We start from the raw sequence: 116,904 nt of genomic DNA on the forward strand, positions 1-116,904 counted from the left end.
TAGTAACTCAGAAACTAACGTATTGGCAAATCACTCGTATCTTAATCTACAGCAATTTAATTTAACTAAAAACCGTAAAAATTCTATACTTGAATTAATTTTATCAAATTCAACAAATATTGTTGCTTCGTGTGAGACTGGCACTTTATTACCGATTGATTATTTTTATCATCCAGCTTTAATTGTTACGTTTCCTATTATTGTAAATTGTCAGCCACTATATTATTATTATGATGAATTTGTATATGATTTTTCATGTTGTAAATTTAATAATATTAAGTCTCAAATAGCAAGCATATATTGGCCTGTCGTATTCAATACCGATTACTGAATGTATGTAAGTAGTACTTTTAACATTTTTCACGATCTCATATTTAAAATTTTTAATACTAACTGTAAAAAAAGTGTATACTACTATGGTTTAGTTCTACATTGAGGGATTTAGTTTTTGAAAAGAAAATAGTTCATATACTACAAAAATCATCTCCTACACAGGCTAACTATAACATTCTCCGAGCAAAGTGTAAGTTTTGTTCCAAGTTAAATTATAATAAATACATTACAAACTCACAAAATTCATTAAAACCAAATGCTAAGAAATGTTGGAAATGTATAAAATCTAAACGTTCACACAACTCTATTCCAACTTTGATGAAAATCAATGTATTAAGTGATAGTATTTAGCAGTAAGGATATAGTTCATAGTTTTTCAAAATATTTTTCTAGTGTTTATGAAGAGCCAGGAACGGCCTCAGCCTCCCTTGACCCTACTACAATTTCCCCAGTTTTAAATTTATCTCAATTAAATTTATCTTCTTTGGTCTTGAATGCTATTGACGTTAGAAGTTAATTCGATATGATTACTCATAAATCTAGCACAGGCCCAGACATGATTCCTAGTATTTTCTTTATAAACTGTAAATTTGTTTTAACTGTTCCGTTGTTATATTTATTTAATCTATCTCTATCTATGGATGTGTTCTCAACTCTCAACACCTATCTCAAAGGTTTGTGATGTAAATAGTATACCAAATTATCGCCCCATATGTCTGCTTTCTATTATACCAAAAATGTTCGAATCAATTATATAAAAAAAAAAATAACTCCGTTGCTTTCTCCGTCAGTATCAATTGACCTGCAGCATGGTTTTAAAAGTGGTAAGACAACGGATACAAATCAATTTTTGTTTGAAAAATTCAAATTAGATAGGTATGCCTTTGCATCATCTGTCTCTCAAATCGATGCTATTTACACAGACTTTTCAAAAGCTTTTGATAAGGTATAAATCATACATTACTTATATCTAAACTACATAAAATTGGTATTCGTGGCCCTTTACTTTCTTGGGTTTTGTATCAAACAGAACACAAATAGTAAAATATAAAAATTTTAATTCTGATCCATTTAATGTTCCGTCTAGTGTGCCCCAATAAGGCTCACATTGGGCTCCTTTACTATTTTTATTATTTATTAATAATATGAACTTTTTGCATTCAAGGAAACTTCGACGGATGTTCAATTGCATTGTACACGTCGTATTTATGTATATATAATATAGGTTCGAAGTTATAACTTATATTATACATTAATGTGTTTGTTAACACTGCTCCGGGCTTCGGCGCGAAACGTTGACCTATATCGGTTGACGTTCAGTCGGTCGTTAAAAACAAAATACATACGACTACACGAGTTCGTCACACCGAAAAGAAACCCCGTACATACTACATAGTAGACCAATATTATGTTATATAATACTTTTATCCGTATATAGGCTCGTGTACACTGTACACTATACCTAGGGTGACTATGATATAATATATTTATTATATATATTTATACTGCTCCAGTGTTGAATTCGGGGCCTATTTTTTTGTCGTTTTTTGAATTACACACTAACCCACATTTATAGTACAGCAGGCGTTGGCCTTTTAATTTAAACAAAATGTCTGTGTGAGCCACCCTATAGCAACATATGGGAGTTGAAAAATGGAGCTAAATATCCGCACTGAGTCACAAGGAATTTATATTGATATAAATTTTATTGAAAATGATCCAGTAGTTTTGAGTCTATAAATAAGGACCAAATGAACAAACATTAATATATAATCGAACGTGTCCTGACTGGCTGATCAGTGCGATCAACGCAGAGGCTCTAAGGTAGACCAAGAACTATAATGATAGCTATAGAGACTTGAAATTTTAACAGTACCTGCTTCGAACTACTATGTTGTCGTGTATCTACTAAAAAAGGATTTTACACAATTTGCATTTTATGAAAGTGCTTGGGCCCATCAAATTTTTTTTTTTTAAATGATTGCTATTGGTTACAGATTATAATAGTATTTATAATAGTATCTATAATAGTAGAAATTAGTATTTTTTTAAATGGATGTCATTATAGTTACTGAAGTATATAAGGTAAAAGCACGCTAAAAATCGTCACATTTATGGCATCGAACAACGAAATTATATCTTATAAGATGTAACCAAGTCTATGTTTGTAGCTTATACAGTATACTGAGGTAGGTGCCTATTGAAAAACTACTCGACTGATTTTGACGAAAAACTTAGAGATTGTTTTTAAAGGAACAGAAAAGTTTAGAAAGTAGTTTGAACCACGTTAAAAAATAAACCAACTAGTAAATCTAATTCGCGACCGGTAAGTGCCCATTCAGGTCGTATTATTAGGAATAGGTGCACACATTTTGGTTAGGTATACTTACGCCTATATATAATCGATTATAATGTAACATGGCGTATATGAAATATATACAAATGTACAGTGATCGTCACGATGACTCGCGTAACATATATAGGTAGGTAAATCATATAATATAATACTATAATATCAATACAAATTAGTGGCTATCCAAGATCATTGGCGAAAATAGAGAAAAGGAAGTTTACAAAAGTTAGTACTTATACCTAGTACATACCTAATCATAATTTTTAAAAAATATTATAGTTGTGAGGGGTTATATTGCCCCCCCTCCCTCCATCAAAATCGTTTGGATATTTGCGCATTGCGCTTATGTCCGAGTCCGATTTGAATGACAATAGATTAAAACAAAATATATAGCTAGTACATATATATAATAGTATAATGGCGATCTTTTGTAATCTCCGTCGGGCCGACGTCTATATTATAGAGTGTCTAGACGCTATACCAACAATACGCCGGTTTATACATACAATAAGGCCATATATATGTATATTATTAACGGTTTAATCAGCGAATATGTATAATATATATCATTAGTATGAACTATAAAATAAAATCGTATAAGATTCGTATGTCGCCCACGCAATTAGTCGACTATACGCTACACAAAAATGGTATACCTACCAAACAATACAGAATACTTTTAAAACCACATAAATATAATATATATATTATACTGAAGTAATAATTATTATACAGTTATTGCAGTTGATGATGAATATTTTATTTTCATTTTTTCACTAAAGACAAGATTACATTTTCCTTTCGTAACATGTCGCGGCCGCGGCGTGAGCACGTCATTAAAATTTTACACGACCGGGTCACTTGGTATACGTTTGTAATATAATTCTTACTCACGTTTTACTTTTTTACCACTGACTTCGCACAAAATGTTAACAGTATTATAACGTAAAAAAAAATAAAAAAATAAAGTTGATTAGTGTGGAAAAAATATGAAATTTACATGTGAGTATAGTAACTAGTAGGTACCTATACCTACCGGTGAATGGTGATACATACATTATATAGGTAATAACATAATATAATTAAATTATACTCGTTTCGGTATCACTGTATTTTATCGAAAATTCAAGTATAAATTTAAAAATCTAATCATTTGGAAGGTATAAAATAGTCAACTGTCTCTTTAAAAAGTGATTTTATTTAAATAGTAGTCTGCATTTTTGCGACATATACACGTGACCAAGTACCAACTTTGTAGTTTTTACTTGCTTGCTTACTTAACACCCAAGCGATAGGTACATAATTATCTACGATGGAAAAGGATATTGCTTTAATGGCCATTACACATGAGCCATAACTCATTATAGAATCCATTTTATACAGTTTCAGATAGAACCCAATACGATGTTAGTTATGACCAACCAAACCATTATTAATAACGTCGACAATATGACGTTATCACGACGAACGTGTATTTATTACTATTTGACAGATTTATTGGCCGTTATTGTTATTTGTTTTGAATTATTTCCATTTTGAACTTGAATTCATTCAATTTTTTATTTGCAGTTTAAATGTTAACAAAAAAAGCAAATTAATAATTTATGCTTATTTTAATTGTATAAATAAATCACAAAAATTAAATAATATGGTTGTACTGATCAAATGTTAATCACTATGTGATACTAGTATAAACCAATAGGTATATATTTATTAGTAAAAATTGATGGATGTCTTATACTGCACAGTGCTGCACAGTGTCGAGTTACATTATTTTTAAGTTACAATAATAAGACCAGGTGCGTGCTCATGGGGGGGGGGGGGGGGGGGGTGGGGAGAGGGTGTAATTTCCCCATACAGCTTATTTTTGTCGTATAAAATATAATATGATAAAGCAATGAAAGTATATTCAGCACTGTATAAACAATAAACGTGGTCTGAGAACAGTAATATAATTCATTAAAAAAAGCCGAACACTCCACTGAATTAAGTGTTATTTTTTTGTAAGACTATTAAGTCTTATTTAAGTTTAAGATTTTACTAATAAAGCTTGTGTACAGTTTAGAATAGTCATTATACTGATTTGGCAAGAAAATATGATTAAAATTGGCTAATTACCAGGATAAAAAAACAAAAGTAAAAATTGTGTACCTAATTACTATCGTAAACAGTTGAGACATATTTAACTATTTATATAATAATTAACTATGTAGCTATATTTTTTTCTCTTTCTATGACTCCAAAGTCAGATTTTCTATGTTACCTATGTCAAAATTGTAAGACATAATGTTTTTCAATCGACTCACAAATAAGTCTTATTGAACAATAATAAGTACAATAGGAAGTACAGGTTAAATGATTAAAATGATTTAAATATTATTATTATTATTATTATCATATTAAAATAACTATATTATATTAATATATTATGTTTGTATTGATGTTGTATGATTAGAAAAGTTTTTAATGTCATATTATATCATATGGAATTAACAATACATGTGAACATTGGCGGATATCCCATTATCCCCCCCCCCCCCCCCCCAACAGATATATTTTTAATTGTATATAGAATCGAAGCTCGCCAACTCACATTTTTGTTAGTCACCCTTAAATTTTAATGGATTTCCGCTTATGCATGTAGACACATCACTCGTATATTTAATATTCTGCAGAGCGGAGCGATGAATGTATTGAATTTACAATGATGTGTGATCACACTTTTTTTTTATTTTTCGGCTAGAGACACTTTTCTTACTAAAAATAAATCACCGATAATCAACTTTGATAAAGGTTTCTAGTAAAAAATTTGCATCTAGTTGGTACTTTTATAGGGAGTCAAGATAATTTTCAGTGCTTTTAAAAATAATTGGAAAAACAAAAAAAAACTCGAACATTTGTAAACATTTTTATATTATTATTAAAATAATTATTTGGCAACCAGCTTGGTAGTGTTTAATGCAACTTTCCTTATAAGTTGTTAATACGATAGAATAAAAAAAAATGTCACTAATTTTTTTTCTGTTTTTCCCAATTATTAAGAAATGGAATGAAAAAAAAACGTAGCATATATTATAATACATTTATAATATACCTATGTCATTATAATAATTGAATACCTGTTACTATTACAATAAATGCAATGTATTTGGTAAAAAATTGAATCAACCTACCATAATACTAATAGTAAAATAAATTACTAGCAATATAAAATCAAATCATGAATATATACTTAGTTATGTAGGCTTACAGATCGTCTTCACTCAGAATAGTTTTTCTTTTATTATATAACTATTCTTATCACTGAATTCAAATTACACAGATGCATATACATTATAGTGTCGGAAATGTAATGCGTTGTTGCACAAAATTTTAAAAATAAAAATAAATTTCGATTTAACGTCTTGGCCAATTATGAAAACAAACTGCCCCCCTCCCCCAAAATGGTGCTCTCTAATATTTATAATTTTGTATTATAGCCATATAAGTAGGTATGTTATGCATTACAAATTATAGTATACTAGCTGATCCCGCTGGCACTTCGTTGCCCGTTAAATGTACCAATTCTATATGACTCAAACTTTGTTCAATTCGTTATTTTATATTCGGTGTATGGTGTGTGGTGTTCAAAATTTATCTTAACTTTTATGTTGCCCGGAATAAAAATTCTGATTCGCAGCAGTATATTATCAGGTAGGCAATCTTATATCGCGGACCCCGTGCTGTTTGTACGTAAGTGTATGATTTAACTCTAAAGTATCAAAATTGTACCAAGTTTGTCATTTTTACTTAATTCCGCCTACGGAGGATTAATTTAATCAATTAATACAAAAGCCTAACGCAACCGTACTAAAATCCGATGAATAAAAAAAAAAACAAATTTAACACTTTTTAAATTAGCCTATCTTTTTCCCAGAGGTCTAATCTACACACAAACATTCATTTTTATCTATACTAATATATAAAATGATAGCGTTTGTTTGTATGTTCGGGATGAACTCCGAAACTACTGGACCGATTTCGAAAATTCTTTCACCAATACAAAGCTACATTCTTTGTGAGTGTCGTAGGCTAATTTAAAAAGGGAAGTCATCACCCCCGGTAGGTGCTCAAACAGGAATTTTGAGATTTACGATAGAAATTTTTGTTTTTTAATGTTTGCTATGGGGTTATATAATATATAGATACAAATAGTTGTATAGACGTTGTTGTTTTTTTTGGCCATGTCGCCAGGTGTGCACCTTAGAGGCCATAACTCCGGAACCACTTATCGAAATCGGTTTGGTAGATCTTGAGTTATAAAATGTATTCAAAATGTACACTTATTTTATATATATATAGATATTCAATATAGGTATATCAATGTACCTACTCGACACCAACGTCCTGTACAAGTACAGCATTTACATACTCTACTACTTTCATAATAAAAAAATCTACGATGTTAGAATCTTATTCTAAGATATTTTATTCTAATACAATATAATATATACAAGTTTGTCGTTGTTTAAAATTGTAAGCAAATAATTACGCAATAAAATTATGTTATTAAAAAATAGTTATCATAAAATATATGTTAGGAAATTATAAGATCCCATTTTTAGCGGTATTTTGTAATTTGTCGGTGGTTTTGCCCGTCGCCTTAAATAATTATTGATAAAATCGAAAATTACCTTTCTAAAGTACCATCTCGATACAATTTTCTAAAAGATAAGATACTATATTATGTTGAAGTCGAACCACTCCTTCTGGTAGAAATTTTTGTATACAGGATAAAAAAAAATAATAAAATAAAATAAACACCATTGTAAAACCACTAGCTTTCCTTGCTCCACTCAGAATCTAAAATTAATTTCAATAATTTACTCAGGTAAAACCTTAACCGAACTAAAACCTTGCGTACGCTACTGACAAAACCTTAACTCTTTAAGGGGGCCACATGAAGTCCAAAAAGTAAAACATCATCCATATTTTATAGCTCCTTTCATCAACTTGTCTTACGTGTATACTGCTTTTATGAATTTCTGCCTTTGAACGTCACCGTTGATTTGTCTATGGCCACTTGCGTATGGTACTTGTATAACTTGCTAACGTTATCTCCGATACTATTTAGAATTATATGCCAAATACTGTAAAGTTTATCAAATTTAGATTGCTCTTTTGTGGCTGCACATGATTGTCATTAAAATCAATGGAATGAGTAACCATCCGCATCTAAAGCACTTCACAGACAATATAACATTAGAAATATAATTACCATGTAAATCAGCGTATAACACTTGACCAAAAGTTTCAGTTACTGGGAGATGTCCACTCAAAACACAACTAATCTACATAGTTATAATAAACCAGTTATAATTTATTTTAGACAGATATTAATTATAAAAATAATGCTATCAATCGTATTTAGTAAACATTATATAAATGTTTTTTTTTTTAATAAATAATTTTGATTACTATAAATTAATGGGTTAATGTAAAAAATATAGTCAAACTAACTTCAGTAAATAGCCAAGTATATCATAATACACGAGTACCTAATGCATAATACGACATCAATAGATTTTTATGAAATTATAATGTCCCGTAATTATATATGTTACATCTTATAATAAATTAACTCCGTATATGATGTGGCATATTTATGTATATATTAAATTCTGACCATAGCAATGAATGTATATAGTATTTACAATTATGTTTTTTTTCTGTTTGTCTGTCATCAACATTTGGGGTGATTAAAATGCTCTGATTTTCGACATCAGCATCTTCCCTGATAGAAAAATGAATCTAATTAATGCATTCTGGAGGTCAACATTTAAAATCCTTAGTTATTTATATATATATACAATTTACCTAGATATATAGTTATCATATGGACATATATGGTGGTTAACCAAATAGTTATATTTTATTAGATACCTATATGTTATTATCATAAACATTAATAAAATAACTGATGCAAATACAATCATTAACCTGCTAATATTTTAAAACATTTGTAATTGGTTTAAAAATTAATGATTAACAGTACACTCCAGTTTTATAATTAATCTATGTTTATTGTAGTTAATTCAATTCGAGTATTATAATTATTCGTTACAATGCCATTCAAACGTACCCACCTATATCAATGGAGTTCAATATATTATTAAGTGCTTTCATACAGATTAATGTATTTTATCAAATGTGTTAAGTACGTGTGGTTATCATATCAATTCAACAGCCAACACTATTATAATTATAAATACCTACCTTACTATATTATATATTTATACTGTGAGATATTTCACACACTAATTCAAATAACGATACGTATTATTTAAATGTAAACCTGTTAAGTCATTAATATTGTGTATTTTATTGTACCTATTGCTATTTAGTTTTTATTGTGTGTTGCAGCTGTTTCGTTAAATGGTCGTTAACTCGTAGCAACTGGTCATAATTTTATTTTACACAATTTTTTAACTAACAGATGACATGAAACATATGGTTTTGTAAGCATGCACGTATAAAACAATTAACCTCTAAGTATCATAATTTATTAATGAACAATGGTACATAATATATTATATTATGACATTATGTGCATTGGGTACTAATATAGTAATAAATGCATTATTGTAAAATGCTGATTGTATAATGTATACTAACCGGCTTGTATTACATCTCATTTAGTATTGATTAGTAAATTGTAATAAGAAGAACAATACGACCAAAATAAAAACAGATAATTCTGTTAAAAGAGGACAACTGCTGGCTGCAGCTAAAATTATATTTTAAAATGGGGCGCTATATTGTGTTGACTTGGAAGATCACAGAAATACTGCGGAATCGGCAAGTTTATTGTTAATTTATGTCCGAATCATGATGACACTCAGTTTGTACAAAACTAGCTGGTCAAAAGTTCGTTAAAAACAACCGCAGTTATTTTGCTTACAATTTTAATAGCTTTTTTTGGATTTCCGCGAATTTTTCAAAAATGTTATAAACGATTTTAAATTGCAATAAAATCTATACTTTCATATTTATTTTATCGTTAACTGTTATTGGAAGCCAACGTTTTCAACAAGTGGTAGGTATAACGATAAGTTTCCAATTATTAACGACATTTAAAATATCCGAAATTCAAAACATTGAGTACCTATTGACTTCAATAAAAGTTTTAATAAGAATGCGAAAATATACTACGAGTGTATTTATTACTGTCCCATTAAACAGCAAACAAGTTAACAATAATCGGGAATTGCGATAACTATACTGGTTATCAAATACATTATACGTACACCAACGGCCTTAACGTTAACTGTTAAGAGTATAATATATTATGTATAATACTTCAACATAAGTCTGAGATTACTTTTAAAGTTAGTATATGACATATACATTGTATGTAAATGTTAAATAGGCACCTTCGCATATATTGTGTTTAGCCATATAACAGTTGATCTATAGTGTACACTGTATTGTATACACTCGTATTTTAACTTTTTCCTCGTAAAAATATTAATTAATATTTTCATGTAGGTATATGATCATTTATTGTTCATCGTTGATTAATAAATATCTCACGAATTGTCTGTTGTATTGTGTTAACTGCTAACTAAATCATTTGAAACTTGTTATATGAATAAATATCACGTAATTTCCATCCAAACTTCCTTTGGTGTGTCCGATGCTCTTTTCAATTTGGATAGGTACTTCAATTTTTTCTTAAAGTGCAAGTTAAACCAGTCACCAATTCAAAGTTCAAGACTTCAAGTTATTAAACGATAAAATAAAAACTATTTTTTTTACTATATAAGTACATACTTATACTACCTACATTCTATAATGATACCTATTATCGTATAGTTGTATGGATGATATTTCTTTTAAATTAATGTATAATAAAATCATATTAGGTACCCATATGATTCATGATGACATTAACAAAAAATAGTAATTACACAACTAAATAAAAATTATAATTGAAAATTACTAAGGAGAAATACAAATACAATGAATTTAATGAACGTTCACTTGATCAGGATACATTATATTTATTAAATATTATAATAGGTATAAACAATTGCGTTGTCTTTAATTATTAATTACCTATAACAATAGTTTACTAGTATGATATAAATGGTCCAAGCGGTTGAAAACCTATTAACGTATAAAGTATTATTATAATACTTCAACTACGTTATCTCAAATTCAGAAATGTTTTTAATGATCAATAGCATTGAATACTCGAAAATTATCATTTAATAAAATGCATAAGTCCATACTACATAATTATCTTAATTTGTAAAACCAAAAGAATACAATGTTAACTCATGTGTTTTTTTTATGAGTATTATGACATAATACGATCAATCCCCGAGTGTCTAATCGTAAGTGACCAAGTATCTCTCCATCTATATATACAGGACTTCAAGTTGTATAGCATTATAATGATTAATGACTATAGTTTACTAATCAATATATTATAATGTACGAAACGATAGTAGAAACATAATCAAAATCCAAACTGAATTAAATGCGATTGTCTTAAATTTGTAATCGGATATGTGCCGATGTTATAGGTATGGGTACACAAAATAAGGGAGACATTTATAGTTTTCAATCGATTCCAACCAAAGCATCAAATATTACGAGGTCTTAAACGTATGGACATTAGACATAATATCGAAGTTTTTATAATGAAATTATTAATTGTAGTATATGTATTAGGTATACTTGTATAATGCTAATATGATGTGATTTTTATTATATAGCACTAGAGTCCGGTGGTGATATACAGTGTACTATTTTCGGTATTTTCAGCGTACTGAATAAGGATTGTAATATTCGCTTTCTTAATAAAAAAAACATTTGTACAAATATTTTTTTTTGTATATCCAATTTAGTTGAACAAAAAAAAAAGTATATTATAATATATTATACTACGGATATTGTGGTAATTGTTGCTCACTTCAATAGTCTAATAAATGTATTACAGTAATACTCGTATACCTATGTATAGTTTCCATTAAATCGGTAAATACGCTCGATATTCGATATTATATGGTTGTATGTACTATTGTGTTATTTGGTATTATGTAACAAACTTATACATTCGGACGTGCATATTCGGATCCTAATGGAGACCACTAAATATAATAATTGGCTGGCGTATACAGTACAGCTGGTGGTCAAATACGCTGCAGGGGTTCGAAACATGGACGCACACGCACACCCCTCGCGTAGATATCGTGTTGTACGTGCACGTGGATGCACACTGTCTTGTATCGACACTATAACTATAACTATACTCGGATGTCGTGAACAATATCATATTATTATGCTCAACAGTCAACAGCGTATTGTTACTATAATACAGCCTACCTATACCTACAGAATATGCTAAAATAATGTACACCTATATATATATATAATATATGCGTGTAACGGGCCGTATAACCAAGGGGTGATTTTGGGGTTTTAAAACCCTGACAACCCGTTTTAAAAAAAAGATTAAATATCACTACCAAAGAAATAATTTATATATTGGATTTACAACATATAACATAATAACGAAAAAAAAACATGATTTTTGAATAGCTCTCTGAATATGAACGGTCGTTGTACTTACGTAACTCTCATAACTACATAATAAATTTGACTCTCGACTCCTGTATAATACTATACTCTCGTCGTCTACATGTTATGTGCGCATTGATGACCACGCGTGATATTAAAAAATAGGATTAATTCTCCGAAACCTCGTCTGTAGCATTCTATAATATGATATACGTATATCAAATTGTATATAAGTGTTCGCGTGCCTTTAAATCTTCATAGACTCGACGATAACGATACGGTAGAAAAAAATTGGTTTTACACGTGCTTGCTGCACCTATATTTGTTTTTATGGGCGGTATATGATGTACACGCACATGTTCTAGCATGACAAAACTATTGTATACGTAGGTGCCTATAGTATAATATAATGTACATGTATAATAGTTCAATAGGCGATCACGAACGCACATGGAACCAGCCGATTGATTGACCTAGAGAGGAGTGTTTGTGTGTGTGTTGTACTATCCATATCGCAAACACACACACACACACACACACACACACACACACACACACACACACGGAGATTCGATACTCTCCTAGCCACGTGAATGGAAACGTCTTATAATATACGATATACCATATTTATAGACGTATGCGCGATATACAAAACGCGCTTGCGCGAGATACGAGTTCACAGGGGTTCATCCCGGTAGGTCGTTCAACCCGACACACCATCACGAACGCTTCCGCAGCAAGAAAACGCTATAAGACAGTTCGGTCGTCGTTGTCGCCCCCTCACGAGAGTATAGTGATCGTCGGGGCTGTGTGGATCCGATGACGGCGGCGGAGACAATACTGTCGCAGCGCCTAAACCTAAACTACCGATGGTATTGAGGATGCCAACTGCCAAGTATGTTTAATGCTTGGCCTCAAATCTCCCAGTATAAGCTTAACTGACCGGTTGTTTTTAAACGAAATACATTATTAATTACGATCAAATAAACTGTCATACTTCATGGTCCAACCATGTTTTTAATACCTACCGAACTGATTATTTAAAAATCTTATTTTGACTGGAACGCATAAAATATTCTTGCACCCCGCCCGTGAATACCTATATAGTTGCGGAACCGATATGCTGCGGCTACATACTTACAACGATACTCGTCACGTGACGGTGGTGGCGTATGCCCCGAAAAGCGTAGGGCGTCGAGAAGTAGTACAATTATGTGTTACCTATATACCGTGGTGCTGTAGTGGCTGCTACCACTGCGGTCCGCGATCGACTCGAAACGTTACTAGAATATAAGGATAAAGCCGCGCGAAGGATAGAAAAATACAAAAACATGACGACTGACGAAGATAATAAAAAATAATATAATTAATCGCGTGATCGCCATTTTGGTCACCATTGACTGTGCGCACGTAACCCTATATAGAGGGGTCCCGTCTGCCGCGGTCCAGACACAGTCGGCGATGGCGGCGGTGGCGACGACGGCGCGGCGGCTTGCGAGCGCACGGCCAGGCCTCTCTCTCCTCAGTCGTCCGAACAACAGCTCAGCAGCACCGACTCCTTCGACCGGCTGCCCACCCGGTTGCCCGCGTACGGACTTCACGCACACGCCCGCTGTGCCGCGCGTCGTCGTCGTCTTCCGTCCGCATATTCTTCGTATATCTATTTTTATGTTTCCATTGCTCTCTTCCCCGGCTTCGATTTACAACACAACACATAATATATTATAGTTTGTAATTGGCTATGCTTATATTCAATATATAATTTCCGTTACTATCTTATATCTATAGCAGGTGCCACCATACACACATATGTAATACAACCCCTTCAAATAGGTATTTTCTTATTCGTTTCTTACTTCCTTTATTTTCTCTCGTCACCCGAATACGTTTTGAATGAAGAACGCACGTCAAGATAGTGTATCTCATTACCAGAGATTGCTCGAAGTCACAGGTAAATGTCACAAATACAAATACCTATACGGCTATGCAATTATGCAAATATACAATTATATAATACATATTAATCGTCACAAATACAAATATGTAAATACACAATTTTATAATAAGTTCTCGTGCCGGGTTGCGTAAAAAATGTATTCATTTAATGGTTCACTAAAATTTAATGAACCAATCATGCATGGGCCTTTAACCAATGTTTAACGGACAATTAGGCATTAGCTCTCTATTAACTCATTAAATTGTTCATGCAACTCGGCAATAATGTATTAATTATACTTATAGTGCAATAATCTACCGGTACACTTATATTATGTAGGTATACATGCAGTGTATGCTGTCATATTTCAGTTGTAACTTGTAGTACCTATCTCTATGCATCGCTGTATAGATCTTTTGACGATTTGAAACGGTGAAGAGCTGAGACCCGGGTTCTAAAATCTCGCACGTGTATCGTATAGCATACAATGTCTTAATATTATAATAAGTGTATAGGTAATGTGTACCGTGTACGCGATAACAGCTGGTCGAGAAATTAGGTTTTTAGAGCGCGCGCGCACACACAAACACACACACATAAACACACACACACACACATATTATGATACGCGCATATTTGCACTCGAATAGTCGAATCTCCGCTGTCCTCGGTGCGTCCAGTGTTAAAAAAAAATGTTTTGCCAAAACATATCACACGTGGCCGTCGTGGTCGGACGGACGTGGATGGTCGACCGATTTTGGGCTGCACAAAGTTTCATTATTATTCCTGCACAAGGTTCGCTCAGTGGGTATCGGACGTCTATTATACATTTCCATGTCATTATTTCAATACCTATATATAATACATTATATATATATATATATATATATATAACCATATAGGAACCTTAAATTGCATTGTGCTGGACGCTGGTAATGTAATTTATATTATAATGTATACTATGAACGCCGCCGCCGACGTCCTGCAGGTAGACGATGTGAAATTCAACCTCAGAAATATGATTTGCGATTCGTTCTACAATTGTATTTGTATATAATAAATTCATGTATTTGATTTAACTTAGACCTGACGATGGGTGTTTTAATTTCTATACCATAAGAAAAATGTTCATCGCGATTGATTGCGATTGAATGAAGGTCCACGTATGTATACGAGGTTTTAAATACCTAACATCTAACTCGAAATCTATAGAAAATATTTTCTTACAAATATTTATGTATATTAAATGTAGGTGCGCAGAAAAAAAGATTGCGAAATTGTTTTCTATTTACCAATAATAACTATATACCTATAATAGCTACTATTAAGGAATCGACCATAACGCATCATCGTATAGATATAGAAATTCTAATTCGATTATAAGGTATCTACACATAAATAAATAATAATATAGATGGCAAATTATAATAATAACCAATAATAAACAACATATATACGGCTTACACACATATAATAATAATGTTTATACGAGTTATTTCTTTCTCGTTAGTTTGACATTATTATCATATAATTTATAATGAAAATGACAAATTTAGGTACTTATATCAGAAAAAGATATAATATGTACATAATTTTACATAAATACTATTACGTCAAATATAGTTTGTTAATTTAATACAGTTTATCTTTCCTACATGTTTTGCAGAACTTTTATCAATATCGTTTAATCCGTTTGGAAAAATATGATTGGATAATATTGTACTTTGCTTTAACTTAAAATTAAATTGGAATATTGTTGTTCATTGTTATGTTAACTAGGTAATTAATACAAAATTATAGCAGTTACAATATAACACATATATTATATACACACCTATAACTTTAAAAAAGCAATTATAATCTAAAATGTTTTTTTTAAAGATTTTACACATTATATATAAAAAAACATCTTAAGCTTATTTGAAATAACTAGATCAGTGCCATCGACAGGAATTCAAAATGGTGGGGAGGGGGTTATTATAATAATTACATATTATATAATAAATACATTTATACACTTTCCATGTTTTAAGGAGGTTTGAATCCTCTACCTCCTCCCCGCGTGTGAACAGCTATAAACTATATTATTATCTATAAAAAACTAGTCACTATGTACTTACTACTAATACTACTTATGAATTAAATGTAACTTATTGATTAGGAATGAAAATAACTATTTTTCAATCCCAACGACAAAGAATATTATTAAAAAACTAACGGACATCCGCAATGTATATCCGCAATAGTCGTGTTGTCATCAGTGCCGAAACAAAGATAAATGCCTTATGTTGTTCAAATGAAAGTATTGTATTGCCGAAAATATTGCTGCACTTGTGTTATTTAAATTTTTTTTTTATGAATACGATTTATTAATACGTATATTTTTTTTATTGTTCGTGAACAACTAATTTTCAATTGTGTTCAAACTAAATCTATTTTTTGTAATAATAAAAAAAATATAGTCTATCATTTTATTATATTTAATGAATTGTATGATGCCAATCAAATTAGCTACATAATGATAAATGTCGATCCACTATAAGATAACTTTATCATGCGAGAACTTTGGTATCAATAAATTTTAACTTTAATTAGTATAAATCATGTGAACTCATTCAATAATAGATAATTAAAATTATACAGGCATTATTCAATTATTCGTTGAGAGCTTTATTTTATAAACATCACAATAGTTACTAAGACTTTTAAGTGAAACGTACAATAATTTAAGTATTATATTGTATGTCTTGATACAAGAAATGTATTATATTTTTCTAATAACCAAGTAGATTTCAATATTTTCTAATCCTTTCTCTCGATTCGTTCTGCAAAAAATCTATGTTCAGCTTCTATCATTGTATAATATTTTTACTTTCAAACCTCATTAAAATTATTGTAGTATAACATTATAGGTATCGTGTGTCAACTATATACTTACATTTTTATACTATTATGTATTTGATCTATAATTAATATAAAGTTGACTTTTGAGTGATAAAATACATTGTAGTACCTATTTAATATCTAACTGATTAAAATTTTAAACATACCTAATTGTAAAATAATTGTCGTAGGAATAATGCATTTTTTATTGTTTTTACCAAAAGAGTTGAAGTGTCAAGTGGTCAATTCGATAATTTTTTTTCTTGATTGTAAATAATATTGTGTAATTTGTTAATCTATATTTTATAAGAGTATGTAGGTAATAATAATGTTTACAATGAAGTAAAACAATAAGTAAACCGATAAAATTACCGGAATTAATTTTGGCACGCATGATAAACCACATTTGACAAAAATATTTCTTCTACTTTTGAACTGATGTGATTATTATATACTATTTTAATGTAATTTAGAGGCGAGTTCGTAGATAGGTATTGGTGTGACAACAACTAACAAGTAAACAAAAAGTGGAAAAGTGGCCGACCAGTGACCCAAATTAAGTCAATATTGTTTTATATAATAACTTCATTTAGTTTGAAATAAATTATGCAAATATTCCTTAACAATAATTACCTGTTATAACAGTCAAACAATCACACGCGTGTTAATAAAATGTATTGTAATTTGTAATCAGTCTCTATTTAGACTTTATTTCGTATGTCATAGGTACGTGTCGTTAAACAAACTTAAATAATAATTTTACCTAGCATGAAATGTTCATAACAAATAAATGAACTATTTCAATATAATATAAATTATGATACATTGTGGGTGTATGCATATTAAAGCAATATTGTCAATGAAATACAAACAAAACGTCAAAGTCGTTGTAAATAAATTACGAACTACATTTTCATACATTATTCTTACATGCAACTGCACTAACCATACGCTTAAAAGCATGTACCTACACTACGTAAAAATGTGTACCTGTGCATACAGATATGTGTTAGTTATAGGTTGAGGTAAAACAACGATAATTTACATCATTTTAAGTTTTAACTATCTATTAAGAAATTATTTTTTCCTCTAGAAGCAATTAGAAGTGCATATTATTATGGAAAGAATTCATAGTGTTTTATAATAATATTTTTATGTTTAGCACAGTTGAAATCAATATAGGCATGACCTAATAAATTCGCACGCGAGTACACACAATTACACTCATATAACAAATTCAGCATTTTTCGAATAAGGCGGTCTCGTTGTCAGCCGTGGCCCCGAGGAGTAGCAAGATCGAGCAAAAACTGAGTGCGACCACCCACTTTCAAGATTTAATCAAAATAACCCAATAGGCGATAAGTGAAATATCTTCAGCATAATTGTCCTATTATAGTTAAATTATTTATTTTTAATTTAATGTTCGAACAGAAAAAACAGAAAACAATGTATTTATGCATTAATCGTATATGGTTTGTCTCAATACTTACCTATTATACATTTAAGGAAACGTTCAATATACTATATAGTACTATGAAAAATCCAACTTTTCTTATACGATTGTAAAACACGCATATTTGTTATTCTTGTTCTTTATACTAAATATAGTGCGATATCATACTATATTTTAGACTTAAGAGTTTATATTGTGATTGTTATATCAAAAGTCTGAACTGTACCTATATGATTAATTTTTATATTATTAATACTTGCATATTAGTTATACATAAACGATAATTTACTGTACATACTCATACCTGGGTATATATAATGTTTCATGCTACATATGTCATATATGTTATACATTCATTATTCATATATAATTACACTTGAAATATTTGGCTGATAAACTAATATTATATTGGATTGTATAAAATAATATCACATAATGAACTGTGTTGAAAAAAAATTTGAAAAATAATATTTAATAATATTCAAAATGTAATACCAATATTAAATTTACCATACGTTTTTCTATATAATTTGATTTACCTACTAAATTGTTTTTTCATATTAATGAGTATTTATTTAAAATGTTTACAAGCAGAGTAATATGACATACAAGTACATAATTTTTCGTGGAGTACCCCTTACCATTTTCACTAATCTTCTCTATTGAGCCTATATGCTCATAAATGAAAATAATAATTATTTATTGCCAATTTTTTATTAGATTATTAATTTAGATTATGAAATTAAATAAAAAATATTAGTCATTCTTTATTACAAAAAGTAATAAAAACATTTTTTTATATAGAACACCTGGACACGATAATTAACCGAGATAATGGGCGGGTGTTCTATGATAAAAAATAATCGTGAATACAGAATATAATTTATAAACAATATTTTATAATAATAAATACTTATGACTCGAGCACATTCTTTAGAGATAATAGATATATTTGTGTTAAGCTTAAGAGGACACCAAACCTGCATTTCTTGTCTTCGCATTAGCAACATAGCAAATTTTCATTCAGCAGGACCAATTTTATGTTGTTAGTTTTAGTATTATAGTGAATTGGTATATTATCAAACTTAAAAGTGAGAATATTTTTTAGAGTGTATTATAAACTTTTATAAATATTTTCAATTTAAAGTGAGTTTTAACTGTGTAAAATATTATAGTTTTAAAATGTTCAAAACTCACTTTGAAATTAAAATATCTACAATACTTTCCTAGATAAAATATTTTTACCTTTAAGTTTTATAAGAAGTAAATTCACTCTAATTTTAGAAATTACAAAGTAAAATGTATTATTGTGAACGTAAAATTTGCAATGTTGTAAGTTTGTAAGATGAAGACAACAAATACCCGTGTGGTGTCCTCCCTCTTAAGGCTAATTTTGATAGGTCAATTCACTTAAAAATTAAAGCTAACAACACAAAATTGGTTCTTCTGAACATAGATTTGGTGTGTAGTGTGTTTATAAGACAGAGATAATATGATGATTCGGCGTCCTTTTTATACGTTATAATATATACCTACTCATATGTAAACCAAGATGTAGGTACCTACGGCTATATATGCAAAGTTATGAAGTTTAAACAAAATATTAAATAACGACGACAAACATATTATTATAAATTAAAAGTATAGCTGTAATATTATATGTATATTAAAATATAACGGAACACACAATTTTTAGCACAAGGATAATATACAAATATAATTTGCCAGGTATTTGTACCGGTATCCATATCTTTTTTCTAAATCCGAATATTGAATATTAATTATTGTTATTTAATATATACATTTCTATGTAGGTATATATCCTTTTATGATGAGTCTATTCTACCCACGCACCTATAATCATATCCAATTCCCATATAGGTACCTAATACCTATACCTATATCATTGAAATATCTGGGTATATCAGCCATCTGGAGGAAATCTATTAAAACGAAAAAAAACGTCACAGCGCCAACGTGCGTCAAAAATAATGTTGTTTTATTATTTCACGAACGTAGTATGACATTTTATGGACAATTAAACTACAAAAAACAATAGTTAAAACACAAAAAAACCAAATATAATATAATGTCTGTGTTCTGCAGTATAGGTACCTATAATCATATTAATGTGACATTATAAACGTTATCCGTTGAATGGGTGCTAGATATACATACGCGACAATATACAATATATTATACACAATTATATAATAATATATACATTATACATTACACATTATACAAATAAACACCATTACACCCATTGCACACACATAATATTATATTGTATGCGTGATACGATAGAAGTTTACTGCGCGTCGACCTTCAAATACTAATTTTATGTTATAGCCTATAGACACCTATATTATAGTCCCATATATTCTATATATATACAGTGGCCATATAGTAGGTAGGTATCTAAGTATCTTATATATATATAATATATGTGTACCTACACAATAGCTCTACGCGTTTTTCGATCAAAATGTGGGTATATCTATTATAGCCTCGCATCACTCGAAAACAGTACCTAGGTATATGCAAACAAAATAACACCACGTCTAAAATGAGATTAATCGACTCATCACGCGTGTATTTATCTGAGACTCTATAAGAGAGATGGTTCTGCGTTGAATATGATGTATTATTACATAGTGTTTCTTGGTAGGATATTTTGTTTTGCTTTTATCATGAGATAAAATAAATATAATATATTACATGCTGCCGAGTGCCCGTACACAATTTTTGAATGTTTGGGTGTTCAACTGTCGATGACTCGGAAAATTCGTGAAAATACGTTCGACCTTGATGTAAATAATTGATTTTTTGCGATCATTTCATAATTGTGTAAAGTGTATTATAATGCGATGAGTAATCGATCAAAATGTTAATAAATAATAGGTACCTACCGATATAAGATTGTTTTTAGATACCTAATTTATAATCGTGAGTTATTTGTTTTCTTTCTCAAAAAACAAAAATAATTTAAAGTTTTAACTGTATTGTGAATAGTATAATACATTACATACATAATGCTGTAAATATTGATCATACAAATATATCATGGTATTTTGTTATTTGATGTTTCTTTTCGTTTCGTAAAAAACCTGACCTATTACCTGTATTAATTCACTTTATAAAATATGAACACACCTCACGGTTAATCGTTCGTGTATTTGAACTTCAAAAATTCTCATTTTTGCCTACACTGCCGCCGATTATAGAAATATGGTGTACAAAATAATATAGACATCTGTCCTGTGTACATTAACTTTCGCATACAATGGTATAGCGACATTAAAATAGATATATAATATAATATAATCATTCAAATATTCAATGTATCATTATGTCTACACTCTACAATACCTTAAAAACTATCGATAAATTAGTGTTCGACTTCACACGCTTAGTCTATTTTTGTAAACGATTTATCATATTTAATGTGCAATATAATATTATAATATACACTATATAATATTCATAAGCATATTATAATACATATGATATAGGCACTCATAACTATAATAATTATAATAGTTTTGTGTATAAATCATAAAATAACTATTAAGTATATATAAACTGAAATAGTATTTTTTATTTAAATGTGTACAGTCAATACCTTATATCAATTATCAATTGTCCGTCATTTCATTTTTTGAAAAATACTTCCTATAAGACGCGTTTTTTACTTATATCTGCAGACGTATATCAGAAAATTAAATATACAAACGATTAAGTGCACTATTGATTTTATATCGTCCCATAAAATAATAACTACATACTATGTATTATGGTGTATACTGTATACAATACAGGACACAAAGTAAAAAAAAAAGTTAAATAAGTTTATTTTTTTAGGAAATTTACATTATTAGTCTTCAGACTGTACGCACTGTGCAGTGTCCACCCCTGTCAATAATTCACGCGGTCCGTTCATTACAAACAAATAACACCAATTGTATCCATTATTATTTTATGTTGAATTCTACGGTACTCGTATAATGTAGCACGATATAAATAACATACGGTTTACAAATTTACGGTGGCTTAAAGCCTCGGAAAAAAAGAGTTTCGTGTCTCTGATCTACAACCCCAAGAAACCTTGCAGTTATAATGTTTGCTGTGTTTGGCATGGATGGGTACTGGGTTTTTGAAATAGTAAAAAATACAAATGCGCATACAAGAGCATAATTGAGAGATTTGGAAGAAAAAATCAAGCACAATGTGCAGTTTCTATACCTAATTTACTTATGATACAGAGTAATTGTTTATGATCTTAAAGGTTTCAAACACATACACATAATATATTATATGACATCACATATATGTACAATTTATTAAACGAATACGGTGTATGTGTTATGTATCTGCGATGTCGGTTAAAACTCGGCACAATTTCAAACGTACGATGCATACGATGCATCACAATAGTTAATTAAATATTTAAGTCGTTTATAATTTATACTTATTTTAGTATTATTTAGGTATATTATATTAGGTTCATAGATAATGTTTTTTAATTGATAAGTATACTAATAATTACTATCAGTCACATTGTATTATTACAATATATGATATTATCATTAATGTCATAAAGAACATCTTTTTTTCTTTTTTTTTATAAAAATAGAAAATTAACAATCTGTAGCAAAATATATAAGTGAATAGGATTATTTGATGGAAAATATTTACATGATAATTATAGTTTATGAGAATGGAGGCTGTCCCTCACATAAAGAACATCTAACATAAAATTCATATTATTTTTATAATTTTACATTTTCACATTTGTTTATCTAATGTCATCCCGAAAAAAAAAATACGAAACAAATAATATTATGCATTTGTATTTTATATGTATACGTGCAAGTGGACAATAAACATAATATTATATTTAGTATTAAAATTCCAAACATTTTCAATAATATTGCATTTAAAAATGTACGCCTGTTAAAATGAACACGTTGCTAAAGATGCTTGACTTAAATACTTAATTTAATTTCAAGTTTCGACATAAACTTATTAACCTCAACTGGCTCAACATCAAACAATTCTTAAGTCCATATTATTTTTAAACAAAATATGCTAAATAATGTTTTGACCTTAAACTTAAACTTATACAAACGACTAAAATAAATATATTTAAACTTGATGACCTATATATATGGTTATATGTTATGTTTTATACAATCTTTTTTTTATGTAATCTAACCATGATGTAGAATCACGTAAGCTAAATGGACAAATGTAATTTTATCTCTTAAAATATTTAAATATAAAGATATCTTTTTACACTTAAACTCTGTAGAAAATACGATATCATTATTCAATTATAATCAGGTAGAAAGTACACGAGAAACTCGGTTAACTTATTTACTCATCGTATACCGGATATATATTATGTACTTAGTTACTATATAGCAGTATAACGCCGCATAACTATCGATAATTATTAGTATTTAGTAGTTATTATTATTATAATCAAAAACAATTTTTTTTAAATATACTAAGCATTTTGTTATCGATGCTGTTTTTCAATAATAAATTAATAGGTTTTCCAATAAACGTAATATTACCCATTCCGAAATAGTGTCATACGCGTGTTCTCGGGTGCACTGCACTGCACATTTAACATCGATTCCAACTATAGATTTTATTGTACTCGCTGTATGTATAGTGTATACACGATAATGACTTTGTCGTAAACGGGATATACAGACAATGTAGTTGGATTAATTGAAATCAATTACCAATCTTTATGTCGCGTTTACGACTCTCCGCATAAGTATATAGACTTGAATTGCACATATCCAATTCTTGCGAATAAATAAAATTGGTCGCGCAAAAAAAAAGCTTTATATAGTCGGTAAAGGTAAGGCGCCACACGATATAAACCAAATTCGGTTATACGAGTTATACGTATTATACCCATACGAACTTATTACGAATCAGTGTCGTACGTATATAATAGGTATATACACTTAGCACATCCACCACACCGTATGGCGTATAATACTCAAGTGTTTCGTATAATACACCTACATCATAATATATAAAACAGATACCTATACAAATAGATAACGGGCATCGCCTTATACGTATACGATATCTTAATACCTACGTGCATACACAATATATATATTATCCATATAATATACTAACACTGTACCCATCGCACGCGAATGTTAAATCTGCAGTTCAAATAATGAAAATAATAATACAAATTAAATAACGCATCATACACGCACATCATGCACACAATATACGTGCACAATCGTCGTATTACTATCAGCGTCGAAGTTTATTCATCGCGGTCGACCAATATATAAAAGTCCAATGCCGAACCAATTCTCAGTCAGTACTGCGCCGGTTAGCGCGAAACACGACGACCGCACGACCGCACAGTCCGTCCGCCCACCGCACACGTGCTAAATATTTTATTATTTTGGTGTTTTTAATTTTTTTTTTTTTTTTTATAATTTTCGGTTATAATTCTCACGTCCTAGTCGCGGACCACCGGTCGCGATTTTACGAAATCTCAGAAAACGTACATGCATGGTTTACTTCAAACCGAATTCGCACAAAAAATCATCCTATAGAGTTATGTACAGAGCCCTCTACTTTTTATTCTGTCGAGACTCCGGTAAGCTATTTATAATTAACAACGATAACAATAGCTGTGCTTATAATACACAAACGAGTACATAGTAGGTAATAGGTGTAGGTATGCATATAACCAACCTACATATTTTATAATTGTATTCTCCTCTATATACTTGCCTTCAGTCTAAACTTTAAAACATGCCAAACTTATCATTAAAATAACCAACGGAAACAATAAAGTAAGTAAACTTTTAAATAGTTAGACAAATCAAACCTATAAACTGGCTGTCTTTTTAAAAAATGTCAAAATAAATACCTTTTAGTATTATGAGTAAGTAGGTATAGGTAAACCAAAAATTATTACTATAATAGTAATTGTGGTTTTCTAGTAGGTACAGTAATAATTTTACAAAATCGTATCTTGAAATAATTATAAGTTAAAAGTTATTGACAAGACCACACTCCGAAAATGTCTCGAATTTCCTACTGCACTTAAATAATATAAAAATATGTGTAATTTATGTGGTTGCAGAAATCCGTTAAGACCATACTTACTTATATAGATTAAAATAGTTGACTATATACTATACACCCATACTGCAGTACACCAAATTTAAAAACATTCACTGCTTTTTGTTAATTTGATTTATTTTCGACATTGGTAGCAATAAAATATTAAGTTTATTTGGTATGCTGTACTACAGGGTTGTTGAAAATACTCAATAAAATATCCTATCAAACAAATTTAAAGTAGTTATTTTATTTCAGTTGAACTACATAAATGAGTAAAGTTTGGTACAACGCATAACATTTTTTTTATATAGGCAATTAGTAATTATATACCTTTACATACAACATACAACATCAATAGTGTTACGTAAAACTGTGAAATGGATTCAAAAGGAATATACAAATACAAATTTGAACTCGTAAACTAATAAATGTATGTAGAAAAATGTCCCTAATACGTTTGCCTCAAACACTTAAAATTTAAAATGTTCTAAACATATATAGATATTAAATCAATGTATGCATAATGTGTCCTGTTGAACCACGAATACACATATGTAGGTTCACCTATATAGGTATAATTATAAATATGTATCCTGTCTACGCGTGCATCTGCAGAAATAGAAAAAAATCGATCAAATAAATAAAAATCTAAACTATTTTATTTACTGTATCGTTTGTATACATTATAGATAGGTGTATGGTTATGTCTGGTTATGACAAAATATAATATTATTACTTTATTCTATTGTGCATGGGTGTAACCTATATATACCTCGGTGGTATACAGAATTATAGGTACGGCCGTTGTGCCCTTGTCATGTAGGTACCTGGTACCTACCTATAAGCGTATATAATTTATAATATCATTATAAATACCATGAGATGTGTCGTGTTAATGCCTCAGAACAGTATTAAAAAACCACAACACAATAACATCGCCATTTTCAATCTTTATGAGCGATTTGAAACCATAATGCATACTATTATTGTTGTAGTTCTTATTGACACGAACTTTCTTGTTTCCAGCTTGGTGTAATATCCATAGGAACCTACTTCTTTCAAATGTTTATGTATAGATAAATAAATACAGTTTTTTAATGGTGTATAACATTTTACTAACATGACGCTATAATATTGTATTTCTGGTAAACATCTTATTTATAATGTATAGGGATGTCTCAAAATATCTAATATCACGTACTACCTATATAGTAGTGTTATCATAACAATGAAGAGTAGGTATAGTGTTTTCCGACGATAAATGGGTTGCAATTTGACTATATCTATTTAATAAAGTATATTATACTCATTTTGTGACGATTTCAAGCATTTAAAAAAAGTTCAAACGTAGTTACTTACAACCTAAGATCTCATTTTTCTTGAAGGAAGAAAGTATAGCCTTATCTTGAAAAAATTAAAGCACATACAAAAATGTTCCTATTTCTTATATTATAGATAGGTACGACCATTTGTATATTATTAAAAATTCCGATAAAAGTCAAATTAATGAAAAAAAAAAAAAATAGAAACTTTTCTTTTTCGATTCATAAAATCATAATAAATAGTTTGATAAGCAGGTATTAAAATATGGACTTTTGATTTTTTTCTTTCTCTTATATAGTCTATTTTACTTTAGTACTATTACTCATCAAATAATATAGAATGCGTGATACAATTTATTGAGTATAGGTTATGACTTATGAGTTATGACTAATGATATTATGGGTAATAATCGTTAGCCTATACGGATATGCATATAAATACGTAATATAATCGCAGTAAACGCTCTCATCTCTAAGAAAAAAATAATAATAATAAACCAGAACATTCTTTGAAGTGTAACAATCTCTATGAGAATAATTCAAATAATGTGCATGTGGAAGGGAACGGTATATTAATTATAATTATTCCGTTTAATTTTCGGGTCATTTGAATTTAAAATCGGTATCTCTTTTAAATGAAACAATTAATTTTACTGAGACAAAATATAATGTATAAAATACTTTTGGAACGTTGTTACCAAATTAGTGATATTACATAAAAATTTTATAACAAAAAATATACGCAATGATTAATAAACGAGACATAATACTATATATTTTATTTAAAATTTAACACTGTTAAAAAAAAAAATTATAACAATAAATAACAAAAGATTCGTGTTAATAGTTACAGTTTAACAGTTATACGTATAACACAATTTTGACAGTTATAGACGCATGATATAATTATGATATTATGATATAATTTAATATCTCAAAATATTTTGTGATGTAATATGAGTGTTTTAATATCTTACCGTCATGCCTGCAGTAAACGTTTAATACAAGCAGTGAAATACTGAGATGACCAATAATATAGATAGGTACAGGGTGATTATTTTAGTTGTTTCAACAAGTGTAGACTTTTGGAGTTTAGATATGAATATTGAAGAGTAAAGTGGCAAGTAGTAAAGTACACCTCAAGTTCATACATATATTATTAAATATAATTCTGTGATATAACAAATAATATACTATGTAATATGACGTGTATTGTATGGTCACCATTACTAAACAACACGGTTATAGACAGTATGGTTGCCCATCGGACCCATGATTCCCATACTTGAAAAGTGTCTACCTACCGAAATGAATCTCTATAATCAGTATTAAAGTCAAATTAAACAGCTGGAGATTTAAGAGCTAGCGCTTATATGTCATAGTGACAATCACGCAACTACAATTTATACATTTGAAAGGTAACTGCATTTATAGGCATTACACAAATAAGCGACAGTGCAGAAATCTACAACTGTTTAATACTGATTATGGATATTCATTTCGGTAGACACTTTTCAAGATTCGTCGGGCAACCATACTATCTTTAATCGTGTTAAACAATAAAATCTAAATAGGGCCTCGTGGGATTTTTTACAGCTACAGCAACAGCAATGCTTACAACTGATGAATTTCTTAATGTGCTATAATACGTGGGTATAACATACTATATACATTATACATAACGTGTATTATATAATTTTGGAAGTATACCTATGTTTAAATTTGTATATACATTATCAACTAATAGGCAATAAACACGATGTCTGTATTTTCGTGACAAGTGTAAAAAACTAATCACTATATAGTACCTAAAAATAATTATATTATTGATAATAAATAATAAGTAGGTAATAATATAATTGTGTGTTATATATAATTATATTAAGCAAATAAAATTTTTCGCTTTTTATGTTTGTTTATTTTTTCATATAAAGTTAATCTTTTTTTTTTTAATCATTTACTATTTTGGGTTACGTGATGTTATAGTTCTCTTCCTATTACAATAATACCACAGAGACATATTATTGTATACGTATGGTATCAGTGTATCACAGGAACTATAATTTACCGTAATTATTTACGTTTATAGTATTCAAAAAGTGTGGCAACAGGAACTAAAAAAAAAAAAAAAAATTAAAATGCATCGTACTTAACAAAAACCCGGAAAGACCTATAATGAGTGAATGCAAATGCATTCGTTGATAATAATTAGGGAAAAAAGACCATCGAATTATGTATACAGGGTAATTCTTTTATTAGTAATTACTTTAAACGTTAAGATTAATAGGTTATATTACATATATAACTACATAATCAACTATTTATTAGAAATTCAATATTTATCTATACAAATTCCCGGAAACATATATTACTTGGAAATATGAAATTTTTTAATATATAATATTATTCAAAAAAGTTAATACTAAAAAATAATAGAAATATAAGTTTTCCAAAATATTTTCTAACGAGTTTAAATTATGTAAAAAAATATTTGTATAACATTAATATTTTTCGAGATAAAAATTGTTAACTGTTAAAAGAATCACCCAGTATAGTACATTACTGTATTTTTGGCATAATATATGTACCGTTCCTCAAGTCATTATATCTGTGCGGTTATAATAATAGATACATAGGTAGGTAGGTGAATACTATATTATAATTTATAGTCATCATTATAATTCATTTCATTTTATAATTTCTAGATTATAATGAATTCTATTGTTTAGACATTTGAAGTTTCATTATATTATGTATTACTGCTGCAGTCCGATCATCATTATGACTAAGGAGATACTGCGTAAGAGTTTTCTAAGTACGCGTTGGCTAAAAATATTTTGAATTATAAGCTGCTATATTTAAGATTTATACGACAAAAAATTTAAAATAAAAGTAATGATAAACAGTGCGGCTATATTGCGTGTAACATATAATCAATTTAAAACACGCTATCCGCTTTCCAAGAAAAATCTACTGTTGAGAAAAGTTTAAAACCAATAACTAGTTTCACAAGTTAGTATAAGTATATTAGACATTAGTCAGTTGCATACCGCGTCATAAATATCTTGAAAATGATTGATTTGACGATGACTATATTTTTATTAATACATAATATGTATTTAATATTTATTATGAGTGTTATTTGTATAGGTAATTAGTTAAAACGTAAAAAAAATGTTAATTAAACAAATTGAAATGTTTTTATATTTATGAAGTAATCACCTATATTCGCCAACGTTAACGCAGGCTCGTGCGTCATCATACAATTTAAAATCTAACAAACTATTGTTACTATTCCAATAACAACAAAAGTTATGTACAATGTACATGTATATATATTGTATCTATATGACTGTATATTATATACAAGGTGATATTTTTAATACAAGAAACTCAGTTTCTGTTAATTTTAAGTTCTGAGCCGAGCGATGAATTTATTAATTTTATAATGATGTGTGTGTTTTTCTTTTTTTTTTTGTATATCTGGCACTGTTTAAAGTGGCTTCGATTTTCTTCGACAGTATCTTGTTCGGTGGGAAAGTGAATCTAGTTAATGCAGGTCAACATTTCAAATTTCAAATATTTTCAAAAGCGTCGGGAAAAACAAAATAAAAATTAAGGAAAAACAGGAATTTGTACTCAAAATTATATTTTTTGAATCGATTTTGGTTTATGGTGTAACTCTAAAACAAATGACTGTATATACATAATTTTCAAAATATTTTGTTTTGTTTTAAACTGTTTACGGACATTTTAAATTTTTTTAGCTTTTTTTTTTATAAATGTCAATAAAACTTATTTGTTAGGTCAAAAAGCGTGAAAAATTAATATAAGGTTCCCGATATGTTTTTACAATAGTAAAAAAAATTAAAAATTCATAGGCACAATTTTTTTTTGTAAGCATTTAAAGTTCGATTTTTGACAACATTTATAAAATTTAAAACAAGGTTCTACGTAAGTAGGTTATTCTGTAACCAAAAAATCTCAAAAATATGAAAACACAGTCATTTTATGTTCAAATTTGGACGAATTTATACATATTACATAACCAAGAATAACGATTTTAGTTATTTTATTGTAATTGTATAATATTGTTTCACTTACCGGCTACCGCATTATTAATAAGTAATAACAATATATAAAATATATAATATAAAATATCCACACCGACAAAACGTTTCCGCTTAGAATCGTTTTTTATATACAATGATATTATATTAAATTACAACTTTTTTAGTATATTCTACACGCCTCGACCCAAAGTAATCAGGTAAGTAAAATTTTTATTCTGAAGCAGAATATTTCCTCTAAACATTGATGTTTGATTTTCAAATTGGTAGATCAAGAATTACAAAGATTATAAGGATCTAAATAATTATCAGACTGAATTTTCTTATCTAGTTGGTACCTGATATGAAAGTAAATCGATGAGGTTTCAAAAATAAAACTATTTCAAATTCAATTTATATAATTCAATATTATATAATATGTGTCTGTAAATATGTATAGATCGTATATATAAAAAAAACTTAAATGTCACGATAATATAATAAATACGAAATTTAGATTGACTGAGAAGTTACAAACAAGTTACTTAACAAAAATATAAACACCCTATATAATTCTTACAATGATTAATGATTAATGACCAATTTATTATAAATGAACACAAACCACATACATCTGGCATATCATGTGTGTATTCATCCTGCAGGATGAATTAGATAATTAACAGCGAGTATGACGATTATGTGTTCTTCAGAGATATTTTTTTTTGATATGACAAGGCTGAATATTATTATACATAATATTTTATTATTACTATCATAATATTATGTATATGCAAAACAACATTTTGAAAGTAAAAAAAAATGTTTACAATTATTTTTATTATTATATTTTTTCAAGTTTTTTACATTTTGAATGATAACATGCATTATTATTTTATTAACATAAATATATGATATAAATTTCAAGTGTCTATGGTTAGTCGTATTTGAATTACAACAAAATTAGAAAATCGCTAGATTACATTTTCATGCTTTTTGGTCCAACAAATAACATTTTTTTGATATTTATAGAAAAAAAATTGAAATTTGAAATTGTCTGTACACATTTCAAAATAACTCAAAATGTTTTCAAAATTTGATGGTATATAGAAAATGGCAATATAAACATTCAGTGGAATTTTCATGTATCTATAGTTATTCGTTTTTAAATTACAACAAAATAAGAAAATCGATACATGAGAAATCGAGTGAATATCAAATGTTGTAAAAATATGAACTTCAAGCGTTCATAAAAATTTAATTTGACTTTCTTGTAGAAATTTTTTTTTTGATAAAGGTAGACAAACTTATGGATAATCTTGTATTACACTTTCAAATCTTAGATTTAAAAAGAAAAATTTTTATGAATTCTCAACTCAAAATAATTTGCTAATTTTCGTGATTTTTCCGTATTTAGTCAAGATTTGAATTTTAAATGCTTATAAATAAAAACTGTGACTAAGGATTTTTAATTTTTTTTACATGTCGTAGTAACAATATATTAAGAGCCTTGTATCAAATTGTCAAGCTTTTTTACTAAACAAATAAAATTTTATTGATATTCAAAGAAAAAAAACTAAAAAGATTGGAAACTAAAAATTTCCGTAATAAAGAGTTCAAAACAAATCAAAATATTTTGAAAATGTTATCTTGTATAGAAAATTCTAATATAAACCAGTGAAATTGACATGTAAACCAAAATCAATTTTGTCAAAACCCGATTTAGCGTAAGAATTCCCGGTTTTCCTTAATTTTTTTTCCCCTTGCACCAACTTTAGATTCACTTTCTCATCGAACAAGATAATGAAGTTGAAAATCAAAGCATTATTTCGGCTACTAATCGTGTACATAGAAACCAAAAAAAATTTTAAAAATACACATTATTATAAAATCAATACATTCATCGCTCCGCTCAAAATCTAAAATCGAATTTTGAACGAGTACTTAATCTTAATTAGTAAAATAGTTAGGTAATTATTTGAAGTTATAATACTAATTAATAACTCGTTAAAAATTCAATTTTTTTCTTTACTAAAATAATACTCCAAAATATAATATTTTGATTTGGAATATGAAATTAAAAATTTTATCATATATTATTATAGTACATCATTAAAAATTAGAAAGTGATAACGCTAGCAAATTTACAAAATATATTTTCAAAAAAGTTTAAAATTGTCGAAATAATAGTTGTGTAAGTAGGGCTCGGATTACAATGCATTTGCATCTTTTTATTTGAATGTCTGCATATTTATTTCTCGTAATATGACTAAAAAAATTGACTTCATTGAATATAAACACAGTTATTCGTGTTCGTAATATAAATCATTTTCATTCTGAATTATATCACATCAGATGATCTGGTTTTAAATTAGACAAGGCGTAAATTTACCTTAATGTCACACCAACCAATAGCCGATTTAATTGCATACAACGTTTATCGGAGTATTACAGTACAGTAGTGTAGTGTAATACAAATTTAACTTTTTACTAATTTTTTTATTTTTATAAACGTACATACCTACACAATTTTACATGTTAAATGCCTTTTTTGATATTTTTAGTGAATTTTTTAGTGTTTTAGGTCATGAATGCATATTTTAAAAGGGCATTTTTTTGATATTTTTAGGAGATTTAAATCTGAGCTCTAGACTTAATATAATTATAATATTTAGACCACGCGATATCAATGATCATAATTACACCTACATATTCCAATCAACAAAATCCAATTAAGATAATTTCTTAATAATTAAAGCAAATATAGTAACTTCACACCCACTTCAACAGAAACGCTTATACAGAAAACGCTTTATGTATACAGTAAGTTTCGTTTTTCTGCGTATAATGTGATGATGTACCGAATACCGATACACGTATGATGACGATGATAATAATTAATAACCCAAAGTAACAGCTATATAAAATTACTTTTTTTAAAACACTGATGTTGTAGGATCAGAATAAGACGAAGAAGGGGAAACCACTTCTCGAGTCTCGACTACCTCCAAGACAATAATTGTCTAATTATTAGACACGTGCTGCTGGTAGTGAAAGAAATGTTTACCACACGGACAATATACATACCGCCTAGCTATACTTTGTGAATGACACAATATATTCTATATTTAGTGAAAATCGCATGCAAAAATGTTGTAATCATTGCCGTTAATTTAGAGAGAGCAGCGTGTGTTTATACGTTTACACGTAAGTGCGTAATGTCTATAGGTACGTATATATTATAATATAAGGTTAGGTATTAAGGCGTATGCTGTCATGCAGAAATACATAAACAGCTCTGCCATCGGAACTTTCAAATAACTATTTACAGTAATTTATGAAAAAAGGAAACGACGAAACGATTTTAACGTCTCGCTAATATAATATAATATTTTAATTTTTAAGTTATTTGGGTTACCGTGGCAGAAATATCGAGATGCGCAAATATATTCATAAACTTCACGCTGTCATCGACTGTCATACTGATATATCCCATCATAAAATATAACCCTATAAGCCCTATACATAGAGTCCTTAACTTGGAGTACAATAATTACAAATAATAGCGAAAAAATAAATTCAATGTTAGGAACGCTATAAAAAAAACAATCGGTTGTCCTTGGAGCTCTCGGGTTGAACTTGCAATATAATTACATGCGTGTCTCCCTGGTGTGGGCTACAATAATAATCTTAACTAGCTCAGTTACAGCAATTTTTTTTACGCATAAACACCTCATTGCAAAACTATTAATGACATATTTTAATATTTGACATTGAGTATTAATCGACGGAGCAGTCTTCCATTCGTATTTTTGTATCAGTTAGGTAGGTATAGGTAGATAAAACATTTATTATCATTCATCATTCATTCATATTATACTATATGTTTTGGTTCGAGTATTTTCTAAATATTTTATAATATACTTTGATGTAAGCATTTAACCTTACACAATAATAATGTCACCTATACCTATAAAAATTGAATTTTCTAGCCTTATCTCTCACTCTCTCTCTCTCCCTCTCTCAAGTCTCTAAAAGAAAAAAAATTTATTTACCTGGATAGTTTATCGAGGATTAATGAAAGAAAGAAAGATTGTATCCTCGTGTTCGGTACTCAATATTCATTGCTGGTCCCGGTTGGCCATTGAATTGAGGATTAATAAAATGAATAATTAACTAATCGTAACTATAAAATGTAAGCTATACTTTATACTGTATAAAATCAAACCGTATTATGATAGCATTATAGCCTATAGGTAATCATTATATTATTTTCTTCTTTTGTTGGACAAGAACACGGAAATGGAAAAGAAGTAGATACCTATGGAAGTATATTTAAACATATTATATTCTATACATAAAGAATAACGTAACCTTGTATATTTTTATACTGATCATCTATATTTTATTATAATCTATATTATAATACATAATATTTATGTTAGAAAACTAATGAATCAAAATCACATATTTTAGTTAAGTCAATTTCAGTCGATATAAATTGCATCATACTGTTTTAGTGCTTTATAATATAGAATAAAAAATGTATTCACTAATTTATATAGTATCTACTTCAAACATTTAATGATTATGAAATATGAATTATGATATATTTGTATAAATGTAATAGGTAGTACTGCAGTAGGTTTATGTAAAGTTACAAATAACGTAGCGATAATTGTTGAATATTCTATGTGGACGCAACACAATGAATGATTATCATATGTAATCATTACCTATAAGTATATGATAATGAACATTATTATAAGTCAATTTTTAAATTTTAAAAGTGTATATGTATACAAAGCGTGTTACAAACGTAAGCAGCTATAGCAGACATGCGCGTATAATAATGAAATAATAAATTTACACAATGAAATATTTCCAAACACGAAATATTTATAAAAATAAATATTAATTTATAAATATTTATGATAGTTAAATCCCGGTCGAAGTTCATGTTGCAAAATTAATCACAGCTATTTTAACGATTATTCGATCCATAATAGGTACTTGTATAAATACGCTACAGGTATCGTTCGCGGGTACTTTGTGCATGTAATCTACCTACAGGTACCTACATCGTATCCATTATACGAACATACGCGAAACAATTTTTTGAGAGGCATAGCTGAATAGCTGATGTTATATCCGTTCAAACAATCGAATAATAGATACATTTTTTTAAAACGAAAATGTTAACGGTTTTTCACGGTCTGTGCAACATAATATAAACACATATAATTATTATACGATTCTATAAAACAGCACGTTTGCATTGGCATTCGACTTATACAAACAAAAAGGATTAAAACATATTTTTGTACCTATACATAATATTATCGTTTTCCGTTGTTTTTTTTTACGAAATTTCGTACAACTTAAATGAACTATCACTGCCTACTAAATGTGTCTATATTATACACACTATGCATTATTGAAACAGTTATTCAACATTATGGTATAGTATATAATTATATTATATAGAGGTAATTTTTTTTCCTTCGTTTAACCACAAACTTCTTAGTAATAAAGTATTAAGAATGAAGATAATATTATGGTGGCACACGCAGGACTATTCAATACATAAATAATATAATATAACTACGAATGTGCTAATAATGTATCGCATATTATTATATCTATATAGATAGATTATAGATGGGTTTTTAGGTTTGTTATATCACCAAATGACCAAACGGCAAACAATATCAGGTTAATAAGTAATTATTTAATACTTATATTTTTTAATAATTTTACACTTTTATAGTTAACGTGCATCTGGATTAGAAAATAATATACGTAGGTAGTTACCAATGTACCTATACCATTTCTTACATTTCGAAGTCTCTTATGACTATATGGTTTAGTTATTTGGAGTTTTGGACACTAAATAATAATCATTTGGGGGGACGGAGTGGCCGAGCGGACTAAGGCGTCGGCTGCTGACCGAGTTCGATTCCTCGGCCATGGGCGGCATTTTTCTTCAGACAAGTCACGGTGTTCGGAGAACAAGTGCCGTCATCCCCCACCCGGGCATGGCGGATACCTACGGGTGCCCACTTTAAAATCTGCCAAAAACTACACACACGTGTTTACCAACCAACAGTATCCTCCCCTACAAATAAACAAACAAACAGCTAATGGCCATAGTTGCCGGGCTTAAATGATCAATTAAAAAAAAAAAAAAAATATTATTATGTACTAGATAATTAAAATATATTTAAAAAGCATCTGCAAAAGTGACATTTGTTTCAAAATTGAGTTTTTCCAAGTATAACAATAACATTATCAAAAATATTATCTTTAAAACAAAACAGTTTCTTTCATTTTTCATTATTAAAAAAAAATGTTTACCTACTCAGAACATCAAAATACATGTGACTATTTAAGCACGCGTACAATTAAATTAAATTTTTCTCTCCTGCGGGTCAGTTTATAAAAAAAAACCTTGGCGCCTTATATTACAAAACGCTCGTGATATATACATATGATATAAATTTGGATTTCATAAATTATTAAATTGATATAATAACCTACAATCCACTTTATTTTAACAGAATTCTCAATGTACATTATATGAATGACGAACGAATGGTCCATTATTGATTGTAATAATCAAATGATTGAAATTAAAATGTACAAAATATGAATTCTTATCTTATTTTACGTTATAGCTCACCCTGATAAATCATCTAAATTATAATTTAATGTTACCGATACTGTTAAATAGGCACTAAGCAGTAAGCACACTTAGTTTTTTAACCTTCAGGTGCTTTGTTTATACATTATAAATGTGTAAATCGTAATAAGAAAGAACCTAATCTAACCAGAAAGGTTCATATCAGCTAATTGTCGTTAGATTATTTTATGCACGTGACTAGTATTTATTTTTTTTAGGATTATCGCTTGAAGTCGTAACATTTCTAATGAAAAATGTATCTGTAAGAATACTTATTGTAATAACTAATAATGATTAGTGGTACATAAATGAGTAGTAACTATATATAATGAATAAAAATAACTAACGATATTTTGAGGTCATTTATTAAAAATAAAATATGAGTAGTATCACATCTATATTGTTATTCTACTTCAAAAAATGAGTGGTTAATTTGTTTTATCAATTTACATTTACTTGTAAATTTTAATTTTTCTCTTCCACAGTTCAATTTATAAAAATAGACTAGGTACCTTTTAATTTTTATTTTTTACTATAAAACGCCAGATATAAGTATCTACTACCAATATTTGTATCCAATAAAATGGATATTATTTTAATTTAAGAGGACGCCACACCCGCATGTATTATTGTCTACGTCTTACAAACGTATAGGTAACATTTCAATTTTTACGTTCACAATATTCCATTTTACTCTGTTATTCTTTTAAATTAGAGTGAATTGGCCTATAATAAGATTTAAAAGTAAGATTATTACCAAGGTGCAGTGGCGGCGAACCCGGGTATCAACTGAGGAAAATTCCCCAGACTATTTATGGGTGGGCCAGGTGGATAGGGGGGGGGGGGAATAATAAGTGATCAGTCATTAGTGATAGGTATTTAATATTTAAAGGCAGTGACTATAATGCACTCTTCGAGAGTAGATAACCTTTTTTTTAAGTAGGTGGGTCTAAGACCATCATTTTTTCCCCATAACATGAAATATAGATCGGCGCCACTGCCAAGATTGATATTTTAATTATGAAGCAAGTTATGAGCATTTTAAAATGCTACATTGCCCTAGCTAATAATCTTACTTTTAAATCTTATTATAGGTCAATTAACTCTAATTTTAAAAATAACTGAGTAAAATGGAGTATTGTTAACGTATAATTTGCTATTTTGTACGTTTGTAAGATAATGGATGAGACAACACATGTGGGTAGGTGTGGCGTTATCTTTAATAACTAAACACTATAAATGTATTAAATATAAAATATAACATAGGTACCTATATCTTATTATTCTACTTCAAAAAGTGAATAGATGATTTTTTCCGCCTATAATATATATTAAGTATTATAAATGCAGAGTTCGGACCATATTATAAATTATAATATTTCACATTGTGTTGTAATGATTATGATTATAAACATCAGAGAAGAGAGACTTCACCTTAAAGTGTTGAAATATATTTACTCTGATATGTTTTTAAATCTATCAATTCTATTTACTGCAGACGAGTTGGCATTTTATGGCAATGCAGCGCTCAGTTATAAGACGAAGAAATTATATTTTCGAAAATACAAAAATAAGTAATAATAATAATATACAAAACTAAAACATATCGACCTCGTTAAGGTCATAGACTCCACTTGGAACATGAAACTCATCAAGGTCCTCTAGTTTGTTACCCGTGTATTCCATTTTAATGTATGTGAACAATCTCCTGTTGTTATACATATAATATATATATATATATAGCCATATAGGTGACTTATATATCTTAAATACACACAAAACCTTAATAATTTACATTGTCATATCATTGAAGATGAATAGGTATAGATATAAGATGCGTTATATGGGTGTATATATAAATATTATAATATTAATATATTTTAAAATATTATGATAGGCAGCCTTTGGTCGTGGTGTATATAAATACCTATATAATATATATTATTCAATGTTCAAAACTCAGTAATTCAACGTTGTATATATAGAGTTGAGGAATTGTGGTTAAATAATCGAATCCGAAGCATACAAAAATCTCAATATTTATAAGTTCTTTTTAATTTATATTTAGTGAAACCATAAGCATCAGTGATCATTGAGTAAGCTTACAAATTGACAGCTTACTAATATTTTTATCAGTCTTGCAATATATTACTATATTAGAATGTAATATTCAAAATTTGAATTGAGAAAATATTAGTGGAGGATGACAGAAACTCAATGCACCCGGTAGAATAAACGCTGGTTCAATCTCCCAGTTACGCACTAAATACTTAAATACCCAACCAGGCCATCTATATTGACAGTTCTTATAATGTTAAAATATAATAGGTACTTGGAAACGTACTATGTAATATGTTCTGATATTACAAATATGTATAGTTAAACAATTGTAAGACTATTAATATTATAATTTATAACAGTTAAAAATAAATAAAAATTATTCATTTCTTAAAATGACTACTAATTAAAACTATATATCTGATACTGAAAAATGTAAATTTGTATTTTCTGAACTATAAACAATCATTTTTCGTCTAAATTTATTTTTAGTTTAAATTAAAATGTACGAAATCGCTTTTACAATTGATTTGTATGTAATACATACCTAAATATCTATAACTAATAGAACAAACAGTAAAGGTCTGAGCCCGTATATTCTCTAATACTTAAATATAACGATTTTTTTTTGATTTTTTTAGGAGTCATCCAAATATCTTACCAAAGGCGGCTGATTCTAGTGATCTAAGCTCACAACAATTGCCGGTCCCGATCGTCGTTTCCTATTTCGATGGGTTGAGACGAACAGTAACGAGTTTCCAGAGCCTGAAAACCTAGCTATAATAGGTGGTTCAAAGGCCGAAGGAGACAGAATACATTGGAGATTTTTTGAGGAAGGAAAATTAACTTATTCTAGTCAAATCGCAAGGTTTGAACTTAAGCCAAATTTTGAAAAATAAAATTTGGCAACCGAATTAATTTGATTACCCAAAGAAATAGACTTTTCTTTGTACCATAGATACAGACATGTTGAAAGTAGTAGGAGCGTCGTGGGCTCAGACGCAACTGTCGTGGTGTTTGATTATTGCAATCACTTTGTTGGGTTTGCTAGCATTTTATTTTGGAGGAACAATCAGGTAAAAATTTGATGTTTAACAACTGTTTCATAACTATCTGACTATTATTGCGTGTTTGTTCAGAAATGAGTATGATGGTAAATATGCCGCAACAGCCTTTTGGAGCAAAGAATTTGGAATGAGAATTGATTTCTGTGGCCAAAATAACGACCCGCTTAAAGTTAGAAAAGGAGTGGCAAGAGCTTATTATAGACCAGATTTATCTGAAAACGGGTAACAAAAAATTGCATATTTATAATTACAAATAACTCGGTGATATTATATATATATATTTTATATATAATTAAATTTAGATGGGCAGTTTTAGAAGTGGAGACTCAGGCGGAATACCCGGACTACGTACAAGCTAAGGCTGCTGGATATTTGGAAGGAAGTTTGACATGGAGAATGATTTATTGGCACTGGAAGAACACGGTGGAAAACACATGTATCGGGAGAAGGAACTTCTGTGAACGAATAAGAAAGTATTTAGAAGAAAATGCTGAAGAAATCAAACGAACGGCGAAACGACGAGGCGAATCAGACCCGTTTTGGCACCAAGTAATTTGAAAATATTTTCAAAACTGTTTCGAAAAAAATATTTTAAAACTGTATTATTGCCTAGGTTAATATGTTTTACACGCAATTGAAAGCATTGGAGGATGGTTGGCGATTTGGTGTAAAAAGAAGCAGACAAGACATTGACATACCATCTGTGGACTTCTTGTAAGTCTATTGTTTTATTTTCATCGTTTGAAACTGAGAGCTTTTCGCCAATAATATCATTACTAAATTTATATTTATAATGTGTATACAAGTACGACTTGACATGCGCATTATTAAATACTCCATATACATGTTAGTAGTGTTCATATAATATTATTTTAATGAGTTTCATATTACTGTATATCAATTCAGCTATAATGCAATTTTAAATTCTGAGCGAAGCGATGAATTTATTGACTTTACAATGATGTGTGTTATTTTTTTATTTTTTTTTTGTGTCTGTCATCACCTTTTAGTACAGTAAAAGTGCTTGGATTTTCTTCAACAGTAACTTTTCTGATAGGAAAGTGAATCTAGTTGGTACTTTGGGGGGGTCAAAAGTAAAAATTTCATAGTAGTTTTCAAAAGCGACGTGAAAAAAAAAAGAAAAATTAAGGAAAAACAGGAATTTTTACGCAAAATCTGTTTTCGAGAAAATCGATTTTGGTTTTTGGTGCAACTCTAAAACAAATGACTGAAGGTACATGAAATTTTGACTGAATGTTTATATTAGCATTTTCTATACACCATAACATTTTCCAAATATTTTGACTTATTTTGAGCTGCTTACGGACATTTTCATTTTCCATTTTTTTTAAGTTTTTTTCTATAAATATCAATAAAATTGTATTTGTTTGTTAAAAAAGCTTGAAAATTTAATAGAAGGATCTTAGGTTATTGTTTCAAAAGCAGATGAAAAAAATTAAAAATCCTTAGTCACAGTTTTTATTTACAAGCATTTAAAGTTCAAATCTTGACAAAATACGGAAAAATCACGAAAATTAGCAAATTATTTTGAGTTGACAATTCATAAAAATTTTCTTTTTAAATCTAAGATTTGAAAATGTAATACAAGATTATCCATAAGTTTGTCTATCTTTATCTAAAAAAAAATGTCTACAAGACAATCAAATTAAATTTTTATGAGCGTTTGAAATTCATATTTTTACAACATTTGATATTCACTCGATTTCTCATGTAACGATTTTGCTATTTTTTTGTTATTCAAAAACGAATAACTGTAGATACATGAAAATTTTACTGAATGTTTATATTTTCATTTTCTATACATGATACAATTTTGAAAATAATTTGACTCTTTTTGAGCTGTTTACGGAAATTGTCAGTTTTCAATTTTTTTAGTTTTTTTTTTATAAATATCAATAACATTTTAATTGTTGGGTAAAAAATCGTGAAAATTTAATATAAGGCTTTTAATATATCGTTCTAATAGTAGTTGAAAAATATTAAACATACATAGGCACAACTTTTTTTATAAACATTTAAAGTTCAAATTTTGACAAAATTTATCAAATTTATAATTTAGGTAATAATTATTTTGTAGTTAAAAATTTATAAAATGTTCAACTTTTATATCTAAGGATTGAAAATTGAAAACAAGGCTCCACGTAAATAGGTTATATATAAATTACTTTATTCACAATAATATCATCAAATATACTTGGTATTAACATAGGCTGACTGACCGATTTCGCTCAGAATCGTTTTTCTTATACGATGATATAATATCATTGAATTCAAATTTAACACCATCCATTACAGTGACCCACTTATAACCTAGTGTACAGCAGAGCGACATCCACTTACCCGCCTTTTTTTTAACTTTACTTTTCGAAATAATTCAACGTAGCATACCGTTTTATTAAATCACAATGAATTACAGTTTGACATATTAATCCCATTAATACCAAATTCAATATTGTATTAGCAAGACATTGATAGATAGTGTAATTACACGTGAAAAATACAATTGATTGTTCTCAGGTGGATGAACATAATGCCGGATTTAAAAAACTTCGAACAAAAATGGAACGCATCAAAAGATTTTAATCCAGATAAGCCACCATTATCTGCTACATTGGTAAAAATTATCAGCACTAATCCAATTGACTTTGTATTAGCTCAATCTGCATCTGGATAGTAAGTTTACGTTAATACCAGTCTATGCATTTCAATAATTTGATAGTCGGTCGTTAAAACAAAAATAATAATAATATTCATGTTTCCAGCTATGGGTCAATGTTGCGCATACAGAAACGCTACAATTTTGGTTTCCATGAAACTGAAAGCGACGATAGTGCGCTTGTTAATGGAAAGATAGTCGAGTTTACGTCATATCCCGGATCAGTTTATTCTCAAGATGACTTTTATAAGGTCATCAAGAAAGGTTCTAAGACGGAGACTACTGTTGTAGGTACAGAATTACAAAATAACAACAGACAACTCTGGGAAAAGATTATGAAGACCGATCAAGTATTTAAACGTTCACAGTGCTTAAGAATACAAATATACAATGTGGAGTTTCTTAAAGGAAAATTGTGTTTTAAACAGGTCCTGCTGGGTGCAAGAATCATGGCGGCCAATCGTTTAGCGGGTAACAGTAAGAAATGGTACGAGGTGTTTTCGAGAAACAATAGCGGCACCGGAAACAAACAGTGGCTGGTCATCAGCACAAATAGCACATCAATTGCATTTGGAGTCATCGAACAAATGCCCGGCATTGTTAGCTACGAAGAACTTTCCAAAACGCTTTTGTCCACCGGTTATTGGGTCAGCAATAGTAATCCGTGTCTCAAGGTCAGTTGTTCAAATATCGCGCAATTAGTTCGTACACTATGGACTATTGTGAATGTATTTTCTAGGTTCCACGCTAGCGCGATCGGTCTAAAATGTACGCTATCCCCTCGACATACACTTCAAAAAGAAGATTCAGCATGAGTAAGCGCACATTTAGACATCGAGACGAATGTCGACTACCCACAGCCGTAAAAAAAAAAAATACCCAAATATCTGCGGGTTAAATATTTCGCCATATTCACTTTAAGTATATGAGACGCCGCATATGTAAATAATAAATACAGCCATAATATAGGCCTAGGTGTAGTTTATACGATTAGGCTGACGTGACGGACTGATTTTCGCTTTCTAAAGATCATTTTATACACAACAGTCGACAAATCTCACTCAACAATTGATTTAAAAATATTCGGTTTTCTTTACAAAAACATAATAATATACTGATAAACGATAAACAGTACTACAGTATAGGTAAATGCAAATATATATTTTTAGAATAGTATGTAATGACTTGAACAATTTAGCCGATTGTCACATTTCTCGTTGTCAACATTTCACTGTTTGTACGTTTTTGATCGAAATAACGGTTAAAAAGTTTCGAGACGTCAAACGTCTACTTATATGACCGACTTCTATGATGTATACCACACACGTTTTCAGTGTTGTTATATACTCCTGAGACCCGCTGAAAAACATAAATATGAGGCCTCGCGCTTAGTACAACATGGGTACTTGATGTATTTTATAAACGCTTTGCGCGAGAAATGATTTTTTTTTTTTCTAAAACCGTCCATTGTGCGGTTCGCAGGAAACTGTTTACATGTCGGGCGCTGACGGGCGGGACGCTGCTGATCACCCGGTGGCGAACGTACTGCGCAACGGACAGCGGAACGTCACCGACATTGGAACGCTCGTGGACCTGATGCGGGGCACCGAAATGTCGCTGATCGGCCGAACAGACCTGCTGGGCGTCAAGACCAACGCCATGTTCCGCCGGTTCGCCAACCAGTCGTTTGTGGAACAGCTGACCGCGGCCAACCGGCTCCAGTCGGCCGACGCCACGGCGCCGCTGAAAGACGACCGGACGACGATCGTCACGAACCGGCTACCGTCGTCCGCGGCGTCCGACGACAAGTTGGACGTGGACAAGTGCTTCACGGGAACGGTGGACCTAAAGGTCACGTCGGCGAACATGAACGGTTACTACGCGGCCTCCGGGCCCCCGTTCACCATAGACCGCTCCGAGGTCGAACCGTTCCGGTGGTCCGAGAGCCCGATCAGGCACTTGCCGCATTACGGGCACCCGGATGTCTGGGACTACGAAGTGGAGGGCGTCGTTTGGGTTTGGAAATGATGACCGGAGATCTTGCATGCGCGTATCGCAATACCATAATATAATATTATACTACCCGTGTGTGCACTTTACAGTACCTATAACGTATGGACGACTATATAATATTATACGCAGACGACTTACAATTAGAAATGTATGTCTCACCTAAAAGAATATATATTACGCAAACTCGCGTTTTTGTTTTGTCCGGAAAGTCCTAAACTCCTACCTAACATAATTAGTAATTACTATATAATATATGTGATACCTACTACCTACACGCTATAGACGATATTAATAATATTGAATTAAAAATTAATTATTGTGATTGCGAGTGAAATCAAATGATCACACTCGTACCCCCCATCATAATATAATAGTGTTGCAGTAAAACGAATAACAACTTATTGGCTGTCGCTATTGTAGTATTTTATCTCATCGCACGATATTTTATTCGATACTACCTAAATATTAGAAACTCGTCTTTCCAAATCACTACAATATTATTACCAATTTTTTTTTTTTTTTTAGTACCTTTATAGACTATTTTCTTTATTTCCTATTTCTCAATAAATTTATATTATGTATTTTAATTTTAAATATAAGATGCAAATGTTCTTGTTTTGTAACATGCAATGTGATATTGTGATGTAACTTTTAATTAAAGATTATTTTAAATCAAATCTAACAGTGTTTAGTTTATTATTTTTAACCATCTAAATAGTCTGAGAAACATAAATAATCTCATCAATATGTATATTACATTAAGTCGAAAACCGTTAATGACTGTTGTAAAGATCAATATGAGTTGTAAACGATAATGATAATATACTCCTTTTCAAAAGAGAATATACCGGTCGGCGACCAATTTCAATTTTTCTAATAAATGGGAAAAACAAAAAAAACTTACGTAGAACGGGAATTTTCTCAAAAAATCAGTATTTGAAAATTCTATTTCCTTAATTTGTTGGAATTCAAAAGCGAATAATCTGTTATACAGTATAAGTGTATAACTTATATTTAAAAGGATGTCAGCGCGCTATTAGTTTTTTTCTCTCTGTCCCAATAGTGCCATATAGATAAACGTATTCAAAGAATCATATTTTTTTTGTTTTTCATTCTATTTCTTTCAAGAACGGTTATTGCTTTAACTAATTTATGTAATTTATGTTTAAAACTTAAAATAATTAAATTAAATTAGATCAACCATTACAAAATTGTAGAGAATAACAATTTCGAGGGTCTAAATATTGTCTCAAAACAATTTAAAATTTATTTAAATTTACAAAAAATTATTTATTTTTAAAGTCAAATAATAATAAAATATAAAGCCGATATGACAAATATTAACCTAACCTAACCTCAAAAATAGTACCCTCAATAATGTTTGTAATATCTAGGTGATTTTATTCTAAGGTTACTAAAAAATCATAAGTAAATTACTTTACATGAATGCGTTTTATCCGTGTTGCGCGTGGGTCTGAGAAAGAAAACAAATATTGCACTGACATCCTTTTAAAATGTTGACTAAATGTTTATGTAAGCACTTTCTATACATGGAATACTTAACAAAATATTTTGACTCTTTTTTGCTATTGACTATAGGCATATGTGAAATTTTCGATTTTATTTTGCTATATTCAATCATTTTCGTTGAAAAATTTGGTTTTGTTAATTTAAAAAAAATTTGTTTGGTTAAAAAGCTTGGAAATGTAATACAAGATTACTATTAAGTTGTTATTATAGCTATTTAAAAATATTAAAGATACATCGGCACGACCAATTTAAAGAAAAATTAAGCTTTTAAAATTTGTTCGTACAATTAATAATATTTTATAATTTGACGATTATTTAAAAAAAAAAAATGTTGTAACCTACCAGCTAATTCTTCCATAGGCATTATAAATCTATATGAATAGTTAAAAGTATTAAGTATAATATAGTTTCGCATCACACTAGTTCGTTTTACTTATATACAGTTATACATAATAGACAGTGCCAAAAAAAGGAGTCATGTGGAAATCCTCACCAAGCGCCGTTGGTGCTAATAAATTGATTTGCCAAAACGCCAAGAATATAGTTTTAAAAAAATGTTGATGTACATATCACAAATGTCCAAACTTCCTATATACGTACAAGATTAAAAAAAATCTGAAAACTCGACCAGCTATATACTAGGTGCGTGATTTTGTATACCTCATCAGTTCTCATAGTGTAATAGTCACTGTAATGGATGTGTAAAATTTAAATTCAATGATAAATAATCTCATACTAAAAACGATTATAAGTTAAAGCCGCCCATCTATCTTTTAGCCTATATTATTAAGAATATTTTGTAAATTTATAATATTACCTATATTATAAATTTACAATTTGGTATTAATGGGATTAATATGTCAAACTGTAATTCATTGTGATTTAATAAAACGTTATGCTACGTTGAATTATTTCGAAAAGTAAAGTTTAAAAAAAGGCGGGTAAGTGGATGTCGCTCTGCTGTACAGTAGGTTACAATTGGGTCACTGTAATGGATAGTGTTAAATTTGAATTCAATGATATTATATCATCGTATAAGAAAAACGATTCTGAGCGAAATCGGTTAGGTTAGCCTATGATAATACCAAGTATATTTGATGATATTATTGTGAATAAAGTAATTTATATATAACCTGTTTACGTGGAGCCTTGTTTTAAATTTTCAATTCTTAGCTATAAAAGTTGAACATTTTATACATTTTTAACTACAAAATAATTATTAAATTTTAAATTTGATAAATTTTGTCAAAATTTGAACTTTAAATGCTTATAAAAAAAAATTGTGCCTATGTATTTTTAATATTTTTCAACTGCTATTGTAACAATATATCAGGAAAATATTTTCAAAATTGTATCTGTATGGTGTATAGAAAATGGAAATATAAACATTCAGTGCAATTTTCAAGTATCTACAGTCATTTGTTTTTTAATTACAATAAAATAAGAAAATTGTTAAATGAGAAATCGAGTAAATATCAAATGTTGTAAAAATATAAATTTCAGACGCTCATAAAAATTTAATTTGACTTTCTTGTAGACATTTTTTTTTTATGAAGGTAGACAAACTTATGAGTAATCTTATATTACATTTTCAAATCTTAGATTTAAAAAGAAAAATTTTTATGAATTCTCAACTCAAAATAATTTGCTAATTTTTGTGATTTTTCCGTATTTTGTCAAGATTTGAACTTTAAATGCTTATAAATAAAAACTGTGACTAAGGATTTTTAATTTTTTTCATCTGCTTTTGAAACAATAACCTAAGATCCTTCTATTAAATTTTCAAGCTTTTTTAACAAACAAATAAAATTTTATTGATATTTATAGAAAAAAACTTTAAAAAAATGGAAACTGAAAATGTCCGTAAACAGCTCAAAAAGAGTCAAAATATTTTGGTGTATAGAAAATACTAATATAAACATTCAGTCAAAATTTCATGTACCTACGGTCATTTGTTTAAGAATTGCACTAAAAACCAAAATTGATTTTCTCGAAAACTGATTTTGCGTAAAAATTCTTGTTTTTCCTTAATTTTTCTTTTTTTTTTCACGTCGCTTTTGAAAACTACTATGAAATGTTTACTTTTGACCCCCCAAAGTACCAACTAGATTCACTTTTCTAAATTGTCCTATAGATTACTGTCCTAAAAGGTGATGACAGACACAAAAAAAAAAAACACATCATTGTAAAGTCAATAAATTCATCGTTCCACTCAGAATCTAAGAACCGATTTAGGCTTATAGTACGGACCAAGGTGTATCCATGATATATGTACATTGGTATGGACTATAAAGAACCGTGAGTAATAGATGGAATTCTATCAATTTCTATATATTAGTTACTAGGTATTAGCATGGCATTGTGTTTACAACAGGTTTTTTTTTCACGTATAAAAATCTGTCTTGAAACATAATATTTGTTATTATTTTATTTTTATTTAATGATAGGTAGTGTATGCGCACGAAATAAAAAAAATCCGATGGACCATATTTTGATTACAATACAAAAAAACCTATAATTAAAGTGCCTGAGATTTTTCAGGTAGGCAACCAAAACGTCCAAATTGTTTTGCCTGAATTGCGATGGTGTGGGCATCCTAAGGGGTGCAAAAAAATCATATACTGTTTTTTTAGGTCTCACTATTATTATTATAGTGAAATACCATTAATGTTTTTACATTATAAAATAGGTATTTGTTTAAAAAAAATTTAAAAATGTTGGTAATAACTATGACTTAAGTTATATTTAATAATATTAATTCGTTATAATTAATAACGAAGAGCCACGGTTCTGTAAGATGTTTACAATACTGCAGCACCACACGTTAGAGGTCTAGTTGTGCCCATGGCTAAATATTATATAGGTATGATAGCATTTTCGTTATTGGGCTGCGCACGTACAATTATTGCATGTTTTAGCATGGAAAGGAATCTCAGCTGGCAGTGATTTTTGGATTTATTTAGCAAAGAAATCAATAATATGTATAGTTTTGTTAGCAAATAAATCGAAGTGATAAAATTCACTGCCAGTGGCACCTTGACACCTGCGTATCACAAAGTTGCGATCATACCTATACATTTAGCCATGGTTGCGCCTGTGTATTAATATAACCGCGAAAATTGGACATCCGACAATACAAACTTTGTGTTATAAGTCACAACATTTTTAAGAAAACATAAAACACGACCAAATTTAAACAGTAAAAGTAAAGTCAAATAAGTATACCGTAAATAGAAAGACCAAAATCAGCCTTCTTAGCGCCCCTGGTGGACAATGCCCGCATTAAAAAAAAATGAAGACTCAAAAATGAGCAGTCTAGTCCACGTTCCGGACAGCGACCCTTTATTTGTGTAAATATAGAATTGGTCAATCATATCTGATACTTTGTTTATAATATTACCAGCTGATCCCAAGCACAGACGACTTTGTTGACCGTAAACTCCTTTTGATTGTAACTCGCAGCAGTGAATTTAACTCAGCCACTAAGCATCCTTATTAGGCAATGCACGGAAATTCGATTTGATGCATGATTGTACTGATTAACCGATAGCAACTAATAAAATGATAAATACTAATATCTACTAATTATTTTTCTTATAACCAATAGCAACCATTTATAAACAAAATTTTCCATCGTAAATCTCAAAATCCCTGCCCGGTTTGGACCTATTATCCACTTAAATTATTTCATCCACTGATTATCAGGAAGTTACCTGAAAACTATTTTTTTTTAGGTTATTAAATAATGGTTTTGGCAACTAGAAATGAAAATAATAAACCCCTGGACACAATCTAAAAACATATACATAATATGAACATTTAGTTTAACCAATTCTTGAAGACATCTCAATAGTATAAAAAAAAATAAGAATAAAAAAAGTACAAGAAAATTCATTTGTCATTTTAAATGTGTAAAGAAAAAATTTAATTTTATAAAATCAGTCACACAGACGCAAAATGTTATGGAAATTAATCGGTGATGACACAGTACAATTTCAACAATAATTAACAATTAGATTCTGCTGTGTGACTATGTGAGCCCTAATAAACTTTGACCAATCATTAGTTCACTTTTGAGTTGTTCATCACACAATAACAAGACAAAGATAGACTAATGACTGGTCATTGTTGTTCTTTTTGTATAAGAAAAGTAGCATTAAATCGATTTGTTCTCAAAATATTTATAAATACAATGTAGTAGTTAATATAAATAATAGTACAGCTATAATATAATAAAAAAAAGAATATAATCTTTTAATGTAAAAAAAAAAGAGAGAAGGCAATTTAATGTTGATAATGATACATTTGGATATTTCTTACTGATTTACAGAAGTGAAAAATTTATTGAGAATTGTTACTATTTTAGTAGGGTAAACAAATAAATTCATTATCTTCTCTCTGCCAACTGTAACTTATTCTGCTCTGGACATCGCTTTGGCTTGTGCTCGGACACGCTTGTCATATTCTACACGATTTTGGCTAAAAAAAAGTTATAAAAATTAACATACCTTCTGCTATTTAAATTTAACATTATCTTTAGTATTAATGTAAATTGACCTATTATCTAAATTAACTTAGTACATTATCAGTGTTTTTCATAATATTTAATTATGTATGCAAATTCTACAGTTCTTCTGAAAAATTGAAATCATATAAAAGAAAACCTATTAATAAAGATAGCATTTTAAAGAACCATGAACAGAAAAAAGTAGTCTTAAAAATTGTAAGTGATCATTACTTCCACGTACAATTAGTATTACACAATTAATAATTAAGTAGATTATAGTAATATCTTTATATTAGTAAATAACTATTTCAATATTTCTACGGTTTTTTAAGAAAATGTATGTTTTTTGATATAAAATTAATACATTTTACATATTTTATTCCTTAACAAGTTCTACATTGATGTTTGTTATTTTCTTACTATTTCTATACTTAAAAACATAAATTAAACATAACATGTATCAGACATCAGAATGTATATTTATTAAAAAAACTGAATTTTTCAACCTTTCACTGCTCCAAACGTAGTATTATGGTCCTTTATTTTATATTATCATTTGTCGGTAACAGAACAATTTTAGGAAACTTTGGAGCACATTATTTTAAACTTAAATAATTAGATTAAATAGAATTAAAAAAAAAAATATTTTATTTTATGTAGTGTAGACAGGTTATATATATAGCATATATGTCCCTTTATATGTTAACATTTGGATGAAATCGACATTTTAGTCATCCGTTTTGGCTAATGTGTAATTTTTCGTTTATAAACATGAAATATCAACATTATCCGGATAATGTGAAAAGTTATATATTAAATAGAGATTTTGTTAGAATTCTATACAATAATAAAACGTGCCAGAGTATAATATCTTGATAAATTAACCTATAACAGAGTTAGTCAGTTATTTTACCGAAAAAGTGAACAATATAATATATATGGGATTAATATTTATCTTAATTGCACGACATTTTTGTTATTATTGTATATGCTATAAAAACACGATGTTGCGCGTTTATGTGTTGTTAGTCTGTTTTCAGTTTTCACACGCGAAGTACAGTGTCAAGTGTTTTAAATTGGATTTTAGATATTGATATTTGAAATTACTTATATTGTTCCTGATAACAAATAATTATTTTTTTACAGAAATCAACCCAAAAAAATCTAAAATTTACTTACTAAATCAAGCTGAAAAAATGAAATTTAGGTCTATTCATAAATTTTCCCCAGCCAACATTGAAGACAGTGTGAAAGTCTTTTAACCGGAGGACGAGCAGACCCAAGAAATATTATATTTGCAGTTGTGTCTATTGAGGATGGGCAATATTATAAACTTGGCAATAAATATGGTACTTTGCCACGGTTCTCATACAAAAATTACAAATAGATGTATGTATATAGGGTAGCGGCGCGGAGTGACATCAAAAATAAAATTAGCCTGGCGATTTTATGGGGAAGCAATGGTCAGATATAAATTTTAAGAGTAGCAACTATTTTACTTTTTACGTTCTATGGTCCTTTAACTATAAGTTAAATAATGATAAATTCATTATAATATTAAAGCTAACAACACAAACATTTGTCATATTATAGGTTTGGAAGACGGAAACGACACATGTGAGTACCCATAATCAACCTTAGAGTTTACCTACCTAATACTTTATAAAAATATTTTTGAAACAACAGTATATTTTATATTAAAAAGTAATTACCAATAAATAGTATATGCCTCTGCCTGAGCTGGATCTTTGATGTTGGGTTCATTTAATAGATCTTGTATCCCCAACAATATCTGCTTAATAGTAATAGCTGGACGCCAATCTTTTTCTTCATCCAATAGCGATAAGCACACAGTACCTAGTTAATCACGATTAATATTACGATAAATTATATTATAGATATGAATAATAAAGATGGATTATATTATATTTACCGGAGGGATAAACATTAGGGTGGAATAATGGAGGCTCAAATTTGCATTTTGGTGGACTCGATGGATAATCGTCCTTGAAGATCATACGTAAGAAATACATTCCATTTTCCCAAGGGGTCTAAATGAAAATATTAATATATAAATTATTTAAAATGTATTAAATACATACATATTTATACATACATACATTGGACATTATTTTCTTTTAATTCCAAGCGGAATATTTATTATATTGGTTTTAGAGTTTTTTTTTAATATATATATAATATATTAGCTTAAAGAAGGTAGATAAATTACGTATTTTTGTTTTATTTGTTAAATTTTAAATAACGATAAATATGTATAATTTAATATAAAAAAAAAATATCATATATTTTTGGGCCTAAAGACACATCATAAAAGAAAAAAATTCCCATGATAGTTATATTGAAGAAATAAAAACATTGAATACAATTTCAAAGTGTTCTTTATCAACTATTTGATTAGCATCAGTTAAATTTTACAATATTATGTTCTATTTTTGAAAATGTATGTTGCTTTCATTCATTCAAAATTCAACAGGTTTAAAAATAGTATTATTTTAATTTTTAAAATTATAAACTGTGTATTTGAAATTTAGACCGTGATAAAAGGGAAGCATTGGTCATACACCAGTTTTTTTAGTCATAAATTTCATTATAAAAAACTGCATTACAACATCTGCATAATATTTCAAATTAGAGCTGATAACTCCAATTAATTAACATACTTTATATATTATACAATAAGAATTTTATGAATGCAGATAATGTTTTACAAAATGATTTTAATAGACGATATTAATTAATTTATATAAAATAGCTAGGAAACAGATTTAGGTATGCTCAGAACTAGAACATAACATTATGTTTTTAATTTAGTGAACATTTCTTTAGTACCTTTAAATCAAAATTAAATTAAATAAAAAATGTTATTAATACTTACACTCTTTCTCCCCGGTATATAGCATTCCCAAATCATAAGATTCAATGAGCCATCTTGATTTTTGCCTGGTTTAGCCACAAAACCCTTGAGATAAAAAAAATTGTTTCAAATCATAACATGTAGACATGTAGTATTTTAAAACATATAAGTACTCACAAATGGATGATCTTTTCTCCATCCTTTACGTTCTTCTGATAATCGAGTTAATGCAATACCAGACATTTTTCTGTAAAAAATAATTTAATTTAAAGACAATATATATTAGTTAAAATAAAACCACATCAATATTCAAAAATTTACAGAAATTCTATTCAATAATCAATTAATTGTAGTAACTATTTTATGTTGACTTTACCTACAGTATTATGTGACATGTATTCACTAGTATTTTAATTTAAAATTTATAATTTCGCTCGCAGATAGTTTAAATTGAAAACGTTCCTTGATCTAGATTATTAGGTTATGTTACTTAATATATACTATGTCGCCAAACTGGGGTAAAATTGACTTGATAACAAAATAAAATGGTGGCAAGAACCATTTTAAATATTTCAAACATCTGTATTGACTAAAAGGTAAAATATATGGGTATACCTATTCAAAACTATAATATATTGTGGCACACAAATGTTTAAAAGGACATTGTAGATACATGCATGAGAATAATGAGATGTATACCTTACTAACACATAACTTACTGTAAAATGGGGCGACTCCGGACAATACCATGTTTTTGTAGTTATCTTATAATTTTAGAAAACATGTTTAATAAAAGTTGAAAACTGCTACTTCACGTTAATATCTATTATAATCTCCATTGAAAATAATATTTATTGATGACATAATGTTGTCATAGTACATGTTATGAGGTAAATACAAAATATTATAGTTTTGGATTTTTAAATTATATAGCTGATAACTACTGTAAGCACAACAACAAATAGGTAGACATATTGGATTGGGGTTTTCGGTAACCTACTCGTTAACTTGTCTGTGCAAATTGTTAAGTTATTTGATCTCAAACTGTAGTGTTAAATTGTCTTAGTTATTACAATATAAAAAATGACAATACAACAAGTAAAATCAGTCACATGCCTACCAAAGGATCTAACTGTCAAAAATCTCCGACCATACCTTGTTGTTTATAGTCTATAAAGGGTTCAAGTACAAGTAAATTGAAAAATATTCAATAAAATATCAAACATCGAGCCTGCAGTTTATGCCAACCTGATACGTACACCTAAGTGTACGTTACACTTGCTACTTTTAGAGCCGTTCTTACAATGTCTGGTAGAGCATTGGATAACGCTAACCGACTAATAACAGATTTTATTAACGGCAGAATTCGGCGGGTTAAGTGTCGATTAACTTTAACCGGACATTGTAAGAACGGCCCTAAACGTACAAAATCCATCTGTTTGAGTAAATTAAGTATCAAAACAAACACATTTTCAGAGTAGCCCGTCGACAAATATGCGACGTACATTTAGCACTCAGCGATATGGCCACCTTAGGGGTAATCGTTTAATTCAACTCATAGCCCAGGACATCGGAATCTAAAATACACATTTCTACAAGTCAGTACGCATAATATAACAAAAAACCGCGCGTAAGCTGAGGTACTCTGCAAGTCGAATCGATTAACATTGAAGAAAATGCTGACAAGGTTGCTGCGATTATACACGAACGCCGTTTACCGCAACGCGCGACCAACACCACGATTACGCGGCGAGTAAAATGAAAGCAACTTACGGATTGTCTGGATCAGACGGAGTTTCGGCGGATTGTACTCGATATGAATTTCTTGAAGATCCGCCAAGTGGACAGCCGCGGCACACGAGCAGCCGAAATGAAATCGAAACGATCGACGAACGACGGTGTTGTAAGCCCGCTGAAGATTTCAACTATCAAAATGTCACCGGAATCCGAGATCTTGGTTGTTGGTACGACAGGGGAACGCAGAACGAACAAAACCACGAGCAGGCCCGATGAACACGGAATACCACAATAAATATTAAATAATATGTCTACACCAATGCGAGACGGGCATCAAGAAACCGTATGAAACAGGTAATGGAGTGGGACAGTAGATACCAGGGCATCATTTTTTAGGCAAACAATGACAAGGAACGCGTAGTAGAAAGACAGTGTTGCCGCGCAGAGGTTATCACAAACGACAGTTGCATGCTTGCGAGACGCAATTTTACAAGTTATTTTCATTTTTTTTAATATAATTTAAGACGAATACAAAACAAAGACAGTTATTTCTAAATTCTCATCTTATAATATCGGTCATCCTCTTCTAGGCTCCCGACTCAAAAACGATCGAAATATTACAAATAAGACTAACAACAAAACAGGGTCAAGTCGTTAATTTGGCAACATGGTTAAAAAGGGACGCCGTTGCCAAATTTCCCAGATTCTTGGTAAACACAAAGAAAACAGGTTAGCCAATAACGAGCTGTTGACTTGTGGAACGTAAAATACCGAAAATTACGAAGTTTTGAACAAAATCCGTTGGATGTTGAAAGCCTGGTTAGGTTGGATATACGATCACAAAAAAACTGTCTGCGATTGGTTGATTAGGTTAGGTTCATTTGCGCAACTAGGGTTAAAATTTGGGAGGGGGCTACAGCCCACTTCTCACCTAACTTAACTATTTATTTAAAATAATCCATAGGGGCTTATATAATATAAATCAATATGGGATATTTTTTTGGAGGGGCAAAATATTGGTTAGGGGGCTAAGCCCCCCTAGTTGCGCGAATGGTTAGGTTACCACACGATTAACCCAATTGCCGTGTAGTTGGACACACGACTAAATTAACAGGCATGTCAGCTCGATAACACTGCGCATAAAATTGAGGTAAAATGTTCCCCAGGCTTCGAAAAACCGCTAAAATATTATACAATAATCTACATTTTCCATTTTATATTATTTTTTTTATGTCTGGGGAACATGCGCGACGATAGCGAAAATTACATTTTAGCTGACATGCCTGTTAATTTTGTCATGGTTGGACATAGCCACGATTAAAGATAGTATAGCAGGGGACATGGCTAAACGGAATCCCGGAAAAAAAGACAACGGAAAAGAGAAAAGAACAAGAAAAAACAACACGGAAAAAAAGAAAAATTTACAATTTTTGAAATGTTAAGAAAGTACCAGTGGCTGAAATATTGGGGGGCTGTAGCCCCCACTTGACATTACATGAAAAGTAACCTGTGGGGGGCGATGCCTCCACACCACCGTATATGTTCACTTAAAAATATAAAAATCATACAAACAAAATCAATTATTTATTTACTCAAATATTTAATTACCTTATTTTTTAATATTTATAATTTATATTATAATTTTCAAATATTAACAATAATATTATTTGCTTAATACCTTTATATTATACATTATAATATATCCCCAAAATAAAATATTACGTTTCCTAATAATATTTAATGATATGTAAAAAATAATAATTATTATGAGAAGTAGATTTTAGAAGTTTTACTTAATATAGATAGATACAATATTTAAAAGATACTAAAATAAAAATATTTCGAATGATCGAACATTTTCAAAACAGACTTTTTGACCGATACATAATTATACGACCAGCATGTAAATTCCTTAAAAATACAAATCTTCATCTCTATATTATATTAAATACAATATGACTTGTGGTATAATATAGAGTAAAATACATTTTTATTACTGGAAATTCTCTATGTAGATATCACCGTGACCTTTTCATACTTTATCATAAAATATAACTAGTGGTATAATATACGGTAAAATAACTTTTTATGATTGGATCACATAATTGATTTTGTTTGTATGATTTTTATTATATTTTTAAGTGAACATATATGGAGGTGTGGGGCTACAGCCCCCCCTCCCAACATTTCAGCCATAGTTGTGCCACTGGTACTTTCTTAACATTTTTAAAAATTTCAAAAATTGTAAATTTTTCTTTTTTTCAGTGTTTTTATTTCTGTGTTCTTTTTTTCCTTGGTCTTTTTTACCGATGACTGACTAAACGTGTGATGTTTATTGTATTGTAACTGGGTATGCAATCATGGTATTAATCATTAAAAAATGGGAATTTCCCAGTTGAATCAGTGGCATAAATAGAATAAAATTATTCATTATTTATATATAGTATTTCATCTATTGTTATTGAAAGCATAGATAAAAATAATTTATTTAAAACATATTATCAATCATTATTCATATTAGTTAGTTGATCAATAGTATCCAATGGTAAGGTAAAATGCTCAGTAGAGTTAAATTTTAATGGAAATGTGACAAGAGATATCACAACTGTTGGGTCTTTACATCAATCTTTTGCTAGGACAAAACCAAGATTGTTAATATCCAACAATTCTTCCTGCAAATGAAACAAAATTAATGTTTCTTCAACATAATATTACTTCAAAAATTTAAAATACATAAATGGTTACTCAATTAAATTAGTGGTATCAAATACAAATACTTTAAAAATAACTGGGTTATAGTTGTGATATTCTTTAATAAAGATTTTTAAATCATGTTAAGTGTGGTAATAATTTAAATAGAATATTATTTATTTTAAATTAAACAAAGTAAAATAGTTATTAAGTAAGTGTATATTATAGTAGATAACAAATAACTTCTTATTAATTATCTTGGAACTTTGGGAATGAATTTCTACTTCCTAATCATATTTTGAAATTGTGTACAATAACTGATTTTTATACTGCAAATAAAATAATGAAACTGAACCATAAAATATATTGTTTTATATAATTTTTTTTATGATTAAATCTCACTTTAATGTTTTTTTCATGATTAAAATATTATATAAGTTTATGTTTTAAAGGTTTAACAGTTTGACTTTGTTCTGCATGTGGTTATGTTGTATTCTATCAATAAGGCTAGGAATTCAATGCATTTTGCATTGTTTTCTAAAGCTGGCTATGCTATGCTAGTTTTATAATGATTATCTATTCATTTTTTGACAATTTCTAATTTAATGTTATTTTAGATTCTGAGCGGAGCAATGAATCTAAGTAACAATCTAAATAATCTTAATTGTATTAATTTTACAATGAAGTGTGTTTTTTCTTTGTGTCATCACCTTTTAGAACGGTAAAAATGATTTCTTCAATAGTATCTTTACTGATACTTGGTACATTGGGGGTCAAAAGTAAAAAATTCCCAGTAGGTTTCTAAAGGGAAAAACAAAAAAAAAATTAAGTAAAAAAGGAATTTTTACGCCAAGTTGGTTTTCGACAATCAATTTCGATCAAATCAGTTTTGGTTTTAGGTGTAAGTCTAAAACAAATTACAGAAGAATACATGCAATTTTCACTGAATGTTTATATTAGCCTTTTCTTTACACCATAAAATGTATTATATATTGTTACAATGGCAGTTGAAAATTATTAAAAATATATAGTTACAATATTTTTTTATAATTATTTTAAGTTCAAATTTTGTAAAAAATCACGAAAATATGCAATTATTTTGAGTTATTATTACCATGGTCTGCCTTATTATTATTTATTTCTCATGATGTTGTGTCATCAATATTAGGTACCTATGTAATTATTAATACTAAATTAATTATTTTTTTTTGTTTTTCATCAATATTATGTAATTATTAGCAATAGTAAATTTAATAGAAAATATTGCATAAAAAATAATTTGTTTGTATTCTCAGTTCAAATGTCCATGGGAAGTGTGTATATTTCCCATAACATACATTTTATAATATCTATAATACAATTATATGTTATGGATCTACCTATTAACAATGGTAATTTTTTAGGAGCAATTGAAATGCTAAGCAATTTTGATCCAGTAATTATAGAACATGTTAGAAGAATAAAAAATACTGAAACACATGTACTTACATTATTTGGGTCAAGAAATACTGAATGAATTTATTAATATAATGTCTAATAATATCCGAAATAAAATTATTAATTATATAAAAGAAGCTAAATATTATACAGTTATTATGGACTGCACGCCTGATATTAGCCACAACGAACAATTGTCACTCATGATTCGAAGTAAATATGATGGTTAGTATGATGGTCAAGCAAAATGTCCAGATATTGAAGAGTACTTTTTAGATTTTATACCAGTTTCCTCAACAACAGGACTAAGTCAGGCTAATATTCTTTTGGACAATCTGAAAAAGTATGGTATTAATATTATGGATTGTAGAGGTCAAGCCTACGATAATGGCTCCAATATGGTTGGGAAATATCAAGGAGTACAAACTAGGATTAATAATATAAATCCTACAGCATTTTTCACACCTTGTGCTTCACATAACTTAAATTTGGTTCTTATATAATCGGTGAAAAATTCAGTTCGGGCTTCAACATTTTCAGTGTGTCTATACAATATTTGCAGCGTCTACAAGTCGATGGGATATTCTTCAAAAGCATTGTGAATTTTTGACTGTGAAAAAGTGGTCAGAAACTAGGTGGAAAAGTCGAGTAAATAGTGTAAAAGCCCTTTGTTATCAGCTACCAAAGAAGCCTTGAATGAAGTATCAAGAAAGGTAAGTAACACAATGACAAGAAGTGAAACTCAGTCATTGGCAAATGAAATCAGTACATTTGAATTTATTCTAAGTTTAACTATATGGTATAGTATTTTAGTCAGTGGCGTCACGACCTTATTTTTTGAGGCTAGTTAGTAAACAATTTTAGGTGGGTGGGTGAGTAAATTTGTTAGGTCATAAAAATATTTTTTTTATTTAACTACATATAAATATTTTATTCTAGGAATCAGCTGTCAGTACATTAGTACATGGGTAACAAAACGTATTATGCTGTATTGTTGTATGTAAGGTGTATCGTATATTATGGAGTATGGCACTATGGTGTATAGTATTTAATACTGGAAATTAAGAAATTTTCATGAATAGTTTGGTATATTTCTTATCTCCGGAGTGCGGGGCACAATATAAACACAGAACAATATAAACTTATATACTGTCATAGTATGTATAAAAACATATACCTACATGCGACATGCAGAACGATAAAATTATTTTCAATTCTGTTTTTATAAATAGATGGAAAATATGTTATTTACACGAATCAATTATTGACCACTATCAAAATAAAACATTGGCTGTCGCCTGTTTTCTATCACTAGCCGTGAATCATGCACATGATAAATTCTGCTTTATAAAATTATAAAAATTATTACTTTATCGTTGACTTAACCGTACTGTCACCTATTACACTTAGTTTATAACCTTTCAAATTTGCTTGTTACGTTCGTATTTGTAAAATGTCAAACGCGAATAATTATGTTTGTTTATATGGAAAAAAAAAAACGAATGAAATTAAACGATACAAATTGGAAGACATTACATGCATATGATGTAGTTAAGTGAAAAAACACAAAAACAATGGGTGACGTTTCAAATTTTTTTATAAAAGAACACACAATAGATCAACTTAACGATTTACCAAAAGAAGGTAAGTAAAATAATTTTGGATTAGTTCATTTTATGAGGATTCCTAAACCAATAATTTATAATAAATTATGAAAATTTCTGATTATTGTTGAAATTTAATTTGCATGTGTCATCTTTTCAATTATAAAGTACTACCTATTTTACTATAAATAAAAAAACAACTTAAAGAGTATTTCAAGTGAAGATAATATACCATCTAGTTCAACTTCATGTAAGTAAGATATTATTTAAACAATTAGGTAAATGGATACTGTGTTATTCAATATTTCCTCAAAAAGAATTAAGTTCTAACTACTCATTTTATTCAAAATAAAAAAAAACAACTTAGAGTATTTACATTTTGTTATGAGATATTACAACTGATATTATTGGCAACAGTACCACTGTAACATTAAAACATAATTGTATGGACATTGATGATCAAAGTGTTTTAAATGAAGATAATATACCATCTAGTCCAACTTCATGTAAGTAAGATATTATTTAAGCAGATACTGTGTCATTCAATAACTCGTAGTTTTTTTGGACTTTTGGAGAAATTCAAGCATTGGTTGAGTATTTTTGAGTGAGAAAACGCACAGCTTGTTTTATTAACCACCAGAAATTGCTGTATCCTGGTCAAGTATGCCGAATATTGAAATATCTATCTTCTACACGTTGGGCTATAGAGCTATAGACGTCATTTATGAAAAATATATTGCTATTGTTGAAAGTTGGAGGAGTTAACATTATCAAATGATCGTAAAACGTCATTGCAGGCTATAAGTCAGCTTAAAAATGTAACTTCTTAAAAATTTATTTTAATGATGATATTCATGAAAAAGATATTTAAAATTACAACTCCAGTTTCAGTATACATGCAGTCTCCTAAATTAGATTTCATTGAAGCAATTAATTTAGTAGATTCAGCTCAAAAACAACTTGAGGAATTACGAAATGATCGTAAATACAATGAATTGACTGATGAAGTAAAACAGTTTGTAATACATGAAAAGCTCGAGGAACAAGATTTTCAAGTTGTCAAAATTAGGAGAGGAAAAAAAGAATGGATGGAGAGAATTTGCACGATGAAATTAATGAAGTTGCCAACACACCATCTTTATTATTTAAATTTCAAGTTTACTTTTTTGTGTTAGTCAGTACTGTTTTGAATTCTAGATACTTTCAAGCACGAGAAGTATTAAAGGATTTGAGTCTTTTATCTGTAGAAAGAATTAAGTTATTTAGTTCAACACAGGATTTTCCTTGTGATAGTTTTGATGGTCTACGATGTTAGATTCCAGAATTAAATATACAATCTCTTCGAACTAAATATTTAGCATTCTGTAATGCTTATTCTTCAGCTGGTTTAAATCTTGGAAACACGTTACATGATGCCCAAGAGTCTGACGATGATTGAGTCCACTAATGAAAATGATGATGAACAAGAACAAGAACATACTACTTGTAAAAGCAATACAGAAAATACAGCATCTATATTACAACTGTTATCAAAATTTAATCTTACTTCAGCATTTCCAAATTTATACTTGGCTTATAAAGCATTATGTACCATTCCTGTAACATCTGCTGCTCAATGCACATTTTCAAAGGTTAAAATTATTAAGTCTCGTTAAGGTTAAGATCCACAATGTCCCAATTAAGGCTAGATTGTCTGCTCTTATTAAACTGTGAAACTGATATAAATATAGACTTAAATCAAGCCATAAATGAATTAGCTTCATCATCTACATTAATGAAAAAAACTTTATTATACTCATAAGTAGAGCGCGGATTTCTATGCAATTGCATATTTTTTTCCTTTTAATATTTTTGGATTGTTGTCAGTTATCTCCACGAATCATCATAATTTGAAGCTAATGGAGTAATTTTTTTTTGCATATTTCTGCATATTTAAAGGTTATTGCATATTTTTGCATATTTTGGCAAAATTCAAAATTTATTGCATATTGAAGTGAAAATTTAAAAAAATGTATAAAATAATATTTTGTCAAGTAGACAAATTAAAACTAAATTTCATAGTCACTAAATAATAATGTATATATATATTTATTTAAACCTTTATAAGATAAATAATCGATTACGACGTAAAATTAATCGCTCTTGCTGTGTCAGTCGGTTATTGACATACCGCGAAAACGTTCAGCTCGAAGATCTTTATGAAGACCCGACAATACTAAGTAGCTTCAAATATTCCCCAATAACTTCGGTTGACGTCGAACGTTCGTTCTCAGTTTTTAAAAATATGCTAACCAATAAACAATACAGCTTCACAGAAGAAAAACTTGAAATGCACATGATTATTAATTTTAATAATAAATACAATTTTAAAATAAATTAAGTTTTTCAGAAAATTCCCTAAATTTTTTTTTATGAAGTACCTATTTAAGTAATTGATTATTATAAGTTGTATTGTACATTTTAAATAAATATAAAATGTTTGCATATTTTTTACATATTTTTATGATTTTGACTCCATATTTTTTGCATATTTTCATGATTTTTACTGCATATTTTTTGCATATTTTCATGATTTTTACTGCATATTATATGGCATATTTCAATACTTTTAAGTGCATACAAATCCGCGCTCTACTCATAAGTCATATGTTGAATGATTAATGCTTTATTATTATTATATATATTTTTTTTAACTATTGTTATTTTTTAATACACTAAAATAGTTTACTAAGCTTCCAACCTTAAATTTATTAAAAGAACATAGGTTCAATAATAGGTAACTTGTCATATTAATGTTATTTAATACAGTAAAATAATATCAATAATTAAAAAAAATATATTCATTAGCAGGTTTTAGTTTTATGTGTGGGTGGGTGGGTGGATAGCTTCAATATTTGCCCCTAAGAATAAAATGTTTGTGATGCCACTGATTTTAGTAGAAGTGAATGTTGTTAGCAAAAGTTTGCAAGGTAAAATATATTGATATAGACATCTCAACTAATATGTTGCAGTCTTTAATTTGTTTTTAAATCATTTAGACAAACAGGATTTGAAAATTCTGTTATAGCTGCAAAAGAAATTTGTGAAGAAAATGGTATTGATACAAATTATAAAACACGACGTTTAAAAAAAAAAGAAAATGTTCAATTATGAAGGCGACGATAATATAGTAAATGATGCGGAAGCTATTTTTCAACAAGAATATTTTTTTTATATTGTTGATCAAGGTATAAATTCAATGGAAACATGCTTTAAATAACTTGAATCTTATAAAGATGACTTTGGTTTCTTATTTCAAATTGGAAAATTGGCCAAACTGGCCAATACCGATATATTAAAACATTGCATGGACCTTCAAAATCGTTTAACTGATGGAGAATCAAAAGATATTGATGGGTTAGATTTATATGCAGAATTAATAATATTCAGATTGCTTGTTAATGAAAACCAAACTCCTCTCAAAATACTTTCAATTGTTAAAAATTGCAATGATTCATTTCCAAATATTAATGTTACGCTTCGGATGGTGTGAATTCCATTCAGTGACTCTGTAGGATTTAGTAGTATATATGTATGTCTCTAATTATTTACATATTTTTAGTCCATGATTTTTCCAGAATACATTGCACATTTTTCTTTAACTAAATTTTCTCCTACGTGTCCTTGAATTTTTCTAATTTTTCTAATTTATTTTGTGCTTTTTCAACAATGCATAAGCTTTCTGACAAGGGCATATTTTAGATTTCCAGTTTAATCGTATGTACCAAAAAACAAAAATTTGAAGGCACAATTCAAGTTAAATTAAGATATTCCATAAAATTGTTAGATTTATTAATAACGTTGGTAGTTTCAGTAATTTCTAAATTTGAAATTATTTGTTTATTTTTTATAAATGTTCATAATAATATTGTGTTTAATTTTGATAACATAGAGTATTTAGTTCTCGTCAAAAATTACTTATTTTGTTATTTTGGCTTTCATTAACATATCGATACGTGGAGGCCGATAAAGTAGATGATGTTTGTCGTCATCAGAAATCGGTAAAAATATGTATTTACACCAAAATATGTAAAAATATGTATATACAATAAAATCTGTTCCCTACCAATCAACCATCGCTACTTACATGTAGGCGACTTCATTTTTTTTACCAACAGCATACGGCATAATTAAAATTATTAATTTCACATAAATCATTCATAAAAAAATGTCTGCAGTTTATCCCAAAAACATAATGGGTTAATTATGAGTCATCGTCATTTACATTATAATACTTTTAGTCCACATTCCACGTGTACTGTGATTTTTATGAAATTAATTTCATCTTTAAGAAAATTTATAAAACTACAATCTAATATAAAATAATATGCATTATTAAGCATATTATGAGAAATATGAAATGGTAGTAAATAGAAATGATTTATATAGGACTCCATAATATATGTATATAATGAAGGTATGATAATTCAATTTTAAATTTTCAAGAGGAATTGATAAATAATGAAAATTGTTGTGCAATCCCAAGATATAGAGAAAAGGAGATGATTTTTTTAAAATTTTATTTCATATAAAAATAAAATATATTATATAAAAAAAATATTATACACGAAAATTGTGTTAAAAGATTTGAAAATGTGAAGGTATTACTATAATTATTTTGCATTAGCAAATGATACTGGGAGAATACATTTTTCTTTGTTATAAGCAGAGTTTGTAAACAATCGATAATTCATATTATCCCTTCCTGAGCACGCTACAAATCCAGCACCCAAAACCCAAATAAATAGTTCAGAGTGTTCAGACACAAAACCCTGATAATTGAGCTAGATTTTTATAATAGTACTTTTTAAAAATATTGTTAGCTATATGTAATATAAATTGACTAAATTAAAATGTTTAAATTATATTGTTGCCTATCACTTCCATGTATGTCACAAACCGAAGGAAGAATAATCCAATTTTCAATATATTAGTTTTTAACTACCTACGTACACTAGTTTTTGTTTTGTTTTTATATGCATAAATTGTAATTACTTTAATCGGTTCTATCTAACTATAATAACACGTTAAACTTAAAAAGAAACTTAAAATTTTTTTTATGCCTTATAGTCTACAGAACAATTTTAGTGTAGATAACAATTCAAATAAATTTAGATAACAAAAAATATTTAAATAAATACAACCACACTATACTTTAGAATAAACTATAGTGATAAAACATATTATTATATGACTAAAGAAAATATTATATTATAAAATGTAAGAATAATTAAATACCAATTAAATAATTAGCGCATAATACAGGTACTATATACTAGTTATTTAGAACACATTTCACATTGCAATACCTATATAAAAACATGTACCTACAATACTAATTTAAGTAAACAACATTCTGATCAAAATTTGTATAAAAGGTAGAACACATATTAAAAAACTTATATCAATAGATAAGCAAATGTTTTGGGAACAACAATATTTTACTACAGTTAAACACATAGGTACTACTGTTAATTACCAAATCTAAAATCATTTTTTAAAAACTAATATAAAATATTTACTTATAATATTTATAATTCATAATCATCAGCAAAAAGAGAATAATTACAATATTTAAGGTAAAATTGAAAATAAAAGCAATGGAGTCCAATACTATAATATGTCCTCCTTATTGAGGTATCTTTTTTTTTTTTTTAATTCCAAATATATAATCTATATCGAATGACATAATAAGTATACATGATATAAGACAGATAACATGAGAGTACAAACAAAAAAGTTAGTAAAGAAGCAACCCAATAATGACACTAATTGTTGATTTTTAAAAGTTATAAAATTAATTTATTTAGGGACCGGTCCAACGTGTGATCGACACATTTGTGATATAGACATGTTTTTTTTAGGGTTAAAATTGTAAAAGGTCTCTGCACCATTTGCGTTTTAGGCGTTTAGGAGGGACGCCTGGGATTGTGAGGGAGGAAAGGTCTTTAATTAAAGGGTTTGAGTGAGAGGAAAAACGGTTACGGAATCTTTTATAAAAGTGTTTGGCTTCTTCATGGATTGTTTTTAATTTCCGGTCTGTATGGAGAGTATGATTAGATATGTAAGGGAGAGCATTGATTAATTTTCTTAGCGCAATGTTTTGGAAAGATTGAATTTTATTTAGATTTGTCTTTTTTGCACTTCCCCCTAGTTAGATGCCTAAGTACAGATTGGTTTTAGTAATGTTTTATTGATAAGGAGTTTGATATTAGGAGAGGAGTGTTTTTTAGTAATTGGAGGTTTGAGAATACGAAAATGGTTGTTCAGTTATAGTCTTTTTACTCTAATATGGTGGGCCTATGTTAAACTTTTATCTAGTGTAAGCCCAAAGCATTTAACTGTAGGAGAGGATGTGATTGGAGCATCGTATAGTTACCTCAGGGGAAGGAGCTAGTCTAAGTGTAAAGGTGGTGTGTGTAGACTTGCTATGGTTTAATTTAAATCTTCATTTTGTATAACAATATTGAGGTATCTATACCTGAATTTTAGCATAGTATTTTATAAACAATTAATTACATGGCTAAAATGCACATTACCACCCCATGCAAATTTTTTGATTTTTTTTTTGTAACTTATTCATTTTAACTATTTAAAAACAATGGTGTAATCGGAATTTGTTGGTCGGACTTAATTTTGAAGTTATGGCTTTTGGAAGTTGGCAGTTTTGCGTTTTTTATGCATGAGCGCAACGCTATGTTTATTAAGTTTTTTATCGTTGTCCGAGCGCAGCACATCGAGCGAGTGGCAACGCTAGCACTAAATGTGCTTTTTAACAACTTTGTTTAATTCCGAGGCCTCTTCAAGATGGTTTTACACAGCAAATCGAGGGATATTTTCGATTTTTTTGTCCGAGCGCAGCGCTGATTGTGAAAATTGTGATTTCACCATCATTCTTAAGTCGTTAAAATACTTATAAAAAAATTTGAAATTAACTATAGGCGCTGCGTGCGGCATTAAAGTAGTGTGGCGCGCATGCGTATAAACGTAATTACGCAAACTATAAGTAATACAAATAACCATAATATATAGAAAAAATCGAAAAATTTGCTTGGGTGGTAAAGTGCATTTGTTCCAATTACATAAATATTTTGGTATCTAAATTATTGTGAATAAAATAGCAGCAGAGATAAATTTATTTTCAGAACTATTTTTTAGAACTGTGAGCATACCTACCTATAAAAATATTAAATAATACCTCAAAATACTAGGTACATATTATATTTGTGCAGATTCCAACACTATCCACTCTTTATTTCATTTATAATTCAATTTGGTATAAAATAAATCTTTCTTTATATTAAATGTCAACAATTAATATACACAATTCTAAAATTGATTTTGAATTTTTAAACAAAAAAAATCAAATATTATACCTATTTCTACTGCAGATTAAGTTTAGATCAATCAGTTTTAATCAATTTAACTTTTGTTTCATTCAAGGAAAACCAATTCTAAGAACATTAGTTCTTATATATAATATGTAATAAGTTTAAAAACTATCATAATCAAAACCAGTAAAGATTGTATTATTTTGGTGAATACCTAATACTCTTTAATGATTTCAAACTCTCAATTCTTAACACACATTCTAACCAAACAGCGCTATAATTCAAAATATGAATAATTAAAACTAGTTAAGAAACTATGTTATGTAGTATTGAAGATTACAAATAAATATCATCAATACTAACTATACCAGAAACGAGCACCAATAAAAGGTTAGTTTATGAATTTATAACTTCAATGAACTGTAACCCTTGCCATTTAATGAAAATCAAAAATAACTAACCTTCAATGGTTTAATCACCAAAAACTTCAATGTATTGAATTTTAAAATGAATTGAAATTATTTATAATCGTAGCGACTAGTGGTAAAGCGACTGTAAAAATTTAAGTACACATAAGATGCAACACGTTTTTGTAGACACTAGACAGGAAACGGCAAAAGCCGACGTTAAACATCCGACTCCAGAAACGATAAGAATTCAACATTTCAACACTGTACAGTCACCATATCACACAACTTGCAGATGAGTAGATAACGAAAACAGGTTTCCAGTAGCGTTATTACCAGTTTTACCATTGTATTCAATTGCCAAAAGTACGTTTTTCGATGACTCAATATTTTCTATGTTTTCTTATTCCCAAAAACCACTATTTCAAAAGTTATCTACAACTTTATCCGTTTTTCAAATTTTCTTAATTACTAGATTTTTCATTTTTTACCAATATTGGTCATAGTGGTTTTTAGAAAAAATGTGCATTGGAAAAAGTGGAATATTATCATATGGAATTTTATGGTACTATTTTCAACATAGACCTATAAACTAATGGACTGCGCCTAACACCACCCCTGCTTATAGATCACGGTCTTAGAAGATAAGGTCAGACAACTTCCCACCCTCCCGCCTATTACAATATTTTCGCTTAATTAGGCAAAAACATTTCCCAAGTTGCCGAAAGGCGCTGCCGGTTAGACTTATTTTGAGGTTAAGAACAATATTTATATGGCATTCGGGGTTATTTTTATGGACTATATTATTATATATTATTTTCTCCGACCATATAAACTAGTTGGTTTATAAATTATAATAAACTAGTTAGTTTATATGGTCGAGGGTTATTAACTTAGATCAAATACTATGGATAGAGCTACTGCCATATAAACACGTATTAGGTGTTGAAGACATAATAAAGACGAGTCGCAAGGTGACTGATTTCTATTGCGCATGCGTGTTAGTACTCGTCGCATATTTATCACTAAACTAGCGGTGATATAAATTGCGCGTGATAACAGTTGTACCAATCGTGCGCATGCGCAATTGCACATATTCACAGTAGTTATGTTGGCTTCAGATATTTAGCCAGTAGCTCCATAGATCTATAAGTTATAGTTTATAGGTCCACTACGAGTAGCTCTATCCATAATATATGATCTAAGATTATTTTGAACTTGTATAATACTATAATGCTATAACCTCAAAAAAAGTCTGCAGGGCAGCGCTCAATTGTACAGCGGCCAAATTTTGAAATGGATTTGCGTCACTAAGCGGAATGCTGATAATGTATAGTTGTCCGACCAGATCTTCTAAGACAGATCTTCTAAGATCTTCTAAATTAAGATATACAGCAGTGGTTCTTAACCTTTTGTAGATCACGGACCCCTGATGAAAGATTTCTAGAAATCACGGACCCCCTTAACAATTTTTTTTCGAATACTTTTTTTTTTACAAAACATCTCATGTTATCATAACCAAAATTATAATAATTATTTTATATAACAAATTACATAAGTAGACATAACAAAACATACACATTTATAATTACCTTATTACGATTAATTTTTTTATAAATATGGGTAATATAAAACCATAATTGAGTATGACCGATCAACTGCACTTAGTGGCAGTAAATATAAGACTGCCGGGACTACAGTGCTGTACGCATGTAAATTTCGTATGAATAAGAAAAACTGATTATACTTAATAAATATTAATAATACAATTATTTGGTGTAAAATCTACATATTAATATATATGAAAAAAAAATAATAATAATTCAACAATATTGTAATAATGCATTCATATCACTTATTGACGTATGTTATGTGTTAAGGCTGCCACGGACCCCCAGGGGGCCGTGGACCACAGGTTAAGAATCGCTGATATAAAGGATATGAAACGAACTGTGATAAGTGAAACCCGCACCTTCTCACGTTGCGGCTAGACTACTAGCACTTTATAGGATTGTTGTGTTAACCGGGAGAATAATGAACTATTAGTTTCTTATTCTCCCGGTTAACTTTGAACGTGAGAAGCGCGGGTGGATTCAGAAAAACATTGATAAGACATTTCCGTTTCGTATCCTGTATATCTTAATTCGTGGACTGTGGGGATCATAGACCTATAAATTAATGGACAGCGCATACCACTCCGCCCTGCCATCAATCATATAAGAGAAAGAACGAAGAGAGAAAAGAGAGAAAGAACATAAAGGGGGTAATCATTGACGTGGTAACGTTTTCGATTTGACGCACTTTTTGCACTCGGTGCGCACTGAGTGCAAAAAAGAATTCGATTTGACCAATATTCTGTGAACTGGTGGAGTGTTTTGTATTCGATTTGATTGCAGTGCAACACTCGTGAGCACTTTCTGCACCGCCGATTTTGTGAGTGTTTTTATAACTATGAACTCAACTCTCTATTGCGGGGTCAAAATATTAAATTTTTTTCCCCCGGTAATTTGTTTTGAAATCGTCATCTTTATTTGATTATTTTTGTTTTAATTATTATTATTTACGATAAGTTTAGTAAGTTATAAAATATTATTTATCATAGTTAAAAATTATTATGACATATTATTTATTCATCCATGATTAAACATGTAATCATGTGATTTCGTATTCGATTTAAATGAACGAGTGCATAGTCCACCGTGCACTAGTGTAGTGCCGTTCAATTTCAGTGCACACTTTTATAGTCAAATCGAAAACGCTATGATACTATATTTCCCCCACATTCTCTTTTCTCTTTTACTCTATATCGTCCATTAGTTTATAGGTCTGGGGACGATATAGAGTGAGAGAAAAGGAACTATGCGTTTGGGCATATCATGGAGGATTATTTGCATTATGTTTTTTCAGCCATGTGTTTTATATGTATTCTATCTATATCATGGCCACGAATTAAGATACGGAACGGAGCAGGTTATCAGTTTATAAAATGAAACTGAAAAGTGCTAAGACAATCAGCTGCTGTGTCAAGAATACTAGCGCTCTCTAGTTATATTATACTCTCTAGTTGTATTAAATTCCTGCACTTTTTTTGAAAATATATTATATATATTATTGTATTTGATTTGTGTCACAAGAAATGTGGGCAAGAGTCAAAATATTTTGAAATTTATATGATGTATTTTAAAATGCTAATACAAACATCTAAATAATATTTAAAATATTTGTGGCTATAAGTTTTTTAGTTGCATAAAAAAAACTAAATCTATTTGGTCAAAAACTGCTTCTGCGATTCTGCCTAAAAATATTTGTTAATTCGTGATCATGGCTATAATATTTTAATACGTATGGATGAAAAAACTTAATGTAAATGGTCCTCCATGATATGCCCGAACGCATAGATCTTTCTCTTTCGTATCTCGTCCACTGGTTTCTCTCTCTAGGCTGTCCATTAGTTAATAGTTCTATGATTTTCAATAACTTATCAATTACTTTATTTCCCTCCATCTTTGTTCATGGTGCCCCTGAAATCGCAGGGGGTGCAGGTGCATACACTGCGCCCCCCCTAGTGGACACGCAAGCCCGGATTAAGGGGGGTCCAGGGAGGTTAGAATTTATTAGAATTTATTTAGGGGCCTCAGACTTGTCCATTACTTTTTTTATTATAGGCTATAACACTGCGATCCCTAAAAAAAAATTGATGGTTATTTAGCGAGGAAAAAAGCTTGTAAATTATAATTTATAAATAAAGTGATACATTATTCATTATGTATTGCTATGTAGTGTATGTACCTCATACGTATATATATTTATTATAACAGGTACCTAATATTAAATAATACATACATTATTATTGTTTTTTTTGTACAAGGGCCACTGTTCAAACTTCGGCCCTTGGGCCTCAATAAAATGTCTGAATCCGGGCTTGTGGACACGCCTATGGTAAGGTCTATTGTAACTAAGTAATGTATGAGTGAGTAAGTGTATAAATACACTGTACACATATGGCCCAGTAAAATATTTAGCAATTACTTCTATTCAACATAGGTACATTATCGGGGCCGCATTTAGGGGAGGGGGGCATTGGTTACAACTGCCGGGATGCCAAATTTTTTATGGTCGGAAATTTGTACCTTTGTGAACTATTAAAACTTATTAAATTTAAATTATTTTAATAACAGTGTTTTAATATTATATTATATGATATTATATTAATGTATTCTACTGTTTTCAATTAAAATAACTAATGTATTTATAGCAATATAGCTATCAGCGTATTAATTATTAATATGCCTAATGATTGTTCCCCCTTGTTTACTTTTCCCAAATTTCTTATGATTCAATAGAAATAAGTTATAAATTATAATAATTAGCGTATTTTGCTCATTTGGACGAAATTAGATATTTAAATAAAAAAGAACGATTTTAGTTTTGTGTTATATTTTTAAAATATTATTCGTGGGTATTTGAAACTTATTATATACAAATATCATAATATGAAAATAATTTTAAATAAATAACCGGCTACCGTATTAATAATAACAATATAAATAGGTATAATATAAAATATCCTATACGCTGACAAACACAAACCGTCTCAAATTAACCATCCATTACACAATTACAGTGACCCACTGTACAGCAGAGCGACACCCACTTATCCGCTTTTTTATTATTATCATTACATTATTTACTCGTATATTATAAAAAACAAAAAATATAATGTCTGATACTACAATAAAATATAATATAGTGCATTTTTCAAAGTTATGTTATGACTTATAAGTTATGGGCAATAAATAGTTTATTAACTTTCTTAGAACTTACCTAACTAATCTAGTTAAGATAACTTGACTTTTTTCAGTTGTTTTTGGTAATATTCCATAAAGTCAAAATGTATTATTGAAATAAGTCCAGTGTTCAGATTAGAAGTAGTTTTTTATCTAGATAAAGATAAAGATAATGCAACTCTAATGTATCTAGATAGAGTTAAAATATAACTTAACTCATATTTATCTAGATAAAGATAAAGATAAATACTTTTTTATCTAGATAAAAAAAAAAGATACAAATTTTTTTTAAATGGGTAGGTATATTTTAGTTGGGCAGTAGGAACATAATAATAATAATGATGATATAAATAAAAATAATTACATTATTTATAAACCATAAACTTGGTTTGAGAATCTGTATAAATATTTAAATGCGTTTGTACAATTTCGCAATTTGTATACTGTATAGCAGAGCGGCATCCACTTATCCACCTTTTTTTGATAGTCACTTTTAAATGGAAGAATTTAATTTAATATTTGTTTACTATTAATTTATGATATATGCGTACGAGCGTACCTACTCGTCAATTAATATAGAGTCCGCTTATTGCACTTAAAAAAGCGTGGACTCTCATTGACAAAAATAAATATTGATTTAATCTGGATATAAATATATAATATAATATGTGTGATATAGGTACTGATGTGTCCACAACAAGTGGTTCTATTCTTCTAATAAGTAACAACCTATTATAGTACCGACAATGTAAAATTCTAAAAAAAAATAAATTGCCTATATTAAACCCCTTTACAAGCGGTTATGAATGTGGCTATTTTGCCCCTGTCTGATTTTAAATGTAGCACGATGGTGCTCTGTGGTTTTCGATTAACCATTATTATATTATATTAGAGCAAAACATACCTATATTTATAGAAAGTTATTATCTTGTGTAGTTACTTAGAAATTATTATAACAATGATAAATTGGTAATTAATAGTTGGAATACATTTATAATATAAATACATATTTCACTATATGTGCATGTGAGGACAATACATATTACATAATACTATGAATAATACATATGTACGTATCTGAGTACAGTGGCGTCCGTAGAGGGAGTTGCCCCCCCCTGGTTTTTTTTGTGTTGACTATCATAATTATTATTGATGATTTTAATGTTCTAAAAAAACTTAAAAATGCCCTAACAATTCTAAATAGTGCACCAAATTATTTTATTATAAATTCTAAAATAAATTCGGTATAAATTATAATAAACATTTTAAACTTTTAAATGATTGTATAAAAGTTTTACAGACAAAACTTATCATTTGGACTACTTATTCAATTTGAAAATTAACTATTTTTTTCTCTACCTATAGGTTAAGACTTAAGATCATATATTTATTATAAAAATCATGTACAAACAATTGCAAAATTAAAATTTAGAAGCTAAGTGCATCGTAATCCTAACCTCAATCATAACCGTTGTAATATAAAAAATCGCAAAATAAACTTTTTAGATTCTGAGCGAAGCGATGAATGTATTGATTTTACATTGATGTGTGTTTTTTAGTTTTTTTAATTTTTTTTTGTGTCTGTCATCACCTTTTAGGACAGTAAAAGTGCTTGGATTTTCTTCAACAGTAACTTTTCTGATAGAAAAGTGAATCTAGTTGGTCAAAAGTAATTTCCCAGTAGTTTTCAAAAGCGCCGTGAAAAACAAAAGAAAAATTATGGAAAAACGGGAATTTTTACGCAAAGTCTCTTTTTGATAAAATCAATTTTAGTTTTTGGTGTAAATCTAAAACAAATAAACCTATACATATGAAATTATTACTGGTTGATATATTTGCATTATCTATACACGATACAATTTTAAAAATATTTTGATTTGTTTTGAACTGTTTTGGAAAATTTTCAGTTTTCGGGTGTGATATTTCTACGATATACCTAGTCACCTAGGTATAATGGGCTAGCTATTTTGTGGCAGGGGGACCACCCACCAACCAACAATTTTGAAGTAGCAATTCCTCCAAAGTAATACCTTTGACACGCCACTGGCAAGGTGTATTTAACCTTGAGTAATAGTATCTACAATATCTATAGCAGTGTAGTGGTATTATCTTGAATATCTGGTAAATAGATAAATTACCTAAATCATGGTTTATACCTGTGAACAATCCAAAGAAATTAAGCACAATCAAATTACTATCAAAAAGTTCCTTGTTGAATGCTGATTTCCGACTAATACCTAATGGCAACGGCCAGAAGTCAAAATAACATCCCCGAATTCTTTGAACCTTCCGTCAATTCATTAGAACAACTGGGCAAGATAAGACAACCAACATGCAAATACTAAGACTCATTAAAAAATAAATTAGGATAGATACAAGATAGGTACTTCAATGCAATAACAAACATGTATTATACATACGCATCATTTAATTATTGTATTATATTATATAGGTAGCTGGTACAAAATTTGTCAACCAATGACCCAAAATCTGGGGCTTATCCTTTAAAAGTACTTAACACAATTAAATAGCTAATTGAACATTTTCGTAATATATAATTTAATAATTACTTGATTACGTTTACGATTACCACATTTAAGGTGTAATAGAACTATTTAACAAATTTCCATTACAAACGTTACTATATTTGTTAAATAGTCCTGTTACAACCTGTATATGAGCAATTTAATCAAATGTTTCAGTTAATTTTTAGTTATTTGTATGTAATAGGACAGTAAAATGAACTGTTAATCATTCAAAAATACAAAAATTCGTAAGTGGAATAAATTTTGAATGTTCATGGAAAATCAATAGTATATGAGACTATTAATGCACGAATGGATGATGAAGTTATTTTTTTTAACTTATTAACTTATTTAGTTACCTAACATTTTAGATTCTGAGTGGAACGATCAATGTATTGATTTTACAATGATGTGTGTTTTTTATTTTTGTGTATTTTCAGTTTCCAATTTTATTAGTATGTTTTTCTATAGATGTCGATAAAACTTTTTTTTTGGGGTAAAAATTGCTTGAACATTTAATACAAGGCTCCTACTATATTTTTACCATGATATTTGAAAAATATTAAATATCCTTAGTCACAGTTTTTATTTATAAGCATTTAAAGTTCAAATCTTGACAAAATATGAAAAAATCACGAAAATTAGCAAATTACTTTGAGTTAAGATTTCATAAAATTTTTTTCTTTTTCAATCTAAGATTTGAAAATGTAATACAAGATTATCCATAAGTTTATCTAACTTTGTCAACAAAAAAAATGTCTACAAGAAAGTCAAATTTAATTTTTCTGAGAGTTTGAAATATTTTTACAACATTTGATATTCTTAACTTTTATACCTAAAGATTGAAAATTTAAAACAAGGTTCCACGTAAATAGGTTATATAAATTACTTTATTCACAATAATCGTAATTCACAAATATATACTTATAGTAATATCATAGTCTGACTGACCGTTTTCTCTCAGAATCGTTTTTCATATACAGTGATATATTAATTTTTACGCAAAATCTGTTTTCGTATAATTTAATTCGTGGTATTTACAGATTTGGCGGTAAGATATTTTGTAAAAGTTGCCACTAATATGTTAACAACCGCTAGATGTACTTTGCAACAGCGGCAGCACTGTTCCGGCAAGTCAATTTGAGTTCCAGAAAAATATTTTTATGGTTGTTGGGTATCCAGTATATTTTAATTCGTACTTCTATTAGACTAAAACTCAGTTATACGTCTTATATTACTCAGTTAGTAGTCAGCACCCTATACGGCTAATGGCTATATACCCTACTATATATATTCTTATCTATATTCTATGCCCTAAATTTTTGAATTCTTTTTGCGGGACATGAGGTATGAGATTAAACGATTGCAATAATAATCCATGGATCATAAATGACAAACAATGCGCAAGATAAACTTCCCTTTTTCTGAGTACCCTGTTTTCGAGAAAACGTTATAATGGTATTACGATATTATTATATTAGACAGCTGGCAGCAGTAATATTATATGGTTTGTAACATTGCATATTGAAATATTGAATTATTAAACAAATAAAACCTAAAATATAATTTATTTCAAAATAATTGTATACATAATTATACTTGTGTTGTTTAAGATAAAGCCGGATTCCCACGACTGGTGTACTTGTAAAATATGCCAATAATTGTAAATTTGACCAGTGCACGATTAGGGTGTTCACACAACTGGTGTACTTGACAAGTAGGCCAATACTTGAGCACTTGTACAAGTAGCCAAGTACACTGTTCCCACAGCTGGCTGTTATAGCAAATATTGGTGGTGGGGGCCACATTTTAATAATAATTTAAAATTTTATTTTTTATAATATTTTTACTTTTTTGTTTTTGTGAATTTTAAGTTAGAAATTTGTAGTCATAATCGTTGTGTGGTAAAGGCCTACTAAATAGTTAATTATTTAAATTTAAATTTAATCAATAATTTACCATGATAAGTAGTGCTCGAGTTGGGGGAGTCGGGGTACGTAGGGGGGTGGAATATCCCAACTAATTTTTCGGAAATGTAAGCTTACTCCTACTATTATTTTTAAGGGAAACGTAGGGGGCTTCAGGACACTTCATTATTCTGTATTTTTATCAAAATGCGCAAGATACAATCAGAATTTTTCTTATGGAATATCGAATATGGATTATTTCATGACTACGGAATACGGATCTATAAATTAGTTAATATTAACCAATTATTAGTAAACTATTATCTATTAATCAATTTACTTTTATTATCCTTTTGAGTTTTTTTATTATTTATACTATAATATAGTATATAGAGTGATATTACCTACCTATGTCTTATATTAACTTGTATTTTTTTTTTTAAATGATAATTTATAAATATTTTTCATATGATTTCAAAAGGGTATTAGGGGTGTGTGGGGGCAATGGGGCATAGCCTCCGTGGCTCAATAACGTTTAAAAAGTGATGGGGTCTTTCTTTTTTGAAAAGTAAACAGTCCTCCTACTTTAATTTTGCCAAGTCAAGCACTCATGATAAGTGACAACGACAAAACACTAGTGTGTTCTTCGCATAAATTGTTATGTGTGGTAAACATTAAAAAAATGTCAGATGTCCAAAGAAGAGAAGGTGGTGGATGACGACAATTCATCAAATTCGTATCAAGTAGCTGCGTTGTGTTTTATATCTAATTTATATCTATATAGCTACCTAAATATGTAATAGAATATTAAATAGCCAAATAGGTATTTATGTATTCCTTACTCAAAAAAAGTTGTACTATCCAGGTATATTATGAGTTAAAACTGTTTACAGTTTTCATTCACCTATATTCTACATAGATACTATTAATTAATTAACTTATACTTATATTTTGTTTTTAATTATTTACAACATATGTCCATCTCCATTTAATACTTAAACATTATAACAGTATTATAGCAACCATACAAATATAAACTATTGTGCATAGATGATTTACTCTTATTCATGCATGTGAGTAGGTACTACGATCTACGGATCCACAATAATGCATTGTACCTACAGTGTAGCTACTAAGTATTCAAGTTAAATAGGTACTTATATTATTAATAATATGTAACTACATCCAAATTTGAACTTAAAATATCAATCAAAAAACTGTTTATATATTTTTTAGTTTTTTAAGTTACAGAATTAACTATATATACGTGGAGCCTATTGTTTAAAATGTCAATCCTTAAAGTTATAAAAATAAATTCAACTTTTGAAATTTAAATGCTTATAAACATTTTTTTTATGCATTTTTAACTCAAAATAATTGGTATATATATTTGATTTTTACGAATTTTGACAAAATTCGAACTTCAGACGCTTATAAAAAATGACTGTAGGTATTTACGCTTTTTTTAAATTCTTAACTTACGAGAAGCCTTGTATTACATTTTTAAGTTTTTTGACAGTGCAAACATTTTTTTATTGACATTATTTAAAAAAACTAATAATAAACAATAATTGAATATGCATAGGCATAATATGGAAATAGTTCAACATAAGTCATTAATTTTGAAAGGTTTTTATGGATAATAATCTATGAAAATTTCATGTATCTACGGTTATTTTTTATAGAGTTACTCCAAAATCCAAAATCGATTTAAACTGATTTTGCGTAAAAATACCCTTTTTTCCGGTGCTTTTTGGAAACTAGATAGGTACTTGGAGTTATAAATGTTGACCTCACGAATGCACCAACTAGACTAATTTTCACACTGGAAAAGATACTGAAGTTGAAAATAGAAGCATTATTTCGATCACTTATCATGTACACAGACAAGAAATATATTTTTTAAAATCACCCACACATCATTATAAAATCATTACATTCATCGATTTGCTCAGAATCTAAAAATATATGGTCATATATAACTTTCTCTTCAAAAATTCACCAAATGGGTTATTTGATATCAAATATAAGGGAGGACAGATTATTCCTAGTTGGTACGCAGGTGGTTACCACGCAGTTAGGTACCTATATTATGATACCAAAATAAAATTATTATTTTTTATTCATTTAATTTGTATATTACCTATCATATATTATTTGCATATGATACATTGTACCCATTCATAATAAAACGTAAATAAGTATACGTAGGTCATATAAAATATGTAGTACCTACGTAAAATTCCAACAAAAAACGCTAATCGATCTCAAACATGTGCATTGTGCATAATATAAACATTGTCAACTATATAAACAAAAAAAAATTCTAACAATTGTTAATACATTAATGTACAATGAAAAAATATTATATTACTTGAATTATTAATACCTACTATAACTTTGGCGTTTCTGGACCAAAGTTATCATGCTACTGTTTTTACTGGTCTACACGAACCAGTCGTGTGATCAGTGGTACAAGTATATTGGCTGTTCCTTTCACTTGTGTCACATTTACCGACAATCATCGGGAACGGCACCAGCGACAAATAATTGTACAAGTATGCCGATCCGACGGCATGGCAAGTAACCACCAGTACCAAATATTGGCCAAGTACACCAGTCGTGGGAATGCGGCTTAAGTAATGTATGGTGTGCATGGTGCGTCCATGCGTAATAAGTTATTGTGCTCGACCGTACAAACAAAAATTTGTGTTTTTATTATTATTTTTGTGTCTGTGTGCACGATAGTCGATAAGTAGTTGAAATAATGCTTCGATTTTCAACTTTAGTATCTTGTTCGATGGGAAAGTGAATATTCCCAGTAATTTTCCCAGAAATTTTCAAAAACACTGTGAAAAACAAAAAAAAAAATTATTGAAAACGGGAATTATTACGCAAAATTGATTTTTCACAAAATTGATTTTGGTTTTTGGTGTAACTTAACAAATGTATATTGTACGTATATACATGAAATTTTCAATAGTCGTTTATATTTGCATTTTCTATACACGATAACAATTTTATTGATATTTATAGAAAAATAATCTTGAAAATTTAATAGAAGGTTCCTAGTATATTGTTTAAAAGGCAGTTGAAAAAAATTAAAAATCCATAGTTACAATATTTTTTTATGAATATTTAAAGATCAAATATTGACAAAATACAAAAATGACGAAAATTTTCAAATTATTTTGAGTTAGAAATTCATTAAAAATTTTCTTTTTAAATCTAAGATTTGAAAATGTAATATAAGATTACTCATAAGTTTGTCTACCTTTATCAAAAAAAAAATGTCTACAAGAAACTTAAATTAAATTTTTATGAGCGTTTGAAATTCATATTTTTACAACATTTGATATTCACTCGATTTCTCATGTAACGATATTCTTGGGTAGAAAAGCATGAAAATTTAATGCAAAACTAAAAAATATTAAAAATACACAGGCACATTTTTTTTTATAAGCATTTAAAGTTTAAACAAGGTTCCACGTAAATAGGTTATATATAAATTACTTTATTCACAATAATATCATCAAATGTATTCCGTAATATCATAGGCTGACTGACCGTTTTCGCTCAGAATCGTTTTTCTTATACAATGATATTAGGGGTGAATGCAGGAAAAAATTTAAAGTAGGTATTCATAAATATCATATTATTCATACTGTATTTCACTTTTACCATTTATTTTAGGCACTTATACTATATACATATTACATATTATAGGTTAATTAATTATTACAATTTGTCAATTACAATTTTGTTTTTTTAAATATATCACATTGACAATTATCTATATTTTTATTTACACATAAAATAACAGTTTTTTTAAATAGTAAATCATTAGGTAATACATTAAATAATTTAAAGTTTTGACTTGTTGAACCTTCAAGAGTAGGTTTCTGCAGACGTCATATTCGAACAATTTGACTTTGTTTTTACAAACATTTTTTTTAGGCAATTAAATTATTTAAATTTCCAAAAAACCGTTTTTTTGATCATAGTCCAAAAAAAAAATATTAAAATTTAATGAAAATTGGTTGGAGAGAAATTATTATTTTGTATTTCTAAGAATAATAGTTATGTTACCTACGTCGCCGTATGCATAGTAAGTTTTTGTGGCATTTAAGACATAGTTTAACACGATTAGTACTATCTAAATTCTATAATTTATAATTGGCGGAAAAAGGTATTGGCGGAAAACGGAAAGTTAATTTTTGGCGGAAACCGGTGACACCCGTTAGAAGTATAACTTCTAAAAAAAAAGTAACTTTCTGATTATTATATTCTGTGACCCTGATATCGAGACTGGTTCCACTATAGTACAGTTGTACCATTTATTATAAATATTATATTTAATCAGGGTCGAGCCGATCAATAGCAGCGCTCTTGGCAAAATAAAAATTTGCGCCCCCCTTCCTAAAAAAAAAATAATTAAATGTTAACTTATTTACCTATAAGCATAATTAATATTTACTTTAAAGCTTAAGAGTTAAGTTTATTATTTTATTTTGAATTTTATGAGAAAAATAACTAATAGTTGGTTTATTACTATCTGTAATATGTTTTACGTGAGCTAATAAAATAGGGTTGTAATGACTTATTACTTCCATTAAGCTTAAAAAAATACCACAATTTGCTTCTCCTATTTTGTCTGACGAACCTCTTAAGGCCAGATTATTTTTTAGCGCAAAATAAAATTCCGTCAACAATAACTTTAAGAATACAAAACCATTTTTCTTTTTCATTTTTAATAGAATTTTGAAGCGCATAATCAATTGTTTTACAGTCCCGTAATCTTTTTTCTAACTCCTTCCAGTCCAAAAAATTTTGTTTATGGTTCTTACTATTCTCATGCTCAGCAACAGAGGGTCCCCGACGTTCCGTACTACGCGTAGTCACTCAGACAACAGACTCAATCGAATGTCAATTGTAAAATAAGTAATGAACGAATAATCGTAATATAATAATACAATTATTATAGACCAATAAACTAAATAATGGAGAACGTATTCCACTCCGCCCTGCTATCAATGCTAGGTATTTACCATTTCACATGTTATACATATATTACAGTCATTCTATTTATATTATTATCGGCCACAGGAAACACATTGTTATTTCCTGCGGCTTGTATGCGGGTTGAAATTTATACATTGCTATAAATAAAATATATTACTTTACGATATCAGTTATATTGTCTATCGCCATGGTTGAAAATTAATTTCGACAATCAATATTCAATAGTAAATTTCGGCCTAGATTTTCAAATATAATTATATCAAATTTTGCGCCCCCATTCCTACTCTATATTTTGCGCCCCTGGCAGGCGCCCCCCTTGCCAGGCCATCGGCCCGGTCCTGTATTTAATACTGTATTTACTGTATTTATAATCAATGTTTGTACGAAGGTAGATTTCTATACCGTGGCTATGGCAAGGTGTCACTAGTGCAGATAAACGGATTTTCGTCGGACCACGGCGTATTAAATACTTATAAATACTATAATATTTTTCTCCCATGTGACATGTCTACTCTAAGAAAACTATAAAGAAAATTTGAGTTTTTGGCAAATTTATATAGGTACATTATTACATTGTGTTTGTAAAAAAAAAAAATTATAAATATATAGGTAGGTTACCAATAATAAAATAAAATAATTTGTCGCATTCGAAGTGAGAAGACGTTGTTTCATTGTCACCTATGACGTTTCGCCACAGGTCATGACCATGATACTTGAAAAGAATAGGTGCATACCTACAAATTACAATGTTATATATTATATAAATGTATAAAGCTTACTATTAATTATTATAATATATTATAGGTAGCTTGTAGGTAAGTACTGGGTCTGGGTAGTGGGTACCTATATATAATACAATTAATATAATATAATATACCTAAATTAATACTCCAGTGGTAGCCGTCAGGCTGACTGTGCCGTGGCCTCGGGGTATAATATTTTGTGTTTTACTAATATTAATTGCGCTCTTGCTTCGTAAAAGTATTATATTATGAATAATTATGATTATTTGACCGAGGGAAATGCCCCACCTTCCTAAATACTGCTTTGCCGCTCTGGTAGTCTGGTTCCAATTATATGTACCTACTACCTACTATACCTATTACATAATTATTAATTATTATAGCCTAGAGTATAGGTATAGCCGTATAGGTATGCTTTAATAATTTACGTTTAATATGTATACTTTGTACCGGTGATTGTACATTTGGTGTACTTGCGTTTATACGAGTTGGTTATCCATAAGTAACTTGAATGTATATGAGTTAAAGTATCAAAATTTACAATTTATAGAGATGTATACCTATATAGGCTATAACTATAGTTGAACATTTTAAATTGTTGTCATTAACGACACAATAATGTAACTTTATTCACAATCACAAATATAATATAATAACGATTGTCTTTTTAACATTATTTTCAACTACTAAATGTTTACCTTTTTATCGTTAAAACACCAATTAATTATTTGCATTTTAATTACACACTTTAATTATTAAAGTCATATGCTTGTATAACTTGTTATTACTGTGATAATGTGACCTATATACCTTCTTTATACACCTATTATATTATAAAGAAAGTGATCCAATCAAGTTATCAATAAAATTTCATTTGTTGGTTAAAAGAGCTTGAAAGCTTAATAGAAAACTCCTAGTATATTGTTTCAATGGCAGATAAAAAATGCTTGCCAAGTCAGGGATCGGCATGTAAACTTTCTTGATTCTTAATTTTTAGAAATTTATTAACTGATATCACACCCAAGCGGTATAACAATTTGAATCATGAAAAATGTCGGTGTGAACAGCCCCACAAAAAATAATTTTCATTTTCATTTAGTGAGGTAGATCTCCAAAACCGGAGAGCGGATTTTGTTGTTAGGGGTCTTGTTGGATTCACATTGGTTAGGAGAAGTGCAGTGAAGATTTTCAGAACTTTATCGTTAATTGTTAATTCACTACAGAACATTAAAAAAAATTAAAACAAATTTTATTGGGTTTTTTTTTTGATGTTTTTCAGCTTTACAGCTTTATAGTAAATTAACGTTGGAGATAAAGTTCTGAAAATCTTCACTGCACTTCTCCTAGCCAATGTGAATCTAACAAGACCCCAAACAACAAAATCCGTTCTCAAATTTTGAAAGTCTACCTCGCTAAATGAAAATCTAGCAAAAAATAATTCTTTTTTTTTATCTGTAAGAAAATAAATAATTTAAAAAAAAATTTTAATTCCACAATTAGTATCTACTTGATAATCCATAGTTTAGGAGAAAAGTTAAAAAATATAAATTTTGGGACTGTTCACGCCGACGTTTTTATTGATTCAAGTGGTTATACCGCTAGGCTGTGATATCGAATCTTTCTCATTAATATTTTATATTAAAGCTAGATAAATTACCCACCTACTTATCATTACTCAGTTACATTTTTATTATTTTCCTATTTAACACAAATTCTTGAATTTTTAAAAATTCAGACTTTTTTCATTTCAATTACCATACTAAATCAAGTAGATTAAAAATCAAGAAAGTAAAAAATTAAAAATCCTTAGTCACAGTTTTTATTTATAAGCATTTTAAGTTCAAATCTTGACAAAATACAGAAAAATCACAAAAATTAAAAAATTATTTTAAGTTGAAAATTCATAAAAAATTTTCATTTTAAATCTATGATTTGAAAATTTAATACAAAATTCTTCATAAGTTTGTCTACCTTTATCAAAAAAAAAAAAAAATGCCTACAAGAAACTTAAATTAAATTTTTATGAACGTTTGAAATTTATATTCTTAGAACATTTGATATTCACTCGATTTCTCATGTAACGATTTTCTTATTTTGTTGTTATTAAAAAACGTATGACTGTAAATATTTAAAAATTTCACTGAATGTTTATATTAGCATTTTCTATACACGATAACATTTTTAAAATAATTTGACTCTTTATGAGCTGTTTACGGACATTGTTAGTTTTCAATTTTCTTAGTTTTTTTTTTCTATAAATATCAATGAAATGTTATATGTTGGGTAAAAAGCATGAAAATTTAATGCAAAGCTAAAAAATATTAAAAATACACAGGCACAATTTTTTTTTATAAGCATTTAAAGTTCAAATTTTGACAAAATTTATCAAATTTAAAATTTAATAATTATTTTGTAGTTAAAAATGTATACATTTTTAACTTTTATGGCTAAGGATTGAAAATTTAAAACAAGGCTCCACGTAAATAGGTTATATATAAATTACTTTATTCACAATAATATCATCAAATATACTTGGTAAAATCATAGGCTGACTGACCGTTTTCACTCAAAATCGTTTTTCTTATACAATGATTTTATATCATTGAATTCAAATTTAACACCACCCATTAAAGTGACCCACTTGTAACCTACTGTACAGCAGAGCGACATCAATACATTTTTTTACTCAGTTTAATATAATTATTACAAAAATACATTAAAAAAAAAAATTGTAGTTTTACAATTTTTACTGTACCAATATTTTTCATTAAATATTTTATAGCAGAATCTTTTTGGAGTACTCAATGTATCGAAGATTCGAATATAGAAATGTATGATATCAATCAAAACATTTAAAATTTAAAATAATATTTTTTTTTCAACATATGTGGTTGTGCAATAATATAAAATTATGTAAAATAAATATTATTAAAAAAAGTTTACTTTTCAAAATAATGAATACTCTTAAATCGATCTCAATGTAAATAAGTTTGTATAGTGTATTGTCAACATATTAAATTGTATTGTCTATATACATTCACCTCTCGTCATCATATTATAATAGTACGATAATAAGTTATTCAACATTTATTTACCCTTTACCAATTTCATTACAACAAATTTTTTGTTTGTACGGTCGAGCACAATAACATAATATTACGCATGGACGCACCATGCACACCATACATTACTTATCTTAAACAACACAAGCATAATTATGTATACAATTATTTTGAAATAAATTATATTTTAGGTTTTATTTGTTTAATAATTCAATATTTCAATATGCAATGTTACAAACCATATAATATTACTGCTGTCAGCTGTCTAATATAATAATATCGTAATACCATTATAACGTTTTCTCGAAAACAGGGTACTCAGAAAAAGGGAAGTTTATCTTGCGCATTGTTTGTCATTTATGATCCATGGATTATTATTGCAATCGTTTAATCTCATACCTCATGTCCCGCAAAAAGAATTCAAAAATTTAGGGCATAGAATATAGATAAGAATATATATAGTAGGGTATATAGCCATTAGCCGTATAGGGTGCTGACTACTAACTGAGTAATATAAGACGTATAACTGAGTTTTAGCCTAATAGAAGTACGAATTAAAATATACTGGATACCCAACAACCATAAAAATATTTTTCTGGAACTCAAATTGACTTGCCGGAACATAATTATTACATTTTAAATTTTATAAACTTTGTCATAATTTGAACTTTAAATGCTTATAAAAATTGTGCCTATGTATTTTCAATATTTTTCAACTGCTATTGTAACAATATATCAGGAGCCTTGCATAAAATGTTCACGGTTTTCTACCCAACAAATAAAATTTTATTGATATTTATAGAGAAAAAAACTAAAAAAATTAAGAACTGATAATGTCCGTAAATAGCTCAAAAAGTGTCAAATTATTTTAAAAATTGTATGGCATATAGAAAATGCAAAAATAAACATTCAGAAAAATGTTCAAGTATCTACAGTCTTTCGTTTTTTAATTACAATAAAATAAGAAAATAGTTACATGAGAAATCGAGTGAATATCAAATGTTGCAAAAATATGTATTTCAAACGCTCAAAAAAATGTAATTTGATTTGCTTGTAGACATTTTTAATAACTGTGACTAAGGATTTTTAATATTTTTCAAATGTCTTTGAAATAATATACTAGGAGCCTTCTATTAATTTTTTATGCTTTTTTAACCAACAAATATAATTTTATTGATATTTGTAGAAAAATAGGTGGGTTAGTGGATGTCGCTCTGCTGTACAGTGGGTTACAAATGGGTCATTGTAATGGATGGTGTTAAATTTGAATTCAATGATATAATATTATTGTCTAATAAAAACGATTCTGAGCGAAAACGGTCAGTAAGCCTATGATATTACCAAGTATATTTGATGATATTAATGTGAAAAAAGTAATTTACCTAAATAGGTTATTTACGTGGAGCCTTGTTTTCAATTTTCAATCCTTAGCTATAAAAGTTGAACATTTTATAAATTTTTAACTAAAAAATAATTATTAAATTATAAATTTGATAAATTTTGTCAAAATTTGAACTTTAAATGCTTACAAAAAAAAATTGTGCCTATTTTATTATTCGGGTCTGTATTGATTTTTTAAATTTAACCCCCCCAAATCTGTTGTCCAAATTGTGCTTATGATTGTACTTAGGATAGATATTTATATATTATTAAAACCTATATTATTTATGTTTAATGTTTACAAGCAGTTATTGTATTATATTCCATTATGTAATATTTTCTATTTTATTTGTATTTATATTATTATTTAATTATTATTGTAAGTAAATTGTCGCTCTCTATCTTGAACACAATAGCTTTGCTTTTAGAAGGTAAAAAAAAAATTGTTAATTCTGACAATTACATAAATCCTCCCTTTCTCGCCTTAATTTTTGTTAAAAATGTGTATTTACCTAATTGTTATTTGTTTCTTAATAAGTAGGTACATTTAAAGTAAATTATGATACACAAACATTGTTTTCTGTATCAGTGTATCATTAAACTATTAAAAATTAATTTTTTAAACGACAGAATAAATATAACAATTAAGAACACTAGCTTGCAGTTAGGTGGGTGGGTGGGTATAATAACATAAAATTATTAACTCGAAATATGTTCATTATTAATCACAGATTATATTAGTTTATACCTATGAATATTCACTAGTATTATCAATTAAAATATGATAAAATGTATAAAATTAAAAATAATATAATTTCGAGTATGTGGGAAAAATTATTTCTTGCTACACTTGAAAAATATATCTTGGGCGCCACTGCTAGCTTGTGATAACTATAAAGTCAGTCATAAATTATCTTTTATAATAATTAATAATTATTATTGTTTTGAGAGTAATTCAATTCTAGTAATTGTTCATACTAGGTAGTAGCATTGATAATAAATACTAGTATTTATAATCAATGGTAGTAGGTACCGCACTACCATCAGTGCTTGGCATCCATTTCCGGATCGATATAGACGAGCTGATTATACTTTTGGATTCTATCCAAAAAACTGATCGCAAACATACATATTAATTTAATAGTACAAATAATAAAATGTACGTATAAGTGTATATAACTTCATTAGTATATTATATAATATATTATACAATAATAGTATACTCATAATAATTTAATAACTACGTCATAATTTTATTCGAACAATTGAACAAAAAATCCCAATTTAATTTACAATGACTGATAACCGTCTTCCAATAATGTGCACTAAGAGACTAGCTCACCTTGCGCGTAATCAGCTTATCGAGGTCATGGAATTAATTGATTAATTTAGGGAGAAGGTCCACAAAACGACTTTTAAACTATAAACAAATTGGGTATTAATCGTAGAATCATAATTTGTATTATAGCATATAGGTTACACATGTGTGATGTGTCCTATAATACAAGTTGCGAATCGCGACGATGTACAATAATAATCGTTGACGAATTTTCGGGGGACCCATTCCTTGGCTAAATATACGACCTTACGGTGATTGTTTCGAATTCTTTTTCTCACCAACGAATAAATTAACTGACGTTTTTAATTTTAATATATTATATGTACATTAATAAAAAACTAAACCAAGGATACACAAGAATACAAATTTAAAATCCTATATTATCCTTTATTAAACTACAGCTCAATACCACAGATCAAAATATGTTCTTTACTGCTATAAATACGCCAATTTTATTATAAGACCGCTACTAATTTATACATACTTACTCAATTACTTAGTGGCAACGTTGGCAGCCGTTTCCCAAACAAATATTACAAATTATAAAATTCACCGAAATAAATTATAGAGTAGGTAAAGCCCCTGCCCCCTTGGTATTTTTATGAAATAAATAGCTACATAATAATATCGGATTATCCAACGTGTGGCTACATCCATACCAATATGGATAGTATAAATTCAAAAACTTCTACAATAATCTAGATAAGTAAGCAGAAGGAGCTATTCATTCAAAAATCTATACTCAGTGGCGGATTCAGGGGAGGGGCAAGAGGCACGTGCCCTCCGTCAATTTTATATCGACAATGTTTTTATATAACTACGAGTATCATACAAATTAAAAGTTCATTTAATAAAAATAATACTACCAATCAGAGGCGGTTTGACATTTTTCAGTTGGTGGTTCAACAATAGTTAATAGTTAATATCACCCACCCACCTACCAAAAAGTCATATTATTATACTATTATAGGCACAAAAACTTACCTAACTTTTTTGACAATTATTATTTATTTTAAAACATGCTTAATAGGACGCCTCATCCGCATATGTTGTTTCCTGGATATTGTACGGATTAGTCTGAGTAACCGTCGGGATATCTATACTATTCTAATGCATCTAATAATAATCTATACATATAAAATCAAAATACCACTTAATCACTGATCGCTGTAACTCAATAACTACGCAACGTATGAACTTGAAATTTGGAATAGAGGTTCTACTCATATTTTCAGTGTGCATTAAGAAAGGATTTGTCAAAATTCGCATTTTAAAGAGGTAATATTAGTAATATTAATAATATTATATTTACTAGTATTTAGAAATATTAATTATATTTGATAATAATAAATCTTTACTATCTATCACGATTAAAGATATTATACAAAGAATAAAGCACGATTTAAGATTTAAGATTTTAGTCTATCTTAAATCGTGGAGTAAAGACAGTATCTTTATTCGTGCTATCTACGATTCTATGAATGAAATGTTTAAAACGGGCGGTAAGTTTGGAGCGTTTAGTTGGCAACACTACCACTACCGGCCGGCACTATTGTTGCTTGGGAATTGGGATTGGAGCGAGCCGCATAACCACCGAACAACGACCCGTTGCCGGTAAATTATCGCGCGACTTTTGGCAACACTTGTGACCGCCGACCGGATGATTGTAACACGCACAAGTGTAACCGTACTACCGTGCGCAAAACATGTCCGTCTGTTAGTGAAACACGCTTTTCGCGGTGCGTGTGTGTGTATTATATATTTATATGTTTTAGCAATCCAAATGAGAGCGTCTTCCTGCTGCTGTTAAACACAATTTCCGATTTTCCATCGTCGTGTGGATGCGCCTGACGCAATAAACGCGACAAAGTCAGTCGCTAAACCTCAGCCGACACCTACAAGCCGATCGCACAAAACGCGTCGAACTGATCTTCAGGTTAGTAGTACGCTGTACAACAGCAGCGACGTCGAGACCGTACACAGTCGTACTCCTTACGATTTAATACGTTTTGAACGTATATGGTATATTGTATTGTTGTCGTGGCGTGTACAATGGGTGACGGGGACTTGTCGTGTGACCGGCGCGTTTTTGTGCGGATGACGAGATGATGGCGAACCGGCATTTCTGGATTGTGGTTATCCGGCGGTCGGTGCCGGGCTACTCATTATTAGCCGGTCGGTAGTCGGACCGGCAAGTGACGCAGTCGTTCTGAAAAACTCCTATCCCCGATATCATTTACTAAAGACGATTTTTTATGGTCTTACGTAGTAGTTCGTTCCGCAAAACCTCGGTTTTGATTATATTTTTTCCCATTTTTGGGGGACCCTCGTTAGTTATCGCCGATCCAGAGCACCCCTGAATTATAACACTTATTATGTAGTTATGTATTGGTATTGTTCCCATCTATTGGCGGCCGTACGTAGATATATCTCGGAATGAATGACACTTGACCTTTCTCCTTCCTCGTACAGTCGTACCCATGCCCTCGTTAACAACCAAAAAGTGTAAAGTAATTCGGGTTGCATACTATGCCTAGTATGCCAGTCAATCAATAGATTCTAACAAACGATAGCGATTATAGATTCCTTTCTCTGCAATATCAGTCTACTTTTACCACCTTATATTCAAATATAAATATAATATATTGACAATAAACCATATGCATGGTACATTGGTACCGTTGTGGTTTTTCTTTCTATAGCCTCTGTAAAATACTTCTTCATTTTATCTACAGTTCCAGCTACAGTCTACAGCTTTTGTCTGTTACAAATTTACAATATTTTGGGGAGTACAAAAAATCTGCTACTTATTATTGCTAGACGACAATTAAACTGGTACCAAATCCGCAATAGTATTGAGTATATTCATTTTTTAAATCTTATGCAAAAAGTAATTAGGTTATCTAAGTAGGTAAGATAAAATTTGGAAGATAGATTATAGATTAAAATAAAAAATATCTTGAATTTTGGAAAATTATAAACCTGTTTTTAAAGGTTACGTTGGTACCTTATAAGTTAACAATAACATTGGCAATGTGTCCAAATAAATCTACATATATTACATATTTAATATTTATGTGTAACGTATACTTTACCAATGTTTGTAAAAAAAAATTTTTTTTTAGACTTACTTTTTATTATTTATTACTACCATATAGAAGAATAATTTGTAATTTAAATTTAAAATCTAAATTGAAAAAATGATTAGTAATATGAATGTTATTTTATGCTCGGTATTAACTAAGACAAATAAATATGGAACTTTGACCTAATTGAGTAGGAAGAGCATAGCAAAATGTTACTTAGTTGTATATAGTAATTTTATAAAATGTTTGTACAAAAAATAAATATATTAGTTGTATAAATCTTAATATATCTCAAAATTATTAAGATAGATGAAAAGGTCTACAATTGCTAGTTTTTGTATAAAAAAGTGTTCTAATACCGTATAGTATAAAATTAGGTAAGTAGTAAACTGTAAATGTCTTGGTATTGTGATATTAGTGAAAACATTACATGTATTATATTACATTTATTATTATATTAACATTGAGAAAAAAATCATCAACTGGGTACAGAAATAGAAACTTATTTTGCTTTCCTTACCTCTGCAGCCCTACTTTGGGTTAATTATTATAGCAATTGATATCCCATGCAATCTACTGAAGATTAATTTGATTTTTAAAACTTTAACTGCGGAGTAATACTTAAGACACCAACCCACTTATATTAAAAATATATATCAAAATATGTTTATTTTTTATGTTAATTTTTAAAACGTTCCAATAATAATTAAATATTTACAGATTATCATAAAAAATCTGAGTGCCAATCGAGATTGATTAAATAAGATGATTCTTGTTTTGACACGGATATTATTAAGGGTGATGTGACTTTTGGGACATACTGTGTTAAGAAATTAATAATTTAAGTACTTATGATATTTTTAAAATTCCTACGATTTTTACTTTCTTGATTTTTAATCAAGTAAGTATGGTAATTGAAATGAAAAAGTCTAAATTTTGAAAACTTCAAGAAGTTGTGTTAAACAGGAAAATAATAAAAATGTAACTGAGTAATGATGAGTAGGTAGGTAATTTAGCTAGCTTTAATATAAAATATTAATGAGAGAGATTCAATATCACAGCCAAGCGGTATAACAACTTGAATCCATAAAAACGTCGGCGTGAACAGTCCCAAAATTTCTATTTTTTAACTTTTCTCCTAAACTATGATAGTTAGAAAGTTGGTTGATAACTCATTAAAAACGGATTATCAAGTAGATACTAATTGTGGAATTGAAATTTTTTAAAAAAAATTATTTAATTTTTCACAGATAAAAAAATAGTTATTATTTGCTAGATTTTCATTTAGCGAGGTAGATTTTCAAAATTGGAGAACGGATTTTGTTGTTATGGGTCTTGTTGGATTCATATTAGCTAGGAGAAGTGCAGTGAAGATTTTCAGAACTTTATCTCTAGCGTTAATTTTACTATAAAGCTGTAAAGCTGAAAAACATCAAAAAACACCCAATGAAATTTGTTTTAATTTTTTTTAATGTTCTGTAGTGAATTAATTATTAAAGATAAAGTTCTGAAAATCTTCACTGCACTTCTCCTAACCAATGTGAATCAGACAAGACCCCTAACAACAAAATCCGCTCTCCGGTTTCAGGTATCTACCTATCTCACAAGATGAAAATGATTTTTTGAGGGGCCGTTCACACCGACATTTTTCTTGATTCATATTGTTATACCGCTTGGGTGTGATATCAGTTAATAAATTTCTATAAATTAAGAATCAAGAAAGTTTACATGCCGATCCCTGACTTGGCATGCGTTTTAAATTAGGTATACCTATCGAAAATCATTATTTTACGTCTGAATACTATGCAGTACTATTAGAAATCCTTTTTCGTTTTGATAAATTCATCAAAATTAATATTAAAAAAAAAGGTGGGTAAGTGGATGTCGCTCTACTGTACAGTAGGTTACAAGTGGGTCACTGTAATGGATGGTGTTAAATTTGAATTCAATGATATAGTATCATTGTATAAGAAAACGATTCTGAGCGAAAACGGTCAGTTAGCCTATGATATTACCAAGTATATTTGATGATATTATTGTGAATAAAGTAATTTATATATAACCTATTTACGCGGAGCCTTGTTTTAAATTTTCAATCCTTAGCCATAAAAGTTAAACATTTTATACATTTTTAACTACAAAATAATTAATAAATTATAAATTTGATAAATGTTGTCAAAATTTGAACTTTAAATGCTTATAAAAAAAAATTGTGCCTATGTATTTTTAAAATTTTTCAACTGCTATGAGAATGATATATCAGGAGCCTTATATTAAATTTTCACGCTTTTTTACCCAACAAAAAACATTTTTATTGATATTTATAGAAAAAAAAACTAAAAAAATTGAAAACCGACAATGTAAACCGCTCAAAAAGAGTCAAAATATTTTCAAAATGTTATGGTGTATAGAAAATGCTAATATAAACATTCAGTGAAATTTAGAATAAGAAAATTGTTACATGAGAAATCAAGTGAATATCAAATGTTGTAAAAATATAAATTTCAGACGCTCATAAAAATTTAATTTAAGTTTCTTGTAGACATTTTTTTTTTTTTGATAAAGGTAGACAAACTTATGAGTAATCTTATATTACATTTTCAAATCTTAGAATTAAAAAGAAAAATTTTTATGAATTCTCAACTCAAAATAATTTGCTAATTTTCGTGATTTTTCCGTATTTTGTCAAAGTTTGAACTTTAAATGCTTATAAATAAAAACTGTGACTAAGGATTTTTAATTTTTTTCATCTGCCTATGAAACAATAACCTAGGAGCATTCTATTCAATTTTCAAGCTTTTTAATTTAACAGATATAATTTTATTGATATTTATAGAAAAAAAAACTAAAAAAATTGAAGACTGACAATGTCCGTAAACAGCTCAAAAAGAGTCAAAATTTTATGGTGTACATAAAATGCTAATATAAACATTCAGTCAACATTTCATGTCCCTACGGTCATTTGTTTTAGAGTTAAACCAAAAACCAAAATCGATTTTTCAACTTCCCGCTTTTCTTTAATTTTTCTTTTGTTTTTCACGTCGCTTTTGAAAACTACTGGGAAATTTTTACTTTTGACCCCCCAAAGTACCAACTAGATTCACTTTTCTATCAGAAAAGTTACTGTTGAAAGAAATCCAAGCACTTTACTGTCCTAAAAGGTGATGACAGACACAAAAAAAAAAAAATTAAAAAAAAACACACATCATTGTAAAATCAATACATTCATCGCTTCGCTCAGAATCTAAAATTATAAAAATTACTCAGATTTGTGGCTATAATATGTTAAACTTTTCTTTAATTCCAGTAAGAAACGTCACGTGAAAGCTCACCTTGAATTTTCAAGTCTTATTAATAATATAGCTAAATACTTGGGAACATTAAGTTATCAAATCGTATTTTTACGGTTATTTGTTTTTGAATAGCAATAAAATAATAAAATCGATTTTGTATAAAAATTGTGTAATTATTCCGGTTTCAACGTAATTTTTTTTAGGTTTCCCGATATTCAAGAATCGAGAATTCGTTATTTTTGATCCTCGTAAAGCATAAGTAATCATAAACCCTCAAAGTTGAAGATTGAAAGCACAAGAATCACAACAAAAAACATAATTGTAAAATGGAAATAAAATGAATGTCATTGCTTAGCTCAGAATTTAAAAAAAATGTTTGCAATGTTAGATTACTGATAACAGTTATCACTAATCTTACAGTTACTGTAACTGATAAATCACTGATGACAAATAAAGTACTCAATTGTACACTGTACATTATTTACAACATTCAGATATTATAATATTAGATAATGAAATGGTACCTGTGTACTATTTATATTTATTCTTTAAACAATACATTTTAGTGTCTGAGTGGAGCAATGAATGTATCGAAATTACAATGGGTTTTTTAATTTATTTTTTTATTATTTGTGTGTACACGATAAGTAGTTGAAATAATGCTTCGATTTTCAACTTCAGTATCTTGTTTGATGGGAAAGTGAATCTAGTTGTTGTATTGGGGAGGTCAAATTTAAAATTTCTAGTAGTTTTTACGTACATTTTTATGCAAAATCTATTTTGGTTTTTGGTATAACTCAAAAACAAATGATCGTAGGTATATGACATTTTCACTGAATGTTTATATTAGCATTTGCTATACACCATAAATTATTTATACTTCAAAATATTTTAACTTGTTTTGAGCTGTTTACGGACATTTTTAGTTTTTTTTTTATAGATGTCAATAAAACTGTATTCGTTGGGTCAAAACGCTTGAACATTTAATACAAGACTCCTAATTAATTGTTACAATGGCAGTTGATAAATTTTAAAAGTACATAGACGCAATATTTTTTTAATAAGCATTTAAAGTCCAAATTTTGACAAAATACGTGAAAATCATAAAAATGTGCAAATTATTTTGAGTTTAAAAATTTCTTTTTTAATCCAAGATATGAAAATTTAACACAAAATTCCTCATAAGATTGCCTCCTTTTACCAAAAATAAAATGTTACCGGAAAGTCTAATTAAAGTTTATGAGCCAAACGCTAAAGTTCTAATTTTTACACTATTGGATATTCACTCGTTTTTTTGTGTTGCGATTTTCTCATTTTATGGTAATTAAAAAACGATAACCGTAGATACTTGCAATTTATACCACATGTTTATTTTATCATTTCTTATACTTGATAACATTTAAAAAATATTTTGACTCGTTTCGATAACTTTATTACTCTATTCACAATTATATCATCAAATATAAGTACTTAATAATATCATAGGTTGACTGACCGTTTTTGCTCAGAATTGTTCGTATACAATGATATTATATCATTGAATACAAATTTAAACACTATCCATTACAGTGACCCACCTGCAACCTACTTGTACACTGTATAGCAGAGCGACACGCACTTGCCCACCTTTTAAAAATATTGTAGCTATATTTTGATGATGGATATCGTATTTCAGTCTCGGTTTATTTTAACAAATAATTGTAATTTTGAGAATTATAATAATATAATGTAAGAAAAAATAAGGGGAGTGTATATATATATATGGGTTTGACCTAACCAGGTGTTTTTAACAGGTGTTTCTGTAGAAATACTACCTGTTATTCCATTTAATATTATTTTCCTGAATGTGATTTATTTTTATTTATGCTTTTGGTGATCATGTCAAGTTTATAAATTATATAATAGGTTTTGAGGTTCCATGTGATGGTCCTAACCTTGGATTTTACATAGTGCTGAGGATTTAATATTTTTGACGGTTATTTCTAACTGTTTAAATCATGTTCCTGAATGTAAAAATATTTTGTGAAATTAGTCAAATTTGGATAAACCACTTGGCAGCGGGCACTTATCTTAAAAGATAAAACTGTACATAATATGAATATGAATGATCAACTTCATTAAATCTAAGACATTATCAAACACTATTTTTGTGTACAACACTATCAAAAATACGAAATCACTGTCTAGACCTGCATTTTTTATGTTGTACAAACAAATATTTATATTTACATTACAGACTTCTATACAAAATAAAAACAAAATAATTTTTGTTTAAAATATCTATTCGTTATTCAGATGACAGTTAATTAGTAATTTAAAATTCATTTAAGATGGATTGTCTGATATTAGCCTTAGATATGTCTTTTTTTAATTAACTGAAGTAAAATACATTATTTTGTTTAAATATTGTGATTTCCGTATACAAATCTGTTTTGAATATTTGATACTGAAAATATTAATTATTACGTGGGTACTATAGTATATTAAATGATTATTTATAAACTAAACCATGCAGATTTAATTATCGATGTTTAATTCTTGAATTTTTGTTAGGTGCTCCTATCTGAAAAGCAGAACCGAGTGGTTGACAATTTACACCATCCTTAACTAAGCGTTTAAAATTTCAACTCTGTAAGTAGATGGTGGATTTTATTGCTTTGATAAATAATAAATGTTTGATTGTTTATATAGTATTATGTATGATAACTTTGATGTTATTTGATGAAAATACTAAATTGCAAACACAATTGTAGTTTATATTTTACATGATCGTATTGTTGCATAAATCGTATTATTTATAAGCCAGAATTCTTTATTTTGGGATAAAAATAGAATTGTAATATTCCGACTATATCAGCTAATGATTAATGTAGATGTGTTATTGTTTGTACTTTAATATCTCTGAACATTTATGCATGAGTCCACTATGCACACTATGTATGTTCTTTTTATTTTTATGAACATGATAATATATTCGAACTGGCTTGTATTGTAAAACTTTTTGCATTATGTTTGTTTTCATTTTGTTTTGGTATACAATTGATGTGTTGATACATTCGAATTTGTTTTTAGATACCTACTTACAATTTTAATCTAGATTCTAGATATAAAAATAAATAGTTATTAAATATCTTAACCTGTTTTTTTTATTAGCTATTTGTGCAGGATTCTTACAAATCGAACCTTATAGATTATTATTAAATTTATACATATTCAAATTAGATAATACGAATTTTAAATTAATTAAATTTTAATACTTTTATTGAGTATTTATAGTAATGCAATAAAAAATGTATTAGACTATAATATTATATACTTGAGATTTTTCGAAGGTCAAGAATTAATTTTAACATTTCATTTTAAGTTAGAGATTTCTTAAATTTTAAGGAGAAAATAATTTTTTTCTAAATATTGACTCAGGTATATCCGATTCCACCATAATATAAATTTTAACTAAGAATATTTTAAACACGTTTATTTTATTTTATTTTTACGTTTTTTAACACTATTATAAATTTTCTTGATAATTTTTAGTACCACCTTTTTTCGATTCGACGTTAAATATTATCTAATCTCGCCTTTCTCGATCATAGTTTGTATACTAACATACACGTTATTCCGTACAAAAAATTGTATGCAGTTCAACTAAAGTATTATGTATTATTGCATAATATATAGTATGTGTTATTTTGTATATTATTTAGTTATGAGGTTCACTTAGAAGATTAAAACTAAGTTAAAGGTTATACATTTGAAACTATTAGGTAGTTTACATAATATAGAAAAAATGTTTTTAACTATCATTTACTGACATAACTCTTTTGTTGCTATCATTAATTGTATAGCTTACATTTTAGTTTTCCTTTATATTCGGTCGTTTTGGGGGTTTTTAAAATATTTCTCTTTTTTCGGAAGCAAAATCCATTTGTGATCAACATGTACTTTGTTTTTTATTTCTATATATTTGAATATATGAATAATTTAATATTTAAGATTGGTTATTCGTATAACTTAAACTGAGAAATTCAACAATTATTTTATTGCTATTTTCCCATTTTATGTTCAATTTCATATTATACCTACATATTAACGCTGTTTTAAATTTCACATAAAATCTGTTCAACTCTAACACAGTGTTGAAGTAAAAGCATCGAGCAGATGTTTGAACAATATACAAGCAGCTGTAACGTATAAGATCGTCCTTATTTCTTTTGTACATTGTTATGTTATAGGATGTCCTTTATACTGAAAATAAACAGTTATGATTCTTAATAATATATAAATACCAAATACCTATTTTGTTAAGAGATATTTCATCTCTGGGATACTCTTAACTAAATTAAATAATTAAAAAAATCTTATTAATTTGTGTTTAAACGTATTTATTCTAGTTGACATTACATAACGCGTGTCAGTAATTTAGAATGCCGTTGTTTCTTCACCATTATTTTTTACAAATGAAACGCACATCGTTTTTTTCCTTGTCGTCCAAGACGCAATTTTGGCTATTATATAAGAAATTAAGAACGACTAATAGTGTTCTTCACGACGACATTTATTAGTTGAAATAATACAACTTGAAATCCGCATATTACGAGAACGCGTCGCGATAAAACTTCGAATTTCGCGTCATAATTTGCATACGCTTAAAACGCAGCTCGGATCATAACTCGTTTTTTTTATCCAACAGTTGCGGAGGTGGGGGAGTCTGCCGCCTGCCGATGTAACCGATATCCGTATAATATTCTGGGCGACCGTCATCGAACGACGGTAGCACAAATGTGAGAAAGAAATAAAAACGTACGTGAAAAAAGCGCCGGGCGACACGCGCAAGTTAACGCGGCGTGCACTATCCGCCGGCCGCCGCCACGTGGTCGTGTAGCGCGAGTGCGTGACACGTTCAATTCGGCCGTGGACGTCGGGCAACACTGCGCCGTCGGCCGGCCGGCTCGTCCCCACCGTCCCCGCCCCTTGTAGTCCGTGTCCCGATGCCGGTACGGCGACGTTGTTCCCCTCGACCCCGCGTGTCTTCCATCATGGTCGTACCTTCCCCGGCGACGGCTTTCTCCTCTCCGACCCTCCACTGCGTCTTTCATTTCCCTTCGACCCCCGTCGCTCCGCGCTCGTACGCACACACAGCAGATCGTTCTTCGCACACTACCTACCACCACGTTGCTTGGAATCCGTCCGTCGCCACGATATTGCGCCGTGGATTTCGTAATTTCGTGTGTAGTACGGACCAGAGACGACTACCGAGTGCATTACTCCTGCTACAGTCTGCTCGTGTGTACGTAAATCCGCGTAGTAAGTTTTCGGTTTTCTCTCATCTTAAGACCGAATTTCTTCTCAACAGAGTTGCCGGCTGTTTTGTTTTTTTTCTTTCAAATTGTATAATATTATTTTATTCCATCCATAGAACGGAAGTTCCGCCGACCGTAGTATATCGCGACTCGCACTATACGCATTTCGTGCGTCTTACGCCTATCGTGGTGGTGTTTCCCCCCCAAAAAAATAACACAATTAATTTAAAGAATTTATATCGTAATATATTTTAATTTGTATTTGTCGCGGTTTCAATATTATTATGGCACGAGGCGACAACGTGGACAAGGTTGGTTACCCGTTTTTATAAATAGAAACGAAATAATTGTATTTGTTATTTTAGTAGTAATATAGTACTATAGTATTATTGTTTGTTAGTAGTAGTAGTAGTAGTAGTAGTAGTATTGTATACTATATAGTATTTATAATAGTATAGTTCGAGCGAGTGGCGTTCGTAGCGCCCTCGTGGTTTTTGGCCTGCGACGGCGTGTGTTTTTATCGTCCACACAACGTGGTTTCTATTGTTGCCGCCACACGTCCATGCGTTCATGGGCGGCTTTTGGGGCTACGCACTTTTAACTCGACGTCTGCAGCTGTTCTGACATCTTACTATGAAACCATGATGGGTCGCGCAGCTGGTCTCCCGATAGATGCTCTCATTCACACGTGGGTGTGGGTGGTTGTTGTCTTGGCGTTTTTCACCGACGGCGACGATTTTTCGCCTTGGCAGTGACTGTAGATACCCGCAAATCGCGTGTGCGTCACGCGAGGTCGTCTGTTTCGGTAACGTGTCGGTATGAACGTACATAACCTAACAATATCGTGTGTGACGGCCACGGAATACGCACGTCTCTGAAATCGCGTTGCCGGTACACGGTACCACGTCATCCTACTATTATACCTGTGAACTCAACGTTACGCTCTTAAAGCAAATCTCATGCACTCTAGCTCGCGACCTAGGCCTCTAAATTGCTATATAAAAAATTTTGAACATTGGAAATGTGCACGTTAATTTTGGCCGTCTTCCCTGCGTACGTGGATTATTGTCGCGATAAGACCACGGACGTTATTATTATTCTTATAACCAACCGGTTGGCGTGTGGTAAAAACCTGACCTGACGGTCGTGCGGTGCGCGATTTACAGTTTTTACCTGTTACCGGTACGTAATTAAGTGCAGTTCACCTGGGGGTTTTTTTTATGGAAATCGTTATTTATATATTATTATATTCACTAAAATATGATATTACTCTCGTAGAGTCCATGAGCGGTCAAGTGGCTTTTTGTCGGGTTTTATTACTTAAATTAATTCGGTTTTTTTTCACATTTAATCCCAGTCCTGGATAACTCTTTTAATAATTATTTATTTATACTCCCGTGTCAGAATGCACTTGCTTAAATACCGAGCGATTATTGTTGTAATCACCACGGCGTATCTCGTGCGATCGAGTGCGTTTTATATAATCGCAGCGAGAAATGTTCACATTAACCGTCGCCGCCAGACCATATTTCAAAACCCAATCGTCTATTATTGCTCTAATTACCTTTCTATTTTACTTTATTATTTACTGTAATATATTATAATATGTATAGTCCGCTTTGGGAAAGTAAAGTGGATACTCTGGTCGACCATACGTTTTAATTTAAAGGAATGTTAATTACTGCCTAGGTATCAAAGTATTTAAATATTGCACAGTTGCAACAATACGTTTTCAGAATGTTTACCAGCGATTAAGCGATTTGTACGGTCCCATTTTTCCTTTCGTAAATATAATATAATATATTATGTGCTAACAAATTTATTTTGTTGAGAAAAAATCGGAATATATTATTGAAATTAATTTTTTTTGATCCGTAATGAAATCAATGACCCGGCTGTTTTAGTATCAAACCTTGAATGTAAATTAAATTTAACTATTATAATGATAATGAATGTCAATTTACAAAAAGTAAAGATATAACAATGTTCAATGTTTATTAGAAATCGATTTTAACTTAACGTAGTACACATACTTTACAGATCTATAAGTTTTGTGCATTCGATTATGGTACTATATTGTTATCGCAGTAATTCGTATGATTTAACATATTATAAACAATTATTTAACCATGAAAAGCGTTCTTCCCATTTCCTAGTGCGCCCATTTTTTATTCTTGTTATTGCAAAATGCGTGTTCAATTAATCGCGGAAAATTGTAAATTTCGCATCGTTACAAATAACAGTTGTGACTTGTGAAGTATTATAACATCGAACGATCTTCCTAATAATCATGCCATTATATAATAATATTTTATTTGTGTAGGTAGGATAAGGTATTTATTATTAGGCATTAATTAGCTCGATTTTGATGGCCATTTAAATTGTTAGTATTATGTATAATCCACAATCAAATAATATTATCCATTTTAAAATAACATGGTTATAACTTTATAAGTTACTACTCTTATTGAAGTTCTTTATTATGTATAGTTAATTCTTAATTGCCATCATTGTTAAAATAAGTGTTATAATTAATTTTCTAAAATGTTTACAGTACCTTTATTATTACGAAGTAGGCATTTATTGCTATTTGTTTTTATTAAGAAAAAAAATTAAAATTGAACTAATATTTCGTTTTTATTTAATTCTTTTGACTTATTCTACAATTTGTTGTAGACTATTTTAAAATTATTATATTTTTTTTGCTTCCTTGTGTGTTTTTGAGATCATTTTTTGATTATTAACATTTTTGTTCTTTACCTAATTGTTACTAACTTATAGATTTTCTAGTTATTGGTTTATTAAGACACAAAAAAAGGTCCTAACAACAATATTCTGACTCTTTCTACAATACCATGCAAGTCGGAAGTGTATTTTATTTTTATATTGACTGATTTTTCGTTCATGACCCATTCTTGTATTAAAACATATTTTAGATAAGTTTATTGACTGAACATGGCAACTAGCCAAACCTGTTTTTTATACAATTCGATACGTCATAGGTTCATGGAAAAACAGGTATGTGGTCTGATTTCTTCTCAGACACAGCCACCGGCAATCCACCTAGTAGATTCTACTCTGCACGCTCACCGGCAACGCCTAAACTATACACTTTATGACACGTGTAGTGCAAAATAAACGAATCAAAGAAATGCTATTGATTTTTGTTTGACAATATAGAACGATTATATTATTATGTTTATGAATAACCATAAAACAAAATATATATTATACAGAAACATCGATTATTTGATATTCAGCAATCTACCTAACTGGTGTGGTCACATGTGACTTTCAACATCTATACTCACTAATAATAATTGTCCTTCTCCTCTCACTCTACAGTATATATTTAAATCATTTATTTTCCTCTCTTTATCTCAACTTTTCCTACATTCATCTCTCCTCCAAAAATGTCATCAAAATAAAACCGTTCTTAATTTCGTCCTTCAGATTGGTTTTAAAATTGTACTGGCGTTAGGTTAATTTACCCAATTACTCTTGGTCTGTTCTTTTCTGTTATTATTATAATTATTTGCCTATCAATTTTTATCATCGTTTTTTTTTTCTGTACCTTCAAATAATAGGTGAGATATACAGTAATTTCTGTTAAAATTTCATTACCTAAATAAAAAACGCAATGGTTGTACCTATAATAATTAGTTCATTGTACTATTTTTCTTATCATATTCGGGAATATGTAAGTCTCATAATATATAGGTTGCTCTGGAATTGCACACAGATGGTACTTTTATAATTTTTCAAACCTATTACCTAGTAAACTATAAAAAAACAAAAAAAACTACTGCTCTGATTGATTTTCAAGATATGAACTTTTTGAAGTATGTACCTAATGATCCAAAAGATTTAAAATGATCACCAATTAGTTTTGTTTAAATTTTAAATTTTTATATAGTGGCTTGCTAGTAAAAAATAAGATACATTTTATGTATAATATTGTTGTTTTAATCGTAATGCAAATTCGACACTATTATTTTTCAAAACATTTTATGTGAAAGTAGGTGTACTATATTATAAGTATTATGATATTACAATTACTTTTAAAGAGATAATTAATAATTTGGGAATTTCGGTAGGCATTTAAACTGGTATTAGTTTGAATAACTAATTCAATAATTCTGCTCAAATACATTTAAAAAATCTCTTTTGACGAGCGCCTTTACTGCAATTTTTTTTAAATGCATCACATACATATTATAGTACGCTTATCCCGCGAACTCTGTGGACTATCCCCTCCGTATTGGTTTTATGATTTAGGTTATTGTCCTCAGTGTGCTTCTAACATCACATTAAATAACGTTTAATATGGTTGATTCTTCAACTTTGGTGGTGGGTTCTGGTAACAAATATGATCTAATATTCTAATTAGTACATTATTTTTGGAAGGTGGGAGTTTAAAGTAAATTCTGAGTACTTCCTAAAAATAGTCGAGAAAATGAAATAGACACTTTTACGTAAAACAATTTTTGTAAAAATCAAATATAGGTAAGTATATTTTTTGTTGTAAATCAAAAATTAATTCAGGTATCTATACCTATATTTGTTATTATTATGGCTCTTTAACGCTCATTTGAAACGTTTTAATTTTTCGATTTTTTTTTATTAATTTAAGTATATGAAATTTTTTTTTCATTGAACTTTAAGCCCGACAACTATTGTACCCGAGTTCCAAATTCTGACTTCACCATCGTTTTCAGTGTACTTAACTACATCAGTTTCGAAAAGAAAAATTGCAAAAAAAAAAAAAAAGATGTCCGTTAAGAAGAAATATACCAAGTGCAATCATCGAAAATTCAAATAAATTTTCAAAGCTTATTGCTTCATTTGATCAACCGGTACTTTGGAAATAGAAGCCGTCTAAATTCTTATGTTGCGCGTGTGTTGGAAGCCGAAAATAGAAAATAATCGCTCCCTTCACAACTAATGCTTGAAAATATAATTTTTCAAAAAAAAATACTTAATTCTATCACCCGGTTATTGTAACCTCGAATGTAACATATAAGTATTTCAACTGCTGGTGGTTTTGAACAAATATTATTACCTGAAATGATATCGTTTATAGTTCAAATGTCGCCTATATGTATATTTCTCGCCATACTTACTAAAATCATGTTTACGTCTCTTTAACCATCTGTGTCAGCAGTCACATTGACTAGTGTGTTGTTTGCTGTATGTTTTCCACATACAATACAAATAAAGATATAAATTTGTAACATTCAGCATGGTGTAAATCTAATAACATCTGTTGCATAACACATGACAACTAACTATTGGAAGTTGGAATTTTTTTTACGATGTGTTTTACGTTGATTTTCCCGGTAATAATACGAATATAATTTCAAAAAACAAACAAAAAAATCTTATACTTACGTTTTTTTAAATTAATTGGAATATTGATTTTTTTTAAATTATGGATTCCTTTTGTTGCACCTTTACTTAACCTCCTATACCTATAACTAACCTAACTTAATAATAGTTATTTCTAAACTATTATTTTTATTCATCTTAAATTTAATTTAATCAATTATTAAACATTAGAACTTTTGACAATTATTAATAACTATTAAATTTATTAGTACCTATTGTTTAATTTACTAATAACGAATTTTTTTAATTTATACATCAATATATTATATTAACTATCTACAAACACAAAAATATTAATTTAACTAACCAAATAATTGTATCTTATATCTACGAAGCGTGAATTTAATATAAAGTTGAGTCATATATTTTCATACAATTATTGAATAAGTATCGATATAAAAATCTTACATATTTCAATGTTGAATCTTTTATGTTCATAACCCAATAATTTATGGAAACTCTTTTTAAATTTATATTTTTCATTTTATAGGTTTTACACTCGTATCAAGGTGGATATCATACGATATGTTCAAGGTGAGGACTGTATCGTTGGGGAAAATTTTAACGCTTTCGACAGCCGTCTTATACCTCGGTTATCTTTGGTACAAGCGCAAGAGAACTTTGTCACATCGCCAGAGTGACAAGAAGAGACCCCGTTCTGAACCTTCAGAACTGACTAAAATTGACGATCAAGAATTGTTGCAGGCATTAGAAATAGCCTCTCATATGTTAGAGGTATCACAAACTGTGGAAGAAGAACTGATTGAGAGTTCTGTTATTCATAAAGAGATCATGGAGCCGACTGTCAGTCAAATAGAAGTGAATGAAAAAGAATCATTTATAGATAACCAAGAAGTACATGAATTGGTTACTAAAGTTATCACAATAGCTAGTGAACAACAGGTATGTTTAGAATCTGATTTCATCACGATAGATTCTTTAACTGAAGATATGACTAATTTGAAATTAAGTTCAGAAATAGTAAAAGAAAATGAAATAGTTATAAATACTGATGATTCTATAAATGTTCATCAAATAATAGAAAATATTGAGAAAGAAAAAATAGAAGAATACTCTAAAGATAAAACGGCTTGTTGGACAGTAATGGTAGAAAAAGAAGATCACTGTGAATGTCCAAAAGCTGTTCTTGTTAAAAAAGTTAAAAAAGATGAAGAACCTATGATATTTGAAGGAATAAAATTTAAAGGAAAAAAGAAGAAAGGCAGAAAAAAAAATCAAACAAAAGATACTATTAAACTTCCTTCTGAATCAAACAGTAAAAATAAAACTAACCTCATTGTAAAATCTGTAAAGAAAAACCAAATTGTAGAAGAAGATTGTGATTCAGCGCATAGTGTAGATCATAGTATTGATACCAATGACGCACCAAATACAATTTATTCAGATATTAGAAGTGTTGTGAGTTTCATTTTTTGATCTATAAATTTAAATTAAATTAAATTTTTGTTCTTAATGATTTTGTGTTTTAAAAACAGGGTTCTCAAGACAGTGGCAAAGGTGGTAGTTCTTTTTCTGGAGAACTGCGCACAGTATCTGATTCTGATGAGCAAACCAGTTATGACTTTATAGTTCCAATTGAACTAGTTGGACCAATTATTGGTAAAAAAGGAGCATTTGTTAAATATATCAAAGAGAAAAGCAATGTTAGGCTTTTTGTTGAAAACAAGACTGAAAGTCCAGAAGATAAATATAAAATGTGCACATTAGTTGGTGAGTATTAAGTTAAAATTTAATCGGTTTGTATATTTGGTTAATTAAAATATTTCTCAATTGTTAATAGGATCTGAAATAAATATTAACAAAGCTCTCAAGTTAATTAGAACAAAGTTTCCTGAAAGAGCTTACCCTGAGTTTACTTTAGAATGTATTTCTTCAATGTTGGATAGTTCACCTGTTATTTCTCAACTTTTTAAGGTAAATTTAATTGAATATATAATTTTTATTTCGCATTTTTAACTACAATTTTTTCTATGTTTAGTCGGAATTAATTGAAGGTGTTAATAACCATGTTATCGTCACTGACCTAGTAGCTACAGATCATTTCTTTGTACATAATGCATCAAGTCCAGATTATGCATTGCTTTCTTCTTTGAACTTTGCCATGAACGATACATTTGGAAACAGCAAAGAAGATATTCCAGAAGTTGATTTACGCACTGTTACCCATGGTATTTATTAGCTTATTATTAAAGTTTTGATATCTTTAACATCTGTTTATTTTATTGTAGGTTCTGTAGTGGCCACCTATAGCGAAAATAATTGGTACCGTGCACAAGTGATCGATGTAGACGAAAAGAAATATGAATCTGCTAATGTATTCTTTTTGGATTATGGCGGTTGCAAAAAAATTGAACAATGTGATATGAGGCCAATGCACGATTCTTTAATATCATTAAGCTTCCAAGCAATTGAATGTAGTTTAGCGAATATTGCTCCAAGTAAATTTACTCATATTCTTTAAAATGTTTTCATAATAATCATTCTTTTATTTATTGTATAGTTTATGGAGAGTGGTGTGAGGAATCCCTAAAAATGTTTGAAACACTGACTACTAGCAAAATGTTGTTCGCGCAAGTTGTTTACAAATCTGATAGTATACAATATGTTAATTTATTAGCTTTTGATGGCTTAGTGGTAAATAATTTATTTTCATATTTTAAAAATGTCTTCATTATTTATACTCTTGATTTTGTTTTTTTCAGACCATTTCTATCAACGATGAACTGATTAAATATGGGTTTGCCGTCTATGCTCCCCCAAGTGGTATTTACCGAAACGATACAAAACCCGAACTTAACGATCCAACACACGCAACTGCATAGGTTACTCTCTCATTTGTTTTAAAATTGCTTTTGTATTTTCCTGACTGTTATTGCGTTTATTTTATTACTATTTTTTCCATTCATGACTTAATGACTTAATCATTTTTATTCAATTTTAAATCTTTCATTGAAAACCTGCTTTCAGGTATATTATTTTTTTTTTTTTTTAAGTAATGCACTCATTTTTCTACACAAATTGGTATTTTTTTTTTTTTATGAAAAGATGAAAACCAAACTTTTGATTTATTATTTATTATGAAATAAATTTGCTTTGGATTATATTAATAGTTAATTAACGATTAATTCTTTCTTTAATACAAATACCAAACTTTTAACACTAATATACTTAAAAATTGTAATACATTTTTATTAAAATACCATTTGTTATAATTTTGAGTACTTCAGTTTATTTGTGTATCATATAAAAAAAAAAAATTATGTAATGTGTCACACGGAAATAGTTTTATATATATAAGACAATTTTTTTTTTTTTTTTTGACAAAAAAATGTTTATATTGTTTGCATTTGAGTAAAAAAAATTTAGATTTAAACCAAATAAATTATGTTAAATTATATTTTTTTTTTTTATCTTCGTCGACTGTATTACAATAGAAATAAGGTTTTTTTGAAAATGGTTTTTCTTTTTCAACTGAGTACATAATATGTTAAATATTTTAGATAAAATTATGAAATTATTTTAATTAACGTTATCTTTTAACAGGATAAAATAAATCACATCTATTATATTAGAATTATTATCAAATAATTAGAATATAGGACCTTACATAATGTCTCAATTTAAGAGTGATAATTTATAAAAACGATGATGTAAATTTTAACTAAATGTACCTCCTAAAAGTTCATAGAATAACTATGAATGAAATATCAAATTATATATTTATAATAAAATTAATTAATTATTGATACGGATAAGTTAAGATAATTATAAGGGAAGCAATTTTTGTTATTGAGTCTTCTTTTATAAAAATTAACGATTCAGTTATATATTTTGTTTTATTTTCACAATATTGTTACCCTCTATTGATTTAAAATGAATCAAATTATTAATTTGATGTTTAATGGCTAACATATAGGAATATTTAATAAACCGCACACAGATTTTGAAATACTGGACGTTTGGATATCCCATTACCGCTCAAATTTAGTCGTTTTCACACAGCAAAAAAATATTCAACTCGAAATTTGGACACTCAAAGAAATTTCTGTTGACAATTTTTTTGAAGAAGAAAAATAATCTTAGAGTGATACATTGTTACATAATATATAATTGCAAAATTCTTTGGATAGCAGGCATTAGTGCAAGTATCTGGTTTTACTGTAGCCCAGTAATTTCTGGTTCTCAGATCCAACAGCCAGTTTAGGTGTATAGAAAATGAAAATATTAACATTCAGTGAAATTTTCATGTATCTACTATCTACATAAAATGTATGCATCTTGTTTGTTTTTGAATATCCAATCTGGGAAAGTGTATCTAGTTGGTGCATTGGGGAGGTCATAATTTAAAATTTCCATTAATTTTCAAAAGCGCAGGGAAAAACTTGAAATTTTACGGAAAAACGGTTTTCCACAAAATCAATTTTGGTTTTTAGTGTAACTCTAAAATACATGACTGTATGAACATGCAATTTTTACTGGTTGTTATATGTTAGAATTTCCTATACAACAATAACATTGTCAAAATATTTTGAGCTGTTTACTAAAATTTTCAATTTCCTATTTATTTAGTTTTTTTTTCTTATGAATATCAATTAAGTTTTATTTGTTGGGTAAAAAAGCTTGAAAATTTAAAACAAGGCTCCTACTATATTGTTACAATGCCATTTGAAAAATATTAAAAATAATTTTTTTTTTATAAGCATTGAAAGTTCAAAACTACAAAATACTGAAAAATCGCGAAAATTAGCAGATTATTCTGAGTTGAGAATTCATAAAAATTTTTCTTTTTAAATCTAAGATTTGAAAATATAATACAAGATTCCTCATAAGTTTGTCTACCGTTATCAAAAAAAAATGTCTTCAAGCCAATTGAATTACATTTTTATGAGCATTTGAAGTTCATATTTTTACAAGATTTTAATTCAAAAACGAATAATTGTAGATACTTTAAATTTTCACTAGTTTATATTAGCATTTTCTAATTTCTATACACCATAACATTTTAAAAATCTTATGACTTGTTTTGAGCTGTTCGGGGTATTGTCAATTGTCAATTTTTTTGGTTTTTTTTTCTACATTTATCAATAAAATATTTTTTGTCGGTCAAAAAAGTGTGAAATATAAATACAAGGATCCAAAAAAAATATCTGGGGGGAAACGTGCCCCTCTGGCTATGCCACTGATATTTTTGTATTGTTATTCCTTTATACCTTATTGCTTAATGCGTATACATATTATTTTATATATAAATGTGAATAAAAATTTTGTTGTCATTTGATATAAACTCCTGGATTTACTCCAGCACTACCTGACGTCCTGACTAGTACTTGTTAATTTCTAAACTCTCTCAAGTTTGTAATAACTTGGTTTATACATTGTAATTTAATGTTTATAATACAGAATACTATGAATAAATACAATTTTTTAATTTGATATAAGTATATTTGAATTTCATTAAAAAGGTGAATAATTTAAATTATAGTAAATATTAAAAATTATAATTATTTAAATCGGTACTGGTTAGTTGACCCCCATCATTTATGTCTCGTATTTTCGATATCCTAATCATATAATTAATAAATAAATAATACCTACACTCTACAGTAAGTATAAAATAACCTAAATACCTAATTAGTATAATAGATTATACTGATTATAGCCTATATCCATAGGCGTAATTAGGGGGGGGGGGGGGTAAATTTAAATTATCCTAGCCGTTTAAAACCCGGTTAAACATATTGAAGGTAGATGCAAACAATGAAAAAATAGTATAAATAAAATTACAGGTAGAGGTATCTACCTGGTTACTTATATTATTTCCAAGAAAACTTAATAGCAGTAATAGCACAGAATAAATTCTGTGTTAATAGCAGTATTTAATCAAACATCTGTTTATGGTTACCGTTAATTCACCTTTAAAATACCTGTGACATTAATTGGTATACCGTATTGTGGGGGTGGATTCCCTGCAATAGGCCTTGTTTTTATAAAATAGCGTTCGTAGTGTTAGCCAGTGATCGAATTATTAAGTAGAGGAGCTCAATCGGACAATTTAAAAACTGCGTTTCAAGCAGTGGGGTCATTTGGGGGGGGATAGGGCATTTGGGTGGCTACTAATTGCATCCCGCGGTAAAAATTTCTTCCGAATTACGGCCCGAGTTTTTTTGGGTTACATACGAATTGCTGCCCGAAATTTAAAATTAAATTAATTTAAATATGTAAATTTAAATTTAAAAAGCTTCATTTTCCTTCACACTTTTATACAGACTTAGGACTGTCTGTAGCATCAGTAGATATTGCAGGTAGGTTAAAAATGATGTTTTGTTTTAAACATTTTGGCACTGGTAAAAACATATATGATATTTATTGAAGTTAAAAATGTTAATATACTTTAGTATAATGTTAGTATAATTCTTAGGTATTATGGCACTGGTAAAAACTTGTATGATAGTCAAGGGTGTCCGCAGGGGGGGGCAAGTAGGGGCAGATGCCCCTCGCTTGGCTTTTTCTGGATTGGTTATCATATATTATTATTGATGATTTTAATGTTTTAAAAAAACTAAAAATTGCCATAACAATTCTAATTATAGTGCGCTAAATTATTATTTTTTAATACTAAAGATATAAATTCTAGTATACATTTTAAACTTTTAAATGATTGCAGAAAAGTTTAACAGACAGAACTCATCATTTAGACTACTTATTTTAACTGAAAATTAACTATTTTTTTCTGCAAAGACTTTAGATCTTATATTTACTATAAAAATCATATAAAAACATGTGCAAATTTAAAAATTTAGAAAAAACTTCAAAATGCTCTAAAAATCTTTAAATGCAAATAATGACCTTAAATTTAAAATCATCAACAAATTCAATGTAGATATGTTATACAACGAGTATCGCGTAGATTTTGAAAACAATGCTAAGTGCATTATAATCCCAACCTCAATCATTACATCATATGTAATATAAAATATCGCAAAATAAACTTTTTTTAAATTAAAAATAAAATCATTTTTTTTTTTTCAGAGTGATTTTTATTACACTCGATTCAGAGTTAGAACTAAGAACGTTGAGGTGCGTCGTCCTGGCACCCGTAAATCTTCAAAACCCTCCCTAACATATCTCATTTTTTTGTAAGCGATTTGTACCCATTTGAACCCTCCATAAAAAATTTGTACCCCTCTCCCTTTTACGCAAAATCAAATCTCCCTTCCGGGTGCTGTAACGACGTCGTCCTGGCACCCGGAACCACCAGAAGTCAACCGATCGATTTCGGACCTATCTCATTTTTTTGTACCCGATTTGTACCCATTTGAACCCTCCATAAAAAAATTTGTACCCCTCTCCCTTTTACGAAAAATCAAATCTCCCGTCCGGGTGCTGTAACGACGTCGTCCTGGCACCCGGAACCACCAGAAGTCAACCGATCGATTTCGGACCTATCTCATTTTTTTGTACCCGATTTGTACCCATTTGAACCCTCCATAAAAAAATTTGTACCCCTCTCCCTTTTACGAAAAATCAAATCTCCCGTCCGGGTGCTGTAACGACGTCGTCCTGGCACCCGGAACCACCAGAAGTCAACCGATCGATTTCGGACCTATCTCATTTTTTTGTACCCGATTTGTACCCATTTGAACCCTCCATAAAAAAATTTGTACCCCTCTCCCTTTTACGAAAAATCAAATCTCCCGTCCGGGTGCTGTAACGACGTCGTCCTGGCACCCGGAACCACCAGAAGTCAACCGATCGATTTCGGACCTATCTCATTTTTTTGTTCCCGATTTGTACCCATTTGAACCCTCCATAAAAAAATTTGTACCCCTCTCCCTTTTACGAAAAATCAAATCTCCCGTCCGGGTGCTGTAAAACGGTCATACTGGCACAATAAAGACTATTGGATGCGCAGTGCTTGGTGTTTTTAAAAATCTTTGTTTTTCGGTTTACCTAAATGTTCCTCCTTACACATGGATGGTAGTAGCTAGGTAATTACATTATATTACCATTGTATACGAGTATATAAGTATGTATATTGTTATTTGACAAAATCACTTTGTTGTATTTTACTGAAAGAAATGTTTAATTCTTAAGTTTAAAACAATATCACGTTTTGCTACAGCAATAATGGCTTAAAAAATAAATTACAATTTTTTAGTGATACCTATAAGTTATTTGGATCTATATAACTATTCTTAAAAACCTCTACTTAGTATTCTCTATTCTTAACGAATATTAATTAAAAATGTATATAATATATATTATTTTCATCATGGCAAAACGAGTGAATAACATAGTGTTTTTTTAAATCGCTGTAAAAACATAACTGATTATATTTACTGATATATATATTAACTGATATATTTTAAAAATATATTTTATATAGCAGTTTTGGTGGCGATAAGAATAACTGATAACTGATAAGGTGACACAAAAAAATTTTTACGATGTGTTGAAAAAACCGAATTTATGGTAACGGTAAGTAAAATTAAAAAAATACGGCCATCTCAGGGAGATTACCAGAATAAGTATTTTTTAAAAAATTTTATAAAAATTTTTTTTTAAAAAAAACGTACTGTGAACATACAAATGTATACTACTCACAAGGGCCGGATCTAGGGGGGGGGGGGAAGTCAGGGATTTATCCCCGGGCGTATAATTTTCGTGGGCGTATTTTTAAAGTCTTAAATTTGTAAATTGAAAATTAAAGATGGACATTAAAACAAAAGTCAAAACCAGGTACAAAATAATAAAAGTAAAAACTAATAACATTGTTTTAATAATTAAAAAGGACAAAATAAATATGAAAATATAGGTACGCAATGCCGTGGAAATAGGAAATACCCGTCCGTAACTGTCAGCGGGAGTGTACGCGCCTTAGTCCATCATAGATTAATGTACTCTCTGATTAGTGACATAATAAAGTCTGGTAAAGATACTGTTGAAGAAAATCCAAGCACTTTTACTGACCTAAAAGGTGATGACATAACAGACACAAAAAAACAATAAAAAAACAACACATCATTGTAAAATCAATAAATTCATCGTTTCACTCAGAATCTAAAACCTATCCTATTGATAAGTAGCCCAAGTCAAATTGAAAATTATGTTTTACATAATATCATATTAAAATAATTTAAAAAGAAATTTATATTCTATTTGGTTAGGTTTTTTTATTACAAACTGTTTTTTTTATATAATTTATTTTTATAGTTCAAGATATCAAATAAACAACCGGGTTCTTATTATTTTGGAAATTTATAAAATGTAGAATGTAAAATGTAGATATTTTAGTATATTATACATTTAATCCATAAGTTAAAATCTATGATAAAGTAAATTTCTTTATCATTTTATAATCATTATATTACAATTTTG

The 116,904-nt window shown here is 29.0% G+C and overlaps 3 protein-coding genes across 8 annotated transcripts; 2 read left to right on the plus strand and 1 right to left on the minus strand.

Moving 5' to 3' along the window:
• Nucleotides 1–13,763: 13,763 nt before the first annotated feature.
• LOC132948222 (putative phospholipase B-like lamina ancestor) lies at nt 13,764–46,192 on the plus strand. Of its 3 annotated transcripts, none has more exons than XM_061018605.1 (10): nt 24,880–25,174; nt 40,400–40,626; nt 40,698–40,834; nt 40,898–41,047; nt 41,128–41,374; nt 41,439–41,539; nt 43,364–43,519; nt 43,609–43,852; nt 43,931–44,176; nt 44,985–46,192. In XM_061018605.1, the coding sequence occupies exons 3-10, from the start codon at nt 40,725–40,727 to the stop codon at nt 45,528–45,530; spliced, it is 1,800 nt and encodes a 599-aa protein (XP_060874588.1). In that variant the 5' UTR covers nt 24,880–25,174; nt 40,400–40,626; nt 40,698–40,724; the 3' UTR covers nt 45,531–46,192. The 3 variants fall into 3 exon arrangements, with proteins under 3 accessions (XP_060874587.1, XP_060874588.1, XP_060874589.1); XM_061018606.1 differs by having other exon boundaries at nt 40,717–40,834; XM_061018604.1 differs by lacking the exon at nt 24,880–25,174 and adding an exon at nt 13,764–14,204 and having other exon boundaries at nt 40,400–40,834.
• A 4,743-nt stretch (nt 46,193–50,935) lies between these two features.
• LOC132948981 (SUMO-conjugating enzyme UBC9-B) lies at nt 50,936–69,807 on the minus strand. 2 transcript variants are annotated; one of them, XM_061019714.1, is made up of 6 exons: nt 69,728–69,807; nt 54,605–54,674; nt 54,449–54,532; nt 53,486–53,603; nt 53,265–53,409; nt 50,936–51,524 (listed from the first exon to the last, which is right to left on the minus strand). In XM_061019714.1, the coding sequence occupies exons 2-6, from the start codon at nt 54,668–54,670 to the stop codon at nt 51,458–51,460; spliced, it is 480 nt and encodes a 159-aa protein (XP_060875697.1). In that variant the 5' UTR covers nt 54,671–54,674; nt 69,728–69,807; the 3' UTR covers nt 50,936–51,457. The 2 variants fall into 2 exon arrangements, with proteins under 2 accessions (XP_060875697.1, XP_060875696.1); XM_061019713.1 differs by lacking the exon at nt 69,728–69,807 and adding an exon at nt 56,201–56,528.
• Nucleotides 69,808–92,118: 22,311 nt separating this feature from the next.
• On the plus strand, nt 92,119–112,839 carry LOC132948216 (KH domain-containing protein akap-1-like). 3 transcript variants are annotated; one of them, XM_061018594.1, is made up of 9 exons: nt 92,119–92,374; nt 99,371–99,448; nt 107,996–108,924; nt 109,002–109,236; nt 109,307–109,440; nt 109,505–109,694; nt 109,755–109,964; nt 110,027–110,160; nt 110,229–112,839. In XM_061018594.1, exons 3-9 carry the CDS (start codon nt 108,031–108,033, stop codon nt 110,346–110,348), a joined length of 1,917 nt encoding a protein of 638 aa, XP_060874577.1. In that variant the 5' UTR covers nt 92,119–92,374; nt 99,371–99,448; nt 107,996–108,030; the 3' UTR covers nt 110,349–112,839. The 3 variants fall into 3 exon arrangements, with proteins under 3 accessions (XP_060874577.1, XP_060874579.1, XP_060874578.1); XM_061018596.1 differs by lacking the exon at nt 99,371–99,448; XM_061018595.1 differs by lacking the exons at nt 92,119–92,374; nt 99,371–99,448 and adding an exon at nt 101,962–102,428.
• The last annotated feature ends 4,065 nt before the right edge of the window (nt 112,840–116,904 follow it).

Source organism: Metopolophium dirhodum, chromosome 7 (genome assembly GCF_019925205.1).
Source record: "Metopolophium dirhodum isolate CAU chromosome 7, ASM1992520v1, whole genome shotgun sequence".
Taxonomy (NCBI): Eukaryota; Metazoa; Arthropoda; class Insecta; order Hemiptera; family Aphididae; genus Metopolophium; species Metopolophium dirhodum.

Excerpts from the sequence above, each read along its gene's own strand:
- LOC132948222 (XM_061018604.1), top strand. The coding sequence starts at position 40,725 with ATGTTGAAAGTAGTAGGAGCGTCGTGGGCTCAGACGCAACTGTCGTGG. Across the intron at positions 40,835-40,897 it reads TATTTTGGAGGAACAATCAG|AAATGAGTATGATGGTAAAT; the intron begins GTAAAAATTTGA and ends GTGTTTGTTCAG. Across the intron at positions 43,853-43,930 it reads AGATTATGAAGACCGATCAA|GTCCTGCTGGGTGCAAGAAT; the intron begins GTATTTAAACGT and ends TGTTTTAAACAG.
- LOC132948981 (XM_061019714.1), bottom strand. The coding sequence starts at position 54,670 with ATGTCTGGTATTGCATTAACTCGATTATCAGAAGAACGTAAAGGATGG. Across the intron at positions 53,604-54,448 it reads ATATACCGGGGAGAAAGAGT|ACCCCTTGGGAAAATGGAAT; the intron begins GTAAGTATTAAT and ends ATTTTCATTTAG. Across the intron at positions 53,410-53,485 it reads CCCTAATGTTTATCCCTCCG|GTACTGTGTGCTTATCGCTA; the intron begins GTAAATATAATA and ends GTGATTAACTAG.
- LOC132948216 (XM_061018594.1), top strand. The coding sequence starts at position 108,031 with ATGTTCAAGGTGAGGACTGTATCGTTGGGGAAAATTTTAACGCTTTCG. Across the intron at positions 108,925-109,001 it reads ATTCAGATATTAGAAGTGTT|GGTTCTCAAGACAGTGGCAA; the intron begins GTGAGTTTCATT and ends TTTTAAAAACAG. Across the intron at positions 109,237-109,306 it reads TAAAATGTGCACATTAGTTG|GATCTGAAATAAATATTAAC; the intron begins GTGAGTATTAAG and ends AATTGTTAATAG.